Genomic DNA, 140,607 nt, shown 5'->3' on the forward strand with positions numbered 1-140,607 from the left:
TCATCACCATTATATAATAATTATAATATATATTATATCATAATATATTATATATATATATATATATATATATATATATATATATATATATATATATATATATATATATATATATATATATATATATAGCAGTGTTTGGTCACGAGCCAATTTCAGTTTGGTCTCCATTCATTTCAATATTTTATTTTTAATATAATAGACTGGTATGTGACTGCATTTGGGAAAATGTTACAGACCTGTACTTTTAACAGGCTACTATGTATATACTTTTAACAAGGATAGTCAATGGGACTTACACCTGGATAAGTGTGGGTAGGATTGCAGCCTAGGATTGTTAAACATTTTCCTGCTTGACGATGTCATTTTCGGTCATGACATCACTTCCGGTGGGTCCCAACAGATTCTCATTCTAAAAAGTGGTTCTCAGTTCTAAATGTGTACTATATAATATAATAATAATGCAGTATTTATATACCACTTTTCAACAAAAAATGAAAATGACCTGATACAAGTGGCTTGGGAAGGTGGGAACAGCAGCTGCCCCGTCCTACCTCTTGAAAATGTTGCTCAAATTTCCACAACTGTAAATATTGTTCCATCTTCAGCTGATGTTTCTCCCAGAATCCATCAAAAGCAGTTTCCATCTCATGCAGCTGTGCAAGCAACCTTTTACAGCGAGAGGAAGATTATTTATTTAGCTTTTTAACTGCCTTTCTAGCAGGAGCCAAAAAGACTGTGTTGTTAAGTCTATCCTTAGAAAAAGAAGGGTTTAAAATAAGAAGTGGACCACTGAATTCTGCATGGAACTGAAGTTCAGGAGAGTAAGTGTCTGGAAGAGGGGGCTACTTCCAGAAGAACAGCTCTCAGCCTTTTCCTAGGCTCAGCTATTCATTCATTAAAGCTTCTGCTGATGGCCTAAATTCTGCTGAGCTCATGATGGCACATTCGAACGCGTGCCCCTGAAGAGAATGACGCCTCAATCTAGCCTCACAGGCCCCAATTAATTCTCTATGGGCGCAATCCTAACCCCTTATGTCAGTGCTTTCCAGTATGACATGAGGGCAATGCAGTTCTGAGGTAAGGGAACAAACATTCCCTTACTTTGAGGAGGTCTCCATGAGTGCCACCCAACTGCAGGATGCAGCCCATGTCCCATTGGCACCGCTATGCTATTGGTTCAGGCAAAAACTCAGGCAAAAGACTTTAAGTCTTCTACCCAGGCTGTTTGCAAACCAAGGCACAAAAAAACTCAGATCCAAAAGTTAAGATCAAAGGCAGTTTACTTACTATCTGATGCAGACTTATACAAACATTTCTCACATCAAGGTTCTTAAAACTAGAAGACCAGGAGCCCTAAAAAGCTGCCCCTGGATGCATGCAAGTATAATAAAACAATAGTTAAAAACAGAGATTAAAATACACTCTCCTGTTCTACTAAAGTCAGCAAACAAGAAGCTATATATACATAAGGAGGAATCAGCAAGGGGACACACCCTTTAAAAAGACCATTAAAGGGACCACATAGAATTTCAATTTTAAAGAACCAGATACTCATCTGATAACCACTACTCAGTGTTGTTATTCCCCAACATATGCCAGTGCTGGAAAGTACTGACATAAGGGGTTAGGATTGCACCGTATATCAAAGACTGCAAAGATCCTGGCCATATGTCAGATATTGTGAATAAACATGGGGGAGTGGGGGGGGGATTTTTGGCAGGAAAACCGTCTAGGTTGGAAACCGCACCACAAACATCGTGCTCACCGATTGACAGTTTCCCAGTCACCACACCTCTCCTGGGGTTGCTCCTCATCAGGTCCTTCTACATTGGGTTCCTCTAAGCTGCACAACAGTGCCTTGCCCTCTTTGGTAACAGCTGTAATGTCTCCCTGCAAAAGAAATACATGATATAAGCTTCTTCCAATCCCACCGCACTACTAGATTCTTGCCCCAGAACCTTCAAGGTGAAAAGCCATCTTTCTCCTGCATGTGCTGTGTCAGTGGCTAAAGGCTTCCCTTCTTTCCCAGGAGACTTGGACCTATCAATCCAGAACTTAAGACTGATTTGAGATCTAACTTCAGTTTGGTTCAGACCCACCTTCAGCTGGTAGTATTTCTCGGTGCGCAAAGCCAGGATGCGCTCTATCGAATAGGTGTCATCCGGCAGTTCCGTTTCTGCCAACTCCATGCCGAAGGACTGCAGCATCTGTGCAATCTCCTTCACCGTTAGTGCAAAACTTTCTATCGCCTGGGGAGAGAAAGTTTTTGGCTCATCAGCTGGCAGACAAGCTGAAGTTCAGCAAAAGTTGCATCAATAAATGATGGTTGGGTTTTTAGTGGGTTCCCAACATGTTGCATACCTGATTTTTTCTAGGGATCCCAAGGGCAACATGAAGCAGACAAATGCCTGCTCTTGGGGAGATCTATTGGATGGGGTTTACTTCATGCACACAAACTTGCCCAGATACCAAAACACTTACTGTACCCTTCCCAAGATGCTCACCTGCTTGCTTTGATTCCCCAAGCTTGTTGGTTGTTCTAACAACCTGCAAGGCCTCCCTGTCTCCCAAAGGAGGCAACGCTCGAGTATGGTACTACAAGTCACCAAGGATCTCACACCAGGTCCTAGCAGCAGAATTCATGCACTTAATTAAATGCACCACTGGAGGAGGAAGGAACTGATGGATGGTTCTCTGTGGTGCTACAGGGCCACCATTGTGGCTGGAGGGTGGTATTGCATTTATAAAGTCAAGAGGGATCAGGTGACACCAGAAGCCAATAGGGTTCCCACCTGGTCCCATAAAAGCCACCAACACTGACTTGATCTCTTAGTCTGAGCAAACTGTTGTTCATGCACAGACTAAACCGGTCTTGGACTACCCATTCCTGGAGGTCCGCATGACCACATCCTTCTCACCAACCCATGCAGCTTTTCTGATTAAATGGTTCAGATCTGAAAACTGCTCCTTGGCTACTAATGGTTTGACAAGACATATATTAAAGCACCCACATACATTACTGCCTTGAAGCAACCTCCCACCCCACAACCACCATCAACTGCATCCAGTCCAGATGGGCAGGAGGTCAGGTCTAGAGGGTAGAGCCTCCGTTAGCCCGAAGATAACATCAGACGGTCGCCAGTTCGAGGACACCGGCAGCTCCCTGGACAGCTGAGAACGGCGAGACCTTGAAGCAGCTGACAAGCCCAGCTGAGTGATTCCACCTGCTCTTGGTGTGAGCAAGAAGCATCTTGGCTGCCCTCCATGTGAGAGATGGAGCTGCTTGCCAGCCTGCGTGGGAGAACTGGAGGCCAGAAGTGAGACCAAACCAGGAAGATCCATCTGAAATGTTCTTGAAAGAGAGAACCTCTATGTTTGTAAAAATCCCCTTGAGGCATTTAGAAACGCCTGCCTATGTAAACCGCCTTGAATAAAGTCAGAGGAGTAATCCGATGACCAGAAAGGCGGTATATAAATACCTAGTTATTATTATGATTAATATTACCCTAAAAATTGTACCATCCACAATTACCCAGGCTACACCCAAAAAAGGAGTGGTAGAGAGGGACGTACAGTCCTGAAGATCATCCATTCACTATGGCAATACTCCAAGGTGCCTCCAAATTCAGGCGTCAACTGTTTTTCATTGATGTACGTCAGTAAGTCGCTGACAGAGCTCAGCATTACAACCTGTGGGACAGAGAGAGAAAGAAGGAAGGGTTCACCCTCGTGGAGGAAACAAGTTTCATATGGGAGGATTAAATAGTTGTGTTGTTTTTTTTAATTTATAGAAATATTCTTTATCTTAATTTTCCACATTAACAAAAATGCTCAAGGTAGCACAGATTAAAAACAATTACAGACCAATCCAATCCTGCCCTAGAGCTGGCGGTCCTACCCCACATCCTAGACAGGATGGGGGCTGAAATTGGCACAGCCTGGGGCAAGGGGAACCACTTTCCCTTACCCTACGTCATGCTGCAGCAGCCCCAATGGGACTAATTGGAACCTAGCAGGCCAGAGCTGCCCCGGGTTGCCCAGAAACAGGGTTAGGATCTGGCATAAGTGCTGAATCCTGGCCCTACTCACCTCCTGCCCACCCATGGGCCCGCCCACTGCCCACCCTCCCCCACCCCAAAATGCCTCCCTCTTGCCCTCTACTTGCCCGTCAGACCTCTGCGCAAGCTGAACCTGGTTGGCACGGATTCACCCTTTATGCCAGCTGAGCAGTGCTCGCATCAGTCTCCCTCCTCCAGACACGGCACAGTAGTGCTTTCCAGTACTTTTGTGACTGCTTTGGCAAGTGCAAGGGACTTGCGTTGGCCCAGAGTGCTTTCAGGATTGTGCCTTTACCATATACAGGTAGGCATTGCTTTACGACAGCAATACATTCTCCAAACTCCGTCATTAAGCAATTTTGTTGTTACGTGAAAAACCTATGTTTGTGTTGCTTGCATTGTCATTAGGTCTCAAAGTCCTCTTCCAGGTCATGCCAGGCCACTACAGGCCTCCAAATGTCCCACAGAAGCCTCCAGAAGCGACTTCCAGTTTTCAGAAGCAAACCAAAAGTAGCTTTCTGAAAACCGGACTTAGCTTCCAGAGGCTTCTGCTGGCCATTTGGAGGTCCGTGGAGGCCAGGCGCAACCCAGAAGAGGTCTCCGGGGCCTCTTAGTGATGACACCAATTGATTTGTACAGTTAACCAACAACAGACCATTGTATAAGTGGTCCGTTGGTCAGAACATCGCTAAGTGAGGCACACCTGCTATTTTAAAAACAGACAGGAAAAGATGAGCCTGGAATAAATTCAACCTGCAGTCAGGTTTAACACATTAGACAAGAGGCTGCCACCTGCTGAGTCAGTCTTTGGTCCACCTATCCAAGTATCACCTACACTGACTGGCCGCAACTCTCCAAGGATTCAAATGGGTAGGTGTCTTCCAAGCCCCAGCTGGAGACACCGCCAAGGACTGAACCTGGAACATCCCTGCATCTAACACAGGTGCTCTTCCCTCTGGACATTCTGAACAAGACAAACAGATCCCCATCAAGTTGCTTGGGATGAAGCGAACAGTCAACCATCTGAGACCTGGTTTTGGGACTGGAGTAATGAGTATAGGTTGAGTACGCCTTACCCAGACTTCCTGGGACAAGGAGGTGCCTGCATTTTGGATTTGTCTGGATTTCTGAATAATTGCATAAATATACTGAGAAATACTCCTTTTGCTCTTTTCACTGGTACACATACGGGCGTCTGGTGGCCTCTCAGGCACTTTTCAACAACGTCTGTACAGGAACACACCAGAGAGCAGAGAATAGAATTTATAGCCTGCGCCTGCGTTGTACATGGGAATGAACATAAGACCTTCTAGAGCAGGGGTGCTCAATAGGTGGATCGTGATCTACCGGTAGATCGCGAGGCAAAATGAGTAGATCGTGGAGCCCTGTCTCTCCAAACTGTTAATATGTCAGTTTCATCTAGTGACTATTTAGCTGACACTAAACTGACACTGAAACTGACACTTTAGCTGCTCTTCAGGCATGCAGCAACAAAACTGACAAAACTGACTAGACTTTAGTCAGTTTAATCAGTTTTGTGGCGCTGCATGCCGGAAGAGCAGGAGCTAGGCCGCGGGAGGGATGTGTCTGTCAGACGCTTCCTTCCCACCTGGTAGATCTCCGGGCCTTGCTGGGTTTCAAAGTAGCTCTCGAGCCAAAAAAGTGTGAGCACCCCTGTTCTAGAGTTTACACCATAGAAAGTTTTAAAAAATGTCTAGGTTTTAGATTAATCCAGATTTTGGATGTCTGGATAGGGGAATATCTACATGTACTTCAGAGTCTTCCCCCCCCCCCCCAGTTTAAAATGTTCTCATTGGGAAAAATCTCAAATAGGTTCACCAGTACAAATGGATGGTATTTATCCAATGGTGCTTCATTGGATGGTATTCATCCAATGGTCTGAGACCTGGCCCACCTCACCCCAGCAGTGTCTTTTCTAGTGGCTGTCTGCTGGTGTTGCATCTTTTTAGATTGTGAGCCCTTTTGGGACAGGGAGCCATTAGATATTTCATTTTCTCTGTAAACCGCTTTGTGAACTTTTTGTTGAAAAGTGGTATATAAATACTGTTGTTGTTGGTCTGAGACCTAACCTTAGGGAAACATCTGCCAAATCTTATCAATCAATCAATCAATCATCTGTGACTTTAAGACCCTTTTTAAATTTTTCCACAGCATTAACTTAATGTCCACCAAAGGTTAATTGGTAGAGGTGGGAGAAAATGGGATCTTTTTTGCAGATTTTGGTGTTTTCCAAAGTTAGAAGTGCAGAGAGTGGTGTTGTGCATTTTCATTCAAAATTTACATTACAATTTTAAATTGTAATCACTTTAAAAGCATAGCATGAAGGTTATCTAGGTGGTATAGTGTCAGCAGATTAAGCCACAGTTATTGCCGAAGCACCCACCCATTAAATACATAATAATTAAACGGTTTTCTTTTTTTTTTTAATACAGATTTCGGGGTGTTTTTGTTTTGCTTTTTTTTTTAAAGAGAAGTGCAGAAAGTGGTGTTATGGGTTTTTATTTTGTTATCACTGTTTTCTCCTCTACAAATTTATTGCGGATGTTGTTGGGATTTTTGCACAGATATAATCTGCGTGTGTGCTAGTTAAAAACGGCATTATAGTTTCACAACCTTGCATGACAACAAGCATCTCTTCCCTGCTCTGCCAGAGTCAGCTATGGATCAAATTGCTACAACAAGGCAAGTGTTGTGTATGCCTATATATATTCTTACCGGCAATTTGAGCAGGAAGTCCTCCTGACTGAACCGAAATCCGATGTCGGTAAAAGTGCGTTGGAAAAATCCGGTGGGGCGTAAAACCATCACAAGGTGGAGGTTGCCAGGGAATGAGGCCTAGACAGACAACATTAAAAGGAAGGAGGTAATCGGTTCAGACTGTGCATTTGACTGGTCAAAAGCCATCAGTTAGTTGACCAAATCTGACATTGGTCCAATCATGTATAACTTACAAAGCTGTTATCGCTTTTTAGAGAGACAATCTGTTGGGACCCACCAGAAGTGATGTCATGGCTGAACGTGACATCATCAAGCAGGAAAATTTTAACACTCCCATACAACAAAATCAAAGCGATCAAGTAAATTAAAAGTTTACAATAAGTTTTAAAAGTTATTTAAAAGAAAACCACTCAAGCAGTTGCTGATCTGTTTATTAAAAAATAAAAAATAAAAATTCCCCAAACATTCCAAAGGCTGCAATTCGGTTCATAATGACCCAGGAGTACGCCCTGCTATCATTATTAAAAGCATATACTGTACACACAGTAGCCTGTTAAAAGTACAAATCTGAAATTTTACCCTAAATGCAGTCACGTACCATGAATGCATCAAGTCTAATAGATTAAAAATAAAACACACATTGAAATGAATGGGGACAAACCTGAAACTGGTCTGTGAACCACCTAGTGCAGTATTTCTTAACCAGTAGTACAAGGACAGCCAGTGGTACTTGAGGTGGTTCCTGGTGGGACTCCTGGACATCTGTTGCCCGGCAGCAAGACCAGTGACATGATGCAAAACATTGGTAGGAGGCTTGGCTCAGTGAGTGGAGCTCCAAAGCACACTTTTCATGTACTCTAAAAAGCCCTCCTGTCCACCCTGAGACTCTTACGGGTGTTTGCCACATTGTGCCTGGCCTCTCAACTCCAAAATAACTGGTGATGAAGATCCTGTTCTCCCCTCCTGAATCTACTGCCCCCTGCACTTCAAGTCACAAAGAGCATTCCAAGGCACCCGTTTAAGGTGATCTGGAGCCCTGGAACACTCCCATTCGGAGCTCCATCACAACGTTTGGTGGTGTATTTTATCCAGCACTCGAAGTGCCACCTCGTCTGTGCAACGTTCCCAGGGTGGCTATTTTTAAAAACAGGTTTAAAATAATAAATGAGAGCAAACGCTTTGCCAAATCCTTGTCCCCATTGGCAGCCAATTGGGAATCCTGCCAGGCACCAAGAATGGGCTCTGGAAACAGAGAGCAAAGCACTCAGCAGGTTGGGGAAAGACATGGCCAGGATCTGACCCAGCAAGACGGCACTTTCATTGATAGCTGTGAATAAAATATCCAGCAGACCCAGCCACCTGGAGCACAGGCCCTGGGAGACTCCAAATGGTGCCCCCCCCAACATTCAGAGATGGGGTGCCCCACTCGCAAAACAGCTGACATTTAAGGCCTCTGAGTGGAATTTCATTTAGGGGTACAAAGCTTCTCTCAGGAGTACAAGGTTTCTTTTGGGCTCTATCCCTTTTCCATTGGACAATAATTTCATACAATCATTGGGTCCTATTTTCTATGAATTACAGCATATAAAACTATGAAGCTAAGCAGGGTCAGGCCTGGTTAGTACTTGGATGGGAGACCACCTTGGAATACCGGGTGCTGTAGGCTTATGCCATGATATCGGAAGCTAAGCAGGGTCAGGCCTGGTCAGTACTTGGATGGGAGACTGCCTGGGAATACCGGGTGCTGTAGGCTTATACCATGATCTTGGAAGCTAAGCAGGGTCAGGCCTGGTTAGTACTTGGATGGGAGACCACCTTGGAATACCGGGTGCTGTAGGCTTATACCATAGTCTTTTGAGACTGAAGGTTGCCAACCAGGCATAGACAAAAAGTGAATGCTAGTCTTCCCAAAATAGAGGCAAGCATTTTCTGAGATCCCAGGAAATTTCTGGCTCCCCTCCTTTGGCTGCTAGGCCGCCTTTCTGACCCCAGACCCAGGTACACTATACCCCTTGCACAGCCCTCTCTCATGGACCCTGGTGAGACTGGAAAATGTAAGATCCCAGGAAATTTTGGGGGCCCCTCCTTTGGCTCCTGGGCCCCCTTTTGGATCTGGGCCTAAGTACAATTTACCCACTGGGCCCCCATCTCATGGGCACTGCCAACATTTGCCTGGTGAACCATCTCCTTTGGGCAAGCTCCCCTTGATTGGTTGATTGATTGATTGATTGATTGATTGTCTGTCTGTCAGACAATCAGACAGACAGGCAGACAGACAGACAATTCCCCCCCCCTCACCCTGTAGGCAAATTCTGCTCATCTCATTCAATCCTTACTACCTTAAATCCTTTCCTGAAGCTGAAAAAAAGACTCCCACCCCTGCTGTCTTTTTTTTTTTTTTTTTAACCTTGCCTCCAAGCCTTACATAAGCAAATGTGCTTCATTCAGATCCACTGCCCTCCCTTCACAGTTTTGCGTCTGGAGGTTGTAATTATTTTTATTGTATTTTTAACCCCTTTCCTCTTTCCACCTTGTAAGGTTTGCAAGAACTAAGACAGTCCTTTCAGGGGTAATGAAACAGCACACGCAATGCATTTTTTGTCCTTTCTCTTGCTTTTCAAATATGACCCAGCTGAAAAGTAACCCCCTTCCCTGTCCCCAAAATGTCAGGAAAGGGAAGCCAGAGATTCAACTTTCGTATCAATGCAAATACGGGCCATGCACAGATTAAGACAGCGATTTTAAAATTCCTTTGCAAATGAGGGGGAGGTGGTGAAGAATCTCCACTTTTTGCAATCCATTAGACTCAAAAATCTTTACATTTTGGCTGGATTGTGCCCAATGAAGCAACAATTCCAATTGTTGAAACATATTTTCTTTATTAAGCTCAACAAAAGTTATTAGCAGACAAACTTACTTTTTTTTTTAATTGAGCAGCAGTATATAAATATCCTTAACAACAATTAAGGCCCCCCCCCCCCAAAAGTACTAATCCTTAAACTTCTGTTTGAGGCCTTATCTGAAATCGGCTGGCCAAATTCTTCTCTTAGTCCAGTCACATAATAAGAGAAGTGAACAAGTAATTGTTTGAAAGGTGAAAACTTGCACACGGGTAAACTTCTGACAACATAGAAATTCCCACTGCCTTTGATTACTTCTGAGACCACTTCCACTTAATGCTCACAAGCATGACATGAGGCTACCAAGTGCCCCCCCCAGCTATCATTTATCCCCAGCACCTGGTACTCAGAGGTATACCGCCACTATTAATGGAGGATCCATTTAGCTGATGACCATTAAACTCAGGGAATGCACTGATGCACCAAGTGCTAAATACTGGGCCTATCTAGCCCTATATTCTGCTTTCTACAGTGCCCCATGAGCTGCCTCTGGGAAGTCCACTAGCAGAAGAAAAAGACATACAGTATTTCTCTCCCACCACTGCTCCCCTGAAACTGGTATTCAGAGGGATACTACAGCTGAACCCAGAGGTAGTGCACAGTGCGAGTAGCCACCGGCAGGCTTATTTGTCCAAACCTCTTTGAGCATCATCCAAGCTAGTGGCCACCACCATCTCTTGTGGCAATGAATCCCCCAGACTAACTCCAAGAGCCTCCATGTTCCAAGGCAGTATACCTCTGAATACAATGAGCTGAGAACAAACAACTGGAGAGGGCAGTTGTCTTCATGCCATACACATGAGGGCATCTCAATGGCATCCAGCTGGTCAATACTTGAAGCTGGATGCTGGGCCAGATGAGATCCAGGGAAGGTCCTACATTCTAAAGAAACTGGAGATAATACAAATAAAGGGGGAGCTCTTTGCTTCAAACATACAGGACAGGAACAGAGACTATATGTCAATGTGACTGTAAAGTCAAGGTCAGCAGTCTTGCCATCTATCTTTCAGAGTGGAGCAGAACAGGGCAGATTTCACAGTAAACTCACCAGTTGCAAGGGCACACTAGCTTATGGCATATTCCCAGAGGCTGTGGCTTCCCAACCCCTCTCCCTGGAGAAACCCACACTGCAGGCTCTCGCAGAAGCGAAACAAAACCAGAATCCCATGGAGCATGCCACGGTTAAGCCTGGACTTCGATCTCTCATCAAGTCACTCAGTTCTGCAGAGCCAGCAGCCCCCCAGACCTTCCTTAATCCCATGGACCATACTGGTGCATGCTTCCCATAACCCGGTACTTCAACTAAAACACACTTCTTGAACATTCCCAGCGCTAGCCTGAATTGCATTTTGCTGGAGACCTTCTTCCACCTGCTGTCCACGGCCTTGCTTTGCACTAGGTCATCTTGCACCGGGACCACAACCATCCAAACTCCAAGAACACGTTTGTGATCTCACACCATAAACCAGACTGTGGGCAAGATTAATGCAAAAGATGCCTTTATTGAATGGAAAGGCAGTTTTTGGGAAGGGGTGATGAAGAGAACAGCATGCCATCTCCTTGCACAGTGAGGTGGGGGGTGTGTGTGTGTGTGCACGGACACGCAAGCTGACCAAAGTTTTTGAAAGGTGCCCTCCAAAAGGTTAAAACAGCACAGAGCTCTGTACTAGAGTCAGGGACCGTAACACCATCGCTATCCCCCACCCCCCAAATAGGGAGGTCTGAAGAAACTGCAGGAAAAATTCCAGGCACCAGTTAGTTTGCACCTCAATAAAAAGGGCTTCTCCTTAAGGTCCATGTGAAGATCCCCCCCTTAAAGAGTGAACCATTTTTGCTCAGTGTCTCTCTTTCAACCTTGAAGGACCAAGGAAAGAAATTATGCAACCAAGGGATCCCAAAATCTTTCCCCCCCCTCCTGCCACACACACCTTTCCGAGACAGAAGGCCATTTTTCCCCCTAGGTGCTTAAGAACTGATGACAACCCTCACTTTGGAGATTGATGGAAAACACAATTTAAAGCACCCCCACCACCCCCGCCAAGCCCTGCAGTGGCTGGAATTTGCTCAGAGAAGCTGCATTCTGGACGCACGTCTCGCTCTCGTTTCGAAGCACTGCATTCAGTAGTTTGTCCTGGAACACGGCTGCCCTGCCAGCTATGCTGCAGTTGCATCAGGGCTGCATTTGGACCTAGTAGCTGCTTTGCAAGAAAAAAAAAAAAAAGACTGCAGGCAGAGTCCTTACCGCATTCCTCTGGCACCTCATCTTGCCTCTTGGGGGATTCGCCCCAGCCATCTCCCATGCAGGCGAGAAGCGACTCCCTGGCCCAGCTGTCAATGCGGCATCCGTGAAATACAACCTCTGCCTCATGAGGTGCTCAGAAGCCACCAGGGATGGCCGACTGCCTGCAAGGATGCTTTGCCCAACACCCCAGCAGCAGCATGGCTGCAAAGGGATCCTGGGGCTGAGAGCATAGCATGAACAGCCCCTTCCCCCCCACCCAACACATTTCCCCACAATCGCTAAGCTCCAACTACAGCTGGCAGGCAGATCATCCTGTCCTAGTCTGGCTAAGCTTGTGCCAAAACCGTGAACACTGTTCTACCCGGCAAGAGACAGAATGAGAGACCCGTTGGCCAAGAACAGCTGGGTAATTTTAAGGTGGAATGCAGGAGATCTGAGACGTGCTATTTTTAGCCACTGTTCTCCCACCCAGGTGGGACTGACACAGATTATAGCGCCCTTTTGCTGTCAGCATCATCTGGAGATGCAAAATGACTGTTTCCAAAGGCTGTTGGACAGGCTCACGTTGAAGCCTGCTTGGCCAAATGAGCCAGGCTTGGACAGCTCAGGGCAACCCGCGACTAAGTGCCTGTAGGGGAAAGGGCTGGAGATAAACTGTTTGGCAGCTTCAACCGCAGCCAGCAAAAGAGCAAGACGTATCTGTTTTTACAGCTGGTGGGGAAGGAGAAGCTCCAGGGGAGGCTCTTTTGGGGAGGGAATGAAGTGGTACAGCCCCTGCTTGGCAGAAAGTCCCAGGTTCAACCTCTGGCAGAATCCCTGGGGAGGGTTGGGAAAGAACCCTCCTCATTTGAAACCTTGTAAAGCTATTTCCACTTGCACTTGAGATGCCATTCAAACACCAGGGTTGCCAACTTTTCAGCCAGCCCCAGTTGCTGCTCCTTTCACAGTTGGTTTGACCTACATCAGCGTTTCTCAGCATTTGCCACTTTGCACAGTCCACCTATTGGAAATGCCACCAAAAGTAATTGGCGATGATGTCATCGCCAGTTACTTCCAGATAGGGAGGCCAGATACGATGCAATGAACACAGGTAAGAGACTCAGAGTGGATGGGGGCTGCCCAGTCAAGCCTCCTAGCACTGCTTTCTGCATTGCATTGCTGGGCGCCTGGGGGTCCTGTGAGGACCTCCGGACACCACCTCAAGTAGCACCGGTGGTATGAGTGCCACTGATTGAAGAACGCCGATCTACGTTAACATTTGCAGGTGATAACATTGATTTGTGTGGCATGAAAAGTTTCGCCTGGTAAGTGCTGCAGGTCAGCCTGCCGTTAGGAAAGAAAGCACAAGAGCACATCACTTCTCTTTGCATCCTTGATAACTTCTCCCCCTGACAACGTATGTTACAAATCCAATCCTGCCACCCCTCATCACCTCCCAATTCCCCCCATGCAGTGCCTTATCTCAAAAATGACCAAGAGACACAGAGGGATATTTCTGATGTACAATGGGCCTTCCTCGTCTGGGCTTGGCATCAGTGGATTTGCTGATCCACAGCTGGAAAGCCTCAGAGGACCAACCAGATCCCAGAGGCTTCTGAAAAGGCCAAGAGGACATGCACAACCACAGGAGGCCCAGGTTAGCAACTGAGGAGCCAAACAGCCTCCCACCCCACCACATATTTAATCACCCGTGGAATTTGGGATATGCTGTAGGGGGTCCTGGAATGGATCCCCCGCTGATACTGGAGGCAGCAGATATTGTACAAATAAGGTTCTCTCTTTGGTTTCAGATAAAGGCCTTGCCCACCCTGCCCTGGACACAATTCACCTTGGGACCACCCCTGTGCCAAGCAGTGGTGACGCACACAGGGACGCTACACCACTACTGGCCCAAATGTTAAAAATCTGGGTATTTTTGAAGAACTCGTGCAGGGAAAGCGCCCTACAGGTAGACCACAGCTGTGATATCAGGACATCTGCAAGAGGGATCTGAAGGCCTTAGGAGTGGACCTCAACAGGTGGGATACCCTGGCCTCTGAGCGGCCCGCTTGGAGGCAGGCTGTGCAGCATGGTCTTTCCCAGTTTGAAGAGACACTTGGCCAACAGTCTGAGGCTAAGAGGCAAAGAAGGAAGGTCCACAGCCAGGGAGACAGGCCAGGGACAGACTGCACTTGCTCCCGGTGTGGAAGGGATTGTCACTCCCGAATTGGCCTTTTCAGCCACACTAGACGCTGTTCCATAACCACCATTCAGAGCGTGATACCAGTCTTTTGAGACTGAAGGTTGCCAACTGCTACCATCATGTTATAAATCATTCAATGTGTAATTTCATACAAAGTGCAATGAAAAAACTGCGTCAGAATATCTTTATTCTATCAAAAGTTACAGCCAAAAAACCAATGGGAGTGGGGCATTGGCACATCACTATGCCCACTGCCTGGGGCATTTCCCCACCCGCTGCATGGGAGGAGAACCATTATGGGGGTGACATACTGGCCTCCCCCACTGGGTGACAAAACCTAGTGACACCACTGGTGCCAAGGACACATTTTATCTTCAGTCCACCCCAGATTTTGAAAGAACCTCAGAAGGAGAACTTACTGCTATCCTTTGGAGAGTCATTTTGACTGACGTCCACGTATCCAGCCTTCTGTCCAGGATGAGGATAAATTTGGTGTTGGATTCACGATGGCTACAATAGAAGAAAAATTCTGAAAGTGCAGGACAGAGACATCAAGCTGTTCAAATTCATACTGAAACACAAACATTGCATGAGGATGAGACACCTTTCCATACAAAAACTTTAAGCGGTTTTCAACAGACAGAAATCCTTTTATATCGCAGCCACACCACACACAAAAACAACACAGTTGGACTTAGACCTGGGAGACCCAGGTTCAAATCCCCGTTCAGACACAAAGCTTTCTGGATGACCTTGGGCCAGTCTCTCTCTCTCGCAGTCTCACCTACCTCACAGGGTTGTTGTGAAAACTAAAGGAGGGGAGGATGTACATCACCCTAAGCTCCTTGAAGGAAGGATGGTGTAAATATGCGAATAAAATAAAAATAAACTGAATTGCTCGTTTACTTCCTTCAAAAACTATAACTTAGGGAAGCCAAACAATATGGAGTGGAAGCTGGTCTGCGCATTAGACAACCCACCCCACCTTGTTGGCTGCTCATATCATAAGAAGGTTAGAAGATCCCTGCTGGTTCAGGTCAAAAAGACCCATTCAAGTCCAGCCTCCTGCTTCCACAGTGGCCGGCTAGATGCTTGTGGGGAGCCCACAAACAGGGCACAATAGCAACACCACTCCCCAGATGTATCTCCAGCATCTGGTACTCGGAGATAGACTGCCTCTAGCCAGAGAGGTTCCACCTCAATGATTAATAAGCAGTGAGAAAACTCCTCTGTTCAATACCACAGATCAACGTTGCAGAGTCATGGAACTGACCGGGCCAGGAGAGGTAGGGAGAGCTGAAGAGAGCTTACACTCCCAGAAACCTAGTAGTTTAGTTTTCCACGCTTTGAATACCCCATGACAATTTTATTTCACATTTTTATACTGCCCTTCCTCCAAAGAGCTCAGGGCGGTTTACACAGCTGCTCCTCCCCTCCTTCTTGTCCTCACAACAACCCTGTGAGGTAGGTGAAGCTGAGAGAAAGTGACTGGCCCAAGGTCACCCAGGAAGCTTTGTGGTTGAGGGGAGATTTGAACCTGGATCATCCAGGTCTAAGTCCACCTCCCAAACCACTACATCACCCTGGCTTTAATGCCACCATTGTATTCTGCTGTTTTTCATATTGTACTTGCTCTGCTATGTTTGCCTGACTCTGTGCTTGTTCACTGTTTCATTAACTGTCTTCCTGCTAAAGGGTGGCACGGATACTTAACAAACACACAGAGAGGTCCAAAAATGTCACTGTTTTATTTGCAGGAAACAAGCAGCTCATCCCCACCATTCGAAACACCTGCTTCTTCTCTTTTGCAAATTCCTGGGTGGCCACTCCCATGGGTTTTGCCTCCTTGCAAGCCACACTCTCAAGGGCGCGGTAGGTGGTAAAAACTGCTGTCTCCCTGGGTGCACACCCTGCCAGGAACAGGCCATGTTGCATCACTAAAAGGTGGAGCTCAAAGGCTCATTTTGCAGTGTGGGAAGCCAAAATATCCCTTGGCTATTAAAACTGAAGCAATGGGAAGTCTTGCATTTGCTTGTTCACACAGCTGTCGCAAAGGCCCCAAATTCAGGCTCCCAAGCGACCTGCGAAGTTCTCCAAGATCCAACAGGCAGCAGGAGAAAAACATTCATGTGGCTTAGCCAGTCACCTGCTTATACCAAATGGTTGGCAACCTTCAGTCTCGAAAGAATATGGTATAATCCTACAGCACCCGGTATTCCCAGGCGGTCTCCCATCCAAGTACTAACCAGGCCTGACTCTGCTTAGCTTCTGAGATCAGACAAGATCAGGAGATAGTGTTCAGTATAGGGAGATGGTTGGCAACCTTCAGTCTCGAAAGAATATGGTATAAGCCTACAGCACCCGGTATTCCCAGGCGGTCTCCCATCCAAGTACTAACCAGGCCTGACCCTGCTTAGCTTCCGAGATCATGGTATAAGCCTACAGCACCCGGTATTCCCAGGCGATCTCCCATCCAAGTACTAACCAGGCCTGACCCTGCTTAGCTTCCGAGATCATGGTATAAGCCTACAGCACCTGGTATTCCCAGGCGGTCTCCCATCCAAGTACTAACCAGGCCTGACCCTGCTTAGCTTCCAAGATCAGATGAGATCGGGCATCTGCAGGGTAACAGTTGCTGCCAATGATATTTCCAAAGTATGTGAAAATTGAGGTCTGCTAAATCAAGAGGTCCCTATATAACAATTTGCTATCCTTTATCTCGCTGGATCAAGCCATGAAAGGCTCACTAAGTCCAGTTTCCTGTATCTCACAGTGGCCCAGCAGATGCCTCTGGCAGCACACAAGACAACAAGATAAACCTGCATCCTGTTGCCACTCCTCACATCTGGCATTCTGAGGCAACCTACTTCAAGATCCAGGAGGCGGCATATACCCATCATGGCTTGTAACCTGTGATGGACTTTTCTTCCAGAAATCTGACCAATCCCCTTTTAAATGCATTCAAGCCAGACACCATCACCACATCCTGTGGCAAGCAGTTCCACAGACCAATGACACGCTGGGTAAATAAATGTTTTCTTTTGTCTGTTCTAACTCTCCCAACACTCAATATTATGGAATGTCCCCTGGTTCCGGTGTTGAGTCAGAGGGAAAAATCACACCCCTCTATTCCAGCTGTTCTCAAACTTTTTGGGAGATTTACTCCCAAAGTAAATCTTTGTGGGGAAGGGTGAGGAAGTGAGCCACACAATCCCCAGGATCTTGTGCCAGCCCTCAGTAAGTGAAAGCACCTCCCCAGGATCGTGTCGTTAAGAGAGGTGCTTTCACTTACTGAGGGCTGGCGCAAGGTCTAGGAGTTGCGGGGGCCCCACACAGCCCTCCCCAGGGCTTCCTGGGGCTTGGAATCTTCCAAAAAGCAAGCGCAAACCAGTTCAGGGTTGCAACGCAAAACCAGAAGTGGTTTGTGCTCAAGTATTTTGAAGAGCCCTGAAGAGGGCTGTGCAGTACTCCCCACAAGCCCTAGACCTTGCACCAGCCCTCAGTAAGTGAAAGCAGCCCCTTAGCAATGCGATCCTGAGGAACATGTTGCTGCCTTAAAGAGGCAGGGAAACATTTACACAAGCTGGTGGTTCGCGACCCACCAGTTTGAAAACCACTGCTCTGTTCATTCTATCTGTCCCTGGCCTAAAGCCTAAAGTGAAATCAGTACCTTGGGATCCATGTTAAGTAGGCTAAAACTTTTGTCACAACCTCCTCAGGCACGTGGATGAAATTGGGGTTTTCAGGAAATGTTATGATCCAACCCTCGTCCTTCCCTCGGCCACCTGGACACAGCAAAACGAGAGAGAGAGAGAGAGAGAGAGAGAGAGAGAGAGAGAGCGCAGCGGGCATCAGAGACCAGTTCTGTAACCAAGTTCCTCCTTCCAGTGGTAACCAAAGCAGGGTAACTGACTGCACCGCTGACCGCTGGGGGCTTGCAAACGGCCTTGGGTCTCATGCCACACAGCCACCTCCAGAAGTCCCTACCCCTGGGGTTGGCATTCTATTTAATTTGCATATTTGCCTCCCAAACATAAAATGGAGGGAAGGTAACAGGAACGCAAGGAGGGCCACACTCACCTGAAAGAAACGCAAGCTGTTCCATCAAGTCGACAGCAACGTCCCTCACGCGGGTTGGGGGAGCAGATTCTGGCAAAGAAGCAAAGGTAATCAAAGGAGGCAAATCAGGGGTGTCAAACTCATTTCATACGGTGGGCCAAACTGCATTCACGATGCCTGCTGAGGGCCATAAGTGATGTCATTAAGCAGGAAGTGATGTCATTAAACAGGAAGTGATGTCATTAAGCGGGAAGCGATGTCATTAAGCATGTCGTGACCAGAAAGAAGCACTTTTTTCTTGCTCAGGAACTCATTGGCTGCAAAGGGAAAACATGCAAATCCTGATCTTATTTTCAAGATATGGGAGAGCCCAGTTATCAAGGTGGGCTGCCCCGAGAGCAGCTGATGGTGGTGCTGGGATTGCCCAAAGGCCGGATAAAGAGCTTCTGTGGGCCGCATCTGCCCCCGGGCCTTATGTTTGACAGCCCTGAGTTAATTACTTGCACAGTCCAACCCTGAGCCCCAGTTCTGTGTTCACCTTGGCATCTCCTTTCTGGAAATGCAGGTCTCCCATCACACATACATTACTCAAGTACCCACTTTCTCCCACTTCTTTTACCCACCTTGGCTCAACCAATCACCCAAGAACTGCTCCTCTCCCCCCACCCCACAGCAGCATTAGAATCTCTGTCCACAAGGACCACAAGGCAGGTTCTCTCCAATTAGTCCTTCAACAGAGCTTCCACTTCTGAATGGGACTGGCCAGCGGTGTAGCGGGGATATTGGACACCCAGGGCTTTACTCAGCGTGTGGTTGGTCTGTGGAACTCCTCGCCACAGGATGTGGTGACGGCAACTGGACTAGATGCCTTTAAAAGGGGATTGGACAAGTTTCTAGAGGAAAAATCCATTACGGGTTACAAGCCATGATGTGTATGCGCAACCTCCTGATTTTAGAAATGGACTATGTCAGAATGTCAGGTGCAAGGGAGGGCACCAGGATGCAGGTCTCTTGTTGTCTTGTGTGCTCCCTGGGGCATTTGGTGGGCCACTGATACAGGAAGCTGGATTGGATGGGCCTTTGGCCGGATCCAGCGGCGCTCTTCTTATGTTCAGGGCAGGCTGCTCCAAGCAAAGGGAAGAGCTGGCCTCCACCTTGAGATCACCTGGTGGAGGCCAGGTCTATGCTGTGTGGCATGCTTGACACCCAGAGCAGACCACCCTCCCCACACTGCTCTTGCTATGTTACTGGGACCTGGATGCCTTATTAATCATCCTCTGCTATGGAGGCTAATGGAAAACAAAAACAGTACTGGGAAGCTTCCTGCCCTTTTGGCCACAGACCACACAATTATGCTCACAGCATTTTCTTCTTAATCCGAATATCAGCTAATGAGCTATAGCCCGCATTCCAAGAATCCTTTCCAAGTCAAGACCTTTTGCTCAATCACTGGAGAGGAACACGAGTTCTAATGCTCTGGCAGGACGCATCGCCTGAGAACTAAGCTAGCAGACAGACACTCAAAACCGTTGGATTTCAAGGGGACTAGCAGGTTTCCAAGCTTTCTAACCTTCCAGGGGAGTTTACTTGCATCCTCTGCCAAGCATGTCGCAGAGGACTTTGGACAGGACTGGCTCCAGGTTTCGGGGACCCTGTTGGGATGCCCTCCAGTGGACCTCCTCCTACCACTGATGGCAAATACGGATTTCTGTTTTTTGGTTTTCCCCTTTATCCACCACCGAGGGAAGGAAGGTGGCCCACCCAACCAGTGGTCTCCAGTTACCTTCCAATCCTTGCCCAGGGGGCCAGGGCAGACATCAGTGGTGCACCTCCTGGGAATCAGAAGCTGCCAAGAGTGCTGAGCACCTGCCCCAGCTCCAACCCAGAGGCCTGCTCTGGGACACACACAGAGAGTCCACATGAACCACCGGCAAGACCTGTTGGGACTCACTATTGTTCAAGTAAGAGCTGAGCTCACCCAAATACGCCCAACTCTGAGTCAGAGTGGCACTGACTACAATTTGAAGAGCAATTTGCAATTCTGGATGGGTTGCCATCTTATCCAAGCACAGCTAGGGCAAAGCCCAGTTCAGGACCGGATCACGGGAGGTCTGTCTCCCTGTGCCACTTTCATGCTGAACATCCCCCCACCTGAGGTTGCTGTGTGCCCCAGAAATAGCTATTTGCAGCAAAGTTTGTCTCCTGTGGGGAAAAAAGTATCTTCTACACAGTGGCATGCCGGGGGAGGGGGCAGGGGAAGATATGTTTTCAGGTGGCAGAGGGGTAGGAGCAGAATTTGGTCTTGCCACACTGATCATGCCATCCATGCCTGCTGCCTCCCCCCCCCCCGAGGTTTTCTGAGGGCCAGGGAGGCTGCACGGGGGGAGACAGCATCTCCAGGTTGGGGATAGCATCCCTGGAGGTGTGTTCCTGGGCACCAAAGAGACTAGGACCACCACTATTCTATAGGGCTGTTCATCAATGTAGGAATGTAATAGAAGAGACGGCTGCATTGCACCCACGGGTGCTGGAGTGCACCCAATGGCCTTCCCCTGCTGGGTTGATTACAGCCTGAGAACAAGCAGTATAAACTTGCTTCACACAGTTTGAGACCCCGGGTTTTGCATCATCCTCTGTCATTCACACCAGCTGAGTGCATGTTCACAGGTTCAAATGAACCCACGGAGACGAAGCAGTCATTGGTTAGTCTTCAGGTTGACCAAGCAGGGAACATTTTTAGGACCTCCTTTCCACCCCACCAGCTTTCACTCCATCAGTGTGACAGGTGGGTGTGGGCGGGCAGCTGAGGTGGCTTTAAGGACTAGAAGCTTGTGCCCTAAACACTTCTTTGCAAGGCTGGAATAAGAACAGATAAGCAAAAGGGTTTAGCAGGAGCCTAATCTGTGAGTCACACACTGTGTGAGTCTTTATTAATTTCTTTTTAATTAGGTAGGTGGGTCGATGCCCACTGCTGTTATCTTTTCCCCACGCCATCTGCAAACAGTAGGCCCAGAACACACCGGTTGAGTTGACTGAGAAGCTCATTACTCTTTTGGATGCCAGTCAACTATTCTTGGTTAAAAGGGAAAGCCCTGTTGTAGTTGGTTTACAAAAGAGCAGGGAGAATCATAAGAAGAGCCCTGCTGGATCAGGCCAAAGGCCCAGCTTCCTGTATCTCCTCACAGTGGCCCACCAGATGACTCAGGGAGCACAGAAGACAGTCCTGCAACATGCTGCCACCCCTTTGCACCTTGTTCCTGTTCCTAAAACCAGGAGGTTGCACGTACCCATCACGGCTTGCAAACTGTGATAGACTTTCTTCTAAAAATCTGTCCAATTCCCTTTAAAAGGCGTCTAGGCCAGATGCCATCACCATTTCCTGTAGCAAGGAGTTCCACAGACTAACTACATGCTGGGTACAGAAATATTTTCTTTTGTCCGTTCTAACTTTCCTGATGCTCCGTTTTATGCCTCTGTCACACGGGAAGCCATTGTCCACGTAACGGGACAGTGCGGTGCAGTGGCTAGAGTCCTGGACCTAAACCAGTGTGGCTACAAAGCCCCAGTCAACGATTATGTTCACTGGGTGGCTGTCGGCCAGTCTTAGCAGCCAAACCTCCCTCCCAGGGCTGTAGCTCCTTCACTCAGCTGGGTCCTTGTGAGTCAACACTGCATGGAATTGCGTCATTGGTCAGCCTATAACAGCCACCTCCCCAGGACAGGACACACCTACCAATGCTGGGTAGTTCTACCTACTTTGTTGTCTTTATTATCCAACTGAAGTAGGCACAAAACACACATGACAACCCTCAACAACAGATAACAATCTCAGTGCCATCAGGTGTCCCCGACTTTGGGACATGGCTGATTCCAGCATGACTGGATATATTAATAATAATAATAATAATAATAATAATAATAATAATAATAATAATAATAATAATAATAGTATTTATATACCGCTTTTCAACTAAAAGTTCACAAAGTGGTTTGCAGAGAAAAATCAAATATCTAAATGGCTCCCTGTCCCAAAAGGGCTCACAATCTAAAAAGATGCAAATGAATACCAGCAGACAGCCACTAGAACAGACAGTGCTGGGGTGAGGTGGGCCAGTTACTCTCCCCCTGCTAAAAAAAGGAGCACCCACTTGAAAAAGTGCCTCTTACCCAATCAGCAGGGGCAAATATATGGTGTGCCATTAAAACTCTCTGATAAGCATGTTCTTGGGCTACAGAATGAGATCCATTATTATTCCTTCTCTCTAACGACTTTCAGCCTAAAGGAGGACAAAATCTTAATTGCAGCAAATAAAACTGGATTTTCATTAAGTGAGGAAGTTTAACTATGATTTTGCTTGAAAGTTACAGTGGATACAGATGGGTGGAAACAGTGATAATGAAATAATAACACCTAACACCACTTTCTATACTTCTCATTTATGGGGGGAAAATCTAAAATAAAACCATTTTTATTTGGTTTTGATTTATTATTTAATGGGGGTTTGCCAGGGTAAGGACATCTGCTGCCACTACACCACCTACCTAACAGACTTCTAAAGTGATCATAATTTATAATTATAATGTAAATTTTGAAAAAAAAAACAACAAAAAAACACATAACACCGCTTTCTGCACTCCTAACTTTGAGATACACCAAAATCCGTGAAAAAATAAAACTGTTTTCTCCCTCCTCCAATAATGGCCTGGAGTCTTGGCGTTCATTTCTTTAGGTATATGCCCTGCCAACATCAACTCTCAAAGCACAAAGAATAAGACACGCACGTCTGACTTAGGTACACAGAGTGCACCTTTCCAATAAATCAAGAACATCCTAGAACAGTGGTTCTCACACATTTAGCACTGGGAACCACCTTTTAGAATGAGAATCTGTCAGGACCCACCAGAAGTGATGTCATGATCAGAAGTGACATCAAGCAGGAAATTTTTTAACAATCCTAGGCTGTGAGCCTACCCACACTTACCCAGGAGTAAGTCCCTTTTTACTACCATCGTTAAAAACATATACAGAGTTGTTGACATCCTTCAGTCTTGGAAGACTATGGTGTGACGCTCTGAATGGTGGTTCTGGAACAGAGTGTCCTCTCCAGTGCATGAAGCCTGGGTAAAGAAGGTATGGAGGATAGGCTGTTACCCATGCAGCAAATCCCCCCTCTCCACGTCGCTGAAATGGTCCAATGGAAAGGCAGAGGCCAATACGGTTGGTTCCAGCGGCGTCGCATGAGTTGCCAGAACGTGAATGTGTTCAGCCATGAACTGCCTCAGGGACTCCGGCTCTGGATTTTGACTCCTGAAGCCTTTTCCATAACTGGATGCAGCCACAAGGCAGTGGAGGTTTGGGATCAGTACAGGTCTGTAACATTTCCCCAAATACAGTCACATACAATGGTGGCATCAAGTCTAATAGATTAAAAATAAAATATTGAAATGAATGGGGGCCCACCTGAAATTGGTTTGTGATCCACCTAGTGGGTCCCGACCCACCGTTTGAGAAACACTGCCCTAGAACATCCTTGCTTTGCAACACAAGGAGGGACGTAAAATCTTTGCTGCAAACCCCACTGTTTGTTCACCTGCAGGGTCCCAGAGCACCTGAGGAATACCTACATTGTATTGACTGGTCACTTTTCCAGGGGGCTTCTCTTCTTCCCCACAGGCATGCTTTTTTTTTTTTTTTGACATGCCAGCACAGAGTAAAAATGAAGCGGAAACATGAGGGAAAGGATGGAAAAAAGCAGAAGCACAAAAAGTTGGACAGAATAGCAGCTGGGAAGTAAAGTGATACAAGGATCCCATTCAACGCTGCTTAACTCAGAACCTGGACCCATGTTGCCTACATTGATCTACACTGGCTAGCAGTGGCTATCCAGAGGAACAGGCTACCCTTTTGCAGCCATACATGGAGATGCAGATTTAATCTCTGGCTGCAAGTAATGAAGATGATCTATCCCTAAGGCGCAGCTCCTTCCAAACAAACCATTACTCTCTTGTTGGCAAAAGGAGGACAGTAATCCTGGCCAAAGAAGACATCACTAAGATTGTACGACCAAACAAAACCTTGATGTCAGGGTGGAGGGGAGATGCTCTGGTGTGTGGATAAGCAGAGCAAAGGAGAAGTTACCCCTTCAGAGGGGCTGAAGAAGCATCATTTCCAAAGCACACAGACTGAACATGTGTAAAAACTAAGATACTGCCACATCGTCACGTAGACACAGACAATGATCTTAAACATCACACAGACAATGAAAACAGATCTTGGTGTCTTGCAAGGCTGCAGCCACTGGATTTCGTTAACTGTGAGCTTAGCTACACAAACCTAGCCCTCTTTAAACAACAGTAAATCCTACTGAATTCAGTGGGCGTCACTACCTAGTACGTGCGTTTAGGACTGCAAGCTGCAATTGTGAACCCCACCCTAGAATTAGTTCCTGTTAAGGACTGGGGTGGCCAATAAAGGGTCCGTTTCTCATCACTAGTTCCCCTTCGTCCCAACTGCACTGAAAAAGGAAGCAACAAAACTGGCTGAACGTGCAAACAGGCAAAGGTGTGATTGAAGACACAGGAGGTGAGAAGTTTGCTAACTTCTCTTGCTGTTTATGCCCAGGAGCAAAATGGAAGTCTAAGAAACATGGGGGGGACACACGACTGCAACTATTTGACTATGGTGCCATCAGAATTCTCTGTGAAAAGTGAGCCAAGAAGGGGTGGCATTTAAAAAAAATATAAAGGGCCAGCGCGGAAGCAACCATGACTTTTATGTGACAGCTGCTGCCAGGCAGGGTAGACAACGCCAGCCTGAAGTACAAAGGATGGTCTGACTCGATTCAAAGCAGCTTCACATGGTCGCCGCTTGATGTGGAAGCAGCAGGATAAAGAGCAAAGCGAAGCACCGTCTTCCTCTGAATTTGCTCATCACAGTATCAGGTTAGTAGGAAAAGCAGGCATGCTGGGACTATGGTGGTCAACTGCTTGCTTGCTTCCTTCCTTCCTCCCCCCGCCCCCAACTCAATTTGCACTTCCAGTTGCCTTCCTCCCACACACGCCTGCTGTCACTTCATTTTTTGTCAGTGTCAACGGTTACAACAACAGAGCCGTGGAATTGTAATTTTGGCTCTCGTGATGCACATCTGTTGTTTTGGGTGGCTGTGTCCAACCTCCCCTTTGTCCTCCAGTCTCTGGAAGATTAAGAGGCAGTCACTCAAAAAAGCATCCAAGTCTTTTGGGATACACTTGCCCTGTATTCTAAAAAGCATCCGATGTATGTATATTTTATGGACTGCACAGTTACAGGCTTTGGGGGGGGAAATTTTGCACTCGGAAAACAAAGACAAAGGAGAAACCACAGAAGAATCTGCAGTGAAAGAGAATTTAGAGTTAAAGCATGAGGAATTATATTCTATACAGCAGCGTTTCTCAAACTGTGGGTCAGGACCCAGGAGGTGGGCCGTGAGCCAATTTCAGGTAGGTCGCATAGCACCTAGCTCAACCGCCATTTAAAATACAGAGCTGAAAATATAGGGTACAGAGCTGCTGGGCAGGGTGCTTCACCCTGAATAGGTGGGGATGCTGGAACTGGGGGGGGGGAGTGCTGTGTGGCTGGAGAAGGATCCAAGCCTGTTGTGGTTTCCAAGCTGGAATGTTTGAATTCTGAGCTACGCAAAACAACGGCACAAACACACTGTGTAAAAGAAACCTTTGGTTGATTGCAGCTCAGGTTTGAAGCCTAATTGATGATGTCACTTCCAGCCATGACATCTCTTACAGGTTAATGACATCGCGTCTGGTGGGTCCCGACAGACTGCCATTCTAAAAAGTGGGTTCTGGTGCTTAAAAGTTTGAGAATCACGGCGGGGCAGTATATGGGGCAGTCTAAATTTGAATCTATGGGGTTAAATTTGAATGTATCTACTCAATCATGAAAAACACAGGCACCCCCCCACTTTTCGGAAATAGGCACCTGAGGGGGGACATGATTGAGACATACAAAATTATGCAGGGGATGGACAGAGTGGATAGGGAGATGCTCTTTACGCTCTCACATAACACCAGAACCAGGGGACATCCACCCAAATTGAGTGTTGGGAGAGTTAGGACAGACAAGAGAAAATATTTCTTTACTCAGCGTGTGGTTGGTCTGCGGAACTCCTTGCCACAGGATGTGGTGATGGCGCCTGGCCTGGACGCCTTTAAAAGGGGATTGGACAAGTTTCTGGAGGAAAAATCCATTACGGGGTACAAGCCATGATGTGTATGTGCAACCTCCTGATTTTAGAAATGGGTTATGTCAGAATGCCAGATGCAAGGGAGGGCACCAGGATGAGGTCTCTTGTTATCTGGTGTGCTCCCTGGGGCATTTGGTGGGCCACTGTGAGATACAGGAAGCTGGACTAGATGGGCTTATGGCCTGATCCAGTGGGGCTGTTCTTGTGTCCCATGCAGATTTCCAAGACAATTTAATGGCAAAACAGCCAATTAAAGCCTTGAATGAAAAGCAGCAAAGAGCAGGAAATTAAAAGGCCAACAACTTGCAGCAATAAAACGACTACATGCTAATAAAACCGAAACTGCAGTGTTAAAATACAATCTGTTAAAATACAGGAAGAACTAATTTATCTTTGCATGGGGCATACAAGCTTAAAAAAAAAAAGGAGCTAGTTGAAGTGCTCTTGGGGGAACTTTACACAATTAGGGAGGCCACCATCAAGAAGGCCCCAGCCATCATCTCTGGTTGTCACATAATGTTCTTATAAAGCCCTTTTGGGGAAGCTGTAAGGGAGGGAGTCTCTGCCTTGTACCTAGAAGGTTCTAAATTCAATCCCTGGCAACTCTAGGAAGGGCAGAGAAGAATTCCTGTTTGAAATTTGGGAGAGTCGATGCTCAAGATATGGAGTTAGATGGATCAAAGATTATATTACTGCTGAGTGCACTTAAGAAAGTAAGAAGAGCTTTGCTGGATCAGGCCAAGGGCCCATCCTGTATTCACAGTGGCCCACCAAATGCCACTGGGAGTACACAGGACAACAAGAGACCTGCACCCTGAGGTTGCACCCTTGCACCTGGCATTTTGCAGTAGCCTACTTCTAAAACCAGCAGCTAACACATTACAGACTTTTCCTCCATCAATCCGTCCAATTCCCTTTTAAAGGCACCCAGGCCAAATCACCACATCCTGTGGCAAGGAGTTCCACAGATTAATGACACGCTGGGTAAATAAATATTTCCTTTCGTCCATTCTAACTTTCCCAACCCTCAGTTTTAGTGGATGTCCCCAGGTTCTGGTGTTGTGTGAGAAGGAAAAGAACATTTGTCCATCCGCTCTAGCCATCCCCTGTATAACTTTATACAAGCAACAGCACTGCCTGTCTGAAGAAACTGGTGGCATCCATCCGGCTTGATCAGAGCAAGGCTGATAAGGCATGCAGACATGTGAGGCTCACCATGCTATAAACATAAGTAGTCGCTTCTGCTGTTGGCCTCCATCAGAAGACTACAAAGCACTCTGCTGATCCACCCCAGAAAAGCATCATTCAGGGGAACTCACACCTCTAAGCTCCCAGTCTCCAGCCGCCAAATACAAACCGCCAGGGAATTGGGTCTTCTTTCACACAAACTTTCAGAGCCCTAACAAGCCATAGGGGCAAGCGAAGAGTATTTTGGATATGGAGGTAGGCGGTTTGACTCTGTCGGGCCGCTTCTCCGGGGGCTACATTGGCTGCCCATTCGTTTCCGGGCCCAATTCAAGGTGCTGGTTTTGACCTTTAAAGCCCTATACTGCTCTGGGCCAGGGTATCTTAGAGACTGCCTACTTCCGTACAATCCGGCTCGTCCTCTCAGGTCATCAGAGAAGGCCTTTTTACAAGTGCCACCGCCTAAGGAGGTACGCGGGGCGGCGGCAAGAAATAGGGCCTTCTCAGTAGTGGCACCAACGCTATGGAACTCCCTTCCCCTTGACTTGAGAATGGCTCCCTCTCTTGAGACTTTTTGGCGAGGCCTGAAGACCCTGCTCTTTAAACAAGCCTTCTGAGTTCATGGCCTTTTTAACATCTTTTTTACATCTTTTAGTGTTTTTACAGGCCTGATTCCTCTATGATCTGCTGCTTTTTGCTCTTTTTATCTGACTTTTTATCTGACTACTGTTTTTATGGTATCTGTTAATGTGTTTTAATATGTTTTTTTAATTTGTTGTTAAATTATGTTTTAATCTGTTTTTAACATGTTGTGAGCTGCCCTGGGTCCCTTTGGAGAGAAGGGCGGGGTATAAATAAAATTTATTATTATTATTATTATTATTATTATTATATGCGTCCACTGTGGGATTCATAGCCAGACCCTAAGAGCGTTGACTCAAAAACCATTCGCATGGAGCAGAGCCTGTTCACAGATGCAGTCACTACCAAGCATCAAGCAGCACACAGACATGAACAAACCAGCCCATCGCCCAAGGGCTTCTGAAGGATGTCACATGCAACCAGACAGCCTCGGCCCAAAGTTTTTGCAAAGGGTGCATCATCATCTCACCAGGGTTGCTGGAAGGGACAGATGGGGTGCACTGATGAACTGGTGTCTGAGAAATGAGGGATTCCCTGTATCTCTGTGCACAACTTAGAAGTATGGGGGCATCAGCAACTAGCAACCTTTGGGCCAAATCCGCCCCACTCCTGCACATACTACAGTAGTGAAAGAAGAGCATAGAAGACATCTTAAAGTGGCAAAAAGGCTGCAGGCCAGTTAGGAGCAAAAAGTCCCCTCCCCCACTCTACCCCATCCTCAGAACTAGAAAGAGGGACTGGGGGGGACGGGACATATTATTTCCAATACAGAAAATTCCAAAATATTACAGTACATTTGCAGGTGGGACAGAGATGCCAGCTTGCCCTTCGGGGATTCCCTTATTGTTCAACACAACCTGCATCCAGCACACTGACAAAAATCATGGCAGTTTTAATACATTACAATTAATTAATTTGTTGGCCAATTTGCTTCACTTGAGCCAAAAGGTGGAATAAAAATCCTACTGTGTGTTTCTATCTTGCCCTTATTCCAAGAAGCCCAGGAGAGCGTACAAGGTTCTCCCACTTGTGTGATGGGTGGAGAACACAACAGCCCTATAATGTAAGGCAGGCTAAGGTGACTGGTGCAGGGTAGCCCAGCGGAAATCAACAGAGGGGAGGGGTACAGTCCACAGATCTCACTCCTTCCCTGGGACCTCAGACCAGAACAGGTGCTCCTCATTACACAGACCCCTCCATTCTTCTTCTACAGAGCCCAGATGTGTCTTCCCAGGATTGCCAACTTCTCAACTGTTGTGTCCTCCACTGCTTTTGAAAGACATTTGATTGGCAGGCTTCAAATAGTTATTGCGGCCACCTCTCAAGACCCTCCAATGCTGCAACTACTGCTTAAGTGCCAAGCCAGCAGTTCTCCCCTTCTCTGCTGCTCAGTAGGCAACCCAGTTCTCCCCTTCTCTGCTGGTCAGTTGGCAACCAGGAGGTGGCCAGCTGTCCCACAGATGTCCCAGTCTTGCAGGCTGCCGGATTCTCCCCTTCTCTGCTGGTCAGCTGGCAACCTGGTTCTCCCCTTCTCCACTGCTCAGTTGGCAACCCAGTTCTCCCCTTCTCTGCTGGTTAGCTGGCAACTGGGAGGCGACCAGCAGTCCTGGAAATACCCCAGTCTCCCGCCTGGATTCTCCCTTTCTCTGCGGGTCAGTTGGCAACCCAGCTCTCCCCTTCTCCACTGCTCAGTTGGCAACCCAGCTCTGACCTTCTCTACTGGGCACTCCAGCTCTGCCCTTCTCTGCTGGTCAGTTGGCATCCCAGCTCTCCCGTCTCGCTGGTCAGTTGGCACCCCAGCTCTCCCCTTCTCTACTGGTCAGCTGGCACCCCAGGTCTCCCCTTCTCCACAGCTCAGTTGGCAACCCAGCTCTGCCCTTCTCTGCTGGTCAGTTGGCACCCCAGCTATCCCGTCTCGCCGGTCAGTTGGCAACCCAGCTCTCCCCTTCTCTACGGGTCAGTTGGCAACCCAGTTCTCCCCTTCTCTGCTGGTCAGTTGGCAACCCAGCTCTCCCCTTCTCTACGGGTCAGTTGGCAACCCAGTTCTCCCCTTCTCTACTGGTCAGGCGGCAGCCCAGCTCTGCCCTTCTCTGCTGGTCAGTTGGCAACCCAGCTCTCCCCTTCTCTACTGGTCAGGCGGCAGCCCAGCTCTGCCCTTCCCTGCCGGTCAGCTGGCAACCGGGAGGCGCCCCGGAGCCTCGGGGGGCGAGAACTGCTCCCGGCCCCACCGCCCCCTCCCGCCAGGGGCTGCAGTGCGGCGCTCGCGAGTCTCACCGGCGGCGGCGGCGCGCTCGGCCCGGGCGGCGGCTCGCAGGAGGCGGTAGTAGAGCTCCATCTCCGCCTCCGAGATGCGGGCCGGCGGCGGGCGCAGCTCCGGCGGGGGGCCGGCCCGGGCCATGCCGGGGCTCCGTCCTGCGGCTACTCCCGCCTGCCCGGCGCTCCCGGCTCCATCGCGCCCCCTCCAAGAGCGGCCGCGCTCGTAGCGGCTCTCCCGGGCAGGGCGCAGGCAGGCTCGCCCAGCAGCCGGCAGGGGAAGGCGGAGCGCGGCCGGCGCGGGAGGTCCGCGCGGTGGCGTAGCCGGCGGGGGGGCAAAGCGCTCAGTCTCCCCTTTGGAACCAGCCCCGGCGCTGGGCGCAAACAGGCGTGCGCTGGCCTGGCTCCCAAGGGAAGGTTCCCCCCATAACTGAGCGCGGAGCCCCCCTCTGGCTACGCCACTGAGTCCCTGCGTGGAGTCCTCCTCCCTTCCCAGCGGCGCGTGCACCGAGCCAGGGGGTGAGGGAGGCTGCGGTCCGGGTGCCAAGCTGCAGGGGGGTGACTGAGGCTGCCTCCTCCTTTTTAAATCTTGGCATCTGCAAATAATAGGGCTGTATTATCCCCTTATATATCCATTGGTGCGTCTTTAAATGCAATGAAACAAACCGCATTGAATATCTCTGTGCTATCAAAAGTTATAGCCAAAAAACTGGAAAAGGAAAACACAAACGGCCTTGTGTAACGCACTTTTTCTTACACAAGGCAAGAGACAAACCGTGTTGAAATATTTCTGTGCGATCAAAAGTTATAGCCAAAAACCAGAAAAGGAAAACGCAACTGCCTTGGGTCACAAAAAGTGGGTTGCACTGGGAAGAGACAAACCACGTTGAAATCTCTCTCTGCTACCAAAAGTTACAGCCAAGAAACCAGGAAAGGAAAACACACTGGGAATCCTGTAACACACTGCAACAAAAAGCATACACTGGGATTACCTGGGAATAAATGGCTGGCTGCAAGCATGCCAGAAAACCACATGTAGTCTTCATAAATGTAGGCGTGTTTTGCCTTCCTTCTATATTATAACAAAACTGCTTTTGTATGCATACTGGTCAGTTGGCAACCCAGCTCTCCTTTCTCTGCTGCTCAGTTGGCAACCCAGCTCTCCCCTTCTGTGCTGGTCAGTTGGCAACCCAGCTCTCCCCTTCTCTTGATGGGCATTCCTTCCTTGTCTTGCTTTGGTATCTAATGTTCACTACATATGTGAAACATATATAAGTTCAATAGAAAATGTCCACTGCCTGCACTTCTTCTCTGGTCATTATTATTATTATTCATTTCATATCATGACTATTACAGAAAATAATTTTGTCATGGAGAGGGTGCCAAAAATTTATGGGTCCTAGGTGCCAAGTTACCTTTGTATGCCACTGGGTCGAGGCAGCCGCATGACACATGCAGCTCTCCTTTTCCTTTGCATGTGCCCCACACCTTTTCCTTTGCATGTGCCCCACACCTGCCCAGGAGCACATCAAGGGCCAGATGGGCCGCTCCTGAACCAGCAATGGTGCCATGACACAATTGCCCCAGAAAGCATCCGCTAACTTGTTGGCACCTTAACAGCTGGCCTTTCCTGGAATGTATCCAGGCATATTTGCTAACCTGGATCTATAGTGCATCTTTTTTCTACAACTTACCTTCAAAAAAAAAGTCCTTTTCAAACTGTTGATTGTAGGTTCCTTGGGGCAGGGGCCTCTACTCTTGAGTGCTTCGTGTACCATGTTTGCATAGAGCAGTGGTTCTCAAACTCTTTAGTACCAGGACCCGCTTTCCAGAATGAAAATCTGTTGGGACCCACCCAAAATGATGCTATTAACCTGGAAGTGATGTCATGGCTGGAAGTGACATCATCAAGCAGGAAAAATTTTTTAACTCCCTCCCTGTACAACAAAATCAAATCAATTAATTAAAAATTTGCAATGTTTAAATATTTAGAGTAAATTGGAAACCTCCTAAGCTTCTCAAGCAGTTGCTGATCTGTTTTTAAAAAAAAATTCCCTAACAACTCAAAGGCTGCAATCCTAGCCACACTTACCCAGGAGTAAGCCCCATTGACTGTCATTGTTAAAAGCATATACATAAGTGACCTGTTCAAAGTACAGACCTGTAATATTTCCCTAAATGCAGTCACATACCATGGCATCATTAAGTCTAATAGACTAAAAATAAAATACACCTTGAAATAAATGGGGACCCACCTGGAATTGGCTCGTGACCCACCTAGGGGGCCCTGATCCACAGTTTGAGAAACACTGGCAAGTGTACTTTACATCCAGTAGTTAACTGCATTGCAATGGTCTCATTAACTTGCCCCCAGCACTGGAGAACAGGGAGGGACTCCAGAGAAGTAAAATGAAGGAAAGAGCTGGGTTCAAGTCCCTGCCCTGTTTTTCAGTTGGGGGGGGGGAGTGTGGGGTGAATGAAAATCAGGAGTTGAGCCAGAGCAGTTTTTTAGTCCACAGTTTTACACAGGCTGCCATTTCATGTCAGAAAAGGCACTTGAACTGCTCCTTCCGTGGTGCTGTGTGGGCTGTGTCATTATTCTTCAGTTCTAACATAAATGATTCACAAGTAGACACTGTTCTCATTCTTTGGAGAGAGGATTGTCAGAGGCTTTGTAAGAAAGAAGAAATTATTCAGTGCAGGGAGAGGTTTTACTCCCATTCCCTGCAGAAACCATCAATCCAGTGGTAGAGAGAGACAGCAAGTCCCCTCCCTAAAATCTGGCAGGAGGATGAGGAGTGGGTGCAATAGGTTTCCAAAGAAATCTGAGTCTAGTTTGAGATTTAGATCTTCTTCCCTTCCCTCCCCAACCAGCTCAGGTCAAGGTTACCTGCATATCCAATACAGGAAAACTGTCCAGGCCTTTGCAAACAAGACTATAGTGACCAGACCATCAAAAATAATGTCAAACAGGCAGCCTGTCTCGTTTCCCCATCGCAGGTCCGAACATGCCCAAACTTTTGTAGAACTTTTTCGCCTTCTTCGTGGAAACCCACAGGCGAGCGGATAGCCAAATGAGCCCTACTGGCTAAAACCAAAGCGCTCTTTATGCCGTCACTCAGAGTTTGCATGCAGACCGTCCCAGACTCAATCCTGGGCATCCGCAGGGTTGAGATAGACTTCCCACCTGAAATACTGGAGAAAAACTAAGGCAGAGGCACCCAGTCTGACCAGCTCCACCTTCGTTCAGACTAAGCAACCATCAACTGTGGCACTCTTGCCTCCCAGCAGTAAGCAGCAGTCATGACTTGAAGGCAGTAGCTTCTCTTCCCCTGCTGCTTGCCCAGTGTTTTTTGGCACGCCCCCTCTGACACTGACAGCGACATGTAGCCCTTGTCACAGCTAAAGATATCCAATGTCCCTTTGAAGCCACCCGCGTCAGTCATCACCTTGTCTTGTGGCGGTGAGTTCCCCAAGTTCATTCTGCTCTGCATGCCCTCACCTGTTTCAAAGGATGACCCCAAGAGACAAAACCCCTCTGTCCACTTTCTCCCTCCACTTTGTCCCAATGTGAATGCCTTTATGCTTACTTACATTGAACCGTGTTTGCCATTTTGCTGCCCAGTCTGGAGAGATCCTTCTGGAAGTCTTCACAATCTCTTCTGATCTTCACCACTCGGAGAAGTTTGGTGTCATCTGCAAACTTGGCCACCTCCCTGCTTAGCCCTGCCCCCAGGTCACTTATCCTGACATTTCACCCGAACTTTGTAGAGCTCTCTATTTTTTTTATATTCTAGGAAATTTCCAGCTCTCTCCTTTGGGTCCCAGGCCCCCTTTTTGACCCCAGGCACAATGTATCCCCTGCACCCCCCCTCTCATGGGCTCTGGTGAGCCCCCAAAGCATCAGCCTTTCCTCATAGGGAAGGAGCATCACTATAACCATTTGGTACACTTCCCAGCTCTACAATATGCATTGTTGGACGCAAAAAAAAAAAAAAGTCCATTATTGACAAGTCTGTTCACCTGAATTAGCCACATGATTGTGAAGGTGCCATAGCAATTTTACAGCCTCTCTTTTCAGACTTTAAAAGACAACGTAAACAAGGGTTGATGCCGGTCATGAAGACTGATTAGGCAAAATGATTAATCAGAACATACCAAAGTTTATTGATTATTCCAAACAAAAAGGATTCCTTTTCATAATGAAAAAGGGCAAGTTGCATTCATAAAAGTTGACATTCACATTCCATTGTCATTATATAAAGCAACACAAAAATGTATAAAATTGCTGTTGAAGTGATAAAAATTAAGATCGCAGTCCCATCATTTTATTTTGCAAGAAGCTGAAAAATGTGTCTTAAAATCTGTATATAAATTACACTCATCTCCTCCGCTTCTCCCTATTTACAAAACTTATTTTTCAAAAGTGCCACTGCTGATTAAATCAGATTTTACAATATTTGACAAGTCTCTTTGGACTGGTGTGGCACATATGCAGAAACCACAGGCAAAAAAAATGCATTATTTGGGGAAACTAGATGAAAATGCAGCAAGAGTTAGCCAAGATCAAGAGCAGATCAAGTTGATCCTGGGCTGCACCATTCCCAATTCATAAGAGATGTCCTGCATGCAGAAAGCTAGCATGTCAAGGCAAAGGATAGGTTACAATTCTTCTGCCCAACACCTAGTCTTCTTGTTTTGCTTGCCATTTTGAATACCCTCTCCACAGGCCAAAGAAATCATCACAGGCTGATGTGGTGAAAAAGTACCCCAAAGCCCAACAGTCCCACCTGTGCTCTCAACAGTTCTCTTGTCCCCCTCCTCCAAGCTTTTGTGTCTCATCACAACTACAAGTACATTTGTGTAGGTTAAGTAATGTTTCTCCCCCCACCCCACACCCATCACTAACGCCGTAGAGGTGAAAAGGAAGGACATGATTCCAAAAGGGGTGGATGGGCAGAAATATTTACAGCACAGGGGTGTCTAGAAGAAACTTTAAAAAGTTGCATGTTCTACTCCTACTAAATGCAGGATGCGTGGGGGGTCTTTGCTCCCAAACAAAACAGAGAACCCTCATATAAAACCACAAACACAAACTCCAGTCAAAAATATTGACAGGTGAGGATGGAAACCTCATAATAGACATTTGGCCAAAGGCTGTGTGTGAAGGACGCTGAAATTGAACATTTCAAAATGCCCGTGTTTGGAAAAATCATGTAAACATATCGACACTTAGATGGAACCGCCTGCGCAAAGCACTCTATATAGTCACAGCAATGTACTCAGTTGTGCACCATCTCCAGCTGCTGAATGGCTTTTCCGGAAACAATGGAATACCTGGCAATTGTGACCTCACACATAACCTACTCAAGCATGCTTTCAGTTGATACATTGCTGCTTCCTTGCACAGAGGCAAGCATTTACTGGGCATCTTCTGAGACTTAAGTCAGAAGTTGCAGGGATACAGACCTGTGCCACCAGGTCTGTATCACATCTTCCCAGAAACATCTAGCAAAAGAACCCTGTGTGGGACATAGCCTCCTTTGGTATGGCCTGGCCCACTGCAAGCAATAGCCAATGAATGGAGGCAGGGAAAAGCTGAATACGATGAGGTCACGGCCCGATGTGATGTCACATCCTGTGTTTCTTTAAGGAGAGGTTACCTGTGCACACATGGCGGAAACACACAGGATGGCTGCAATCTTGTGGTGCTATTTGAGCCTCGGATGCACACTTTGTACAGCTGCAGGTAAGTGAGATGGTTGGATCTACTGGCCCCATTTTTGGAAGGGAAAAAAAGGGCATCAGGAAAGGAGTAATATGTGACTGAGGAATCTTCTGCCCGCCCCTTAGTGAAACATGCAAGAGTTTCAAGAGCTGGTTTGACACCATCTCCCCTCTCCCAACTGCTACAGATGTGCTGTAACTGTTCATGCAATCTCCCCCCCTCCCCCAACCACTGTGGCATCATCTGAATGACCTCAGGTTTGGCCCACATAGAAGCCACAGGTGAACTGGAAGTGCATAATGTACCTGGTTGTGCACAATCTTTAGCCGTTGAACAGCCCTTTCTGGAAACCTTAGACAATTCTGAGATTGTGGCATCACACATAACCTATTCAAGTGTACTTTCAGTACACAGCACTGCCTCCAAGCCATCGTACGGACATGGAGGTCAATGGCACTGCCTCAGTAATGTGACCATTATACAGCGAAAAACGTGTCCCATCAAGGTACACGGTTGACAACGTGCAGTTGTTTGTGTGTTGCTCAAGCAGACAATATTGTTGGGGGGCGGGGGTCTTTCAAGAAAGATTTCATGGATACATCTCCCAATTTCACTGTGTGAATCAGCCGTTAAGATGTGCCACACCTGAGTGGAGCAAACATCTTGCGCACTACTCCAGGTCTGAAAAACGCAGCAGCAATACTGTCATGTGGCCACACTGATGAGAGCCGACCCTTCCAAAAAGGATATCCGCATTTGTCGGGACTGTGCAGCATGCTTTCGGAAGGCAGAGAAGCAAACTGCCAAAAGAAATGTTGCCAGATGTGGTAATTTTGCGCAACCTGGTCAGCCTTTATACGTTTGCCACCCCAAGCCATGCTTGACAAAAAGAACTGCGGCAGCCTTAGTGTTTGTAATGTAAGGGGTGCCATAGGAGAGAGCACATCAGTTTCTTTTTTCCTAAGTATTCCTGATAAATCAAGGGCGGAGGGACTGAAGTGGGAATAAAGGGATTTTTTAACCGTTCAGATCATGCCTGCCAAAGGGCAATGTGACATTCTTGTTTAAGGTCAGGGGGTCATGGGAGATAAACAGCAAACAAAAAAGTCATGCCAACCGAAGGGGCCGTGGTTGATGAGACTTCCTAAGTGCTGTCCAAGAGAAGTCAGGCGGGAGCCTTGCAGGACAAACACTTGTGCCTTTTCTTTGGTCAGGAAAAAGAAAATAATGTCACCCCATTAGCAGCTCCTGACCTTCCTCAGATGAACATGGATCATGGCAGAACTGACGGCACATCCTCTTTTCATTCTCCCAAGATCTTTCATGGTTTTCTCTATTAGAAGAGCAAGTTTATTTTCTCAAACTTGCATTAAAGAGAGAGAGAGACTCTTTCCCCATCTTTTGACTGTTTTCAAACAAAATTTGAAAGCAAAAATGTCCCATGTTGTATGTGAAGTCATCATCATCATATCTAAAACACAGAGCAAAAAGATCTTGGGTTCCTTTTGCTTGGCATGATTCCTTCCAATACCTGTTTCTTCTTGGAGAGAGCTGTTCACGAGTGCTGGGGTTATAATCTTTGAAGAAACCTGAGATGACATTGGTCTGCAAACTGGGCAATGGTGCCCCCTGCCTTCAATTCGGAGGTATAGCCATTCTCCCGCCGTTTGTAGGACACCAACACGGGCTCCGAAAAGACAGGCTATACAAGAAACATAAAGGGAAGGGGGTGGGGGGGGAAGAGAAAAATTTGTTATGTTCTTCCAATGAGAAAACTAAAGAGAGATGAAATACAGAAGCACCATCCCGGCGTGTCAGAAATCAAGGATTAGGATTTGCTGGGAGGAAAATAAACAAAAGGATTTGTAAGAGACAAAAAATGCCAAACCCAAGTTCACTGTTAAGCAGAGACATAAATTCATCAGGCTCTCTTGATGGGCGCTAACCTAAAGAATGCCTTTTGTGACAACAGGGAGATCTACTTAATGCCTTGCATGGAGTCAACACTGCCAGAGGGCTACATCCACCTGGTCAGAGGCACAACTTCTCAGTGTAGGTAGAGCTTGTTGTGTGTCCGGTTGTTGGAGTTGGGGCATTGCTAAGAGGCACAGAGGGCAGGCACTGAAAGCCCTTCCTCTAACTGTCCTCCCCGCCACAAACATCAAGCAACCCTTCAGCACTCTCCCAAATCAGTCCACCCAACCAATTTGGCAGTTATGTCCATGGGGCTGACTCATCCTATAGGCATAAGAACATAAGAACAGCCCCACTGGATCAGGGCATAGGCCCATCTAGTCCAGCTTCCTGTATCTCACAGCGGCCCACCAAATGCCCCAGGGAGCACACCAGATAACAAGAGACCTGCAAGGCCTCCTGGGAATTGTAGTTAAGAACATAAGAACAGCCCCACTGGATCAGGCCATAGGCCCATCTAGTCCAGCTTCCTGTATCTCACAGCGGCCCACCAAATGCCCCAGGGAGCACACCACATAACAAGAGACCTGCATCCTGGTGCCCTCCCTTGCATCTGGCATTCTGACATAGCCCATTTCTAAAATCAGGCAGTATAGCACAAGGCTTGAAGGTGGGGGGCCTGGAATAGAACGGGTGTGGCATTCTTTTCTCTTGCTTGCATGTAGAGTAGTCATTAACAGGAGTTTAGAATCAAACCACCTAGGGAAGGCATTGTGCATCATCTGAGAAATGGCACAATGGGCATAGGCAGTGTGTCCACGCGAAGCATGAACACACATGCAAATGCCCTGAATGTTACAAGAGAGTAACGGGGGGGGGGGGATCAAACCACCTCATTTCAATTCAGTTCACTGAGATCTTGCATGTTCAGTTCAGGCAGATGAACATGCAATAGGAGAAGACAGATTGAGAATCAGATCACCAACGCCTCACAGGTGCAATGCCACAATGCCGGCGGGGGTGTGTGTGTCAAAATAGGAGCTGATTTCATATTGAAATGTCCCCTTCTAGAGCCATCAATAGGACCCAATTCAAAGGGACGAGAAGGCATGCAAGACGGCAGCCCTTGGAAGACTGTGCTTATTGCAGATTTTTTTTTTTTAAAAAAACTCCCTCTTCAGAATCAACTCAATGCCAAGGCTAGGAAACAGTTTTGTTCTGGGCCAGGCTGCCCTCTCCTCTCCTGCAAAAAGATCAACTGGACTGGAGGGGAGTGGGAGGGTTCAAGCAGTTGGCTCTACCCCATTTGTACCCCTAACCGATAGCAGCGCAGTGGCCAATCCACCCATGTTTTGCCCAGTACGTTTGTACAGTGATGACTCTCAATTCAGCACTGATATTGTAGGGCGAGTAATGGGGAGGGCAAATGGAAACCCAACGTGTGCCAAGGAACCGAACCGTAGCATCCGCTGAAACAAAAAGCCTATGAGCCTGTGATCGTAGGGGCGGGCCACCTTAAACGCATTCCTATAAGTTGTCTGTTCCTCATAAAGATTACACTAGACTAGCAGCTAGAGTGGTAGGGCCTCAAAGCTGCCAAGAGAAGAATACAGGAGGGACTGTTAAGTCAGATGCTGTAGGAATTTGGGAAGCCCACAATTTTGGGATGGGGTGAAGGGGCTTGACCACACAGCTGCACCCCATCCACAAAGTGTTGCTTCTATATAACTAGCCCCTGACCAAGATACTATACAGTAGGTCCTTGGTATCTGCAGAGGATCCACACACCCACACCCCACACCCTTTCTGAATGTATGAAGCTGCCTAATCTAGCTTGGCATTCATCTACTGGGAAGGACACTGGCTCAGTGCTGGGATCAGTTTTCATCAGAGGTGCCAAGGCTTTCAGAGGGAACCGTCTACATCCAAAGCATGTGTGCCACTAAGCTGCAGCTCTTCCGCAAGGGGGAAGCTTCCCAGGCATCTATGAATCGCAGGCAAGCCACTTTGAATGTTCTAAGAAAAAGCTTTGAATCGAAGGAAATAAAACCAGAAATATGGAAGATTCTTGTTCCAGGCAAAATCAGCAACTTCCATGCATCCTTTTTTTTATGCATTATTAATTCCAATTACAACGTTTCAGAGAATGGAGAATATTGTGGCAAAAAACGCCCATCCATATTCCAGCATCTTTCATCCTTGACCAAGACGGTTCCAAAGCTCTTATTTCATTTAAAGCTTGGACCCTGTAGAAGGCCCAATTTGTGCAACAGTCCAGGTGGAAAAAAAAACACATGCACGCACACACACAGAGGAGCGCTGAACACATGGCTTTTTCTGTAGACAGCCCTCCTGGAAAACACACACACAAGCCAATGAAGGGGCAGGCATTGTACCTGTAATGCTCAGCAAGCATAATTTCCTCCACAAAGAGCTGGGATTGCAAGAGCCCCACATTTTAACTGATTTCAGGGATCACTTGGGTTAATCTGGGCCTTCCAAGCCCCTAATTCTTGCAAACTGGATACCTGTTACAATACATTAGATTCATCTGAGAATGTTCTCAAAAGGAGAGGTTTAACCGACGGTCTGGACCGCACTGACTCGGAGGCCATCTGAGAGTGTCTCGCTTTTCTCTGCAAGATGGTGAGGCAAAACACAAGCATGAAAAAAAAAATACATGAAAAGTATGTAGCCACTCATGCCAGGCCGGAATGTAGCAAGGTCACACCAGCAGCAGCTACAGACACAACACAAAATGCACAAGAAACCTTCCGTGAGATGGGTAGATGATTGATAAGTGAGTTTCCTCTTGGCTTGAGAAGGAGCAGCCATCAGCCTTGCAGGGTCTCCTGTCACCAGTGCAAAATAGGGGCCAGGAGCTGGACATATGTTTTGAATGAATGAACAGGGTGCTTTTGAGCAGATGGTGTTTTGGGTACCAGAACTGAGCTGACTGCTGTTTCGCACAAAAAAAACACCATCCCTGGCTTCTCCCCAAGTTATCGTTTCAGAGGCCTAACTTTGAAGGGAGGATGATGTTGCTAATCGTTAAAACTATTGGGATTTGGAAAGACCTGGGAGTTGGATGTCTTTGCAGAACTCCTGCAAATCGATCCGCCTTCCACCCAACACGGGTTAGATGCCCTGCATCCAGGTTAATCTCTTTGCACACACTCCCCCACCCACCTCCAGCAACAAACTCTACTCACTTTGCGGTATGTGTGCTGGACATAGTATTAACATACAGTTTGTGCTCTATGCACCAATGTTGTGTAGAACTGCTAGGCAGGGTGTAGATAGCCTGCTGGGATACTTAACCTGGAGATGGTTGGCCCTGATTTGCAAAGTAAAATCCATCCAAAATGAAATGCTTGCATCACATGGAATAAAGTTGTTGAAAAAACAAACCAGTGTGTAATAGACTTGCAATTCTCTCTCCCCCACCCCCAGCAACTGTTCTTTCTGAAGGAGGTCATTCTTAACACAAACCCAGATTAATAATTATTAGTGGGTGTTACTATGCATTTCACTGACCTGGTAGTATAGCTATGCTTTTCAATTATGGAAAAGGATGAACAAAGCAGACACTGCGGTATTGGTTCAAGCTACCTCCAGAGAGCCTATTGCCTTCTGCTCTACGACAGCTAAAGACAGGTTGGAATCCCTGCACTGAACATGAACAGACACCAAAAACATGGATGACATCGTCCCTGGTGCGGCCAGTAGTCTTGGGACCACAACTTACCATTTTTGCTTGCTGAAGGCCAATTCCTTATGTAGGGGGCTGTGTTAGATTTAGATTATTGCACCATTGCCGATCAGTAGACTTCTCATCAAGTGACTACTCAAAACACTGATTTACAGAAGTGGGGGTCTGGTCCACACAGGCCTCAGAATGAGGTGGAAGGGCCTTTCAGTGACAGAATGGACCGTACCACTGCAGACTGTATCACTTCAAACTGCATCCCCGGCAGCTGCAGGAGATATCATTTCTGAATGCAAAGAAAATTGCTTGCAATCAAGACACGACATCATAATAGACGCATGCCAAAGAAGAAGGTTCTAGCCCACTCCACTCCTTGTGGTATTAACTTTCTACTTGCAGGGAGCCTGGCAAGATTCAGGTCAGACGGAAATGTTCATTTAGGGGATTTGCCGCCACGAGATAGGCCAACCAGCTTTGAGGGCTTTAGATTAGTGGTTTGGAAAAACAGCACGAAAGGAAAAGGCAATTAAAGACCCTTGAAAATATCACAAGCGCACAAGCCGCTATGCTTGGGGGAAGGAGAAAAGAGGGGCGTGTTATCAAGAGGTTATGCACCACAAGAGAAAGGAAAGGCAGCCAAGCACCCAACGGCTTCTGATTAAGAAGAAATAAAAAAAGAAATCACCTTATTCATTCAGAGAAGCTGTGATTGCTGGAGGTTTGAGAGAGCATGAAGATAGTGGACGTCCCCGAGGAAGGCAGGCGCCTCGTTACCTGCTTCACAATGACACAAAAGAAAAGGGAAAATTGCAGAGAGAGAAAGGAAGCCAGAGAGGAAGGGAGGGAGGCCTGGAGGAGAGCGGAGCGAAGTGCGAACAGCCCCCTCCCCCTTCCAAGACATTCTCCCTCTGAAACACTGATAGCAATAAAGAAAAAAGCAGAGCAGGCAGAAAAGACTGAGAAAGGAGCAGTGTGGAGTCGAGAGAGGGGAGCAGAACCGTTTTCAGAGGGGGGCACTTGGGGCGAGCAGGTGCCTGTGTGTAGCGGTACAGCGACAACTAAAACCCTACAGTTTATTTTAAAAGTGGGACAAAATATGGGAATGTTTTTTTTTAAAAAAAGACAACTCCGGTGGCATCATAAGAACAGCCCCACTGGATCAGGCCACAGGCCCATCTAGTCCAGCTTCCTGGATCTCACAGCGGCCCACCAAATGCCCCAGGGAGCACACCAGATAACAAGAGACCTGCAAGGCTTCCTGGGAATTGTAGTTAAGAACATAAGAACAGCCCCACTGGAGCAGGCCATAGGCCCATCTAGTCCAGCTTCCTGGATCTCACAGTGGCCCACCAAATGCCCCAGGGAGCACACCAGATAACAAGAGACCTGCAAGGCTTCCTGGGAATTGTAGTTAAGAACATAAGAACAGCCCCACTGGATCAGGCCAAAGGCCCATCTAGTCCAGCTTCCTGCATCTCACAGTGGCCCACCAAATGCCCCAGGGAGCACCCAAGATAACAAGAGACCTGCATCCTGGTGCCCTCCCTTGCATCTGGCATTCTGACATAGCCCATTTCTAAAATCAGGAAGTTGCACATACACATCATGGCTTGTACCCCATAATGGATTTTTCCTCCAGAAACTTGTCCAATCCCCTTTTAAAGGCGTCTAGGCCAGACGCCATCACCAGATCCTGTGGCAAGGAGTTCCACAGACCGACCACACGCTGAGTAAAGAAATATTTTCTTTTGTCTGTCCTAACCTGCCCAACACTCAATTTTAGTGGATGTCCCCTGGTTCTGGTGTTATGTGAGAGTGTAAAGAGCATCTCCCTATCCACTCTGTCCATCCCCTGCATTGCTTAGCATCCCATGAAAAGGGACAATGGCCCTGACAGACATCCCACTCCTGACAGCGGACAGCCAGGGCTTGAAGGCAACCGTTCCCTCTTGTCCTTTGGCCTTGCAGGTAGGCTACTCTACCCATGGAGACTTCATACGATCCTTGTGGCTAAGAGCTGTCGATAGGCCTCTCCTCTCGCATGCATCTGCTTCATCCCATTCCGAATCTGGCTACGTGAAACTTGGGGCAGCAGGTCCCATCCGTTGAGCACACTCTGGGGGAAAAGGTCTTCCTTTTGTCTGCTCCAAACCTCCAACCAATTGGGTTCCCTGGGTGAGCCCAAGTTCCAGTATCATGAGAGAGGGAGAACAACTTGTCCCCTTCTCCATTCCACTCAGGATTTTATAAATACCCTTGGTATCTCCAGGGGATCTGTTCCAGGACCCCTTGCAAATACTGATCTCAGAGGAAAATGAAATTGGCAGGACGGGCCTCACCAAACCTCCTGCACATGACTGAAAATGCCTTCTGGTCATATCCAGGAGGTCCTGAGAGATACTCCAGTTGCGGGCTCAGCACCCATGGATATTGAAATTGCTGATAAGGAGGTTCTATACCAGGGGTGCCCAAACCCCGGCCCCGGGGCCACATGTGGCCCTCGAGGCCTCTCAATGCGGCCCTCAGGGAGCCCCCAGTCTCCAATGAGCCTCTGGCCCTCCAGAGATTTGTTGCAGCCCGCACTGGCCCGACACAACTGCTCTCAGCGTGAAGGCAACTGTTTGACTTCTTTGCATGAGCTGTGGGATGAGGGCTTCCTCCACTGCTTGCTGTTTCACGTCTGTGATGCAGTAGTGGCAACAAAGGAAAGGCCAGCCTTGCTTTGTGCAAGGCCTTTTATAGGGCTTGAGCTATTTCAAGACCTTCATTCATTCATATAAGTTCATCTTTAATATATTCATTTATGTAAACTTATGTAAATTTATTCAAATTTTAAATGTAAATTAATTCTTTCTTTCCCTGGCTTCTGACACACTGTCAGAGAGATTATGTGGCCCTCCTGCCAAAAACTTTGGACACCCCTGTTCTATACCATACCCCATCTCCCTACTGTACTATACCACACCCTATCTTCCCGAAAGTCTTTTCCGAAGTGGCCACCCCCTCCCCAACACGTTAGTCTTTCCTTGTAGTAAAGGGTGTTCCAAGTTCGGAATAGTCTTGCTTACCCTTTTCCAGCCCTACAATATCACTTCTGAGACGTAGCACCCCAGAACTGGACACTTATACTGGAAACACAAATAAATCTGTATGCAGTTGTGGGGATTTTATTTTCAGTTCTTTCCTGGTAAAGCTTTCCTTTAAAACCTTCTCTTCTGTCAACCATTTCCTGGTGGCTCCAGAAAACAATTTGCAAACACATTTTAGGGGGAAGTAGTAGTGTCAACAGGGTTGAGGTCGGTAACTCATGGGGGCTCCAGGTGGTAACTCACGGGGGCTCCACAGGCAATTAAACTTGGCCTTGATCGGCCCAAGTTGCACTAGTCCTGGCCTCCCTGCCCCAGTTTCTTGGCTGGCATGGTCTTCATTTCCAGGTTCCCTTGGGTGCCGCCATCTCGTGTGGGCTGAGATCTTGCGAGATCTCGGCAGAGTGTTGGTATTGCTGGGCTCTCACTGCACTGTTACAACACAGACATTTTGGTGTCACCCAGTGTGGTCTGCAACCCCCATAGTGACACCACTGTCTCATGTTGGCAGCAGAACCTGGCCGTGCACAGCACTGGTGATCTCTACCACCCTGCCTGAGCAGCTTTATTAACCTTCAAAAATGAACTGGAACTAAAAATCATACAACAGGTTATGTTAAGCCAGCACCTGTGTGCTTTAAAAATGGGGGAGGGGGAATGCAAGACAAGTGACTGAGCCAGTAGTCAAATTGCTGGTGAGCGCACCTGTCAAAAGCATGCAGAGGTGGACTCTGGACTCCCTGCAAAGGGAGAACAGAGACCCACAAGCACCCTTGTAGTACATTTGTATGTGTACCTACAAGGTACATTTGAATGTGCCCCTTTGTTACTGCTGCACCTCAACATACAACATGCACCACACCCTTTTATCTTCCAGGTACAGAAAACGTAAAATGTTTGTTTGGCTTTTTTCCCCTGCCCTGGCTCACTTTATAAGAGAAAAACGTGCAACCAAATTTTATGATTTTCATTACAGCTCACTGTGAATGACGCATCGGGGAGTTCTGTAAGCTGGCACCTTTTGACTGGTTCCGGAGAGGACAGAGTTGAAAAGAGTTGACCTCAGGGACGTGCAGTGGGTGGGAAGGCAGGTGAGGCACAGCCTCACTACCGGAGTAGTGCTTTGAGAAGCGCTACTGCTGTGTGAGGCACCCCAGCACCCACAACCCACATGCAGAGCGTGAGGGAGAGAGAAGGCAGAGCGTGTGGGCTGTGAGCGCTTGGGCAGCTCACACGGCAGCAGTGCTTTACGAAAGGCTCTGTTGGGGAGGCTCACATCCCTGGTTGACCTTGCCTGCTCAAACAGCAGACATTGGCAGGTGGAATTACGGCATGGAGAGATCAGAACTGCCCACCTGTTTATACACGCAGGCTGACTCACAGGTTACTCCGAGTGTGCGTACACCAAAAAAACGCAAGGGGAATCTCATCGTTTCCACTGAAGTATGCCAACACAGCAGTTTTTGTAAAGTGTTCCAGGTCTGTCTGTGCTTCCTAACAGCTCAATCATCATGGCAATAGCCCTTTAAGAGAGGCCTTATTGCTCCCATACAACAGATGTGGATACCGAGGGCAAGGGGCTACCACTTGCCCAAGACAACGTGAGTTCATTGTAGGAAGTCAGAACCAAACATGGAATTTCCTGGTCCACGGCTCAGTCTCTTCACTTCACAGCGAACACAGCATAGTGACCAATCTATCCATAGTCTCCTAAATTTATTCTTTATCCTACAAACTCTTTATTGGCTAGCAAAGATAACTCTTCAATATATTAAATGTGTGCAGACTTTACTGTAAAGACTACAAACCAAATAATGTACACTCACATTTTAAAAAACAAACAGTCCCTCAAATCTTATTTTAAGCATATCCAATCCCTGTTAAACATTGCCAGCCCCAACACTTTCAAAAGACACATAAAGAGTGTTCTGTGTCCCTAAAACGGCTTGTGGACTGTGACCCTAAAATGACTTGGAGCCAATTAAAATGCAAGCATTATGAGTGCATTCAGACCATACTAAAAAAAAAAAAAAAAGCAAGGTTTGGACAATTGTCCCCACAGACACCTCCCTCTCCCCTCACATAATAGGGCTCAATTTGTTTATTTCCATTATAACCAAGTCCTGACTTGTTGTTACGTCTGTCAAACCAGGGTTTGAATAATCCCTTCAAACCAGAGTTACAGATCAGGTGAAAAAGGAAGTGATGAATTAAGCCCTGAACAGTAGTGAAAAGCATGCAAGCAGAATGTTCATCCAGTCTCCAACAAAGGCTTAGAGGATCCTCTAAACACAGCCTATACATTGGACTGGTGCAGATGTAATGCTTCCAGAACTCTTAACCATGGTTGAAGAGACTGACTGCATGCTCTCTCTATTCATGCTCTCTTGCATGAATTATTCCTCCCTTTGTGGACTTATGGTTTACCATCATGCCTGCACCAGCACTAATCGTGGTTAATACTAGCCAGGACTGCCTCATAATCAGAATTTGCAAACCACCCTTCAATCCCTGTTAACAAAAGGGAACCCTGGTTAGTATCAGCATATTCAAATGCTAAACCATGGTTCAGACTAGGAGGGAAAAATTTGTGCTGGAGAGGGAGCACACAAGCTACAGTTCACAAGTGATCTCTTAACCATGGTTAGAAGAACTGGGGCTGAACGTTTCCACCAGGCTAGCCTTGCTGGCACCTCTGGGAAACTGTTAGAAAAATTGGTACAAAACAATGATCCAGGTGGCAAGAACCATTTTAGCTACCCCTCCTCTGCCCTGCCAAATAAATGTCTTAACGCTGGGGAGCAAAAAAAAAAAGGACTCAGCTCTATAACTCAGAGTGGGGCAGGGGGGAATCAATGAAGTTGACCTAGGAAACTCTTCTTTTGGATTCAATCTTCAATGTTTTTTAAGACCACACCTTAAAAAATACGACCATCCGGAAGAAGCGAAATGCAACCGCTTATTTCTTCACAAAAATATTTTTCCCCAAAATGTCCAGAGTTCCTGGCTGTTCCATTTGATTAAGGGAGACATCTAGACTGCTGGGACCCAATCCGTGAAGAGCACTGCACAGAAAGAAAAAGGTTCTCTTTCCCCACCTGCCCCAGTCTCAAGAGATCTGCTACAAAAAACGGTTCCAGTGCACCCAAAGCTCCTTAAAAGTTTCCTCGCAGCCGGGCAATTCGGCCCTAGTCAGAATCAAACGCCCAGCTGGCTGCGATGTGAAGGGTTCAGTCTTCTCCTCTGCTCTTTCTTTCTTTTCTTTTTTTTTTATAAACCTCGCACGTCTCCCTGCAACAGAAGCAGCGACCCTAACTTGGGCACTGGCTGAATTCTCTGGAGGATCAAGCTTGGCTCTGAAGCTAAGGGGCCAGAATGCTCCCCCCTGGAAGGTCCTTCTGGAATTCTCACTTATCTGTCCAGACACGGTGGATCCTGGGCTAGAAGGCAGAGAAGGATGCAGCTATTCTGAGCTTTGCCTGACGTGTCCAGCAGCTATTCCACATTCACAGGGAAACACCCCCAAGATCATGTCTCGATGATCTCTGGCGAGGAGAAGCGAGTGTCCTTTCCTTCGGTTTGCTATCACTGGCTGCGGCAGCCCTGCTAACTAATCTGCTCTGTCACCGATCTGGGCAGGTCTTTCCAAATGTTCTAAAGACAGCGCACTGAAACCGCAGCGGCGCCTGTCGACCCGAAAGAAAGGGTCCAGTCAAAACCGCTCAGAAGAGGGGGATCACCTCTTGAATTAGGATAATGGTGCGTTCTTGTCTTACCTGCTGGCATTTCCTTTTCGTATTTCTAAAAACTATGATAAGGACCTCGGGGAAAAGGGCCGTGAGGACCAGGAAAAAGATAGCCAGCCAGGTAGCGATGGAGGTCAGCAGCTGGGCGAACACATGGTGCATCCGCTGATGTCTCAAGAATGGCCTGGATGGAATGACAGAAGGCGAGAGAGAGAGAGAGAGATGCACCCACCTTACGTTTGAACAAACCATATGGCTCTCGTTTCTTTAAACTGACACAAAGCCATCAGGATTAAAAATATTTCACGCATCATTAAGATGCATATGGAACTCTTTATTCATTACATTTCATATTGCCAACCACCTGTATGTGCGACGTTGCATACAAGGTGTTTCGGAAGGGTTGTGCCGGAAGGGTATTTCACAGGTTGCGTCTGCTGTCTATTGTGTCCCCTGAAGCATTTGGTGGGCCACTGTGAGATACAGGAAGCTGGACTAGATGGGCTTTTGGCCAGATACAGTGGGGCTCTTCTTATATTCTTATGTTTTAAGGGCATCGCCCCTTCCTGCCACTCAGTCTATTCCCATAACTTACCCTTCAACTTGGGTTACATAAGAAGATCCCTGCAGGATCAGGCTTAAGGCCCACCTAGTCCAGCTTCCTATAACTCACAGTGGCCCACCAGATGCCTCAGGGAGCACACGAACAAGAGACCTGCATCCTGTTGCCTCTCCCTTCCATCTGGCATTCTGAGGTAGCCCATTTCTAAAACCAGGAGGTTGCACGTACCCATCACGGCTTGTAACCTGTGATGAACTTTTCCTCCAGAAATCTGTCCAGTCCCCCCTTTTCAAGGCATCTGGGTCAGGAGCCATCATCACATCCAGTGGCAAGTAGTTCCATAGACTAATTTACAAGCTGGGTCAAAAAATATTTTCTTTTGTCTGCTCTAACCCGCCTGACACTCAATTTTAGTGGGTGTCCCCTGGTTCTGTTACTGTGCGAGAGGAACTTCCAAGGATTAGGGTGTCCTAATCCTTGTCACACACAAGGAGTCTCATGATCAAGCATGACTTGGAAGTTGGATCTCCTACCCCAGGATTCTGTCTACAACACCATCCTGGCTTCAGAAAGCCTTATGGCCTAGGCATGTCTACTCACAAGTATGTCCCACTGTACTCAGAGCAAGTCACTCCCTCATAAGCAGCCTTGACTAGCTTTTAAGGTCCTCAGTTTGGGAGTGTTATTTAATAGGGGAAAAAGAAACAACTACAGTAGCCAGGCAACTTCTTTTTCCAATGACAAGAGGCACTACGTGCAGCATTTAACATCTTGCCAAGGAATGCCTTTGCTGAACATTGTGTTACCAAGAGAGGCATATTTAAGGAAAAGGTGGGATCCTGTCCATGCCCCAAACACATGCTAGAACACTTACCAAAGGATTCCTCCCCAGAAGAATGAGAACAGCACGTAGAAGATCAAGGAGCCCCATATGACGAAGTGGTTTATCCATGTCCAGAACCGAGTATCTAATGCTAGCTGGGAGGTTTAAGAAATAGAAAGGAAGATCTGAGAAGAGGATAGTAAATGGGGTCGGACACACTGTAGATAAGCCCAATTTCCAGACTACAGGGTCCACCTTGTTAAACTAAATGCACTTGGAGGTCCAGGTGCAGAACCTGAGTGGCTTGTGGGGAGCCAGCTGCAAAACTGCAGCTCCGGTGATGGAGACAATTCTCCATCACACCTCATCAGTCACACTGTCATGTGTCATCGCTGTGACAACAGTACATCCAAGTACAAACGTACACAAAGGGAATGCAAGAATCTGAACAAACTAGCCAGCTAGAAGTTCTCAAACTAGCCAGCTGAGCTCAGCACAAAGACTTGGTCAAAAGACAATATTCCCATTTTATACACAAGGAACACCGAGGTCAAAAGGGGAGTAATTAGTACAAGGTCAGGCATGGCGGAAAATGTTTCGCTAACTTGCAAATGCTTAAAAGACAATGAAATGTGACCGCAAATATGAAGTCCCACTCTACAGATGGGGAACACAGACTCTTTGCCCCAGGACTCAGACAAGCAAGCACACATGAAAGGACAGTCTTTCTTGTGACTACTTTTGTCCCAGGGCTGCGTGTCATAAATCCTTGCTGACCTACTAGCAGGTCTCTCCCTTCTGCCTCCTTATTCAGCGTGCCCACGGATTTGACCAAACAGGAGTCCCAACTCACATCAGGAAGGTCTCATTGTACCTTCTGGTTGGAAGATTAAGAGTCCTTCAGTCACATCTGGGAGGTGCTCTGAGGCCTGGGAAGGCCTCCACCTGCGGATTCAATTATTTGTGGGTTTCAGTATCCGCAGGGGGTCCAAGATACAGAGGGCCAACTGTACTCACCTGTAAATTACTATAGCAATTCAACACACAGAAGAAAACTGTTGCTAGTGAGGACAGTAACTCAAATCTATGCTGTGCAACAACTGAATTAAAGTTGGTTTTAATTAAGAAGAAGAAAGATCCTCTGACCTTTAGGGTGACGGTGAACACCAAGAGAGTATAGATCATGGTGCCAAAAGTCCAGTTTCCTGCCATCTGAATTTAAAAAAAAGAGAAAAGAAATAGTTCATCTCAGGCATTTGTCTCAACAACATTTTGGAAAGTGGTAGAGAAATCAGGGGGCAGAGCTAAGGAGACAATTGCAATGGAGTTGGAAAATATTCATGATTTGCTACACGGACCCAATTCTGCACAGCTTTGTGGACAGGAACAGATACTGCAAAAGGTGATGAAAAAAAGGTTTTTTCCCCCAAACAGAAACCACTTTCTGGAACACACCATAAAACTAACAAGTGGCATTTATTGTGATCTGCTGCAATCAGCACAGTTCAGGTCAGAACGATGACAATGAATGGGACAGGGTGCTTACCAAAGTCTGTCAAGATCTGAATGCATACGTTGAAACAGAAAGTGACATGTAAGAAGTGTGTTTTTAAAAAATTAAGAATTTTTAAAAGGCAACAGGAACAAAACCAAGGTGAAACCAAACAAGACATGGATCGTCTTTTGGTGGAGCTGATGGTGATTAATTGCCAAACCCACCAAAACAGCCGGATGGAGCAATGTGGATCCCCACAGCTGTCCCTTTTGGGAAGTCCATACGTATATACTTATCACAGGTTCGCACCAGCTACTTACAAACCAAATTGTGATGCATGAAGAAACTCCCCTGGCAGGTTTTAAAAATTTCTGAATAGTATCTGCTCAGGGGGAGGGGGGAAACAAGATATTTTCAGTACACCCCTCCTTTTCTCAGTTATAATACATCCCTCCCCAGATGCTATTTGCCTCACAGGGTGAAAATATCCAGGGATCACGTTTAAGGAGTCAGTAAGAATAACAACACACTCTTCCCCCCTGCACCACGGTCCCTATCATGGTTGGTTGGCAACCTTCAGTCTCGAAAGACTATGGTATAAGCCTACAGCACCCGGTATTCCCAGGCGGTCTCCCATCCAAGTACTAACCAGGCCTGACCCTGCTTAGCTTCCAAAATCAGATGAGATCAGGCATGTGCAGGGTAACTGAAGTGTGGGCCTATCATGGCTACTATTGAAAAGCTAAGCAAAAAAAGAAATGTCCCATGAAGACAGAAGATCCCCAACTTACAGACTTCAAGTTACAAACACCTGATTTATGAACAGGCTTGCCCGGGGTGGTCAAACAGAACAAGCTACTTGGAGACAACCTGTTCCTGGACTTGGCTTCAGGGCGCTCTTACCTTTCCAGTGTCCTCTATGGAAACCTCTTGGAAAAGAAGGTAGGTCCCAAAGAAGAACACAGACCCCTCAAACAGGCCCAGGAAGGTCCAGTAAAAGAAAGGCTTCCATTGCAACATGGCGTTGTCTGAAATATTCCTGCCAAGAGAGAGAGAGACACACAAACACATACATGAGCCGGTGCAGCAGGGCAAACACGGAGTGTTTTGCCATAAGTCCACCAAGGCAAGCAGGAAAGTGTTTTGTTTTTTTTAGGGGGGGGGGGCTTCAAGTTGCTGCGGTGTCCTGCCAGAGTTGGAGATGGGGGCCACACCCTGCACTTGTGCTAAGTTTCCTAGATCTTCTGCAGCCTAGCAAAGTGGTGGAGACAATCCCCATTGTGGCCTCCTGCCCCCTGTTCAGGGTATTAGTTTTGCACATAGGGACAGCATAAGGTCAGGGACTGAATCTGCAACACGATGCATGCTTACCTGGGCGAGGGGGTCAGCCCTATGGATCACAGTGAGACTTGCTTCCAACGAAACATGTACAGGGTTGCAGTGAAGGGAGGGTCTGGGCCTGGGCTGACTATAGATTTTGGTCTGGCAGCCGAGGCCAGCCTAGATTTATGGGACCTGGGTCCGTAGAACATCCATGTGTCCCGAACAGGCCTGAATTCACTGCAGATCAGGAGTAATGTTCAAGCCATTCCACTCAGTTCTGATGTTCTCAACCAGCTATGACACATTCCCATATCCTCCCCGCAGCTCTGACCTACAAACCTACCCGGAAAGTTGGGCACCAGCGCCCTCTGCTGGGCTCAGGCTAGGATTCATTACAATTGCATTCTCCCTTTGAAGAAGCGTTCCACAAGTGAATGGGGTTCAGGAGTGTAGCGATGCGGGGCGAAGTAGGTACTGCAGGCATTGCAATATGCCTTGTAAGAGAACTCTCCCACTCGCCGTCAGACCCATTCTGGGCAGCAATGGCAGCTCAGTACTTACTGCTCTGCCGCCAACCTCTGGCTAAGCTATTGAATAGGGTTACCTGTCCAGCAGGTCACAGAAAGCAGTGGATTCAGAACCTGCGGAGATTCTGTCCTGCCTAAATTTTGCTAAAAAAATATTCATTCTGGAGATCAGCCGTTTCTTGATCTAACTACAGATTAGCTTGGCCATAGTCCACTGCAGTTAGCAGATGTCCTGGTTCCACTGGCCTGCTCTGGGGGGGTGCCATAAACGGGCCAAGGCTCGTGTGTCCGATTGGTTCCAACGAACTGGTGTTCTGTGCTTGCTATCCGAAGACCACCCTGATATCCGAACAGCCCCAACTTTGTGCAGGTTGGGAGAAAACTCAAGGGGGTGGAGGAAGCGACTCGAAGGGGTGGAGGAAGCGGCGAGGAACCAGAGATTAGGGAAAGAATCAGGAATCAAAGATTGTTCTTTCGTTATGCTGTCTGCCTGGAGCGGGCAGCAGGACTGCGACCCCAACCACTACACACGCAGGGATATGTACGAGACAGGAGAGCCTAGGCACATAGACAGACCATCCACACAGGAACCCTGATCAAATGGGGGGGAGCGCTCAGCCTCTTCCATACCCCATACTCACAGAGTCCACACAGAGGCATAATTGGCCAATGACCCTAGAGAGAAGCAGATTGCTTCCAAGAGGACTTAGGAAGGACTAGAATGAAAACAACGTATTTGTAATTGCACGTTATTCCTGAAATCATATTTTTGGACTGTTTGGGGACACTGTTGAAATCACTCAGGATTCAGGCAAACGCCAAAGCAGGAAAGGAGACTGGAACCCTCTTCAACAGTAGAAAAAAACAACAACCACACACGGCAGAGCTCATTAACTGTCTGCGGAGGTCATGCCAGGACAGATTGTGCTCTTCACAGTGTAGGATTTTCTTGGATTCCTTGCTACCAGACCTGCTTCTGCGCCAGAACACATGACCTACTTGCCTTCTGGTCTCTCTTCGTCACCTGCTGCAAAGTCAATTTTGCATATTCAGTAGAGGCCCGCCATGTTTTAGGCTGCAATCCTATACACTCCAAACATGAGAGTAAGTCCCCATGAAATTCATAGGGCTCACTTCAAAGTAATGCACTGCTCATCCTCATTCAGAGATGTGTGTGTGTGTGGGGGGGGGGATCTTTTGCATAAATATTATAATGCACAGATTATGGCATTTGAAAAATAGAGCCTTTACACATGAAACTAAAATATACAGGCGGAACCTTGGTATCCATAGGGGTTCTGTTCTAATCTCCATGCACTTTTTTTTTGTAGTTTCAGGACATTTAACTAGGACCCTGCCATCTGTGGAGAGTCAAATCCTTGGATGCTGGCCTATGAATGTAAATTAGGACTAGACACCCTGACCACTTTGCACATCCACTGAGATGGGCCAAGGCCTGCCTCCATCTGCAGTCCGGCTGGAGGGCAAGGCAGAGAAGACCTTCTCAATAGCAGCTTTCCAGATGACTAAATTTTCTACCCTGGAAAGTTCAGTTAGCAGTTTCTTTATGGTGTTTGAGCGCAAAATCAAGAGTTTCACTTCATCACATCTACAGTGCTGCCTAACTTTTAAAATATTTTCTTCCTTCACTGGCCAGCTACAATCGTTTTATAAGACAATTACTATTACTGCATTTAGAGTGTCGTAGGCCACTCTGGGCATTTTTTTAAGATGGAAGGGTGAGACATTACCTAGCAAAAAACCAATATAGCAAACATTTCCTTTCCCCTTTGCTAGTGTAGGTTACTTAAATGATCTGCTGTACCACCGTGGCTAAGAGACTGAGCAGTAAATTCGGACTTCCCAGGTTCGAATCTCATCTGTGGCTGGGAACTCATTAGGCGACCTTAGGCAAGCTACTCCCTTTAGGTCTCAAGTCTTCCCCATCTGTGATATGAGAATAATATCACTCGTTATACAGAGTTACTGTAAAGACTACAGTGGGTCCTCTTTATCCGCTGATTCCGAACCCACTGATTTCACCCACCACGGATTCCGAACCCACGTCTGGAGGACCTCCCAGATGCGACTGAAGGCTGCATCTGGGAGGTCTTCCAATCAACTGTGGATTTCATTATCCACAGTTTTCTACATCTGCAGGGGTTCTGGGAACAGAACCCCCCTGTAGATACAAAGGACCAACCTATACATCAAGATAACCTTCCTAAAGCATTTCCAGTGCCCAAAAAGCACCATGCAGATGCCAGCTATTCTTACTCTGCTCAAGCAAGCAACCTCAGCTATGCCGTTTCAAACACAAGCCTTGACAGATGAACACTCCACACCGAGCCAGCCCAGTTCTTGCAATTAGCTCGTGCAAAGTGACACGAGACGGGAGATGGAACAGCAGCAGAGAGAAAGACAGAGAGGACATGACATGATGGGGGAGAGAGATGGCAGGGAAGCAGCCCCACTCTGGTCAGCCCCCTCCCTTTCTGCTTCGTGCCTAGATCTCGTGGACGCAGGCGAGGATGTTTACAGTGCGTCAAGCGTCCGATACACACAACAGCAGCTGGCTTGCTGGAGCCAGGCCAGAGACTCATTTTCATTGCTGGAACAAGTTAGCTGCTCAGATAAACAGACACAGCGAGGCTGAGCATCTGTTACGCAGCTCAAGGAGAGACGGGGAGAACCGCTGCTGTGAGGCTCCTCCAGGGAGTGGCTCTGGACGGCACACATTTTGCACAGATGCCTGCCAGCCAAGACAACTGGGCTGGCACATGGAGTTAGGACTTTCTAGATGCACCCAAGCTGAACAAGCACAGGTTTTTAAGATGCCGAGACTCCCAAACCCCTGAAGTCTGGTCCTGCAGGGATGCAAGCAATGGCTTGCATTACTGCAGGAGCTCAGAATAAAGGAGGGGATCAGCACAGCCCCCCTCCCCAGTTCATCATCATCATCAGCACTGCAAAATATCCAACATCCTCCACTGCAAACAGAATCAAGGGCAACACCCCCCACTTCTACATCCAAAGACTGGCTGCAGCGCATTGGTGGCATGACAGACAACTGCTACCCATCTAATAATCAGTGGTTAAATATTCAATCATTGCTCCAAATGGGGAGCAGGAACAGGGTCTCCAGCAGGTCTCGAACTGGTGACCCAAAGCAGACAAGAGGGGGATACAGCCCTGAGGACCACTGCTCAGTTCTGGCCAAAGGGACCCTCCCCTGGAACGGCTTCCTTGGTGGTAAGGGGGCAGGTGCTCGTCGCTGGTGGGCTGTTTTGGCCTTGCCCTGCTCTGCAGGCGTCCTGCCCAATAGCCAGCAGAGAGGGAGTGCAAAACCCGTGAACCAGAGCTCCCAGGAGCACAGAGCCCCGCCTGGTTCCCACCACAAGTCTGGCAAGCTGATCCCTAGGGCTCAAGTGTGCCATCAGCCCCAGCCTGCCTGAGCACCATCAGCTGCTCTGCCCACTAGGCTCTATAAAGCCCCAACTCCAGCAACTCTCTGCTGCCTCTGGTGGCCAGTTTGGACCAAGCACCCACTTCTCAGTTGCTTGGATGGACAACCAGTTCGGACTGCTTGCAAGCCACGTTAGCCTGGAGCCTGACTTTTGCTGAAGCCTTCCAGACAGCCTCACATCGAGAAAGGAGTGGAGTTTCGGGGTGGGGGGGGTTTGCACCCCACTTGCCTCTTCAAAGGAGACAGCAGAATGGATTGACTTCAGGGTCCATGCTCAGTTCTCTTCCCCAACATGCTTTCAGGAGCCCTTAACGCACAACCCGACAAGGAAGGGCAGTAGCATTCCTGCACTACAGAATGGGGGGAAACTGAGGCTGAGGGGAGTGGCTTGCCAAGTCCCTCCTGGTGAGTTTGTGGCAGGAAGGGGGGCACTGCCTGCTTCACAGTTCAGTCTCCGGACTGCCAGGCCTGCTCACCTTCTGCATTAGCAAACACCAGAAAAACAGTGGAAGCGTCCGCTACTCACAGATACAGTTTCGGAAAGGTCATCAGGGTGTCGATGGTGACGTGCTGCTCTAGCAAGCCGTAGGCCACGATTGGCAGCGAGGTAAAGCAGATGTTGAACATGGTCAGGTACGCAGCATCATAGAGAGGCTTGGAAACCAAGGAGAGGGGAAAGAAGTTAGGACATAAAAGGGGAGCCGGCAATAGTTGCTTGTTCCCAGCATGGTTTTGGATCCTGGCTTGTTTGAACTAACGACTTCCAGAATAAACCACAAACTCTCTGTATTTGGACAAACTGCAGCTCATTCCACTCCTCTTAGAGCAGTAGAGGGGGGTACTGTTTAGATGACAGAAGAAAATATGGCCCTGTTCAGGCAGTCTGCCCTTGCCTCCACCTTCCTCCCATCTTGGGCTATAGATTGCAACTTCCTTGGGGCAGGGACTCATTCTTGTTGTAAAGCGCTGCATGCACTGGGGACACAGTCCTAAATGGATCTGGAGCCTGAACGGAAAGGGGCGTATAAATAGCATACGATACCATCAATGCACATAGTATTTTATACAGAGCAGGAGGGCATGGTGGCCCCTGCCCCAAAGTCTAGGGCAGCCACTTTCAACCACTGTGCTGTGGCACGCTGCTGTGCAGCGAGTGGTTCACGGGTGTGCCACAGGAATTTGGGGGAAAGTCATTTATTAGTAGGACCATTGAGGGGTGTGAGACCCACACTAGCAGCATTTTGTCAAAAACCCCACTAGCCTTGTCAACTGTCAAAAACCTGGTGGTGTGCCTTGACCATTTTAGCGCCTTGTCAGTGTGCCGTGACATGAAAAAGGTTGAAAATCATTGGTCTAGGGGGGGAAAATGATCTATTCAGAGAGGAGGAAGGAATCAAAAAGTTCCACTGGGCTTGCACAGATCTGTTCTGCAGTCCAGTTTCGTTGAATCCGGATGTCATGGCCCAATAAATACTGCTACTCATGAGCTTGAGTGACCAGTTCAAACCCGCTGGCAATAATTCAGCAAACCAGAGCCACTTCCCTAAACTTTACAGGTTCAGTTCAAGGGCAGAGTTTGATGCTAGGCTGAACAGCGCCCTTGTGACATACCGCACACTTATGCATGCATGCCAGTCACCTGAACCCCAGTCTCAAGAACAGGTTCAACTTGTTACATGAACACAGCAATGCCCACGGTCAAACTTTTTTTACAGAGAGGGGAAAAGCGAACAGAAGGAACAAACAAAAAGGGGAAGGAGCCTGCGAAAGAGTGGCTTTCTAAGAAGGGACCGTCCAGCTAATTAATGGAGCCTGGCAAACTGCGGTCACCGAAGGAGGGTCCTCAAAACTGGGCAGAGGGTGTTCACGCAGCCCAGCTCCAACTCAGGTCTGGCAGAACACCAGAAGTCTTGTGAGCCTCCGTCGGTGCGCCGGCTCAGCCGAGGCCGGCCATTCACCACGCAAGCAGGCTTCGAGTGGGCGGCCCGAGCCTCGGTCTCCGTAGCCGGGGTGAAAAGGGCAGGAAACAAAAGCCATTAAATTGCGCTCACAGACACTTCCTGCCAGGCAACAGCTGCCAGCCAGCTTGTCTTTTCAGCAAGGCTGGAAAGAAAAAAAAAAAAAGGCTGCAGCTACCCAGACAGTTTCTAAAGCTTCTTGGCGAGAGGAAGCCTTCGTTTGCACCTGCCCCTTGCAAGGGCCTTTGTCGGAAACAAGGCAAGTTTTGTGGTGCTTCAATGCATGCCGCTTTCCAAAATGCCTGGATAGTAAAAGGAACTCTTCAAGTGTACTCTGTTTTTGGAGAGAGAAAATGAATATCCACACCCCCCAAGACCAGAATTTCTAGTTGCAGGAGTGCCAAGTGCTCACCTCTGCACAAACCAACTTGTACATTAAGATAAAAACTGGAGCTTGTTCTCTGGTTGCCTCCCCCCCACCACTGGAAAAACAGGTGGCAACCACGGAAAAGGGTCTCCTGCAGTGCAGTGTTGCCAAGGAGAATAAAAAGGGCCACAGCATCATTAGCCATTAGCAAACATCACAACCCTAGGCATGCCTACTCAGAAGCAAGACCGGCTGTGTTGAGTAGAGGTTGGGGGTCACTGTCTTTTCAACCACTGCGCCACGACACACTGGTGTGCCACGAATGGTCTGCAGGTGTGCCCTAGGAGTTTGGGGGAGGATCATTTATAAGTAGGACCACTGGGGGCTGTGAGCCCCCGCACCAGCAGTATGGTGTGCCTCATCAATTGTCCAAAAAACCAAAGGTGTGCCTTGACAATTTTAGCTCCTCCTTCGTGTGCCACGAGATGAAGAAGGCAGAAAAAATAGCTGCTCTAGAAGATCAAAGAGAAGGAGAGACTTTGGATGGCCAAAGATGTGCCCTTCAGACACAGCAGTAAATAGCACCCAGGGAAAAGGAGGGACTGGGATTTCAGCAGATAGTTCAGGGAGGGGTGACTGACCTGATTTTGCAAGAAAAAACCCAATAAAATAAAGCCATAAAGGCAAGCATTGTTGTTGGGAGGGGGGGGTCAGAAACATACTGGCTTGCACAGAAAGCTGAAAGCACCCTCCCAGCAGTCTCTAGTGACCATTTATCCAAACAGCTGCAGTGGGGCCATTTCTCTCTCCCTTCTTGCAAACAATTTGGCCAGCTGCAACTTACCTGTTGTGAAAAGCCACAGAAGAACTGGAACAAAAATTGTGGAAAGATGAAGCAAAGGTTCTGGAGAAGAAGAAGAAAAAAAAAAAGACATAAAAAGCAAGTTACTAGGAACATCCCAGCTGGTAAATATTTGCAGAAGGCCCAGAAACCAAGAGCAATTAAACCATCTACATTGAAAAAAAAAAAAGTCTCTCCATGAAACTCTACCTACATTTTGAGATCTGCGAGAAGAATAAGTCAGCTCTGAGTCACCACTTCAAATGGTAAGTGCCTCCCATGTTTATTGCTCAAATTTACATCCTGCCCTATTTCCTCTGACGAACTTAAGTCAGTGCATGTGCAGGGGGGATAACCCCATTTTATCTCTGCAATGTATGCTAGACTGAGAGTGTGTGGGGTGACCCTGGGACATCCAGTGAGATTCCTTTCTCTTTATAAAAATATTTATATCCATCCTATCTTTCTTCTACAGATCCCTTGGGTGCCCAAACACACACACACATTCTCTCTCTTCCTCTCTCATACACACTCACAGCAGAACCAAAACAACAGCCATTCAGATTAACACCCACACTGAACAAAATCAAGTTAAAAACAATGGAGCACCTGTGTGTTAATTGGGCTTTCAGGGGTTGTGTTGCAACAGACTGCTTTGAGCATCATTTGAATGGAGGACCCAAAGTCCTTTAAGTCATAAATAAACCAACCCACCACTACCCAGGATCCCACACTGTGCGCCAAGGAAAAACCATAAAACAGCAGAAAGCCAACAGGACTAGACAGACCCCCCTCTCCCAGACGACTGGTCCGCAGCTGTAGCACCAATTCCAAGACACACACACCCCCATTGTCAAGTGGAGATGCAAAGCCAGGCCTTCAAGGGTCCAAGCCCCAGACTTGAACTGCAACATCATACTGGCTTTCCCAGCACATGTGCGCATCACTAGGAATTATAGTGTCAGGAAAGGAAAGTTCATGAGACAGTTTGCACCAGCCAGAGTGCCAATCACCTCTCTTGAAACTCATAAAAATTCTGCTTGGGTTAACAGCTGCTCAGAATTCAAACCACCAGGCAGCCAAAGAGACTTGCTGAATCCATTACCTTGTAGAAGAAATACTGTACAAGGTGCGCGATTCTCACGTAGTACAAATGCCCATGTGCCAACAACAACCTTTTCAAGTCCTTAAACTTCATGATGGCATAGTCGCTGTTTCGGGCAGCCTGCCGGCCCTCTTTGCCTTTTATCCCTGGATGGGTAAGGAAAGAAAAACCATAGAGAGCATCGTTTACTAACCCCAGCATCTTGCTGAATTTTAGGGCGAGAACCTCAGTCGAGTTTATCAGGCAAGGCGTCCAGCCAGCTGTTCGAAGAAGACATAAGCAGGGTACAAAGGCCACAGCTTTCCCCGGCATTCTGCCACCGAACCCAAGTTTAATTCAGCAATTCTGGCTAATAGACCCATTTTCCATGCAGCCTCTAAACCAGGGGTTTTTAACATAAGGCGCGGGGGCCGGATGCAGCCCGTGGAAGCTTTTTATCCGGCCCTCTGGCTCCCAGCTGCTGAGCAGTGCTGCGGTGTTACTGCTGTAAGGGCAGCCCACATGAAAATTGGGCTCTCCCATATCTTGAAATCTGATCAAGATTTGTGTATTTTCTCTTCTGTCATTTGCAGCTAGTGAGTTCCTGAGGGAGGAGAAAGCGCTTATTTTGGGTTATGACCTGTTTAATGACATCACTTCCTGCCTAATGACATCACTTCCTGCCTAATGACATCACTTCTGGCCCTCAGCTGGCATCATGGCTGCTGTCTGGCCCTCAGTATGAAACGACGTTGACACCCCTGAGTTAAGCTGCTTTCAGAATCCATCAGTGCTCACGGCCACCACGACTTCTTGCAGCAGTGAGTTCTGGCGGTTACCCAGAGGACTTTCCACTACTGGTTCTGAATGTCTTGCCTATCAGGCTGACTGCATGGACACCCCCGCCCACCTCCCTTGAGTTCTAGTATTATGAAAAGAGAGGGGGAAATCCTCTCTACCCACTTCCGCCACAGCGGGCATCATCTGCTGGACACGCTTACCCTGACCCCCTTAGTCAGCTAAGCCAACAGCTCTTGTGCGCTTCAAGAAGCTTCTTACCAATGCCCACGTGAGCTTCCAAAATCATGCTGACGTCATTGGCGCCGTCTCCCACTGCAAGGGTTATCGGGCTCCCCTTCGAATTCTTAACCATTCGAACAATCTAAACCAAACAAACCCAGAAAACACATACACATACAGTGAACAAAGGACACACAAAACAGCGCAAATTCACGGGATCCATGCATCTCCCCCCCCCCCGATCCCACATCACTAGCCTCCTGACAGCAACTGTTACCCTGTGCATGCCCGATCTTGTCTGATCTCGGAAGCTAAGCAGAGTCAGGCCTGGCTAGTACTTGGATGGGAGAGTGCTTGGGAATACCGGGTGCTGTAGGCTTATACCATAGTCTTTCGAGACGGAACCATATCAGCAACCATATCAGCAAATTTCAATATCCGTGGGTGCTGAGCCCGCAACTGGAGTGTCTCTCAGGACCTCCTAGATGTGACCAGAAGGCATTTTCAGTCATGTGCAGGAGGTTTGTCTGGCACAGACAGTAGGGCTGTCCTACACGTGCCTCATCTTGTCTGATCTCGGAAGCTAAGCAGAGTCAGGCCTGGTTAGTACTTGGATGGGAGACCGCCTGGGAATACCGGGTGCTGTAGGCTTATACCATGATCTCAGAAGCTAAGCAGAGTCAGGCCTGGTTAGTACTTGGATGGGAGACCACCTGGGAATACCGGGTGCTGTAGGCTTATACCATAGTCTTTCGAGACTGAAAGTTGCCAACCAGCCTCCTGAACATTGTCTCTTTCCTCCAGGTTCAAGACCGCTTAAGATTTTCAAGATATACCCCCTCAACCACCAAAAAAACCGAAGCCAGGACACCCCTCCCAGCAGGACACAGCTAGGCTGACAGCATAACTGTCCAAGGGGTCAACCTTTACACTGGCAAGCACACCTGAGCTTTCTGAAGAGGAGCCATTCGACAACACAGGACTGCGGTGCACTTCAAGCAAATCTGGAGAAACATGCTTTTGTACTGGCTGGAGCAGGTCTCGTAGGAAGGGTTCAGGATCAGGGACAGCGTCGCCCCGTCGATCACCAGCCCGTATTCGTGGCTCAGGATCCACTTCCTAAAAGAGAAGCGCAGCACTTAGGGGTTGCGTATGCATTTCGGACAGTGCTTAGGGTTGCATGCAGATTTCGGACAGGGCACTTGCGAGCACCAGGACTCTGGGGCCTTTGCATGGAAGGATGATAAATTTTCCGTTTTTTAGGGTTGCCTCCTTTGCAGCTGTTTTTGTTCTGGGGACGACGCATGATGCTCTCTTGCTTTCTGCCAAAACAGCTTCATCATCCAAACAGATTCTCTCTGCTGCTTAGAATGACTCATAGGGGGACTTCCTCGCTGTTTAGTAGCTGGGAGGGAATGGAAGAGGGCGGTTCAACTGATACGGAACCTCTGCCTTTGTGCTCAGTTGCTAAAAATACTGAGGATTTCAGAGACCCTGTTTCATGACAGGAGGTATCTGCTCACTGCCACACTCTTGCCATGTTCCCCTGTGGCAGTGCCCAACAACCCCAATCCTGCTGCCTCTTTAACCCACCGTGCCACCATGGAACACCACCCGCCATAGCAAATTCTACCACTTTCCAGATTTGGCAAAGTCTCAAAGGTGGTGGAAATGGGGATGCACTAGCTAACACTTGCACGATCCACTTTTCCGGGCCAAATACATACAATGATAAAATATATAAAATACAGGGTCTCAATTCGAAAACATAAATATCTATGGGTTCGATCAGGGGTGTCAAACCCATTTCATACGGAGGGCCACATAGCGTTCTCGATAGCTGCTGAGGGCCGGAGGTGATGTCATTAGGCAAGAAGTGATGTCATTAAACGGGTCATAAACAACAACAAACATTTTTTTCCCCACTTAGGAACTCATTAGCTGCAAATGACAAAAGAGAAAACATACAAATCTTGATCATATTTCAAGATATGGGAGAGCCCAATTTTTATGCTCAGCAGTAACACCTCAGCACTACACAGCAGCTGAAAGGCCACATAAAAAGTTTCCGCGGGCCATATCTCGCCCCCGGGCCTTATGTTTGACACCCCTGGGTTAGATCATACATCTGAGCCCAGATATAGCAGCCAACCGTGCCACAGAGGGCCAGAAATGCTCACACAGACCCTCTTAAGAACATAAGAACAGCCCCACTGGATCAGGCCATAGGCCCATCTAGTCCAGCTTCCTGTATCTCACAGCGGCCCACCAAATGCCCCAGGGAGCACACCAGATAACAAGAGACCTGCATCCTGGTGCCCTCCCTTGCATCTGGCATTCTGACATAACCCATTTCTAAAATCAGGAGGTTGCGCGTACACATCATGGCTTGTACCCCATAATGGATTTTTCCTCCAGAAACTTGTCCAATCCCCTTTTAAAGGCGTCTAGGCTAGACGCCATCATCACATTCTGTGGAAGGAGTTCCACAGACGGACCACACGCTGAGTAAAGAAATATTTTCTTTTGTCTGTTCTAACTCTCCCAACACTCAATTTGAGTGGATGTCCCCTGGTTCTGGTGTTACATGAGAGTGTAAAGAGCATCTCCCTATCCACTCTGTCCATCCCCTGCATAATTTTGTATGCCTCAATCATGTCTCCCCTCAGGCGCCTCTTCTAGGCTGAAGAGGCCCAAACGCCGTAGCCTTTCCTCATAAGGAAGGTGCCCCAGCCCCGCAATCATCTTAGTCGCTCTCTTTTGCACCTTTTCCATTCCCACTATGTCTTGAGGGGAAGGTTGGAATCTTATCGTTGCTGAGCGGTGCCAACAGGAGCCTACCCTTTCTTCCTGCAACCAACAGTTGCCTTGTGCAACTGAGAGCACGTGCACGCCCCAAAGGGCAAGCAAGCAGGCTCCTCTGAAACGCTCACCCTTTCATGCCCCGGGGCATGTCGCTCAGCTTTTTATGGTACTCCCGCAGCAGCTCGTGCAGCCGGGGTTCCTTCCCGTCATCCTCTCCCACGGTCCTCGTCGTCAGCTGCAGCAATTCAGTGCCAGTCTGGAAAAGCCGGCAGGAGTAGCACGTGGCCTGGGCAGTCTCCAGCTTGTCCCCGGTCAGCACCCAGATCTTCATGCCCGCGGCGTGCAAGGCCTCAATGGTCTCTGCTGCGGAATCTTGGAGGCTGCGGGGTAGACAGGCTTTAAGCTTAGCAAACAGAAGAGCCAATGTAAGAAAAAACAGTGCTGAATCACTAGGAAAAGGCAGCTGGGATCAGCAAGATGGCTTACATCCGGTTGGCCGCAGCTACCAAGTCCACTTTCAGGAGCCCCTTTGGCAGGCATGGACCATCATCCTTCTCTGGTCTTTCAGTGCAAGGAGGGCTCCTTGTGTGACCAGCGTCCTGGCAGTTCCGCCCACCGGCCAGAACTGGATTGGGGCATGCACGCTGGATTCCCTCCTGTTGACAGTCTGAAGCCCACTGCAAGCACTCCCTTGGGGAAAGCTGGCACTGCTTTCAGTGCCTTTGCCAACACGCTTCATAAAACGCAGGCCATGTGCTTGTACTCCAAAGCAGATTAGTGGGAACGCGTTGCGTTCGTTTCAGATCTTGGGGGTTCTGCTTTCCTCTGAAAGCCTCTTAAGTGATTCCACCCTCCCCCCTCCACCATAAAGCTCAAGTCCGGGCTACGGTTTGGGAACGAGGCTCCAAGCTGGGCTCCATTCTCCCACTGCAAACAGATTATTTAGCCTGCACTGCGCTTGAGGAGCCCCCCGCCCGGCTTCACCTGTCCTCCACAGCGGTGGACCCGATCAAATGCATGCCGGTTTCAATCTCATCAAACACCAAGCCCATCTTGGCTTCTCGGTCCTGCAAGGCCATGGTGGCTTCCTTAATTTTCCAGTCCATGGCCTGGAAGTCGGCTGCCGAGATCTCCTTGTAGGCCACGCAAAGAGTCCGATAACCGTCCTGGAGGGAGCGAGCAAACGCAGACAAGGTTTTCAACCGAACGACCGGCCACAGTTGGGCGACGTGGATCTACAGATCGCACCCAGCGCCCAGGTTTGCGTCCGCTCACTTACCAAGGCATTATGGTCCACGTGTGCTTTTGTTCTCTGCACTTCACTTGCGGGGACCCTTGGATAAATAGCAGAGTCTGCTCCTTTGCAGAACAGGTATATCCTTTCTAAAAAAAAAAAAAACCCAGGCATGCAACTCTTAAAACACTTGAGAGAATTAATCAGTTGTCGCTGGCAAGGTGGGGATAGAAACGGGTGGGGGGGGCTTCAACTAACCCCATGGTATTGACCTTTAAGGCCCTTCGGGGTTTGGGTCTATCTGAGGAACTGCCCTCTCCCATACATTCCAGCCCACTCCTCTGAAGGGGCTCTCCTTCAAGTGTCGCCTCTCAAGTTAGAGGGGTGGCGGCTTGGTGGTGAGTCTTCTTAGTAATGGCACCGTAATTATAGAACTCACTTACAGGGGTACTAAAAACCACCCTCTTCCTCATGGCTTTTTTGCAAGGTTCCCTGGACTAATTTGTCTCCCACGCCCCCACTCCCACGGCTCAACAATGTGTGTTGGGTTTTGTTTTGTATTGCCTTGTTTTGATGTTTTAGTGTTTAATGTTAAAATGCAGCAACTGTTACCCTGCACATGCCCAATCTCGTCTGATCTCGGAAGCTAAGCAGGGTCAGGCCTGGTTAGTACTTGGATGGGAGACCGCCTGGGAATACCGGGTGTTGTAGGCTTATACCATAGTCTTTCGAGACTGAAGGTTGCCAGCCATCTCCCTATACTGAACACTACCTCCCGATCTTGTCTGATCTCGGAAGCTAAGCAGGGTCAGGCCTGGTTAGTACTTGGATGGGAGACCGCCTGGGAATACCGGGTGCTGTAGGCTTATATACCATGATCTCGGAAGCTAAGCAGGGTCAGGCCTCGTTAGTACTTGGATGGGAGACCGCCTGGGAATACCGGGTGCTGTAGGCTTATATACCATGATCTCGGACGCTAAGCAGGGTCAGGCCTCGTTAGTACTTGGATGGGAGACCGCCTGGGAATACCGGGTGCTATAGGCTTATATACCAAGATCTCGGAAGCTAAGCAGGGTCAGGCCTGGTTAGTACTTGGATGGGTGACCGCCTGGGAATATCGGGTGCTGTAGGCTTATATCATGATCTCGGAAGCTAAGCAGGGTCAGGCCTGGTTAGTATTTGGATGGGAGACCGCCTGGGAATACCGGGTGCTGTAGGCTTATATCATGATCTCGGAAGCTAAGCAGGGTCAGGCCTGGTTAGTATTTGGATGGGTGACCGCCTGGGAATACCAGGTGCTGTAGGCTTATATCATGATCTCGGAAGCTAAGCAGGGTCAGGCCTGGTTAGTATTTGGATGGGAGACCGCCTGGGAATACCGGGTGCTGTAGGCTTATACCATAGTCTTTCGAGACTGAAGGTTGCCAGCCATTGTTTTAATGCTCTGTTTTGATTTTTTTTTACTTATTGTTGTGATACATTATACATTTATGATGGAGCTTTGTAAGCCACCTCAGGCATTTGCTCTGGCATGGAAAAGGCGGGATATAAATTTCTCAAATGCATAAATAAACTAACCATCTCCATCCTTCACTATGACACTCATCCGGCGACGGATACAATCAAAATCCAGAACGTGAAGCAGTTCATACCTTTTTAAGACAAAAAAGGGGACAGAGGGCTCAGGGTATGCGGGCACGCGCACCCAACCACATTACCGCAGCCCAAACCCTATGAAAGGAAATCAATGCCAACAAGAGTTGGGAAGCTAGTTTTCTGTAGGTCGCAGAGTCTGTTCTCCAGTAAAAAACAGCCACTGGTCCGCTCTCCATTGCTAGGACATCTAAAACTTGAGTCAGACAACTGAGCAACATAGCCTCACGTTATCCAAGCTGATTGAAGGCAGCCCTGCAGGAGTCATTCCCAGTCCTGTGTGGCCAGGGATTGAACCCGGGACCTTCTACACGCAAAGCAGGGGCTTGATCACTGAGCTATAACTTCACCCCCAAAATTGTCTGAGCCAAAGCAAACACTGCAAGGCAAGGACTCTGCAACAGGTGCAGCCAAAATACTTTGGAGATGTCAAGCGGGAGCTGGAAGTCACACAGGAGAAGTGTCTTGGAAAACAGATGCAAGACATGAGCCCGGCTTGGTCTGCACTCGGTTTGAGAAATTTGCAATGAGTACATACAGTGTGTGTACATTCCCTGTAACAGAACTGGCCTTAATGATCCATGGCCTAATCCCTGCTGGAGGCAGGAACCCAGGAAAGAGTCAGCAAGGACTCTGGCACCATCTTTACTTCAACACCCAGCAGTTCCAACCCCGCCCTTTAGTAAAAGGTTTCTTTGAATAAAAAGGACCTTCTTGACGTAACACTATCATCGGGGCCTACCTTTCAATTTGATGCTGTTGGTTCCGTACCTGCCTGATGTTCTGTTCTTGTCCTAGAAAAGTGAAACCATACCTGTCAATGAACAAAAAGGACAGAAGGGCGTTGAAAATAAAAAAAAAAAAACCACACACACACACACACACCCCCATACCGCACCACTTGTTTGAGGATTTAAAGCAGATTTAAAGCCCACCACCTATTGCAGGGGCAGGTTCAAGAAACCAGTGGATGCCTTCATTTTGTTTCTGCTTCTAGGACAGAGCAGCAATTTTCAACTACTGTGCTGTGGGTGTTTGGGGAAAAAAAATTGTTGAAAAACTGGCTCAGTTTCAAGGGTCACTGTCTATAGCAGGGGTGCCCAAACCCCGGGGGCCACTTGCAGCCCTCGTCGACTCCTAATCTGGCCCACGGGGAGCCCCCAGACTCCAATGAGCCTCTGGCTCTCCGGAGACTTGCTGGAGCCCGTGCTGGCCCAATGCAACTGCTCTCAACCTGAGGACAACTGTTCAACCTCTTGCGTGAGCTGTGGAATGAGGGCTTCCTCCACTGCTTGCTGTTTTGCATCAGCTGCAGTGAAGTGCAAGGCCTTTTATAGGCCTTGAGCTATTGCAAGACCGTCATTCATTCATATAAGTTCCATCTCTAATATATTCATTTATGCAAATTTATTCAAATTTAAAACATAAATTCTCTCTTTTCCTGGCTCCTGACACAGTGTCGGAGAGATGATGTGGCCCTCCTGCCAAAAAGTTTGGGCTCCCCGGTCTACAGTCATAAAGTGCCTGTCCCTCTTCCTCCTCCGGCTCTGACAATTCATTACAACAGACGGTTGCCCTAAACACAGAGCCGCAGAACCTGGAAGAGTCTCCTGGAAGGTGTAAGTGACATCACAAAAGGCAGAGACCATAGAGAGGACTGGAGAGGTCAGCGTGCCATGAGAATTTAAAAAAAATTGAAAATTGCTGGGATCGAAAGTACTAATAGCTAACTCAGGTCGCCAAATGTATAGGAGTAGCAATGCCATGGTGAGGAAAGGTCCATTCCCTGAACAGCTTGGTCAAGGGAGGACCTAGCTCCAGAAAAGTTGGCACCTGCCCCCCCCCCATGTGGACAAGAAGACTCCCTCTACATGTAGTTTGGCTATCCTGCAGTGTTGCTATTGCTCCCACCCCAAGCTGGAACATGTAGAGGCTTCTGTCCCAGTGATTCACCTCCAGGGCACAAAGAGGCACTTGGGTGCTATATGTAAACATGCCAAGATAAGCCTTTATGAAAAATCTGGACCAACAAGGGAGGTCCCATCAAGCAGCAGCATCGTGCCTGGGGAAAGTTACATATAACAGCCAACTCCAGATTTAAGAAACTTCTCTCCCTCTCCCTCCGGCGTTCCTTAACTGTTCAGGAATGAGGGCGAAGGGAATGCAGTAAGAAAACAGGCCCAAAGGCTGATATATCAGCACAGAAGACTCCAAGACAGTAGCATAGCTGGGTGGGGGAGGCACAGTATTTTAGGTGCTGCAACACAGTGTAAACGCCCCCCCTGGCTTGCCAACGGAGCCTGCGTTCCAGGCAGCGGCAGTAACACATTGGGTGGTCTTGGCAAGATCAGAAATGGCACGCCATGTCCAGAGGACCCATGTCACGTGCTAACCAGGAGGGTAGCCCTTTCTCTTGGAAGAGGGGCCATTTCATTTGCTATCCCCTCCTTGGTCCAGTGACCTCTGGTACTGCAGGACTCGGTCAAAGCCCACTGAAGCCAATCACTGGACTTCCCAGTAACCACAAAACATCTGTGGGTCAAGTTTAGTAGTTGGTTCTACTGTTCAGTGTTGGGTTGATCCCCGTGGAAGTATTTGTAGCCACAAAGAACCTTTGCCGGCCATTCAATTAAAAAAAGGGGAGCAGCAAAGAAACGAAGAGAGGTTTGCTTTGGGAAGCCTCCTTACTTTTTAGCTCCTTGCAGCAGAGCGACTTCATCTGGAGAAGAGGAGACGTAGCTCTCCTTCTGGCCTAGAAAGAACTTTCCTTGGTCAACCTCATCGAACCGTCGGACCTGAACGGTGTGGCAGAGGCACAGGGCACGCAGGAAGAGTTGCTCTCGACTCTGCAAAAGGGACGTCAGAAAGGACAAGGAGTGCATTAGCAGGTGGGGGGGCATCTTCCAGGCTAAGAGGGTAGGAGATTCAGGGTCAATCCACACAGCTACTTCTAGCTAGAGAGCAACCAGGTTTCTGTGTCTATTGTGCCTACAGAACTATGGCTACAATGCTGAGTTGATTAAAAAAAAAATCAATTAAAGAAAGGTACCCCCAATCCTGCAGATTTTTAGAAGGAAGGCACCTTCTTAGAACTGGCATTCCTCCTTCCCTCTCACGGGAATGCCTCTTCTTAGAAAAAGAGGCAGGCAAGAGTTCTGATCCCCAACTTCTGATCAGCAAACTGTTTACCTGGAGGGCTATTGTGTTTGAGGTAGTGGGCCAGTGTCTCAGTTCCCACCCCCAAAAGCAGTTTTCTAGAAAGCCTGGTGGTCACCAGCCCCAGGTTCAACTTATCAATTTTGCCCCTAAGCGGCAACAGAGAGATGCTTTTTTTTTTTGAGGGAGGGGGAAGAGATATCCAGCTGCTGATCACCCCTTTAAGACACAACCAGGCCCATGCATTCCCCCCCCCAAGGCACACCACCGGCTGGGCACACATGTGGTTCCCATGATATGCCTGACCCATGGTTGTCTTTCTGGTGGACTGGCCACCAGCCACCCACGCTCATCACAGCCAAAAAAGTGAAAGCTTAAATGCTCCAGGGTTAGGACAAAATGCGATCGCTAGCTACATTTTAAGCCTCTGTTCCCCATTGCCCTCCTAAGAACACTGGGGGCCCCCAAGACCTGGCAATCTCTGGGGTCTTTTAAATTCTAGAACTCAGGTCAATGCCAAGAAAATTCCCGTTTCCTGCCTGAAACCATCAGCATCTCCCGGGCAGCTTTACCTCGTCCGCTTTCCTGTCGCCCTTCCACCCATCGACCTCTGAAACGGCCCCGCTGTACTTGTAGCCGTCAATGCTACACTCAATGAATTCCATGCTGTTCTCGGTCAGAGTCCCCGTTTTATCCGAGAAGACGTACTCCACCTGAAAACAGAAAGGGGTTGAGCCTGTTGCTTGGCAGGACGGTATCTTCTGGTCCGTGGTTACTTTTTATTTTTGCACCGAAGATAAATCATTTCCTTGTTACTGGACACACAGCATCGAATAAGCAGTGGTGCACTGCAATTCTGATACCTGTGCTCTTATTAAATAAAACTTTAGGGAACGGCAGAACAGGCTATGTTCTTGCACCCGTGTTTCTGCCTTGCCTTTCTTCTGATCATGGTGCCTCGAGAAGGCCTCTGGGATGCTCGATTCTCTGGCTGTTTATGACACTTTCAGCTGGCCTGAAGCAAGACCCAGGTGTCGCTCTGCCAGTTTATCGTAAGTGTTAAGCTTTGGTCAGCTCTAATCCACCCAAAGATACTGCTGCTTAAGCCAAGGTCACAGGTCCTCTTTCTTGTGACTAAGATATTCGTCCACGTTGAAAGGAACGGGCTGTTGACCGATCGGCACAGGTGGGAGAAAAAGGTTTCGTTCATTCATGGATTTCAGCATTTTTCAGTTACAAGTGCAGAAAGTGGTATTATATATTTTTATCCAATATTTAAAAGAATCATAATTATAATATAAAAGTTAACTAGGTAGGTGATATAGTTGGTATAGTCAGTAGCTGCAGCTAGTCAGTACCCCTAAACCCGCTCCCAATAAATAAATAAAGACCAAATTGTCTTATTTTTTTTCACCTTTTGGCATGTGTGTATGTTTTACAAAAATGAGAAGTGCAGAAAGTGATATTATGGGTTTTTATTTCACTATTACCATTTTCATCCACCTCTACTAATCGGATTTCCTTGGTCTGGTTAAGTGAGTAGTGAGAATCTTGGGAAAAGACGCTTTTCTGGGCCTCTGGGCAGAAAAGTGGGCTAGGCAGTCAAAAATATCCCCAGTGAAGGAAATTAAAAGTAGGACATGAGCAAAAACAACCGATATTACTCCTTCTGGTATTACTACTTCTTGTGGCAAGGTGTTCCACAGTCTACCCAGCGTGTAATTAGTCTGTGGAACTCCTTAACACAGGAAGTGGTGATGGCATCTTGCCTCGATGCCTCTAAGAGGGAATTGGACAAATTTCTGGAGGAAAAGTTCATCACGGGTTACAAGCCATGGTAGGTATATGCAAGCCCCTGGTTTTAGAGGTAGGCTGCCTCTGACTGCCAGATGCAGGGGAGGGCACCAGGATGCAGGTTGTGTCTGTTGTCTTGTGTGCTCCCTGGGGCATTTGGTGGGCCACTGTGAGATACAGGAAGCTGGACTACATGGGCCTTTGACCTGATCCAGCGGGGCTCTTCTTATGTTCTTCCCATGCTCATGTCCTATCTCTTCCTCCAAAAAGTTTGGGGAGGGGGCAGGCACCCTTTTGTCCTCACAACCAACCTGCGAGGTAGGCAAGGTCGAAAGATGGTGACTGGGTTCAAGGTCACCCAGTCAAGCATCTCAGCTGGCACGTCTCCATATGTAAATGCAACAGTTCGTTAACTGCAACTAAAAGCCTCCCCCTTCGTTCTGTGGCCTGCACGGCATGTTCTAATTTAAGAAGGGAAAAAAATAACCTGAAACCAAAACTCAAGCGTTTCAGAGTTCCAGTGGCAGCCCTCTAAAAGAACAGAAATTGCACAGTCTGCTCACGTTTCAGTCATCCCTACTTTATAAGGAAATGGTGACGGCATCGACCTGATGGAGCATTAAGCGGTTTAAAAATTAAACGCGTTTTCCTCCTCAGAAATGTCAAATTGTCACAGGACATGACCACATTTGTTCTGTACTGCTGGTTTTATTGCTGCTGGTCTTATTGTTATTACCTGTTTTATTGTATAGTTTTATGCATTTGTATGTATTTTAAAGTGCTGTTAAGCAGCCTTGGGTGCCCTTCGGGGAGAAAGGTGGATTACAAATCCAATAAATAAATAATAAATAAATTTGCCTTCAACTTATATGTGGAGGACAGAGCCAAGGGTGGACATTTGAGGCTCCAACCCCCACCCCTTGATGTCACAGACACCCCTCGTTTGCTTTTAGGGTGTCAGCTAGGTGGCCCATTTCACCCAGGGTCCACCCATTGTTGATCCTACAACGAAACCCTGTGTGCCTGCGTGTGGGGTGGCCTGCTACACTGTCCGCGCATTTTTTTTTTTTAATTAAAAGCAGAACCGCTCAGAGGATAGCTTGACGCACACTGCACAGATTCAAAGCCTGACGTTTCACTGCATGGCAACGAACATGAAAATCCTGCTTAGTGAGGGCTAATTATAGCACCCAGCACTCAGGAGCCCCAAAGGATCAATCTTGAGCACTAATACATATTTAAAGAGCAAACCAAAAAAAAAGAAAAATCATCCTGTGTTGAAAGGAACACGAGAACCTGGCGGTCTCAGGTTTTACGGAGGCTGGGAAATCAACTCCTCCACCGCCGATTGGCTTAACGGTCTCCGACAGCAGTGATGTCGACAGCAACACAGACGTCCATGCTCCATCAGCTTCATCCCAATTGTTCCACAACCAAGCTGAGCTCTCAGCTGACTTTTAGTTAAATGCGCATTCCTAGTTGTGCTGCTCTCACGAAGGAAAGTAGAGACAAACACAGGGCCCACGTGAAAAGGGAATGAGATAGTAGATCGGGGCAGTGAGCTGCCACAAAGATTCGGGGTTGGTGGGCGCCAGATGTATCTGGGATTCACTTCCAAGAAGATCTAACCCTGTTAAAGATTTGCCAGCAATTGAATCCTAGCAAAGCACAGGCCGCCATAAGAAGTATATAGACAGCTAGTCAATAAACGGCAAACACTTCAGTAGGGCTTTGCTGGTCACTGCTTCAGCATGACAGAACTCCCCCCCCCCATGGACATTTTGGACACCTACTTCTCCTCCTCCATTTCAAAGGGGTTGGAAGACTTTAACTTGACTCTATTGAAGCCTTATTTCTGAGACTGCAGAGATCTCCCTGCTGTCCAGAGTATTTAATTTGTTTTTGTTCTCTAAACCGTTTTGAGCCCCGGAAAACTGCTACCAAAAAAAAAAGAATCATTCTAAACAAAACAAAGAATTACGCACAGCCTGTTGGTGTGAATACCAGAATCTGGCCTATCAGTTCTGCCAGTAGCGTTAAGGTTTTGAAAAAGCTAACGGGCTGTTTTGTGGGATGTTTTAATCACACCACCTTTTTATTCCATCCCTCCTCCAAAGAACTTAAGAAAAAAGAAGGGGGGCTGTGTCCTTATCTGCACAACAACCCTGTGAAGTAGGTTAGGCTGCAAGAGAGAGTGGCCCAAGAGGAGGCTGGATAGGTCTATGAATGGCTGTTAGCTGGGGTGGCTATTTGGGTTCAATAGCAGTCTACCCCTGAATGCCATCTGTTAGGAAGCAACAGTGAGAGAGGGCTGCCACCTTTGTGCCTTGCTCAGTGGTGTATCTGCAGGGCATGGGATTGATAACCCTGGATACCACACCTTGGGGGGTTGTCAGGGTGTGCCATTCAGAGGCTTTCTAAGGTCTCCTCGCACCTCAGACCACCCTGGTCACTCTCGGGTGGCGTTCTAAGCATCTGGCCCTGGGGGTTTTGCCCCTGGATGCCAGATCCCTTAACTATGCCACTGGTCCTGCTATCGATATCCCAGAGGCAGCTGGTGACCCCCTCTGGAAAAAAAACAGAATGCCGGACTCGATGGACCTTTGATCTGATCCAACTGGACGGACCTTATACAGAGCATGTGCTTTGAAAAGGAGCATCGCCTAACACTTCAAGTGCACAATGTAGCCGCACAAGTATCTTAGAATGGCTTCTTCACCACTTAAGCTGGGAAAGGGATTGTGAGGAGGGGGAGGGCTTTTCTAACCTGGCCAAGCTCTTCGTTGAGGTCAGAGGTGTTCACCAAGGCCCCTTCCTTCCTTGCCTCGTCGTACATCTCTCTGTCCCAGGTGATGAAGAAGGAGCCCAAGAACTTCTGCATCTCCACCGTCACGTACATGGAGACGGGGATGATGAAGTTGAACAAGACCATGAAGGACAGGAAATCTGTGAACATGTTTAAGAGCTAAAAAGGAGAAGAAAGAATCACTGCGCCACCATCCACGTTCTTCTTTGACCGTTCGCAAGGGCGGGAGGATAAGGGCAACCGGAGAGGCAAACCTCAAAGCTCAGCAGTACCTTGAAAGTTTCTCTCTCCCTTTGGGTCTTCTGGTTGTACCAGGGCTCGTTGTTGTGTGGGACACTCTGCCAGATGTACTTCAGGGTAGTGCACACGGCGGCCTTGCTCAGGAGAATGCACAAGTAGACAACCAGGAAAGCATTGATCGACCTAGAAAGTCGAACGCGGTCAGAAGCAAAACAACAACAACAAATAACAAAAAAACTGCAGCCGTTTTAACATCGAGTAAAGAAGCATAAAGTGTTTCTTGACAAAAGGGGAGCAAGAGAGAATCCCAGATTTGGAGGCCCCATTTATGAGGTCACGTCTAACCCTCCTTGCATTAAACCAGGGGTGCCCAAACCCCGGCCCTGGGGCCACATGCAGCCCTCGAGGCCTCTCAATGTGGCCCTCAGGGAGCCCCCAGTCTCCAATGAGCCTCTGGCCCTCCGGAGATTAGTTGGAGCCTGCACTGGCCTGATGCAACTGCTTTCAGCATGAGGGTGACTGTTTGACCTCTCGTGTGAGCTGTGGGATGTGGACTCCCCTCCACTGCTTGCTGTTTCACGTCTGTGATGCAGTAGCAGCAGCGAAGGAAAGGCCGGCCTTGCTTTGTGCAAGGCCTTTTATAGGCCTTGAGCTATCGCAAGACCTTCATTCATTCATATAAGTTCATCTTTAATATATTCATTTATGTAAACTTATGTAAATTTATTCAAATTTAAAATGTAAATTATTTATTTATTTCCCCGGCCCCCCGACGCAGTGTCAGAGAGATGATGTGGCCCTCCTGCCAAAAACTTTGGACACCCCTGCATTAAACTTACAGAGTGCACCAAGACTGAGACAAGCAGTTCGCACTTTTTCATTTATTTATTTTTAAGTAGACAAGTTACAGTGGGCCCTCGGTATCTACAGGGGAACCAGTTCCACGAACCCCCATGGATAATAAAATCCACAGGGGTCCAGGGTCACGGGGTTCGGGACTCACCTGGGGCCAGGCCGTCCGGAGGTCGCACCGGCCTCCCAGTGTCTCCAGAATGCCTCTCAGACATAACCAGAAGTCACTTGCAGTTCATGTCCACAACTTCTGGTCACATTTGGGAGGTGTTCTGAGGCTGGGGGGAGGAGGCGCAAGCAGCAGGCCGAAGGTCGCTTTCCCCAGCCTCAGAACACCTCCTGAACAGAAGCCAGTTGGATCCAGGAGCCCCTCTGAGCCAGGGCAGAGCGTCCACACTCAAATCAGTGGATGTTCATCCAAGGATAAAGATGGCCAACTGTACTTGCAAAACTGGCAATAAGAGTCCAGAAACGGCAGGGCTGATGCAACATCTCAAGAGCATTCACAGCACTTCAGATGCATTCGCCTGCAGTCACTTTTACAACAGTTTTGTAAGTTAGGCCAGTTTTATCACTCTCATATTGCAGATGGGGGAAACCAAGGCTAAGGAAACTGGATAAAGTTGTAGACAAAGAGGTATCTGAGACAGAGGCTTCCTGGCTCATGGTACGAGCCGGCAAGCCACACTAGTTAGACAGAGAGTCATCTGGAATGGATCACCCAAACACAGCTGTTAAGCGACTGGCTGCTTCCGTGGATCGCAGTCATCACCATCAGCCCATCCCTTTGGGAGGAAGAGCTTTGGACGTGGACTTGGGATGCCAGGGATCAAAAGAGGCCACCATTCCAATACTCTGATAGCCCAGATGGTTATTCTCTCTCTCTGGGCTTAAAATTTTAAGCCACTTTTGAGAAGCCATTTCGCCTGGAAGGTGGTAGGAAAACGTAGACTCATCCACAAGGTTGTGGGAAGGGAAGAACTCCTATAGCACTTTGAGGGCTACGCCCTCCCTCCCGCAAAAAAAGGCACCAAAGAGATTCTGAGATGACAAAAAGAAAAATCCCTGGCTCACTTACTTTTCAACAACAGAGCGTTTCTGCGATTTGCCCTGATAGTTCAAAGCCATCTTGGTTTCCATTCCAGTATAAACAGCAACTCCTGTAGAATGAAAGTAACTCGTCACAGACACGCAAACCCAAGCCCAGCTTTCCTCAGAGGAAGTTAGCAAGGATTGATTCACAGATTCATGGATTCTCCTAAGAGCATAAGAAGAGCCCTGCTGGATGTAGTCCCAGACCCATCTAGGCCAGCATCCAGTTCCCCCATAGGCTGGATCCGGGAAGCCTACAAGCAGGAAAGCAAGGCAGGCTTCTCTCCCATCATTGCTCTGCTGCAGCTGCGATTCAGACAGCCTGCTGCTTAAGGACTAGTAGTCATTGACAGATCAGTTCTTCATTTAATTCTCACTCAACTCACTCAACTCTCATTTAATTCTCACTCAATTCTTGATGGCTTGCAGCAAAACACAGGAACTGCCCTGTCTAAAATCCCCACGAAGCCTAGTCTACCTTGCAGGGTTGCTATGAGGATAATGGAGGGGAGGAAGCCATTTATGACAATGCAAACTCCTTGGTGGAACAGTGGGAACAAACAGAATGCTGAAGTCAAAGTTGTGAATTATAAGCAACAGCCCTATAAGGAATCTGAGCTAGAAGAGAAAGACCAGGTTTCATGGAGGTTTAAATAGCACCATCCCCAGGTAGGGAAGAGCAAGCATTCCTGCCTGAAACCCTGGAGAGATGTTGCCAGTCCAGGTTGAACTAGAGGGGCCCATGATCAGATCCTGGAAGAAAATGAAAGGGGAATCAGTGAGAGAAAGGAAGCACTCACCATAGAGCCACTTGGTATTTTTTAATGTTGCTCCTTTCAACAAGAGATTCTCAGGACCCAGCGCCCTAAAATGAAGAGGGAATATTGAGTCATTTTAGACATGCGTTTTGCATTCTGAATCTGCGATTCTAAATGCATTAGGAAAAGCTACCAGCTTGTTCAGAAAGAAAACTGGGGGTGGGAGAAGCCTACCATTTTGAAGCAGATTACGAAGCGGGTTCTGCCAACTCGACATGAAAATACTCACCAAGTTAAGCAGGGGAAAGAGAGGTCAAACCTTAGAGCGTTTGATGTCAGCGACAGCCTTCTGGCAACAGGAGGCCAGTTAATTAATAATGATCCACCAACCCCATCAATAAGCTGCAGCAATGAGGAACAAACCGAAAGGGATGACTAACCTGGCTACTGGCTCTTGGTTGCCCCGGTAAATATTAATTCTGCCAACAAACCTGCAATCAAGAGACACACAAAAAGATGTTTGTTTAGTCCTGCTTGGAGTTTGCATGGGAGCCCCTGCAAGTACAATGAGCACCGAGGAAAGCGAAAACAAGTGAGCCGGCGCACAAGGGCCTGCCAGGCTCCCAGAAGGCATATTGAACAAGTCCCACCTGGAGAGGCATTTAGTGATAGGCAATTTTAAACCAGCAGCTTAACTCAAACCCCTGCTTAAAAGCTAGTGGGGGGTTGGGGGAGGAAACTGTTGCTCTGCCATGCTGTACTTGTGGCAACCAAATCCAACATTTTATTTATTTTTCACATTTTTAGACCGCCCTTTCTCCAGACAGCTCAGGACAGTGTACACAGCTGCTCCCCTCCTTTTGTCCTCACAACAACCCTGTGAGGTAGGTGAGGCTGAGAGAAAGTGACTGGCCCAAGGTCACCCAGGAAGCTTTGTGGCTGAGGGGGGATTTGAACCTGGATCTTCCAGGTCTAAGTCCATCTCCCAAACCACTACACCACCCTGGCCCTCATACGCACACTGGCTCTACAAATAGGAGCCAACCTTCCATCTTCCGACTGCATTTTACTAGCTAAACAGGTCAGCTTAGGTGCATGAAAATGGTTGGACACAACACAGGATGTGCAAACACAGGCCCTGCTTTCAGGCTTATAATATAAAATGTAAAGTGGTGACATGTTCAGGAGAGAGCAAACAAAAAAAGGATAGTAGTAGAACCCGGCATGAACAGCTGCAAACAGGTCTTCGTTAGGGTCCTTTTAAACCCTGCAACCCATGAAGAGTTGGTAGTTGCTGCTTACTTGGCAGCTGGGCCAGGAAGGATGAAACTATTCCAAACCAGCCCATGATTAACCGAGCCAGGATCCACTTCAGAACACAGCTACATATAGCCGAATCTTCTATTCAGAGATCAAAAACCTCCAGGATCAGATCCTCAATGAAGAGAGGATAATTCCAGCCAGAGAGAGCCCCACAATCCCCTGATCTTCCAGGGTGAGGAGTTAAAAGAAATCCTTTTATGATTTATATAGCACCAGCAAGGTACACAGCGCAAAGCAAGAGGACAGGACCCTGCCCTGAGGAGCCTACAGTCTTGACACCAACCTAAGGAACACCAAAAGAGAAAGGAAGGGGAATGGGGCAGAGGTTAATTGTGACAGTGACACACGCTTAAGCTTAGGTCTAATAGGGAGGAGAACCAAGTCATCCACGTTTTGCTAGTGGTGGGGTCAGGTGCCCAGATGGCTGACAGACCCCCCCCCCCCCCCCCAACGAACTGGCAAGAGAAAGGCAAACTGTTCCCAAGACTTACTTGTAGAGGTCCGGTTGGGGCTGTTCACATTCAATGGTGGCAGTAAGGCGACTGATGGCGTCACATGTACGGAGGTTGGCTGTGTCCTGTACAGTGTAATAAGTCTGAACAGAAAACAGCAAAGGGAAACGGGTAAGCAACTGTCCCTTTGGAGGATTCAGAGACAGTTTTGCCCAGTGGGATGTTTTAACCACCTGTGCAGCATCCAGAATACGCAAGTGCTTGTTTGGAAGAACCTGGGGAACCCAGGAGACAGTCTGAACCTTGCAGGGGTGTGCAGCAGAGGGAACGGGGGGAGGAGGTGAGTGGTGGAGATTGAACCCATGACTGGCTCAGGAGAGTCTCCAAAAGCAAGAGGGAGCCCTGGACTATTGGTTGGATCAGAAGTTGTCAGAAGTACGACAGGCTGGTATTTGGAACAGGGTTCTCTCCATGGTGACCCCTGCCACTTATTCACAGGGGCCACCCACCTGCAGCAAAGTCAAGGAAACAAAGCATTTCTGACAGCTTCACAATGGTGTATGTAGCTAAGGGGGGCAGGGGGTACATTGCCCTGGGCACCACACCTCCAGGGGTGCCAACCCGCACTCCCTAACGGTGGATCCTGACGCACAACAACTCTGAGCTCGCCATAAACCCAGAAGTGATTGGCAGTGATGTCATCACGTCACAGCAATTACTTATGGGGTTCGGCACATCTGGGGAGTTCTGTCCGATGCCACAGCCCCAGATGCCAGATATCCTAGCTGCAGCACTGTTTTTGTCCCCCAGATGACCTGCTAGGACAGGAAGCTTCTTCCCATTTCACAAAAAGCTGCATGTGTTTCAACACCAAAACAGCTGACTCGAGATGCCTTGAAGATAAATGAGGTGAGAGAGACTCAGCCATTGGCAGAGCAAGGCGCTATTCTCAGATTTTGGGGCCTTCCTGTTGGATTTTTCCCCTCCTAAATAATTAGAAAACTAACCAAAGAATCCAAATTCACCATTATGAAAAGGTTGTGTTTCCAGAAGCTACTGGGGAGCTGTAAATCACTTCTGTCAGCGCGATACGGGCTGCAGTCCGTCTTCATAAACAAAACTCTGCCTGAATGCTTCCCGAGCTCATTATGGCTAAATTTTACTCATTGCAAGCTGGATGAGAAACAGCTCTATTGCGGCGCGGGTAGGAGATGATTAATGGCGTTCTGGAGACGGCGGCATTTCCCAACTTTGGGGTAGAGCACAGAGGTCCTGCACAGCTAAAATAGCTACTGAGCAGGAGACTAATAAAAAAAACTCACTCAAGGTTTTCACGTGTTCCTGTCTGACTGCAGCTTGTTGCATTTTGCTCTTGTAAAACACAAAAAGTGCCAGACACACTTGCAAATTCAGTCAGTCAGTCAGTCAGTCAGTCAGTGATAGACTTTGCACACAGCCTCAACAGAGAGCCTCAACTACTTTGGCAAGGCCTCAGTCAGGCCTTTGGCAAGGCCTCAGTCTCTATCTTTGGAGAGATAAGGGGCTCCAGGTCAGCACCTGCTGCTTAGCCATTCCATTACCTTGACATTTGATTCTCCATCCAGACTGGCTGTTGTGACATTACAGTTCCCGTCCTTATTGCTGGAGGCCAGGAATATCAAGTCACAGGGAAAGGTTTCATCCGCTCGCACTTCTACGATATCTCCAACCTTTAAAAGCAAAAACGTGTTGGGTTTAGTCAAGCCTGTAAATCCACACCTCCACCTTTCTGCCGGTAAGTTCATTCAAGGCAGTTTGAAAACCTGCGACACTCATAAAATGAACAGCGTCACCCACATGCACAGAACAGGACAGACATTTCACCGAGGGGGCTTAAGAAAAGATCTGTACAATTTTCCTGGACATACAGCCTTTACTGTCCTTCTGACAATGGGCAGAAGAAGGCCAGGTCTACCTTGAGGCCACTAACCCCAAAGTTTAGATGCCAGTGCCAAGAAGGACCTCTCTCTTACACATACCCACCATGCCTTATACCATTAGTTCTCAAACTTTTTCACACTGGAACCTGCTTTTTAGAATGACAATCTGTCGGGACCCATCAGAAGTGACGTCATGGCCGGAAGTGACATAATCAAGCAGGAAAATTGTTAACAATCCAAGGCTGCAATCTTATTCACACTTACCCATGAGTAAGCCCAATTGGCCATCACTGTTAAGTACATATACATAGTAGCCTGTTATGAGTACAGATCTGTAACATTTCCCCAGATGCAGTCACATACCACGGTAGCATCAAGTCTATTAAAAATAAAATATTGAAATGGACGGGGAAACCCACCAGAAATTGGCTCGCGACCCACCTAGGGGGTCCTGACAGTTTGAGAAACACTGCCTTAGATGGCAAGGGAACACAAGGGAGGGCTGCCAGGAAGGAGTGAAGGTCACAGGTAACCATTCTTCAGGTAGGCCTTAAGGCCCTACATGAACCCAGGTGTCCAGATTACGAGCCTGAGCCAGCCAATAGCTCTCCATCTTCCAGGAAAGCCAAAGAAGGAACATTTCCCTCTTCCCCCTTACCCGGATCCTTTCCGATTCTTTCTCCACACGCTTTGCATTTTCGATCAGAATAACTGGACTCTTGTTCACTTCCTTGTCGGCCTTGTGTCGCAGCCAGTCTTCATAACCCTGGAGTCATAAATCAGGACATCAGTACAGGGGGGGGGGGAATTGGAGGAACTGAAAGGGGCTATGCCATTAAAGGTTGCTGAAACTGAACTGAAAGGGAGGGAGAAGGGAGATTTGCTCCTCCAGCCTCAGAGGAACTCTAAGGGGCCTTTTTCTTTTAAAGGGGAAGGGCGAAAGGGAACAAAAAAACCAAGAGAAATACCTGTTTAATTGCTGTAATAGCAATTACAAAGAAAAGAGGAAGTCCACTGGTGACAGGGCTAGTTGGTGTGTCTACTATCACCTACAGAAGGGGAGAGAGAGAGAGAGAGAGAAACAGGTAACCTAAATTTGGAGTATTTTATTAATTTTTTCAGATTTTTTTTATACCACCCTTCCTCCTGAAACTCAAGGTGGTATACATGGTTCTTCCCCTCCTTTTGGTCCTCATAACCTCTGTGAGGTAGGCAAGGCTGAGAGAGAGAGAGAGAGAGTGACTGGCCCACAATCACCCAGGAAGCTTCATGGCTGAAGCGGGATTTGAACCTGGGTCTTCCAGGTCTAAGTCCAATTCCAGAACCACTACACCATCCTGAAAATTAGTGAGACAACGGCTCATTTGACACCCCCAGAGGAGCACTGGACCCAAACCACCATGTGTGGAGGATGCATGAGCCACCCCAAGCAGGATAAGGGTCCCATATGGGGAGAAAAGTGGGATAAAAACACAGTAAATAAAATGATGCAAAGAGCTCCACTCGCATGTGGTAAAGGGGTTTTCCAGATCTTGATCCTTCTGCTTTAGGGACACCAAGAGTTTGTGAGAGGATCCCTCCAAGCAACCAGAAGATAATGCGTTGTCTGAAAGTATCTAGGAAGCCAGAGGTTCCAGTAAGCCTCCAGCAACTTGGAAAGGAGCGATTCTTTCCTCCAGCTCTATTGCTACAAATCCTAAAGATGGGGTAAGATTGCACAGCAGATGGAGATCCGTGGCCCGTCCCCACATTTCTCACAATATTTTGTCCTCTCCCTGCAGGTGGAAAAAATATCACCAGGTCAACAAATTCTCTGAGGAATCCATCCACCAGAATACACACATTCCAGGGGACTGAGAACTCATGGAGCTGTTGCAAGATGACAAAGACCGGGGGTGGGGGGGGATTGGGCAATCGCATACTGGAAGGGGGTGGCAAGCCCCAGAATAGTCTGGGGACATATCTGGACAACAAGCACCCAAAGATGTACACACTGCAGAGCAGAGACCTGTGCTATTACAAGCAAGCCCACACAACAAAGAGTCCTGTGGCACCTTCACACCACAACAATCATTTGGCTTTTAGCTTTCACAGGCTGTACCACTTCAGCTGATGCACAAAGTTGGATGCCAGGGTAGGGGCTGTTGCTCAGTGGCAGGGCTCCTCCTTTGCATGCAGAAGGTGCCAGGTTCAACCCACGGAAGCATCTCTACCCAAAGATGAGGACCCCTCTCCCCCCAAGCCCAAAACCCTGAAGAGACCCTCCCGGTCAGAGCAGGCAAAACTGAACTAGACAGACCCATGGCCTTGGGGGAAACTTTCTATCATCAGCACTGGCAACTGAAGACAATGCGCTCTACTGGCGATTACCAAGAAGTGTCTGAGTCATAACTGCATGGCTGGCAACCTTCAGTCTCGAAAGAATATGGTATAAGCCTACAGCCCCCGGTATTCCCAGGCGGTCTCCCATCCAAGTACTGACCAGGCCTGACCCTGCTTAGCTTCCGAGATCATGGTATAAGCCTACAGCACCTGGTATTCCCAGGCGGTCTCCCATCCAAGTACTGACCAGGCCTGACCCTGCTTAGCTTCTGAGATCATGGTATAAGCCTACAGCACCTGGTATTCCCAGGCGGTCTCCCATCCAAGTACTAACCAGACCTGACCCTGCTTAGCTTCCGAGATCAGACAAGATTGGGCATGTGCAGGGTAACAGCTGCTGTCTCATAATATGCCACAATAAATACATGGGCCTTCAGAAGGTGTTATAAGACTCTTTTTGCAAGAGGCAGACAAATTCTCTCTTCCCCCCCCCCCCCGCAGTGAGTGAGAGCGTGAGTGAAATCACATTAACACAGTGTCAGTGCTGACTCTTTGCCAGCTTCTACTAGCGCCTGGCCCAGGTGTGGCATTTTTGCGACACTGTGCCAAAGGGCTCATTAATCTATAAAATGTGACTGCCCTTTCAGTGCTAGCCAGGGCTAAAAAGAAAGAGAAAAAGAGTGCATGGTACAACATGACTTTTCACAGTTTGCTTAAGGAGATTGTGCATTTTGGACTTTCCAGAAGGCAAATTATTTACGTGCTGCCCTTCAACCAAGTTCTTGCACTTGCAGGTCACTCCGACGGCAGGAGGCAAAATTTTCTATATATTCCGAGAAAGGAAACTGCCTTTTCATGCTATGTAAAATGCAACGTCCATAGACAGAGCTATATTAATAAAAGCAAAGTAATAATCCTTGTGGTCATCATTGACACGGGCCACCCTGACTCCTGAATCAGGAGGTGAACATGCACGGGTTGTGTGTCCCCTTCCAGCTAGATATGAGCACAGAAAGCTACCTCCACAGGTGTGGGGGCCCCGGTTGCATTGCGGTGACACCTAAGTGTTTCATTTTAGGTTGAAATTAAAGAGAAAAAGCAACCACAATGAGAGAGCATTGAGCTTCTCAAGTCTAACGCACGCTACCATCCACCAATCATGTACCTGTCCAAGGTTCAAAGTGCTGCATTTTGAAAATGCACATTTTCAACGCACTGGATGGTGGATCACCATCTAACATCGGTCTAGCGAGGCGGCTCAGCAGATTTTCAATGCCTCGCTGCAAGAGGAAAAATACCGCCGTCTTTCATTTTTTAAAAGCCGCCTTACCTGTACAAGGAAGATGATAAGGAAGTAGAAGTTGGCAATTCTTCGGAATTGTTCAAAGAGATTCTTTGGGAGAAAATTCCAGACCGTGTACTGCAGGAGAGAAGAGAAAGAGGCAGGCAGAGTCGTGAATACAATGAAGTTGTCTTCACAATGATACCAGAAGCAAAAGAACTGTCGGCTGAGGTCAGGATGGAGACAAAACGCAGACAATACATGCCTTAAAACTCACTTTTCTGAAAAAGGATAGCTTTTAAAGTTAAGAGGTGAGTTAATAAATGGGGACAAAACACACAGTTGGTTGTAATTTCACGAGAGATGGCACAGATTATTTGGCTCTGTGCAGAGCTTGCTCTGTTTTTAATCCCCCATTCTGAAATCCATATCAAAGTCTACCTTTGTATTTTCCTATCCCTGTAAATATGACCTGTAAGTTTCAGGCCAACTTTTTACAAATGCCTAGAGCGGGGTCTCCAAACCCCGGCCTGGGGCCATATGCGGCCTGCGGAGAGCCTCGATCTGGCCCACGGCCAGCCTCTGATCCCCTGAGAGCCTCTGGCCCAGCTGACTAAACACCACCAGATTTGTGCTTGTGGGGTGGGGGAATGGGGGTTCATTTATAATAATAATAATATACAGTATTTATATACCGCCTTTCTTGGTCTTTATTCAAGACTTTATTCAAGGCGGTTTACACAGGCAGGCTTATTAAATCCACGCAGGGATTTTTACAAATTGAAAGAAGGTTCTCTCTTTCAAGAACCACCACATTCAAGGTGTTACACTCCGATCTGGTTTTAACATTCTGGCCTCCATCCTCCCACGCTCCGAGCAGATGGAACAGCTCAGCTGCAGCTTGTCAGCTGCTTCAAGGTCGCACGGTGCCGGTGGCCTCGAACTGGCGACCTTGTGGATGTTAATCTTCAGGCAAATGGAGGCTCTACCCTCTAGACCAGACCTCCTGCCCACACATTTAAGTGTGTGTGCTTTATTTCTTGGGCTGTATTGGTGCTTGGAGAAATCCTGGACATTTGAGCTCATTCATTCATTCCATTCATTCATCTAAGTTCCATCTCTAATGTATTTATTTAAATTTTATATTTAATTTTTTTTCCGGCCGTTGACACCATGCCAGATATTTGATGCGGCCCTTCGGCCGAAAAGTTTAGAGACCCCTGGCCTAGAGCAAAGTCCTGGAGATGTTTAAAACCTGGGGAAAAAATTGGGAACACGTACCATCTGCTGCACATGAGCTGTGTGCAAGGGTGTCAGAATACTGAACCCTTCCAGTTGGCTATAAAGCATGACAAGGTCTGAAATAAGTTCTTATGCACAGCTGGCAATTATTTCAAATCAAAATCTTTATTACGGTTTCAGAATAGCAAAGAATATAAGTGCTGCACAACACAGTCAGCGAAATGAACTCCAAATAGATGAAAACAGTGTTTCTCAAACTGTGGGTCGGGACCCACTAGGTGGGTCGTAAGTCAATTTCAGGTGGGTTCCCATTAATTTCAATCCTTTATTTTCAATATATTAGATGATGCTCCCATGGTGCGTGACTGTATTTGGGGAAATGTTACAGACCTGTACTTTTAACAAGCTACTATGTATATTCTTTTAACAATGATAGTCAATGGGACTTAATCTTGGGTAGGATTTCAGCCTAGGATTGTTAAAAATTTTCTTGCTTGATGATGTCACTTCCAGTCATGACATCACTTCCAGTGGGTCCCCACAGATTTTCATTCTAAAAAGTGGGTCCCGATGTGAAAGAACCACTGGATTAAAATTAAGTTTATATCCTCAAATGGGATAAAATGAAAAATAGAAACATGTCAAATAGGTTAAAATAGGCTAGAGCTACACTTTGTATCCCAAAGCTGGGTTAGAGTTGAAAGTAAATAGTAAATATATTCATAAGAAGTAAAAGTATAAACCATAAACATACATCATAAAATCTCTCACTCTGCTTACTGTAACTCCCTTTCAAAGAACTTACTCCAATTTAAGACATACATTCCCACTTTAGTCTCCAGTATAAGGTGTCATAGACCTGATAGAAAAGGATTGTCATAGATTACCATCCTTTTCCGGACGTTCAATTCGGCCAACAGAATCGTGACCACACTGAGTGTAATAGCAGGATTGCAATCTGATAGAAGCAGAGGATTAAGAAATTGACTCGTGTGCCCCGGAACCTGTTCAGTAGTAGGGAAATAGGGGCAGTTATTTAAAGTGGACCCTCTGCATCCCCAGGTCCCGTATCCAGGGATTTAACCATCCATTAATCAGCGATGCCTCTGTCACATCACAATGACTTAATGGGAGCTTCCAGAGGCTGCTCCCTGAGTGTGTCGGGCTTGCAATGTACACCATTGGCCTCCTCTGGCCTTAGAATGCCTCTGAGGCTTCTGGAAGCAACTTCCCCTTTTCAGACACCCACCGAAAGTCAATTCCAGAGGCCTCCACGAGGCATTCTGAGGCCTGTGGAGGCCAATGGAGTGCGTTGTGGGCCCAGAGGCCATCCTGGGAGTGGCCTCCTCCAGTAAGTCATTGCAGCACATTGGATTCTGAACTGCAGCATCCATGGAATTTGTTATCTGAAGGTGTTTTGAGAACTAAACACCCTGCAGATAAGGATGGCCCACTGTACTTATGTATATTTATGCCCTTCCTTCAAGAAACTCAGGGTGGTGTAAGTGGCTTCCCCCCTCATCCTATTAAGAACATAAGGCAAGCTGGAGGAATTAGTGGCTTGCACAAGATCATCCTGCAAGCACTTCCTGTCCACACTCAATATGATGACCACCACCAGCACACATTCTAGCAACAATAATAATGGAGCAGCTAGAATGTCGGGGCTACAGCTGAGGAAACCCAGGCCCAGGTACATAACAAGAACTCATTTTAAAAATCCTCAAAATAATATCAAATTGCATCAAGCAATGCAAAGTACCACAACACATAAAGCAGAAGTCATTATGCACACACACACCTTAGAAGAAATCAAGCAGCACTAAAGTCACTTTGGGAACTATTGCTTTCGAAAAACTGCATCCAAATACCGTAAACCAGGGGTCTCTAAACTTTTTGGCTAAAGGGCCGCATCAAATATCTGGCACAGTGTCGAGGGCCGGGGAAAAAAATTAAATATAAAATTTAAATAAACACATTAAAGATGGAACTTAGATGAATGAATGAATGGACTCGTATGTCCAGGACTTCTCCAAGCATGAACACATCCCAAGAAATAAAGCACACACTTAAATGGACCCCCTTCCCCTCACCCCACAAGCACAACTCTGGTTGTGTTTGGTCAACTGGGTCAGAGGAGCTCAAGGGATCAGAGGCTGGCTGCGGGCCGGAGAGAGTCACAACGTGTGCTGCATCTGGCCCCGAGGCCGGGGTTTGGAGACCCCTGTCCTAAACAGTAGTTTAAAGCCCTGTGTAAATGCCACCAGCCCAGAGCAGGGTCTCAGATGATGCACGACCATCAGGGCAAAGCGATGCCCAGGTGTTAGAGAAAGCAATCCTCCCAAGTATCCAGGCTCTAAACCATTTAAATACAGCACACTGCAAATAACTAGAAAGCCAGCATGCAAACAAAATGGGAGTCGCAAGCTTCTCAAGCGTGGACTTAGCCACCGCATTTTGCACCTGCTGAAGTTTCCGAGGGCGTTTCAAGGGCAACCTTGCCTACAGCATGTTACGGTAATCTAAGCTGGAGGCAAACTAGAGCAGAGAACTATTAGATGAAGCAAATCTGACCTTTTCTGGGCACAGGTAACAAAGCATGGCACTGGGCGTACAGAACCCATTGCGCCCATTATCAGATGATGCCTGGTCTGGTGGGATTGCCCCTTGCTTGTTTTACAGCAGCCACCCACTTCTCCAGCTTTCTGCCCTGGAAACTATTGCCTTTTGTTCTGCATTCATCACCCAACACAATGAGACCAGGACTTCCCAGTCACCACAGCAGCAAACAGGATAAAAGAGTCCAGAGGAACAGCCTATGCAGCTGTTTGGCGGTCGCCTCTTTCATTTTCGGAGGGAGGGGGGGGCATTGTTTTGCATGCCTATGAAAGGTGAAGCTTTGCTGCAAAATTACACTGTCAGCCAGCTATTCAAAGCACATGATTAAAACATATCAGCACAGACAGATAGTGTGTGCCAGAAGATAAGTCACAATGGTTATGTTTTTGTAGTGCAGGTGTGCATTTATAGTTGCAGGCAATCTGGAAATGTCACCGAGATTCTGAAATAGGACTTGGATATAGGTAAGAACATCAGAAGAGCCCTGCTGGATCAGGCCCAAGACACATCTAGTCCAACTTCCTGTATCTCACAGCAACCCACCAGATACCTCAGGGAGCAGACAAGACAAAAAGGTGCTTGCATCTCATTGCCACTCTCCTGAACCTGGCATTCTACGTATCCTCACACCGGCCAACAAAGACACTAGATTGCACTTGAACTTGAGCTACTTTATTTAACACAAGCGACCAATATTTCATGTATGAAACCTACTGAACAGGAAAGGAGGTGGGCCCTCTTTACCCATGGCTTTGGGACCCATAAATTTACCGCAGGTCCCAACCCGTATCTAGAGGGCATCACTGAAAGGCCTTCCAGTGATACGCTTGGAGGCTGTGCAGGGAGGTTGTGTGCAACCTCAGTGTGCCACCAGACATGACCAGAAGGCACTTCCAGAGGTCCTCTGATGGCCCCACCTGCCGATTCAATTATCCGCGGGTTTTGGTATTCGTGAGGGGTCCGGGAACAGATCCCCTGTGCATACCAAGAGCCAATCTATATATATGTCAAATCAGCATCATTGTCAGACTGGTTGTTCGTGGCACTGAAAAGAGAAACATGAATAGGGACATTGGGAGGTTTCATCCAGGGCTTCAGGCAATACTAAAACTGCATGTGTTCCTATGACGTTTGCCAGCAAAGCTTTTATCGCTTCCCCGGTGGCCTCCCATCTGGGCCCTGACCCAACCTGCACGGCTTCAGCAAAGGGCCTGTATCCTAAACCTACCTCCAAACCAGTTAAATGCCACGTTTAATCAACGATACGACAGGTATCCTAAGAAACTAACTTTGACTCAAGAACACTATCAAACTAACCAGTAGAAAGGATTTTTTTAAAGGGAATACCCAGTTTTCAAGAGAACCCTGTCATTAAATGGGCAACAGAGCGGCCTCCAAGTTGAAAATAGAGTCACAGGAGGCAGAAGATCTATTAATCATGGTATGGATTCCTCCACCTGGGTTTCTCTCACGGGAGGCAACCAGCCTGCAACCTGACATGACCAGGCAAAGCAGTCTGTTATGGGACGGGCCTCTAAACCCGAGACTCTCAAAAGGTGGTGGGGCGGCACCTGGGAACTGCCTCTCTATTTACACAGACACTGCTCTTAGTTACTTCCCTGGGCTGCTACATTTCTCCTCAAACGCATTTGGCACTGACTGCCGTATGAAAGGGTGCCTGTTCCTCAAATCCCTCCCTGCGGGGGGAGCCTCTTCCACAATACTCTCTGTGCCACTCCAGTGCACCTTTAAGGGCGCACCTTCACGCATGCCTGTTGGACCTCACAATTCCCCCATTCAACTGGAACTGCATGTCTCAGGACACACGCAAAACTCTACTGCAGCTGAATCATGGGTAGAGGTGGGAGAAAACGGTTTCATTTTTTCACGCATTTCAGTGTTTTCCAAAGTTAGAAGTGCCAAAAGCGGTGTTATGTGTTTTTATTCAAAATTTACATTACAATTATAAACTACAATCGCTTTAAACATGTACTAGGTAGGGAATATAGGTAGTATAATGTCAACAGATGCAGCCACAGTCATTACCTGTGCATATCTCCATTAAATAATAAATACCACATAATAAATATAATAAATAAAAACAAAAGCAAACATTTTAATTTTTTTGCAGATTTTGGAGTTGGCTTGCTAGTTTACAAAAATGAAATGTGCAAAAAGTGATGTTGTGTGTTTTTATTCTGTTATCACCGTCGTCCCACCTCTAATCACGGGATGAAAACACGTCAGTGGCAAAGTGAAGCCATCTTTCTGGGAAGTATGGACAGAGTGGATAGAGAGATGCTCTTTACACTCTCACACAACACCAGAACCAGGGGACATCCACTAAAATTGAGTGTTGGGAGTTAGAACAGACAAGAGAAAATATTTCTTTACACAGCGTGTGGTGGGTCTGTGGAACTCCTTGCCACAGGATGTGGTGATGGCATCTGGCCTGGACACCTTTAAAAGGGGATTGGACAAGTTTCTGGAGGAAAAATCCATTACAGGGTACAAGCCATGAGGTGTATGCGCAACCTCCTGATTTTAGAAATGGGTTATGTCAGAATGCCAGATGCAAGGGAGGGCACCAGGATGAGGTCTCTTGTGATCTGGTGTGCTCCCTGGGGCATTTGGTGGGCCGCTGTGAGATACAGGAAGCTGGACTAGATGGGCCTATGGCCTGATCCAGTGGGGCTGTTCTTATGTTCTTAACTACAATTCCCAGGAAGCCTTGCAGGTCTCTTGTTATCTGGTGTGCTCCCTGGGGCATTTGGCGGGCTGCTGTGAGATACAGGAAGCTGGACTAGATGGGCCTATGGCCTGATCCAGTGGGGCTGTTCTTATGTTCTTATGACTGCAGTTACCGGCACAGAACTGATACGTTCTCGATAAAGTTCCGAGAATCCCCCTCCATCTCTCCAGGGTCTCAGGAGCACAGTTTGACAGACAGCAGGCCAACCAACTCATTCATCCATGGCTTGATACTGTGCGTTCTGCGACTCAAACGTACCTTGGAGGAGACGATTCTGTTAGAGCAGAATTTCTGCGGGACGTAAGCCTCTACTTCGGAAACCGAGCGGCTGCCGATGAGGATGGTCCGGGTCCCGACACGTTTTTCCTCCCCCACGAGCTGCAAGAGAGAGAAAGAAAAGTGATGACGTCACCGTCCGCTACGCTGTTCATTTGAAAATGTATTTCCACGCTCGTGATGTGCCTCAGGTTCAAAGATGCCTTGCAAGGTCAACTCCCCTGAGCTTGCCTGCTTGTACTGGATGCGGAGACCAGCTTTGTGTGAGTGGTCCCAGCGTACACGTAACTTGGGCCCTATGGAAGTACACAGTACATGGCATACAGAGAGCCCGTGGAGCTCTGGATGTTTTAAGAGACAAACCAAAGAGAGACACATGGATTTTTCCATCCTCCAGGCTAACCGTCAGCAGAAACAGCAATTACTGCTTTCCAAAGCACAAAAATCTCTATTTCATATTGGCAGCTGTCTAGTTCTTTTCCTCTAGCTCTACCCCAGTTGCGTTTTATTTGTGTCAAACATTTATAGCCCACCTTTCTATCCCACAGAGATCCAGGAACTAACAAATGACATAAAAAAAACAAGCCGTGAAAACACAACATAGCCAATCTATAACCCCTGCCTCCATGAAGTTTCCCACAGGTTTGCCTTCCTGTGGCTACTTTTTGATTGTAAGCGGATCCCAAAGGATCTCCTCTATGGAGAACTCGTGCAAGGAAAGTGCCCTACAGGTAGACCACAGCTGCGATACAAGGACATCTGCAAGAGGGATCTGAAGGCCTTAGGAGCGGACCTCAACAGGTGGGAAACCCTGGCCTCTGAGCGGCCCACTTGGAGGCAGGCTGTGCAGCATGGCCTTTCCCAGTTTGAAGAGACACTTGGCCAACAGACTGAGGCAAAGAAGGAAGGCCCATAGCCAGGGAGACAGACCAGGGACAGACTGCACTTGCTCCCGGTGTGGAAGGGATTGTCACTCCCGGATTGGCCTTTTCAGTCACACTAGACGCTGTGCCAGAACCACCTTTCAGAGCGCGATACCATAGTCTTTCGAGACTGAAGGTTGCCAATACAATGTGCATCAAGGGTGTTGTATTTAGCAATAAACATTCTGATTAAAAAATGAAGCCACAAGAAGCAGAAAAGCAGAGGAGACCAAGCAATGCTTTGAATTGTCCCAAACGCTCTCCATAACAGCAGCTGCATGAATCTTCACAACAGGGGAGCCCGGCCAACTCCGTCGAAAAGGATGCTGCCCCACCAACTTGACAGCATCACTGCCAACACCTGGCCTTGTGCAGACACCCTTCGCGGACTACAGAGGTGAGTAGAGCCTCTGGCGGTCACTTGAGTGAGCACACAGGTTCAGATCAGGGAGAGCAACTCTTAACGACAAGGGCATTCAGTGAACATCAGGACTCCTTGGAGGGCTACTAGCAGCCCTTCGAAAGACGCAGTACCCACCCAAAAAACCCCAAAAAACCCCAACAGCACTAGGCATGTTGTAAAGCACTTTCAGCAGGCAAGCCTCAAATGAACTCAAACACTTCCCAGAATCATCTGCAATACTCAGGACTTCCAAGAGAGACGACTCGGTCCGGAAAGTTCCAAAAAGTTTTATATGTATATATTTAAAAAGACAAAGGACGAAAAGGACATACAGGATCCAATTCACAGTCCATCCAGCCCGATATCCTGTCCCCAACCATGCCGAAGGGAAAAGGACGGTTCAGAAGACCACGCAAGAACTTTTTTTAAGTAGGTCACGGAGAAAATAACTTCATGGCTTCGGCCCCAAAGTATTTTAATTCGCCTGCTTCCAGCAACTTTTTCTGTAGCTCTGTGTCTCTGACATGGAAAAAGCTGCTGCCGACCAAAGAGGGAAGAACTCGTATTTTCCCCTCCCAGTGTTTAGGCGAGGGTGGTGTTAAGGGGACGGTTAAAAATAGTGCCAACGCATCTGGAGGGGAGGTCACATCTGTCATTGCCTGAATCTTTCTAGCCGGAAACTCTCAGAAGTGTCCCGCATTAAGATCCAGGGGTTCCACCCACAGACCTTGGCAGTGCAACTGATGTGGGGCCAGGCCATTTCTAATGTTAGGAGACACTCTTGGGGATTTCCTTCCAAGGGCGCATGCAAAGTTTGAAATTATATCAGAGGGCACGCTTAGCAAAAATTCTTCCACAGTATCCCCATTTGGAATCCACACCCCTCCTGACATTTGCCAGCCTACATGCTATTCAAATCTTGCCTTCCTGAGCTTAAAAATACATTTATTTTTCTCTTTGGAAATAAATTAACTGAACCTTCACATTAGGAGTACATTGTGTATCCCAGCAAGAACCTGCATGTCAGTACAAAAAAACAAAAGAGGATGACAACTGGATTTTAAAATGCCACTATAGTCTGTTGGTTCAACAGTCAAGACTGAGACTGGAGAACACAAGGGGAAAAGCTATGTGTGACAAGCCCATGCAACAAAGCCAGAACTTGCTTGCAATAATAAAACACTTTGGAGTGCTAAAATCTGGATAAGAGAATCAGCCCCAGGAGATTGAGGGGGGGGGGGGAAGAGGGAGGTTTAACTCATTTCTTACTGTTCATTTTTCCAATCTCACCTCCAACCTGCTACATCCTCGATGCCACAGGTTGTGGTGCTTCAAAGGTCACACCTTGTCAACCCTAATATAATCATATAGAGGCATTTGTTTCCAGTGAGTAAGACAGGATTGCAGCCTAACACAATGGGCTTACTTCCGAGTAAACATCCCCGTTTTCAGACACCTCTACCCACAGGGTGCATCCAACCAGAGTTGAGCATTTTTATGACCCACCAATTTCAGTGGGGAGGGTTAAGTACAGGTTGGGCATCGCTTATCCACAGTGCTTGGATCCAGAAGCATTTTGGATATCAGATTTTTCTGCATTTTGGTATACAGGTCGTCCCTCATCCACTGGGGTTCCGTTCCAGAACCCCTAGCAGATAAAAAAAAAGTCAGTGGATTAAAAAAAAAACAGTGGAAAAATAGATTTAAAGACCCACTTCCAAGTTTCTTGCCCTTCCATTGCTCCTGATGGAATAAGGTCCTGCCTCGACATCTGCAAGACTTTGATTCTGGGTCTCTCTGCAGATACCATAAAATGCGTTAAAAAGTGTGTCCCTTTACAACTGTGGTTTAAAAACTGCTTTTCTTACTATTGTAGAGTGGCAGTCAGCAATTAGAAATGCAAAGACCCCCTTGCCTTGCCTGGCTCAGCTGAAGAATGGCATGATTGCTTGCACAACTGTCTCTGCAACAGTAAGAAAAGCAGTTTTTTTAACTGTGATTTTAAAGAGATGCATATTCCCCTTCTCCAGGGAACAGCACATATCTTCTCATTTGCAGTGGCCATTCGTGTTAAGTCAAATCAGTGTATAACAAGGTTGGACCTGTACTTGCATATACATAATGAGAGATCTTGGGGATGAGTCTCAAGTCTAAACAGAAAATTTATGTTCCATATACCCCTTACAGTCTTATACCCCCTATAGTTTTTTTAAAAAGTCATATCGGTGCTCAAAAAAGTTCCATATTTCAGAATACTCCATATTTTGGAATTCCGGGTAAGGGGTGCCCAACCTGTATATGCTTAAAAAGCCTTCTGACTGAAATCAGAAGAATCTAACATTATTTTGCTCTGGTTGGATCATGTCCACAGGACTTTCATTTAAGTTCTAATGCAAAACATTTCATTTAAGTTCTAATGCAAACAAACACGCCTCAAAGGGATTCGGGGGAGGAATGGTTCCATCCCCAAATTAAAGTTGTCCTGACTGGTGCATCATCCAACACTTTGCAACAATAAGCCAAAATTATTGTGGTGACCTTCAATTCAGGCCCACGCACGATAACAGGAGCAACTGAATAGACCCAGAAGACATGTATTTATAGTCTGCAAAATACAGTACACAAGTCACTCATGGAAAGACTTTCTGTCCTTAAGTTAAAAGGGCCACACAGGTCTCTGCAGCCAAAAAGCTCAGATGAAGGAAGACAAAGATTTCAGAGCAGGTGTTCCAAGCTGGTTTTAAACAAATTAAAGTCTGGTGGATCAAACATGAAACCGCTTGTCACCGCCTTGAACACAAGCCAATTCAGCTTACAAGAACCCTTTGGTCTGTGATGACCCCCTAATGCAGCCCTCTTCACACTGACTTTTAAAAAGATAAAATAAAATCTTAATAAGTGCACTACGGATTTAATTAAAAGACTTTTAAAATAAAATTATAATACAGAGAGCCAGGATGGTGCATTGTTTCTAGAGTTAGATTTACAGCCTAATTCCATCCACACTTTCCTGGGATTAGGGCCCATTGACTCTTATGGGACTTACTTCTGAGTAGACATGCATGGGATTGGGCTCTTAGACTGGGAAGATCCAAGTTCAAATTCCCACTCAACTACGAAGCTCCCTGGACCAGTCACCTATCTCCCAGCCTAACCTACCTCACAGGGTTGTTGTGAGGAAAAAAGAGAAGGAACTATGTACCGCTCCCAAGTTCCTTAGAAAAAGGTTGGTATAAAAAATTTGAAAATAAATAAAAAATGCAATTTAGGGCATTTAAAAATTCAGGATCTGGCACCCCCTCCCCCAGCTCACACTTGCAAGAAGATCCTCTGATCACAGCATCACAATTACATGGAATTGCCATACATTCAACCAAATGCTGTCCAGGCCAAAAGCCTGCTCCCAATTTCAGAAAATGCACTCAAAATTAATCTCCATATCATTTTTCCTCTGACTACTCCCAGTCTTTTTTTGGGCACATGTCTGGAAATCAAACAAGCATAACTGCATTGTTTGTTCAACAAGGGTGTTGTTTCTTAGGAAACTTTTTTTTTTTTAAGGTAACCCTTAATATTCTTTTGGCCATCCCCTTTTAAGCAAAAGCAACCCAAGAATTAGTGAGTTACTTTCCATGCTACCTTCCAACGCACACCCTGATCTCTCCCACTGAAATTCAGAGGATTAACTAGAAAAAGCCACTATTTGTTAAGAGAGCAAGCTCCACGGACACAATGAGATTTACATCCAATTACTGTATACCTGCATAGGCTTTGGCTATAAAAGACAAAGGCTGCAATCCTGTGCCGTCACCGACGCATAAACTCCAATGAACAGAGTGGGCCTTACCGCTGAACAGACAAGCATAGGAGTGCGCAAAAAGCTATGCATCGAAAAACCTCAGGTTCAAATTTCACCCTCTAACATGAACTCAGTAACAATGCATCCTATGCATGTCTACTCAGAAGCAAGTTCCACTGGGTACAGGGGCTTCCTTCAAAGAAAAAGTGCATAGGTAAGTCTAGGTAGTCTTGCCCTTTTGGGGTACAGTTACCAGATACTAACAGGGACAGAGTTACCAGTAGGTTTACCAGTAGGGTTACCTAAAAATAGGGTTACCAGATACAAATGGGATCAGAGTGCCTATACCTTTAACCATTGCACAGAACAGGGGTGCCCAAACCCCGGCCCTGGGGCCACTTGTGGCCCTCAAGGCCTCTCAATGTGGCCCTCAGGGAGCCCCTACTCTCCAATGAGCCTCTGGCCCTCCAGAGATTTGTTGGAGCCCACACTGGCCTGATGCAACTGCTCTCAGCATGAGGGCAACTGTTTGGCCTCTCGAGTGAGCTGTGGGATGAGGGCTCCCTCCACTGCTAGCTGTTTCACGTCTGTGATGCAGTAGCGGCAGCAAAGGAAAGGCCAGCCTTGCTTTGTGCAAGGCCTTTTATAGGCCTTGAGCTATTGCAAGACCTTCATTCATTCATATAAGTTCATCTTTAATATATTCATTTATGTAAATTTATTCAAATTTGAAATGTAAATTAATTTGGCCCCCGACACAGTGTCAGAAAAACTTTGGACACCCCTGGCATAGAAGAAGGAATTTTGGCAGGTGCAATGCAACATGGGTTTAAAAAGCTACACCTGCCAAAATTTCCTCTTCTATACAACAGTTAAAGGTATAGGCACTCTGTTCCCATTTCTATACAGTAACCCTACTTTTGTGGCAAGAGAGAAAGATGCCAACCTACCATCCAGGACTGTTGGTACAAAACACCTTTAAAGTTAGGTGGAGCACCTTGAACTCACAAGAATTCAAGAACTGTTCAGCACCACCGTAACTAAAATCTTACACCAGAAGGGGCACATACACACACATACATGTATTGTTTTTCCCCATATGCCACCACAACTGGGCTGGCCCCAAATTCAGGCCACAGCTTCAGCATTAGCCCTGCAATTACCCTCATTAGAACGCCTTTGCGCTGTGCTGGCGCACTGGCAGCCCGTGATGACATGTTGAGGGTCTAGGGCTAGTGAGGTGGTGTCATCTCCTTTGGGGCATGCGACAGTCCAAAGAGAAGCCACACTCCCTGAATCCCACACCCCAGGTCGCGCAGCCCCTCCGCAGGATGGAGCCAGGGCCACAGAGGGGTTGCCATGCAACTCTTCAGGCCGGACCGGCAGTTGGTCCCAGAATTCCAGAACGCAGGTGAGGTGGGGAGGAAATGAGGAGGGTATCCTGGGATGCAGACACCGGGAAAAGGGGGGGGGGATTGCCAATTGACCAGGGGATGAAACACACAAAAGGCTTAAAAGCTAATTATTTTGCCTTCACTATGATTCTTGTGCATTTAACAGCCTCTGGATTTGTGGGGCAAATGTCACCACATTGAAATAACTGCCCTGAGTTTTCACCCCAGGATTTCTTTCAACTGATTGTTATTTATTTAATTTATAGCCCCCTTTCTTCCTTGAAGGGCCCCCAAGGCAGCTTACATAAAAAGTACTACAAGACATTTTAAAAAATGAAAATCACACACACACACACAAACTGAACACAGTGTTAAATGCTCCAACCAGTGGCAAGCTAAAACATCTTTTCTATGACTTCATCCAGTGTTTTTCATTAAAAAAATTTACAAAGTTCCTACAGTCCTCTGTGAGTCCCAGGCATTTTTTTAAAATTGTTAATTACATTATAATTTCTTTTTATTGCTGACTGCTATGTGTCTTTTACAGCCTTGATTTACTAAAACTAAAAGCTCTCATAATAAATAAACTGCCGGTCAATGTCTGGCCACCAGGTCACTGGTGGCAAAGTGCTAGCTAAAGAGGCCTGTTGGAAGCTGGGGTTAATGTCAGGTTCAGCTCAGAAGGAGTTCTCCACCCCCACTCCCAAGCTGGGAGACCTTCCAAGAAGCCCCTTTCATCCAGCAGGTTAGTTTCCAATATTTAAGACTGAAAGCTGACTGGAAGGAAGACTCCCTCAATTCTTAATACATTTAGCAGAACGACCAGGAAGCAAAGGAAGTGCCACTCTGCACATACTCAGAGGCTCACTTGCCTTACTCTTATTGTGTACTTTGCATGAGCTTTGTGCAAGTTTTCCGGGCATTGGAAACAGGGACACTGGAGAAAAACTAGTAATGTCTTTGTGACCTAAAAAAAACAAGCACATTATTCAAACATTTAATTAAACACATGCTAATGTAGCATGAATTTCCACTGATAGCTAAGGTGTAAAAAGGTACTTAATTGTTTTTGCTGCAATAGGGACACATCACCTCCAAGGAAAGGCAGAAAATTAACTTGCTAAGCCTAGTTCTGCTAACCCTAGCCTGGCCTCTTGCCGCCCCGTTGTTAAAAGGTACAAGAACCCTGCTAGAGTAAAGGTAGCCTTATCAGACCAGCCACAACAATATAGTATCGCAAATTCTTGTTCTCATCCACAGTCCAGGTTTTAAAACTCAATTTTGAGATGACTGATCAAAGGGCAAGTAAATACAGAGTTGGAGCACGGTCACCTTTAAAACGAGAGGGGGAGGGGAAGACAGGAAACCATGTTTTTAATGCTCGGCACACGGCAGTAAATCTCTCTCAACTGAAGGAGTTAGCAATCGACATGCAATGTACGCAGAGAGCACTTAAAATAGCAAAGCCAGCTTTTTTAAATTCCAAACTAAAGATACAGCATAAAGGCAACTTAGAACAGACACAATACACAAAACACTAAAACTAGAATAACAACAAATAATAATAATACTGGTATTTGTAGACCACCTTTCTGGTCATTGGATTACTCCTCTGACTTTATTCAATATACTTTATTTCAGCTCTTTATTTAAGAGGTAAAGTTATGTTTAATGCATTTCTTACTCAAAAAGTACTACGATCAACATAAACCGAGAAAAGGACACACATGCACAATTATTCTTCCAAGCCCCTTACGTGCAAAGACCCAGGAACCCCTCCCCCGAATTTTTATCTTAACAATGCCTTCACTTTAGTTTAACTGTCCAGAACCATCTGTGCTTTTAAACAGCACTCCTAAGCAGTTGCATATTTTCCAGAGATAAGGCAGTGCAGCTCAAAATGCCATTGTCTCAGAAGTGCTCGCTAGCAAGGCCAAAAGTTGGCGCGCGCACTCCTTACCGCTGCGGACCATGCTTTCAGCAATGCTTCAGAGGTTACGGCCAACTCCATTTCTCCCAAGGCAGCCAAACTAGCCAAGCATCTTCCACGCCGCAAGTGCTCTCAGCAAAATAAGGCAGTGAAAAAGCAGACAGTCACAGAGGAAAAGCTGGATTTGTACAGAAGTTGGTCAAAGATCAGATTGCACTTTGGGTTCTGGAAGGCATTCAATTTAAACAAGCAGCCTCCAGGAGGGAAGGCCTTCTACCCAGAAAATGATCCGGACAAGCCTACATGCCTTTAAGGTTACAATCCTTGGCATATTTATCTGGGAGGAAGTTCCATTAAACTCAGTGAGATTACTTTCAGATAAAACGCACAGACTCCTGCTGCCTGGCTGCAATCCTAAAAATACACACTAAAATGTGTGTTCCATTAAAGAGGTTCCCTTAAAAGCATAAAATTATGCATGGGATGGATAGAGTCGACAGAAGGCTGTTCTTTTCCCTCTCGCACAACAACAACCAGGGCACATCCACTAAAATGGAGGGTTGAGAGAGTTAGAACAGACAAAAAGAAATATGCTTACCCCCACCCCACATGGCATTAACCTGTGGAACTCCTTGCCACAAGGTGTGACGATAGCACCTAGAAGCCTAGTTGCCTTTCAAAAGGGATTGGACAGATTTATGGAGCAACAGTCCACCACAGGGTACAAGCTATGATGGGTATATGTAAGCTCTGGGTTTAAGACATAGCTTATCACTGCAAGCCAGGTGCAAGGGAGTGCGAACAGCACGCAGGCATCTTGTTGTCTTGTGTGCTCCCCAAGGCATCTGGTGGGCCATGGTGAGCTACAGGAAGCTGGACTAGATGGGCCTAATCCCACAGGGCTCTTCTTATGCAGCTGCATATTCTCACCTGATTTCACACTGGCCAAATGAGATAATCATTAGATAGTCATGGAGAAAGCTGCCCAAGTCTTGGTCTCATATGCTCCCCCAGCCCTTTTCTTGCTAATGAAGACAAAAACTTTTACTGCATGAACAAACCAGTTTCCTGCTGCGTACACACCCTGAGAAACTGTGGTTTGTTGGTGAAACCGGAGTAGCAGAGGGTTGGACTTGATGATTTTTTGTGCCCCTTCCCAACTCTATGATTCTCACCAAGTACAGTTAAAAGGAGCCACCCACTCAAAACGACAGATGGTTCGCTGGAGTTGCAACAAGTCTGGTTAACTTCAAACACAACAGAAAACTGTTGCAGAAAAAATGGAAAATAAAGGTACAAATGGGACTGATTCAGTTCAAGAAGGGGACTTCATTTGTTCCAAAAAGGATACACATCTCCAGCACTTGAAACCCAGCCTGAAGCCAACCTAAGCCAAAAGGATTTCCTAAAGATAAACCATGATATCCTTCTCTCCATTGTCCAGCAGCTATAATTACCTTCCATCCACATGTATTTGTAGCTCCCCCCCTCCGATAAATCCATTGGCAGTAACTTGAGTGTCAGCGAGAGATGGTGTGAAATGCCTACAGCATCAAAACAAGGACAACTGGGGCATGACAGCTTGCCTGGGCTTTGTAGGCTGAAGAATAGAATTTCTGAAGAATAGAATTTCTTCTATTTCCAAGCAGCAGCCAAGGGAAGAGAACTGACTACAACTCGCTGGCATCACAAGAGCAGATGGCAAGTTAAAGAGGCAGTTCCAAAAAGGACAGAAAGGTTGCCAACTTTTGGGCTGTCTCATGCTCCTGTGCCTTTAACAGCACTTTGAGGTGCAACCATTAGATGAGACTGAGCTGCAAATCAGGACTTTCTTGGTAGAAATCTCCCCTTGCTTGTCAGCCTGGCCAAGTTGCTCCCTCCCAGCTTCAATTGTGATGTGGGGTAATAAAACTTTCCTAACAGGGTTGTTGTAACAGCAGCAGCATAACACAAGTCTACACACATTTCGCTGTCTTAAAAGTCAGACCAATTCTTGAGTATATTTGGGGTGCTGAATCCAAAAATGGCATCGGGTTTGCCCAATTGGTTCTAGTTTTGGGAGTATGGCATAGCCATCTTGTATGCCAATTCAAGCAGCTTCTTAGTGAGGAAGCCATGGTGGTGACTTCCTCACAAGGAAGCTGCTTGAATCAGCACAAGGTAGCTATGCCGTACTCCCAAAACTAGAGCCAATCAAGCAAAACTTATGCCATTTTGGATTGCCCCCCCCCCAAAAAAAATTCTAAATTTGTTCAAATTTATTTTTGTAGGCCTGTGTAATATATATGAGGTGCATTGCACACTCCAAAAGAGCTCTACAAAAGTTGAGGATGGTTGTAGATGTTCATGCCATGCAAAGCTGAACCTGTTGATTCTTGCATCAAACTCTTGTTAAAGGCACAGACTTGTTTTTCCCAGGCATTTGGCAACCTTAAAAGAATGAGAGGCAGCTTTCCGGCACAAGACACCCACATGTTCCTCTGAGCTCTGGAGATAAATCTAAATAACCGCTGAATTTCGGATATATATTTTCAAACTGCTGTGTCTTGCATGCTGAAACTTGTTTTGCACCTTGCATGGTTTCATTCGCTCCAGCTACAAAACCCTACACATGAACCTCTGCGTACATGAGAAGTTGCAAACCAGAGACAGCTAGGTCAAGATTCACTCACTGACTGGCAGCTCCCAGAATCTCAGGCAGGGATCTTCTCCAGCCCTATCTAGAGGTGCTGCCAGGGATTTACCTTGGGATCACCTATGCTCTTCCACTGAGCTTCAACCCCATCCCCCTGGAGCACAACGCTTGCTCTATAAGCATGCCTTAAACTTTCTACTGTAAGCTACTTTTTTAATACTGTTACAGTCCACCAAACTTGTTCAACATGCCTGACTTTTTCTCCACCTTAAATATTCCCCTACGGGTGGCTTTTGGATGTTCTCCCTAATGTACCACACCTGCAATTTCTCAACTCATTCATTCCATTCCTGGAGCATCTCAGAGACAAATTGATCACTTAAAGCAAGGGAAGGGCTTACTAGAAGGAGAAGCTGCTCTTCTGAGAAATCACACACTTGGTGTGATTCATTTGTTTTGTTTTTTTGGCCAAGCAAGCCTCTGTCTCAGGCTGTTACAACAGTGCGATAGCTGGTGTTCAAGCCAGGGAGGGAGGTTTGGGAAATCTCACAACCTGGATTCACCCTACAGTCCCACACACCTTTGGAACAGACATTTCACAACAGCAAAGACAGATCACTCAGCGGCCCCATGGTGCCAAGGGGTCTTTTTTTAAAAAGACAACGCTCCAGCTTCATTTCTGGCTGCAAGGAGGAACAGAGAGCTAGCAGTGAAATACTACAGAAAGGTAAAGTCTATATAGCACAGAGTTGGCTTTCCACCAAGGGCAGCGTTTGAATCTTAAAAGCAGGAAGTTGACTGCTTAAGATTCTTTTCTCTGTAGTAGTAACCAGAGCCAAAACAAAAACCACACACGCAAGGCAGTCACAGCAGCTGTATTCAAAGCCATTTTTTAAAAAGACTTCTGCAATTTTGGAACAAACACCTACTAACCTGGAAAGTAAAGGGTTAACCACACAAGGAAGTTTTGCCTTTGGGCTGTGCCTTTTTGTGGGCACTTGTTCAAAAATGTGTGCATTGCAAGGCTTGGGGAGGGGGGGAGTTTTCTTCACTGAAGCTCATGGGTCCAGCACAGGTTTTGGGTGGCAATACATTTGGAGTTCCTGCAAGGCTTTCCAGGAAGCACCCCTTGGATGGTCTAAGCAGGAGCATCTGCTGCCCAGTGGAACATTTTCAGAGTTAAAGTGGACCCGCTCCTCTTGCTACCCTATCACTTTGCAGGTGGGAGAAAGTGCGCACAGAACTGGTGGTGGTAATGAATAGAGAAGCTACTGAAACTGTCAACTGGTTTCATTCCCCCCTAACCCCAAAAAAAAAATGTGAGTCAAGAGTTCTCACAGGTAACCACATATCTTCCCCTTTCTCCCTCTCAGTGTTCACTGAATGGGGAGAGGGTCATTCCTGAATGCTGAAGTCCCTCCCCTACACTATAGTTGTGAAAGCTTCCCAGAGAACCCACCTCATTGGATTTTCTCTCTCCCCCTCTCCTTCCGTGCAAGAGAGGGTGTGTGTGAGAGAACACACAACTCTCAAGTTCCATCTCGGCTTCCCTTCCACTATGTCAAGTGTACTGTTGTAGGAGTGCCCTACCCCAATATCCTTTCCAGTGAAACAGCTGGGCAGCATCAGCTAAAAAGAGAAGCATCTAAAGGCTGAATCAGACATTCAGAAGAAGGGGGAAGGTGTACAAGTGCTTCCTGTGATCAGACTTCACCAGAATGCCCAATGTGGAACTGGTTTCTCCCAGAACTATATGCATGGGGAGGGGTCACACAACATAAATGTTAGTGTTTATAAGTTATTAGCATCCCCTTATATGGGGCACTAGTCACCTGGGGTTAGTTGAGCATCTAGAGCAGCTATTTTCAACCAGTGTGCCACAGATAGCCTGCAGGTGTGCCGTGGGAGTTTGGGGACAGGTCATTCATTAGTAGGGACTTTGGGGTATGTAAGCCCCCTACCAGCAGTGCAGTGTGTCTTGCCAACTGCCCAAAAACTGACGGTGTGTCTTAACTATTTTAGTGTCTTATCAGAGTACCATGAGAGGTTGAAAATCGTTGGGATAGAGACTGTTGTGGGACATGATTTTTCCCCATGATTCTTGCCCCCATTTAAGGGTCCAGAAATATCACATGGTGTCAACCACAGGATACAGATTTCCATCCATTCCCCATTGCTCCAATCCATTCTTCTCTCCTATAATCATGGCAGAACCACACAGGAGAGAGAGGAAAACGTGGGAAGGATTTCCCAGTACCACCACCAAGGGCATTCTTTCTAAACAACTCTGCCTCCCTCCCTCCATTTCTATATCCCTGTGTTGACGCCAGCAGCATGAGGATGGTCCAATTCCATTGGTCATTCTCACATGCATGTCATCAAGGGTGGAAAGAGCAAGTGCAAGTCACTCATGGGTCCTACCTCCTCCCTCACTTCTCCCAAAGGATCTGATCCCTGAGGACTCTGGGAGCTGGGGATAAGAACAGGCCCTCTGTTTGGCTGTACTTATCGTAAGAGACGAATAAACAGCCACCGGGTAGATGGGACTCGTCAACCTGGGAAGGCAGCTCATCTGAGAGAAGGAACTCTGATCCCAAACCTCCACTGCCTTGTGGCTACATCCAGTTACGGAAGAGGCTTCAGGAGTCAACCTCGAGGCAAAATCCGGAGCCAGAGTCCCTGAGGCAGTTCATGGCTGAACACAGTCACGTTCTGGCAACTCCTGCGGCGCCGCTGGAACCAACCATATTGGCCTTTCCATTGGACCATTTCAGTGACGTGGAGAGGGGGGATTTGCTGCCTGGGTAACAGCCTATCCTCCATACCTACTTTACCCAGGCTTCGCGCACTGGAGAGGACACTCTGTTCCAGAACCACCATTCAGAGCGCAATACCATAGTCTTCTGAGACTGAAGGATGCCAACAACAAAGAACCTTGAAGCTAAGGAAGACCGTGCTAGGGCTCCCTGAGGAGGCCAACAGGGACACAGCAAAGGTGCAGGAAAGATTTACAGTGCAAGTCTATACATGTCTACTCAGAAGCAAGTCCAGTGGGACTTACTCCCCGTAAATACGTCTAGCATCACAGCATAAGCGATGTTGTGTTAAGTCAGGGGTGTCCAAAGTTTCTGGCAGGAGGGCCACATCATCTCTCTGACACCGTGTCGGGGGTCGAATTAATTTAAATTTTGGGTTTGAATAAATTTACATAAATGAATATATTAAAGATGAACTTATATGAATGAATGAAGGTCTTGCAATAGCTCAAGGCCTATAAAAGGCCTTGCACAAAGCAAGGCTGGCCTTTCCTTTGCTGCGGCTACTGCATCACAGACGTGAAACAACAAGTAGTGGAGGGAGCCCTCATCCCACAGCTCACTGAGAAGTCAAACAGTTGCCCTCAAGCTGAGAGCAGTTGCGGTGGGCCAGTGTGGGCTCCAACAAATCTCCGGAGGGCCAGAGGCTCATTGGAGAGTAGGGGCTCCCTGAGGGCCGTATAGAGAGGCCTTCAGGGCCGCAAGTGGCCCCAGGGCTGGGGTTTGGGCACCCCTGTTTTAAGTTGATGAAAGGGAGGACTGGTTAGCAGTGGGGCAACAGATGAAACCAAGAGAACGGTTGTGATTTTCATGTTTGGCTCTCCCACTGTTGCACCAAACAGAGGAAGGAAATTTCTCGTTTTGCTTTGGTTATCAACCTTACTAGACTTGTCCCTTGTAAAAACAGGGGACCAGAAAAAGGCCAGTGGAAATTTGGGAGGAAACAGGAACAGCTTTTTTCCCCAACTGGCTCTCTCCCCACCTGGTCTCCCTTGACATATTGTGATGTTCTTTCTTTTTTTTGGGGGGGGGGGAGTGTTAAAGACTTCTACATTCCCAAGGTCGAGGAATGCTATTTCCAGGCTTTTAACACACCCAAATCGCTTCCTCTTTTGCGTAAACACTTTATCAGAGTGCTAATGGATCTCAGGAGGAGATGGGAAAGTAAACCTTTCACTGGAGCCAGGGAAAATCCAGAGATGCTTCTGGCTTCCCAAGAAATGGGTACAGACACGACACGGCTCTGCAGTAATTCCCATGGTCTTTTGCCAGGCCAGGGAACAGCTGGTCCTTTCCTTGAAGACTGGTCTGGAAAGGGCACATAGATCAGCTTGGGTCTCTGTGCTATCCAAGAAGTCTACATATCACAGTTTTAAGAACCAGTTCCCGTTTACATAACCAAATGATGCCGTGTCACTGAAGGGCAGTGTGCAATTACTCTGTGGAACTACTTGCCACAGGATCTAGTGACGGCACCTTTAAGAAGTAGGCTACCTCAGAATGCCAGGTGCAAGGGAGTGACCACAGAATGCAGGTACCTCATTGTCTTGTGTGATCCCTGAAGCATCTGGTGGGCCACTGTGATAAATAGGAAGTTGGACTAGATGGGCAAATGGTCTGATCTACTGGAACTATTCTTATGTTCTTATGATTAAGGCCATTGGTGTTGTGACAAAGCAATGTTAGGGTCACCAGGGCCCAAAGCTGACTCATGGAACCTGGAACCAAAGACGCAGGGCCCTTCTTGCTCCAAGGGCAGAGCCTGGAAGCACCTGGCAGAGGGACAGGTATCATTTTGTGGGTGGTCACCTGACAAGGTTAGGCTCCACCCCTGAGCTGAAAGAGGTCCATCAAACGGTGCTAATAGCAGAGCAACTTAAGCCACACAGAAAGCAGATTCCCCTTGTTTCTGACTCCAAGAATCTCTGGAGACTATGGGATGCGGAAGAGACACAACTCAGCAGGAGAGTGCATACTTTGCAGGTGGCACCAAGTCCAAGCCCTGGTTAGTTGGCATCCTTCAGTCTTGGAAGACTGGTATCACGCTCTGAATGGTGGTTCTGGAACAGAGTGTCCTTTCCAGTGCGCGAAGCCTGGGTAACGTAGATATGGAGGATAGACTGTTTCCCATGCAGCAAATCCCCCCTCTCCACGTTGCTGAAATGGTCCAATGGAAAGGCAGAGGCCAATACAGTTGGTTCCAGCGGCGTCGCAGGAGTTGCCAGAACGTAACTGTGTTCAGCCATGAACTGCCTCAGGGACTCCGGCTCCGGATTTTGCCTCGAGGTTGACTCCTGAAGCCTTTTCCATCACTGGATGTAGCCACAAGGCAGTGGAAGTTTGGGATCAGAGTTTTCCTTCTCTCGGATGAGCTGCCTTCCCAGGCTGACGAGTCCCATCTACCCGGTGGCTGTTTAGTCGCCTCTTACGACAAGTACAGCCAAACCGAGGGCTTATTCTTATCCCCAACCCCAGGGGATAAGCCCTGGTAGCCTTAGCAGAAGACAGCTTCCTAAAGTCCACAAAATATTTGAGGATAACACAGGTCTACACGCATTTTGCTGTCTTAAAAGTTAGACCTATTCTTGGGTATATCTGGGGTGCTGAATCCCAAAAGGACATCGGTTTTGCCCAGTTGGTTCTAGTTTTGGGGGTACAGCACAGTCACTGTATATGCTGATTCAAGCAGCTTCCTTGTGAAGGAAGCCATGCTGTCAGCTTCCTTACAAGCAAGCTGCTTGAACTGGCATATACGGTGGCTGTGCTGTACCCCAAAACTAGAACCAATTGGGCAAAACCGATGCCATATTTTTGATTCGGCACCCCAAAAATATCCTAACTTGGTTCAAACCTTCTTGGTAACTAAAAAAATAGGGGTTTTTTATAGGCTTATGTCAAATCCAACACACAAGTCATTGCATCTGCAACCCTCCTTTCCACCAGGGAATGTTTGCTGGCATGTGTGGCCTGCCACCTGTTCATTTTATCCTGAACTTCCACAGTTCTGCTCGGTATCCCTTGATGCGCCAAGTTGTGATGGTGATGTCCCTTTGGTGAGGGGTGGCATCAGAACAGGAGAGGAAAGAGCAGGGAAGGCACCCCTGTCACAGACCTCCTCCCCTCTGAGCTGGCTACCCTGATCCTACACAAGTTTTTGAGAACGTCAGTCGCTCTTCTAGAGAACAACTCTGCCATGGGGCACTTCCTCATTTGACATGGTGTGGCACAGAGAAGGGGAATCCTTCTCAAGCCTCTCCTCTGCCACATGTTTGCAAAAAGTAGGGACATTCTAGGTGGCATCTGCACACCACAGCAAATCCCCTTACTGGACGTTAGAGAATGGGAGCATCAAAGCCAACGAACACTCACTAGAACATGGCTGGAGAAGGATTAATGAAATCCACATCCTGAAGGGGAAGGGCAGAGCAGAGCAGGGGTGGGACTGGCCCAGGGGGGAGGGGTGGGGCCGGCGGAGGCTCTGCCAGATCCTCCTGTAGGGTTCAGAAGCCTGACACTGGGCTTTTCAAATCTGCACCAGCTCTATAGCTGGCGCAGGCTCAAAAAGCCCCATTGCGGGAGCTGGGGCTTTACTCAGGGTAAGGGGACGATTGTCCCCTTCCCCCAAGGAGACCTCTGGCAGCTTCCCTGGTCCCACAGGATAAAGGGGCAGCCATTTCAATATTGCTGTACCGTGCAGTTCCAGGAACCTAAGATTGGGCTGCCCGATAAGACAAAACATCTGACTCAGTATGACTGAGTGCAACTTCCTATGTTCACAGAATTGCCCTCCCTTCATCTCCTCTGAAATAACTTCCCTAAAAGTCGAGCAACTTGCTTGGCTGTTTCTCCTCTCCACTCTCTGACCCCACCAAAGGATGTTCTCATTCCGTGCTCCCTGGGGCAACCCTTCCCTGGGGCAACTGGGATTCTGAACCCAGGAGCTACACACATCACAGGCAAACCTAAAGCACACTTACCAGAAAGCGCATACCACTGGACTCTGTGTCATTTACAAATGAGTAAACATGCTTAAGATTGGGTCAAGAACTGCCTGACATAAATACAGCAACACCCTGGCTTTCATCCACTTGACCTTCATCGTTTTGCTCTTTCAGTTGCTTTCAATTATGACCACATTTCAAATTTCATCTACGTTCTTATGTTTATTTTTCTTTTATTTTGGTTCATTTAGGCTTTGCACACATTACAAGGGTTACTTACATTTTTTGCCACCCAAAATACATGTGCAAGCTACATAATGAGGCTCTGCTTTGATATTCATCCATTTTTGACTTTCATCCATGCTCTGGTCCCTAACCAGACAAAAGTGCAAGGCGTCACTGTAGCTTTAAGATCAAGAACATTTGCTGTTTAATTCCTATTGAAGCGGATCCCCAAGGCAAAAACATCCAGTACAAGGCGTACATAGTCAAGCATGCTCCTAGTCCTCATGGATACAGACTAGACCAGTGATTTTTAGCCTTTTTCATCTTGTGGCACACTGACAAGGTGCTTAAATTGTCAGGGCACACCATCGGTTTTTTGACCATTGGCAAGGCACACCACGCGCGGTTGGTGGGGAGCTCACATCCCCCAAGGGCTCTACTAATAAATGACCCTCGCCCAAACTCCTGTGGCACACATGAGGCCATTCATGGCACACCAGTGTGCCATGGCACTGTGGTTGAAAATGGCTGGACTAGACACTTCAAACACACAAGACAACCTCTCAAAACCAGCAAACCTCCAGTAATGAGGCTTCTGGACTTGCACAATTGCCTGTTCCTGCGGCCTGCAGCCTTCACTTCTCTTACCTTGGAACTGCACTGCCCTTACTTGGGAGCTAAAAGGTTGGTTAGGATTGCACCCAAAATGAAACAAAGAGACCTCGAGCACAGAAGGGGGCACATTTTGAATATCTCATCAAAAGCACAAGTGAATAAAAGTTGGATTTCTTTGGTACAGATTTGTAACTCATGGCTGAAAATAAATGTGAACCTTTGTACAGGACTTTATCGAAGGTTTATGTTGCTGCAACACGCAGCATGAAGCTCTGAAGTGCACACGGTTGTTTTCTCTTCCTTAAATTGCCATTCCGTTGGTGTGAACCTGTTAGCTGCCTTCCCCCCCCCCCCGCCGAATCAAGCTGCGTTTTGCTGTCGTGGCGCGCTCCCATTTGTTAGTAACGCATACCCTTTAACACGCTATCCTGTGAAAATATTTCAGCGTGAAGTGCAGCTGTCTCCTTGCTCTTTAAAAGATCACACATTTTTTAAAAACGGTGACGCACTCTGGGGCTGTGCAAAAGAGCAGTGATGGTTATTACTGACCCCTGGCACGGCGCAAAGTGTGGAGCATCTTCCCAATCCCTTCATCAGGGGCAGGTACCTTAAAAAATAATGCAGGTTGGTAGGAACACTTAGGTGTCAGAATCACCTCTAAACCTACAGGACTCAGTACAGAACTGAGTGGTTTAGAGGTGCTCATAGGGCAGTTTTTGCAGTGCTCAGACCACAGATGAGCAACAAAGATCTATGTGGGCAGCTAGCCAAGGCAAACATGGGATTTGTATGTGTGTGTGTTTGTGTGTGTCCTGGTTGGAAAGGACTAGAAACAGATGGGAACTCACACTAGCGCTCAGCATTTAATCAATTTAAAAACTGGCTTAGGTCACTTGGCTTTTCGCAGAACGATCAAGTATTTTTAAAAGATTGCTTCCAGAAACTTTTTTGAGATCTCCATTCTGTGCACCAAAACGAATCTACTTCTAAGTTTTGTTTACAAAAGGCAGGAGTCTAATAAACCACACCGGCGGATCCCAGCTGAAGGTCTTCCTGTTTAAAATCTGCCTCCTCCACCACCCCATCACAAATCGTGCGCCTGTCCAGCTTTCTAATGGACTTAGCCTGCACTCCGAGCCACTGTCAGAATGCGATTCTGCTCCCAGTCAAGATGACCTCAAATGCCCCCTTGAGAGAAGCAAGACTCTTCAAAGTAATTCCCCGGTGGTCCACCCCCAGCGTAAGAGCCTCCAAGGATAAAATTGGCAACGCTCGCTTTTTAAGGTGCGGTTCCAACCCCAACATTTTTGGCACTTTCAGAATTAGGAGAGGGGAGAGGTAAATAGCCTGCGAACCTCCTTCCAACCTGGGAAAGAAAATGCATCCTGGATCCAATTTTCACCCCTGCGACGCCCTGACGGGAAGTTAAACAGATCCCTGCTGGTCCTGCAGCACCACATAAAGCCTCTGGCCTGCTGTTTTCGTTCAGCGTTGATATTCAAGGTTAACTTCAAAGGGAAACTAAAGGTAGTGGAGAAAAGCAGAGCAGTGACAGGTCTGCAACCAGACAACACCACGGCCATTTAGTCGACGCAGCTACAGTTGTGAGCAGCAACACTGAATGGCTGGCAAGCAGACTTGCAATGGAGATACATGACAATCTAATCCTCCCTAATGCAGCTAGACTCCTAATATTATACCGGGATCCGATCCAGAACCTTGACTAATCCGAGGGCATTAGCAAGGGCCATCCAGGGGAGATCAGCTATATAGTTTCTCTGGGACGAGAGATCCCATTGCAAGATAGCAAATGGACAGCTGCCGGGGAGGGGGGGTGGCATTTGGTAAGCAGCGAGATAAATAGGATTCGCGCACAAATCGCATTTGGAGCGGTTTAATACCCTATTTGAACCATTTCTCGCTCGCTGCGGGACTCCTCGATCGGCTCGCAAGACAGAAGTCGGACCCAAATGAAATATAAGGGCAGTGAAAGCAAAGCATTGGAAGCGCTACAAAGGCCGGTGGTGGTGTAAGAGATTGTAGGGGTTTACCGGGTTTATAATCTTTCTATGTAATCATATATCCTGTGAGTTATCCTAAGGAGCCAGAAATGAATATTGCTCTGCAAATTGACAGCCAGGAGATGAAAAAGATTGAAAATCACTGCAATAGGTGGATGATGCAAAGTTGTACAGCAGGGAACAAACATTGAGAAACACTGGGCTAGATGACCTTGAGGGTCCCTTCCATGATTTAAAGCAGAGGTCTCCAAACCCCAGCACGGGGGCCAGATGTGGCCCACAGTGAGCCTCTATCTGGCCCGCGGCCAGCCTCTGATCCCCTGAGAGCCTCTGGCCCAAATGATCAAACACAACTGGAGTTGTGTTTGTGGGGTGGGGGTCCGTTTAAGTGTGGGCTGTGTTGGTATTTGGAGAAATACTGGACATTTGAGCCCACTTATTCATTCATCTGAGTTCCATCTCTAATGTATTTATTTAAATTTTATATTTAAATTTTTTTTCCAGCCCTCAACACCATGCCAGTTGTTTGATGTGGCCCTTCGGAGAAAACAGAGGTTTAGACACCTCTGATTTTAAAGCAACCTGCATAGAGACTTTGTGGTCACTGCCTCTCCATTAAAATGCTATCAATCACTATGTCATATATTTGTACCTCACCTTATTAAGCAGGTTTAAGCCATTTCTGCCCAACATTGCGAATACACAACAGGGATCAAATGGGTACACCTATGGGCTGGGCAGAAATGGGTTAAGGTGGCCAACAGCACAGTTCAAATGCAACAAAATCCAATGATATTAAATCCATGATTAAAACAACATGAAAACCACGTTAAACCATGGTTTAACATGAAAACCATAGTTGCAAGGATGCTGGGAGAATCACACCATTCCTGAGTTTAAGAGCCTGGACAAAAAAAAAAAGTTTCTGATTAACAGGGTTAGCTCTGAAGGGTTTGTGCGGGGTGGACAGCCCGTGAGGGGCTCCATAGCAGAGAAGGGGTCAGCACTTGCCTTGCCTGGCTAGACAGGGAGACTTGATTGGAATGCTGTCTGCACTTCTACTCCACGAGGTGCTAGGCCCTTATCATCTCCAAAGGATGTGGACAACACTTGGAATAAGCTCTTACATTCGGAACACACACAGCTCTGTTTACTGACCACTCCAGATTAGCCCAATTAAAAACATAACATAAGAAGAGCCCTGCTGGATCAGGCCAAAGGCCCATCTAGTCCAGCTTCCTGTATCTCACAGTGGCCCACCAGATGCCTTAGAGAGCACACAAGGCAACAAGACACCTCTGTCCTGTTGCCACTCCCTCGTATCTGGCATTCTGAGGTAGTCTACATAACCTGAGATGGACTTTTCATCCATAAATCTGTCCTATCCCCCTTTAAAGGCATCACCACATGCTGTAGCAAGGAGTTCCACAGATTAATTACTAAAGATGTATAATACGTAATACATACATGGTGTACGCGAAGGAGCTAGATATCTTGATCTCCAGACATGTTAAAAACAGCCCTTTGACTGAGGTAGGTTGGGATGATCATTCCCACATTGTAAATGGGGGGGGCACAAAGGTTGAGGGAACAGAGGTTTGCCTAATACCACACCCAGAGGTTCAGGGACAGAACACCTGTGAATGGAAAGGCCTAGATTCCTGGCATCTACAGCCAATGTGGATTAACAGACAGAGCACACGGCTTGGTCCATGAAGACCCAGGTTCAAACCCAGGAAGCTTATTAGGCAACCTGGGGCAAGTCATTCTCTCTCCATCTTGCCTACCTCAGAGGACTGTTGTGAGGATAAAAGGGTAAGAGGGCGAACCATGCTCTAAGCTAACCGGAGATCAGTAAAAAAATATAAAATGTGAAAAATAAGTTTTTTAATTGTACTGGATATACTGAAATACCATACCAAGGACTTCCTGGCTCGCATTCTCAGCCAAGACATATTATGCCAGCTCCTTGGGAACATTTTCAAACATCCTGCCACTTTAAGGATGGTCTCTCTCCCCCCCCCCTTTTCAATTTTTTTTTATTTTTTGGGGGGGGAGCAGGAGTGCGGAGGCTGGTGCAGGCAGGCCAAGCTTTGCAAGTTCGGTTTCCAGGAAGCTCCCATCTGCCGGGTGTTTGCGCAACAGAAGGGAGTGGGAAAGAACTGGCACAGCCAGGAACCAAGACTTGCCTGGAAGAGGAGGCGGAAGAGGAGGCCAAATGCATCAGAGAAGGGGAGGTTGAGCCGTCAACCGTCCACAGTGTGAAATGCAAGCAGTTCTGAGGCTGGTGCGCGCACATAGCAATTGTGAGGCTGCAGCAGGCCAGAAGCAGAGTTGCAAAGGGGGTTTGTTGACGGGGCAGGGGACATCCTACAACCTCAGGGCACAGGGAAAAGGGTGCACCACAACCCAGGTTCATGCAAAACCTGGCTCCAGAAACCACAGGGCTACACAAAGCATAAGAACAACTTTGCCGATAACACAGGTCTACACACATTTTGCTTTCTTACAAGTTAGACCTATTCTTGGGTGTATTTGGGGTGCTGAATCCAAAAACAGCATCGGTTTGGCCCGACAGGCTCTAGTTTTGGGGGTATGGCATAGCCACCATATATGCTGACTCAAGCAGCTTCCTCGTGAGGCTATGAAGACACTTAACAGCATGTTAGAGTCAGAAGGGGTTATATGATGGAGGACAACTAAAAAAATGCTAGCGAAACAAGAGGCATGAACCCGGTGCAGCCATTTGCTACCCAGGGATGGACAAATGCATGAGGGATGGAAGACTCTTGGCAGGAAGGGCCCAAAAAAGGGAGATGGGAGGACAGGAAGCTAAGGGAGCACAGGGCTGCCAGAGTCTAGGCAAGACCCCAGGCCGTAAGACCACGCAGCGGATTCCCTGTCAGCGCACCAGAGTCACTGCCACAACTGCAAGGCCTATCTGCTCAGCACAGCACAGGGCTTTTCTCTCTCCCATTTCAGGATTAAGGGCAACACACAGCCTGCAAACCAAAGCGTTCAAACCCCCGTTCTGTCATTATGACTCTGGCAAAGTCGAGGACATAAAAACCAAGCTGCATTCTTTCCGGCTTAGTCTCCAAGGTGCCATTCTTCCTCAAAGTGATTTTCTTTCCCCCTGTGGAATGGCTATTTCCATTGCAAACATCTTGGCTAGGAGAGGCCCTGAATATCCAGTCAAGGCAATGACTAATCATCCTCTCCAAGGATCTTTTCAAAAGGGGGGTGAGTTTATTGCAGTCTGATCTGTAGGAATAGCCATTTATATCCACTGCCCACAATGGCCCCAGCAAGCTTCCTTCTTCTGAGTTATGAGTCCATCTAGGTCAGTCTTGCCTAGCAGTGGTTCTGCAGCTTTTCAGCTGGGGGCTTGTCCAGCCTGACACGGCAAAGCCAGGAACTGAACCTGAGCTCCCCTGTATGCAATATACCACAGGAATCTTGTACATCACTCCAATATTCTACCAACTCGACTGGCTTCCAAGATTCTGACCATCAACAGCTAAATGGTTTGGAGCCTGGACCTCAGAAAGACTACCTCCTCTGAAATAAATCTACCCATCCATGGGCTGTGATCATCCAGGAGGCCCAGCATGCCATGCCAAACACAATAAAAGTTGCATATGCTCGCTCCCTCTCTCACTCCCTCTGTGTGTTTGTGTGTGTGTGTGTGTGAGAGAGAGAGAGAGAGAGAGAGAGAGAATCTCCAAAGGCATGCTAGAAATATATTATTTATTGGGTTCAACTTATTCCAAGAAAAGTCCTCTTTCTTAAAGGGCACATGGCCAGAATTTCTTTCCCACATTCCCTTTCTGCGCAAAATGGTTTACAACCTTCATCAAACACAATCTATGGAAGGCATGTGACAAAAGGTGCTGATCAGAATTCCTTAGAGCTGTATTTCTCAAACTGTGGGTCGGGACCCATTAGGTGGCTCATGAGCCAATTTCAGGTGGGTCCCCATTCATGCCAATATTTTATTTTTAATATATTAGACTTGGTGCTACCATGGTATGTGACTGTATTTGGGGAAATGTGACAGACCTGTACTTTTAACAGGCTACTATGTATATGCTTTTAACAATGATAGTAAATGGGAGTTAGGATCGCAGCCTAGGATTGTTAAAATTCTTCCTACTTGATTATGTCACTTCCAGTCATGACATCACTTCCGGTGGGTCCTGACAGATTCTCATTCTAAAAAGTGGGTCTTGGTGCTAAAAGCTTGAGAACCACTGCCTTAGAGGCTTCTCAGTTTCATGACCCTAAAGAAGAGGCTTCCCCACCAAATGTGTAGGGCCCAGAAGAATTACTATATTTTTGAACTGCAAAAATACTATATTTTTGAACTGCAAAGACACTATAAAGTGGTGTAGCTTAGCTTATGCACTGCTTATGCATAAGCTTAGCTTATGCACTGCTGAAACAGAGACGCCTGCGTTGGCTTGGTCATGTTGTGAGAATGGATGATGGCCGGATCCCAAAGGATCTCTTCTATGGAGAATTCATGCAAGGAAAGCGCCCTACAGGTAGACCACAGCTGCGATACAAGGACATCTGCAAGAGGGATCTGAAGGCCTTAGGAATGGACCTCAACAGGTGGGAAACCCTGGCCTCTGAGCGGCCCGCTTGGAGGCAGGCTGTGCAGCATGGCCTTTCCCAGTTTGAAGAGACACTTGGCCAACAGTCTGAGGCAAAGAGGCAAAGAAGGAAGGCCCATAGCCAGGGAGGCAGACCAGGGACACAGTACACTTGCTCCCAGTGTGGAAGGGATTGTCACTCCCGAATCGGCCTTTTCAGCCACACTAGACGCTGTTCCAGAACCACCATCCAGAGCGCGATAGTCTTCTGAGACTGAAGGTTGCCAACAGCTTAGCTGCTAAAAAGCCACTTTGGAGAAGAAGTGGAACAGAGAATCAGACAGAATGACCATGTTGTGACAGCCCAAACATTTCAGAAGCATTTCAGATGCTTTCCTCAACGACTGTACTATACATCAAATGTATGCTTTTCCTTCACAATCAGGCTGACTGTCCCAAAGGTGATAATTTAAAAAAATAAGACAAAAAGGCACCTTTGGCAAGTTACAGAGATGTTCACTATTATGCAATGGATAAAAAGGTGGTGACCAGTTACAAAATGGACCAAATTCAGTGAAAGCATGAGACTAAGACAGCAATTTTCAACCTTTTTCATCTCGGGGCACACTGATAAGGCGCTAAAATGGTGAAGGCACACCACCAGTTTTTTGACAACTTACATGCTGCTGGTGGGGGGCTCACTTCCCCCAACAGCTATACTAATAAATGACCCTCCCCCAAACTTCCACAGCACACCTGAGGACCATTTGCAGCACACTTGTTGAAAATTGCTGGCTTAAGAGAAAGCAGACAAAATATAGGAACATACTGATTGAGCTGTCACAGAAAAAAGGATGTGTCTAATGCATAGTGGATTTTTGGTCATCCTGCCAAAAACAGATGTTCAGGATTGGGGGGGGCACGGAGGAAAGAATCCAAACTTCTCATCACAATCTGTTTGCAAACACCAATGTGTGCACATGGGGTGTAAACAGAAACAAACAGCTTATCAGCTCATGTCGAGAAGGAGAGAAAGCCACAGTTTGACACAAGAGCAGGTTGCCCAAACAAGGCTTCTAAGGTAAATTGAGTTGTCCTGGATACCTGAAGGATCATCTTCCCCCACTTTCTGAAAAGAGCAGAGGTCTGCTGGTTTAACTCTCTGCCCGTTGCGTGGCCCAGGGATGCGCCATCGCCATGTGAACCTGTCACAAATGTAGTTGGTAGACTGCAGGTCCTTGTCAATATTTGCTCGACCTGGGGCAGCCAGTGAAGAGAGACTCCACTTTAACCAAACATGAGTGGGTGTGGAACAGGAAGCCTCTAAATCTTTAGCACATGCTTAGCACGCAGACTGGATCCCTGACTTCTCCACCTAATCTTGGGGAAAACATCCAACCCAGAATCCCCGCTGTAGACTGGATGAAGCAATCTCAGGCTTGATGCACCCCTGCGGACTATGCTCCACAGCAAGCCATCGCCAAGCTTGTTGATTTGGTTTTACTGCACCCTTGTAGTTACTCATCTGAACAGGGTAAGTGACAAAAGGGAGTGGAAAAGCTGCCATGTGCCCCCTCCTGACACATCAGCAGGCAAAGAAGGTCTAGCTTTCACCACAGCTAAACAGATACCTCTGGGATTGGCAGAGATACCCTGTCAGCACCCCCTACTGTCAATCTGTGGTGTCTTTGCATGGCAGAGGTATACCCTCTCTGACCATGGAGGTTCCACGCAGCTATCACAGTTCTCTCAACTCATAGGGAGTTGCATTCTGCCAGGCCATTGGTCCATCATACTCAGAACTATCCACATCAGCGGTTCCCAACCGTCGGTCAGGTGCTATCTCCTTAAGGAGAGTAGTGACCCAACTGGGAACCCATCACTGCAATTAGTACAGGAATTCTGGGTTTCACTGCTGCCATTGCTGAATGTGAGTAAAAAACAACAACCATTTTTCACTTACCTGTGTAGAGCAGTAGGGACAGCGAAATCTGGAAGTGCTGTTCCAATTGGGTCACTACCCTTCTTAAGGGGGTTGCAACCCGAAAGAAAATGCGCATGCCTGCGGGGGGGGGGGGGGTCACAACACAGTGGTATAACTAGAGGGGGTGCAAAGCACTAAGTTTTGCAAGGAGCATCACCACTGTGTGCAAGTGGCCCCTCCCCCTCGGAGCCATTCTGGGCAGGGGGAGCAAAACAGAGGCCAATGCCAGACAAGAGGCAAATGCCTCCGTCTTGCTCTAGCAGCCCAGAATGGTTCCCAAGGGGAGGGGCCTCTTGCATGCTGCAGTGAGGCTCCCTGCAAAACTTAGTGATTTGCCCCCCCCTCTAGCTATGCCACTGTCACAACCAGAAGGTTGGGAACTGCTAGTCTATATTAACTGGTTGCCTGGGTTCTCCAGAGATCTTTCCCAGCCCTACCTGGAGATGCCCAGGATTCCGCACCTGTCAAGCAGGTGTGGAATTGGCCACCAGTCTGATTTTCACTGGGCAACCCCAAATTCTAGCAGGATGGGGAACTCCAGTCCTTCCTTAGTCATATCTCTCCCCCCCCCCATCTATGCTTGTTAGGCATGTGGGGAGATGCTGCACCTGCCTGCCTTTTGCTGACCCCTCTTGCCCAAGCACCACAGATGCGGAAAAGCCCCCTCCCCACTCCTGGCCAGGAAGAACAAAAGAAAAGCGCGCCCAGGGCCAGCCCCCCGCCAGGCCCCCCTTCTCTGCAGTGGCTGCTACCCGGCCAGCTACCTGCCAACCAGCGGAGCCAAGAGGAACCGCAAAGACCTTCCCACCCCCCACCCCTGACTGGGTCTGATGGGACAGGAATCAGGGAGGGCTGCCTGCCTGCTGTGGGGCAGAAGGGGCTCTGATCCTCTGCACACCTACAGCCCAATCCTAGGCTTGTCTACTCAGAAGCAAGTCCTACGGCAGTCAGTGGAGCTTACACCCAGGAAAGTGTGGCTAGGGTGGCGGCCTGAGAGCCCAATCCTGTGCCTGTCTACTCAGAAGTAAGTGCCATGATAGTCAATGGGGCTTACTCCCAGGTAAGTGCCGCCTTACCTGGAAGTCGGCCCCATCAGACTGGGGGGGGGCCCGATCCCGGGCACGCCTCCCTGGGAGTGCGCCTGGGGACTCTCCTCCCGCGCCCGGCAGGGCTCGCCTCCCTCCCCAGCAGCGGCGCGGTACTCACGAAGCGGTTGATCCGGCGGCGGAGCATCTCCGGGCGGCTGCCGCAGCGCCCGGGCGCGGCGAGGAGGAAGAGGAGGAGGAGGAGGGAGGCGCTCCGGGGCTCAGCCCGCGGCGGGGGCACTGCGGCGGCCGGGGAGGGAGCGCAGGGCGCACGGGCTGAAGCGCGCCCGGCTACGCGCGCCGGAGGGGGCGCGGTGGGGGCGGCATCGCGGCCGGGGAGGGGGCGGCGGCTGCGGGGGGCGGCCCCTTCCCCCGCCCGGCCAGCGAGGCGGAGGCGCGCCGCTCTCCAAGCTCTCCGCGCGCGCCGCTCTCCAAAGCGCACCAGCAGAGCGCGCCGGCCCCGATCGCCCCCAGCCTGCCCGCCCGCCCGCGCCCGCCCCTCCAGCTGGCACAGCAGCGGGGGAGGACCGGCGCTGTCCCCACCCACTGGAGAGCAGCCTGGGAGGTGTAGTACGCGCAGCCCCGGGCCAGCCAGCCTGCCTGTTGCTCCTCCCTTCCGCTGCGCCGGTGGCGTAGCTGGAGGGGGGCAAGGCGTTCGCTCAGGGAGCCTCTCCCCCTCCACCTCCCAGCCATGCTGGCTACGCCGCTACTCAGAGGGGGGGGGCCCTTGCATGCTGCGGTAGGGCTCCCTGCAAGACTTAGTGCCTTGCCCCATCTAGCTACGCCACTGCTCCGAAGGGGAGGGGTTCCCTGCAAGACTTAGTGCCTTGCCCCCACTCTAGCTACGCCACTGTTCCAAAGGGGAGGGGTTCCCTGCAACAACTTAGTGCCTTGCCCCCCCCTCTAGCTACGCCACTGCTTGGTAGGGAAGGGGCCCCTTGCATGCTACACTGTGGCTCCCGCAAAACTCAGTGCCTTACCCCCCCCAGCTACGCAACTACACTGAGGTGCTCAGCAGCGCAAGGTGCCTCTCCCCTTTCAAACATAAGCATTGGTGTCAAACATAAGGCCCAGGAGCTGGATGTGGCCCCCCCCCCAAGCTCTTTCCATAGCCCTTGGGCTCTCCCAGCACAACTACCAGCTGCTCTCAGCTGCTGAGCTGAGATGTCACTGCTGGAAGGGCAGCCTGTGTGATAATTGGGTTCTCTCACACCTGGAAAATGTGATCAAGATTTGTGTATTTTCTCTTTTGTCATTTGCCCCAATGAGCTCCTAAGTGAGGGAAAAAAATGCTTATTTCTGGTCATGACCTGCTTAATGACATCACTTCCTGCTCAATGACATCACTTGCAGCCCTCAGCAGGCATCCTGAATGCTATTCGGCCCACTGTATGAAATGAGTGTGATACCCCTGCTCTAGGAGGATTACCTGCTACAGGCAGAGGTTTGGACTAGATCAGTGTTTGGGTCCCCATTCATGTCAATATTTTATTTTTAATATATCAGACTTGATGCTACCATGAGATGTGACTGTATTTGGGCTGTATTTTGAACAGACTACTATGTATACGCTTTTAACAATGATAGTCAATGGGACTTACTCCTGGGTAAGTGTGGGTAGGATTGCAGCCTAGGATTGTTAAACATTTTCCTGCTTGACAATGTCACTTCCGGTCATGACATCATTTCTGATGGGTCCTGACAGATTTTCATTCTAAAAAGTGGGTTCCAGTGCTAAAAGTTTGAGAATCACTGCAACAGAGGACAGCCAGGTGCCCCTGAAAGTCCCCATCCAAAGCAAAATGAAGTGATGGTTTTCCTCCATTGCAGCTGATTCTCAGAACCATAATGCTTCTCCCCAGGAAACCCAGATCTAAATACAATTATTAATTTTTTTTAAATGCTGGGTTTATTTCCAAGTAAATCTGCATAGGATTGAACAGTGCAGTATTCCCAAATAAATGATTACAGCACAATTCTAGGCCCATTTGCTCAGAAAAATAGCCCTATATATTGGGCTTGGTCCTAGAAAAGTACACACACGCTTGCAGCCCGATAGGGAAATGAACAGACAATCCTATACACACCTGGGCGTAAGTCCTATTGAACAGAATAGGATTTTTGTTATGCAGGGGATGGAAGGAGTGGTTAGAGGGATGTTCTTTTCCCTCGCACACAACACCAGCACCAGGCGACATCCACTAAAACTGAATGTCGGGAGAGTTAGAACAGACAAAAAATTATTTCTTTACTCAGCGTGCAATTAGTCTGTGGAACTCCATGCCACAGGATGTGATGATGATGTCTGGCCTTTAAATGAGGATTAGGCAGATTTCTGGAAGAAAAATCCATCACAGATTACAGGCCATTATGGGTACGTGCAACCTCCTGGTTTTAGAAGTAGGGTATATCTGTATGCCAGGTGCAGGGGTGGGCACCAGGATTCAGCTCTCTTGTCTGGGTCCCTTTTAGGGAGAAGGGCGGGATATAAATAAAGTTTATTATTATTGTGTACTCCCTGAGGCATCTGGTGAGCCACTCTGAGATCCAGGAACCTGGACTAGATGGGCCTTTGGTCTGATGCAGCAGGGCTATTCTTAGTTCTTATGTTTTACTTCTGAGTAAACCTGCATGGGATTGGACTGTTAGACAGCAGATAGGCAGGAGGGCGCCCAACTTTGCCATGGGCAAGGAGCTGCTTGGAAGCCCCAAATTCTCTGGCCCTGCAGTGCAGTGGTGTAGCTAGGGGGGGCAAAGCACTAGGTTTTGCAGGGAGCCTCATTGCAGCATGCAAGGGACCCCTTCCCTTTGGAGCCCTTGGGTGGGAGCACAACGGAACAACAACAACAACAACAACAGTATTTACATACCGCTTTTCAACTAAAAGTTCACAAAGCGGTTTACAGAGAAAATCAAATAACTAAATGGCTCCCTGTCCCAAAAGGGCTCACAATCTAAAAAGATGCAAAAAGAATACCAGCAGACAGCCACTAGAACAGACACTGCTGGGGTGAGGTGGGCCAGTTACTCTCCCCCTGCTAAAAAAAGGAGCACCCACTTGAAAAAGTGCCTCTTACCCAATTAGCAGGGGTGGAATGGTTCAAACATAAGGTTTGGACTAGTAATATACATAGTAGCCATAAAGACATAGTGGAAATGGAAAAGGTGCAAAAGAGAGCGACTAAGATGATTACGGGGCTGGGGCACCTTCCTTATGAGGAAAGGCTACGGCGTTTGGGCCTCTTCAGCCTAGAAAAGAGACGCCTGAGGGGGGACATGATTGAGACATACAAAATTATGCAGGGGATGGACAGAGTGGATAGGGAGATGCTCTTTACACTCTCACATAACACCAGAACCAGGGGACATCCACTAAAATTGAGTGTTGGGAGAGTTAGGACAGACAAAAGAAAATATTTCTTTACTCAGCGTGTGGTTGGTCTGTGGAACTCCTTGCCACAGGATGTGGTGATGGTGTCTGGCCTGGACGCCTTTAAAAGGGGATTGGACAAGTTTCTGGAGGAAAAATCCATTACGGGGTACAAGCCATGATGTGTATGCGCAACCTCCTGATTTTAGAAATGGGCTATGTCAGAAGGCCACATGCAAGGGAGGGCACCAGGACGAGGTCTCTTGTTATCTGGTGTGCTCCCTGGGGCATTTGGTGGGCCGCTGTGAGATACAGGAAGCTGGACTAGATGGGCCTGTGGCTTGATTCAGTGGGGCTGTTCTTATGTTCAAAGTACAGCCCAAATACAGTCACATCTCATGGTAGCATCAAGTCTGATATATTAAAAATAAAATATTGAAATGAATGGGGACCCAAACACTGATCTAGTCCAAACCTCTGCCTGTAGCAGGTAATCCTCCTAGAGCAGGGGTATCACACTCATTTCATACAGTGGGCCGAATAGCATTCAGGATGCCTGCTGAGGGCTGCAAGTGATGTCACTGAGCAGGAAGTGATGTCATTAAGCAGGTCATGACCAGAAATAAGCACTTTTTTCTCACTTAGGAGCTCATTGGGGGCAAATGACAAAAGAGAAAATACACAAATCTTGATCATATTTTCAAGATGCGAGAGAACCCACTTATCACACAGGCTGCCCTTTCAGCAGTGACCTGAGAGCAGCTGATAGTTGTGCTGGGAGAGCCCAAGGGCTATGGAAAGAGCTTCCAGGGGCCACATCCAGCTCATGGGCCTTACGTTTGACACCCCTGTCCTAGAGCATCTCCTAGCAGGTGCCTGTGAAACCACTGCTTGAAGATCTCCAGTTAAGGAGAGTCCACCACCTCCCTTGGCAATCTGTTTCACTGCCGAAACACCCTGACTGTTAGGAATTTCTTCCTGATGTCCAGCTGGCATCTCTTCTATTGTAGTTTGCACCCATTGGATCTGGTTCTATTCTCAGGGGCAGTTGAGAACACATTTGTTCCTTCTTCCATATGACAGCCCTGCAGGTATCTGAAGAGAGGTATCTTATCTCCTCTCAGGCTGAACATACCAAGTCCCCTTAACCTTTCCTCATAGGGCTTGTCCTCTCATCATCCTAATTGCTCATCTCTCTATCTGCTCTAGTTTTGGCTGCAGCAGTGAGATGACCAGAATTGGACACAGTCCTCCAGGTGAGGTCTGACCAAAGCAGAGTAAAGCGGAACCACAACTTCTCACGTCTTGGAAGCTACAGTTCAACTACTGCAGGCTAAAATTGGGTTGGCCTTCCTTGCAGCCACATCACCCTGCTGACTCATGTTCATTTTGTGATCCACTATAACTCCAAGATCCCTCTCAACACATTGTGCTGCCAAACCAGGTATCTCCCATTCTATACCTGTGTCTTTGGTTATTTTTGCCCAAGTGCAGAACCTGGCATTTGTCCCTGTTGAACTTGCATCTTATTCATTTTAGCCCAGTCCAATCTGTCAGGGTCTTCCTGAAGGTTTCTACTGTCTTCTGTTGTGTTTGCTGCTCCTCCTAGCTTGGTGTCTGGCTTGCCCAGGGCTGTCCAGCCTTAACCCTGTGTTCGCGCTTTAGCTACTGCACTGCGCAAACTGCTATTTGCTGAGTCAGACCTTTGCCCATCAAGCTGGCTGTCATCTGCACGAATTGGCAGCAGCTGTTGTAGATTTCAGGTGTGGGTTGTTAATCTGGGGTTTCCTGTGTGTTCAGGTAGATGCCCAGTACGCTTGTGGGTCCACCCCCCATGTGAGGGTTTGAGGAGCTGCCATCTGCATTTAGGTTCAGTGCTGTCTGCTATAACCCTAAGCATCAAGGTAAAATCCTATTTAAGTCAGTGGAACAGCCTTACCCAGTTAAGTTTAGAATCTGGCTACTGCAAAAAAAAAAAAAAAAAAAGTACTCAAAGTACTGTATTGGACATTCAAGGCTGCTACCACCGCCTAGTGGCCGCCTGGGGCAATAGGCTCATAGAGATGCGCTTAAAAAATTTTTGAAGACTTTTTGAAGATTATTATTATTATTATTATTATTATTATTATTATTATTATTATTATTATTATTATTAACAGTATTTATATACTGCTTTTCAACTAAAAGTTCACAAAGCGGTTTACAGAGAAAAATCAAATAACTAAATGGCTCCCTATCCCAAAAGGGCTCACAATCTAAAAAGATGCAAAAGAATACCAGCAGACAGCCACTAGAACAGACACTGCTGGGGTGAGGTGGGCCAGTTACTTTCCCCCTGCTAAAAAAAGGAGCACCCACTTGAAAAAGTGCCTCTTACCCAATTAGCTTGGGAATTTTTTTGTTCACAAATACTTATGACTTTAACCAACCTTATTGATTGGTTGATTATCTTGTTATCTTGTCTTTCCTCTAAGGCAGTGTTTCTCACACTTTTAGCACCAGGACCCACTTTTTAGAATGAGAATCTGTCATGACCCACTGGAAGTGATGTCATGACCGGAAGTGACATCATCAGGTAGGACAATTTTTAACAATCCTAGGCTATAATCCTATCCACACTTACCCAGGAGTAAGTCGGATTGACTATCATTCTTAAAAGCATATACATAGTAGTCTGTTAAAAGTACAGATCTGTAACATTTCCCCAAATACAGTCACATACCATGGCAGCATCAAGTCAAATATATTAAAAATAAAATAATGAAATGAACGGGGACCCACCTGAAATGGGCTCGCAACCCACCTAGTGGGTCCAGACCCACAGTTTGAGAAACACTGCTCTAAGGAGCTCAGGCTGGGGGGGGGCATAGTGGATCTCAATCCCCACTCCCATTTTTTTACTTTACAACTAGCCTGAGAGGGTGACTGGTGTCCAAAGTCACCCACTAAGCATTGTACCTGAGCAGGGATTTGAACCTGTATCCCCCTTGTCTGATTTCAGTGCTTTCTTCATTACATTGCACTAGCTGCTAGCCTAGGGCTCTCCAAACTTTTCAGTACCAGGGCCACATCGTATATTTTACACATTTTCACGGGCCGAAAAAAACATCAGTTTCATAATTGAATGAATGAAATTTAAATGAACAAACAACTTCTACTTGAATCTTTTTTGTAATGGTACGATTCAAAATAAAAGAAAAATGTGAAAATTACAAAGAAACACTGTTGTGTTTAAACTGAGAAATGATATATAATGCATGAAAATGTCAAATGCTAGCAAAAAAATAAGCAATAACAATATTTTAAGTTGCTGCGGGCCAGATGAAATATGGGCGGGCGTATGTGGCCCCCAGACTGTAGTTTGAGTGCCCTTTAGAGAACAGAAAGGTGCGACATAAATAAATAAATAAATAAATAAATAAATAGTTTGAAGACCCCTGTAGAAGCTACAAGCTTTACATTGTATTCACTTCTAGTACTTGTACAAGGGCTTTACTAGTTGTGATTTTAATCATGTCATTGGCTCTGGCATGCACTATCATGATTTTTTTCCTCTGTAGGTACATGCATGGATTGGGACTGTATTTGGAGTAGGGGGCCTTAAGCCCCCATCCACAGCCCTGTCCCACATATGCTTTTTGCAGCTGTGAGTCACATCTAGTGTCACCACTTCATCGCGTGCATTTTATTTGCTCCTCTTGTATGAGCTAGCTTTCATTTGGGCTGTCATAACAGCGGTGGAGCAATCAACCAACCCATCAATGTGTCCTGCCTGCAAAAGGTCCTCTGTTCAGTCCATGGCATCCTAGATTGAAAGAATCTCTGATAGCAGGGCTAGAAATGAGGCTCTGGAGAATCTGGACCACTCTGGAGAATCTGGACCACTTAGAGCAGGCAACACCAACCTTCAGCACAGCATCATACTGTATGTATATGATGAACCTGCCATGGATTATTTCAATCTCTGTATTATAAATACACTGGAAGCAGGCCATCTGAGTATTAAGTGTAATGTCTACTGAAATCCTGCAGGCTTTTACTTGGGGAAGCAGGTAGAAGGAACTGTGAAGAAAGGGGTAGGACACTGGTTCCCAACCTGTGGTCTGTGAACTGCAGGTGTTCCGCAAGACCTGAGAAGTGGTCCATGAGTTCTCAGGGGGGAAAAAGTTGCCTTTGATCACTTCCAGCATCTCGCCAAGCAAGCGCTCCCCCATGGACCACCAGAGAGGGAGGAGAACAGACTGCTCACAGCTCCAGTTAGCATTGAAGCTGGCAGCTGGCATGGACTCTCTGGTGGTCTGCGGGGGAGTACTCACTCAGGGAACTCTTCTCCATGGACTACCAGAGAGGGAGGAGAATGGACCGCGCATAGCCACTGCTGACAACAAAAGCAGCAACCCACAAATCTCTATAAATAAAAAAAATCTAATCTCTAGTCAATATCACCTCTGATTATTACAAATTACAGCTGCGATACAAGGACATCTGCAAGAGGGATCTGAAGGCCTTAGGAGTGGACCTCAACAGGTGGGAAACCCTGGCCTCTGAGCGGCCCGCTTGGAGGCAGGCTGTGCAGCATGGCCTTTCCCAGTTTGAAGAGACACTTGGCCAACAGTCTGAGGCAAAGAGGCAAAGAAGGAAGGCCCATAGCCAGGGAGACAGACCAGGGACAGACTGCACTTGCTCCCGGTGTGGAAGGGATTGTCACTCCCGAATCGGCCTTTCCAGCCACACTAGACGCTGTTCCAGAACCACCTTTCAGAGCGCGATACCAGAGTCTCTCGAGACTGAAGGTTGCCAACAACCCAACTGTACTTTTTGTGTGCAGGGGAGGAGTGGGGGTTTCGCGTGGACCACAACTATTCCAGTTTTTGCCTCACCAGGCTCCTAAAGGTTGTGAATCACTGGGCTAGAAGATATTTCATCCCTGATCCATGAACACCTCCATGGACAGTGAGAAATAGTTGTGGCTAGTTCCATCTCCAAAGAGGAAAGAAAGTAGGAGAGGGCCACCAGGGGTGGGGTGGAGGGGGGCAGCATGAGAAGCTCAACACGAGAGAAGCTCTCTTACATGGGGATACCATGTAAGAGAACCAAAAGGATGAAAAGCCTGTTTTGTCTTGAAAAGGAGATGGTGAGGTTGGGTTCAGCAGAATGAAGAAAGTGGTCCGAAACTTTCTCATTATTGAAGATTGCAGGAGGCCTTGAAAATTCACAGGTGCACACAAAAGCAAGACACTCCCCCCCCCTTTTTAATGCACCACACAATTTACTGGTGGCTGGAATGTTGCGAAGGTCAAAAGTTTAATTGGGTTTTAAACAGAGGTACACCAACTAAAACTGACCCCACAGTTATCCTTGGGGAGGCCATCGCTAATCTCTGTGTGAATCGCACACACATCTAGGAAATTCCTGGTTTGTTTTGTTTTTAACAAAATACATTCTTCATCAGTCGCAGAGTCATCACAGTGGGTTCTCTTTGGTTGTGTTGCAAGCAGGTGATTTGAAAGCCATAGCCAACCCCATAATAAGCTGATGTTCCCTTCTCCTGAGACCTCTGGAAGCAAAGCGAACAGGCAAATTGAACATGAGGTGTCTTTGACAATCCATCATCTTTAGAAAAATGTTTTGTGGCCTGGAATATGTGGAATCCGTCATGGCCCAAAGGGGACTGGGGCTTTTAGTTGACCATAAAAAAAATTATGGCTAAGAAGCGGAGGCTTTAGGGAGACACTAGTCAGTGGCTACTAATCAGGATAGCTGGATCTGATCGCCGATGGCTACTGTCTGGACGTCCAGGAAACATCAGGGCAGCCACTCTTGTCAACAGGATGCTGGATCACGGGGTCTGTGAACTGATTTCACTGGAGGCTCTTTTTTTCTTGCCCTCTTGGTCCCCCCTCCCAGCACACCCTGGCACAGGCATAGATTATGCTGTCAGAGTGTTGCTGGGAATTCTGGGGATGTCATCAGGTGTCATCAGGTGTCATGGGACACTGCAGTTTCATGGTCATTCACCAGGCATTCAGCCTGTGGATAGCCACTAGCTATGGACACAATGGCCTGCGACTCCAGGATTGTTTTACTCTTCTTCGTCTTGATAAAGCCCAGCTTCTGTCAAGGTAGGAGGCCAGCCAAGCAGGGAGAGAGAGCGACATCTGGTGCTGGTGCTTGCTGTGGGAGGGGGCTCAGAACATGCTGGGGAGACTTCTAAAATAAGTTGCAAAGACGGTTCAGGCCCTCTTTGGGATGCATCTCATGGGAGGGCCAGTTTGCCCCAAATGGCCCTGTTACACCAGCTTTTCTTCATAGCTGGACATGCTGCAAAGATTAATGTCATTATTTTTTAATGATCTGAGTTCTTTTAGTTATCTCAAGTCATTTAGCTCCACCCCTTTTCTGCTAGGCTCCCTCCCCTGATGCCATATTCCCCCCGCCCCCTTAAGGGTTAGCAATTTTGGGACATCACCAGGTCTCAACTCAGAGATCTGTATATTACATTTATATATAATGTAAACATAGGATATTTGTGAAGAGACTTGATCATTCCAGCAGCATAGCTAATGAAAGTGTCGCCCAGTGCCAAGTGCAAAATGATGCCCCAGAAGTGATGTAACACTGGCTCCACTGGATCCTGAGCTCCGCGTCGGTCCTCGCAGGCTGACACGGAGGCTTTTGATTCTGCACCAACCTAAGGGTGACCCCGTTGTGAGCTACTTTCCCTACCTGGGGGAAGGGGATGAATGTCCCCTTCTCCCGAGGAGCAGCCCAATGCACTTAGAATGCCGCAGCAGCCATTTTCGGCCTGGCAGCAGCCCCACATGCTGGGCAGCTTAGGACTGGGCTGTGAGACGCACTGCAGCTATGGCAGCAAGGTCGCTGGGGAATAAAGAAGAGCTGGTCTGTACTAACACAGCTCCTGTGTTATAAACAATCTTTCTTTGATACAAGACTCTGCGGAAAGGACGATGTAATGGAAGATCAGAAGATCATCAGGTGGACGATGTGGTGTTGACAGCGATTCCATGTTTTGACAGCTGTTTGACAGCTCTGGGAAGGGCAGGTCTGGCTCCACAGCTGTAATCAATCAAGGCCAATGGAGACCTGGATGGACACCTGAGCTTCATTTGACCTTGATGGGACTTTGAATGGACATGGACTGAAGGGATGGCTCACCTGAGCCTAATTTGGAGCTAATGAGGTAGCTCACAGCTGAGCTGCATTTGGATCATGAGAGATCCAAGGATAAAAGGCAGCTTTGGAAGGAGACAGGGCTACCCTGACCCAGGACCAAGAGCGGGACGCTGACCCAGCCAGAAGCTGGACCCTGATCCAGGACCAAGAGCGGGACGCTGACCCAGCCGGAAGCTGGGCCCTGAACCAGAGCAAGGAGCAGGACGCTGACCAGAGGGAGGACCATGACCCAGAGCCAGAAGTGGGACGCTGACCCAGAGGAAGCCGGACGCTGACCCAGAGGGAAACCCGGACGGACCCACACTGGGAGAAGGGGACTGCCAGAACTCTGCTGGAGGACGCAGAAGAGAGGACTGCCAGGACCCTGCTGGAGAAGACACTCTGCTGGAGAGAACACTGCTGGAGAGGAGGAACTCTACTGCAGAAGATTGGGCTGGGAATACTGGACGGGAAAGACTGGACTGTGCTTTGGAGACTGGATTGGACTTCGACTGGAGGCTTCAGACCTCTACCCACTAAGTTAAGTGGAGTTTTGGGGAGGGAAAGCCTCTGGACAAGAGGACTTGCAGGGAGTGTATGTGTTTGTAGCAATAAATTCTTGTTAATTGCTATAGATAAGAAGTTCTGTGTTTATTCCTTTGCACACCACAGCTGTTGTTCTTGGGAAAGGGGGTTGTTAATTAGCCCAAAAGCGGGCATTAGAAGGGAGTTGAGATATTTGGCAGAACAGACGAGAGGTCTCCTGATTGCACTACTTTGTGCCCTTTTCCTAATGATGTTTCTACTCCTTGCCGGCTTCGTCATCATTTATCGTGCACGGATGGCCCGAGACACGTATGTTGCATACTTTGCTTCCCTCGTACTGCTTGTGGGTGTCATATACAGGGCTGTGTTTTGTAGGGCAGAGTAGCTGCCTTGCAGCTAGAAAGTCCTGGGTTCAGTACACGGCAGAACCTCGGGCAGCTGGACTGAGAAGAGTCTCCCCCTCCAGAAGCCTCAGGAGATGAATTTTTTTTTCAGGTGGTATGATGTTTATTTTTATTGAGTTATTGAATTTTTACGCTGCCTTTCCACCACCCAATGTGGCACCCAACCTAAGGCAGCTCTTGGGCGCTTTTGTGGTCCAAGGTTTCTTTTGGGCCCCTTCCCTTCTCCATTGGATCATAATGTCCACAAATGACAACACACAAAACTGCAGAGGCAGCTCCTGTGCTGTAAACAATCTTTCTTTGATACAAGGCTAAGAAGGGGAGGCTTTAGAGAGACACTAGTCAGTGGCTACTAAACAGGATAGCTGGATCTGATCGCTGATGGCTACTGCCTGGACTTCCAGGAAACATCAGGGCAGCCACTCTTGTCAACAGGAGGCTCTTGATTTGACCGGAGGCTCTTTTTTTCTTGCCCTCTTGGTCCTCCCTCCCAGCACACCCTGGCACAGGCATAGATTATGCTGTCAAAGTGTTGCTGGGAATTCTGAGGATGTCATCAGGTGTCATTGGACACTGCAGTTTCATGGTCATTCACCAGGCATTCAGCCTATGGATAGCCACTAGCTATGGAAACCATGACCTGTGTCCCCAGGATTGTTTTACTCTTCTTCATATTGATAAAGCCCAGCTTCTGTCAAGGTAGGAGACCAGCCAAGCAGGGAGAGAGAGCGACATCTGGTGCTTGTGCTTGCTGTGGGAGGGGGCTCAGAACATGCTGGGGGGGGGGGACTTCTAAAATAAGTTGTAAAGATGGTTCAGGCCCTCTTTGGGATGCATCTCATGGGAGGGCCAGTTTGCCCCAAATGGCCCTGTTAAACCAGCTTCTCTTCATAGCTGGACATGCTGCAAAGATTAATGTCATTATTTTTTAATGACCTTAGTTATTTTAGTTATCTCAATGGTTTTAAGACCTCTTGCATTGGGAAGGTTATTTTCTCAATAGTCTGTAGTGATGCATGAAATTCCCCATCTTTAGCTCCCAAAGTCAAAGATTGTGGGGTATGACTAGGCTGAGCTGATTCCTGGGGATTTTTAGGGACCGCTTCTGTCGTATTGGATGTGGTTCCCATTCCAATAAAGATGGTTTTCAGTTGATTGTGATTATTATTAATATTTGGGCCTATCAGGCTTGTTTCTGAAGCAGGGGACTCACTTAACTGCTTGCCCGATTTTGATTCCAGAGAATCAGTTGTGCTTTGACTCAGTGGACCTAAGACAGAGGCCTCGCCTGTATACCTTCCCAGAAAAGGCTCTAAGTCTTTATTAGCATGTGATTGCAAGGCTTGCTGGCCTGACTGCTCTAAAGAAACCAAAAGGTCTTGTGGTTTCCTCCCCATCAATAGGGTACAAGAAAAAAGTTCACTTTGCTGTTCTCTTTTAATAGCCATTTTGTCTTGTTCTTTGTGTTTGTCTTTTCCAGTCATAGAGACCTCTTCTTGTTCTGCAGTTTTCTGGGGTTCTATACAAGGTACCCCCTCCATCCTGATCCTATTTTGATCCTTAGACATTCCCCCAGCTGATCCTATATTGGGATCCTGGGCATTGTCACTGGAGAACTGGATTTTGGACGTGTTTTTTTTTTTCCAACAGAAGGTAGGAGCACAGTCCAAACACTTTCTCTCAAGGCAGAGACAGTTGACAGTTGACGACAGTTGGCAGACAGTTGATGACAGTTGACAGTTGAAGGCAATAGGGACATCAGAAATATAAGGAGCACCTGAGGCAGGAAGGGTTTGTGGGTTGTAAAAGGAGTGTAGGTTGAGGTGACGTGAGGTGACTGACTGACCCACCCACCGACCCTGGACTGTGACTCGGCTTATTGGCTTATTAAGCAGCCTTAAGTGGGCACGAGGCCCAGTGGGGAGGAGCTGTGGCAAGACACCCCCTTCCAATAAGCAGCCCTGACCCCCTCCCCTAAGCAGCCCTGACCCCATCCCATGTGCACCCATGGGTGTCTGGACAATTGATGGGAATACTGCGGGGGCGGCGGCTACTGGACACCTGATGGGGGATACTGGGGGGACTGGACATTGTCATTAGGACATAGAACCTGTTGTTAATTTATTTGAATCCCACCACTGGCCATAGCCAACCCCATAATAAGCATAACGTTCCCTTCTCCCGAGATCTCCGGAAGCAAAGCGAAGAGGCAAATTGAACATGAGATGTCTTTGACAATCCATCACCTTGAGAAAAATGTTTTGTGGTCTGGCATATGTGGAATCCGTCATGGCCCAAAGGGGATTGGTGCTTTTATTTCACCATAAAAAAAAAAAATGACTAAGAAGGGGAGGCTTTAGAGAGACACTAGTCAGTGGCTACTAATCCGGATAGCTGGATCTGATTGCCGATGGCTACTGCCTGGACTTCCAGGAAATATCAAGGCAGCCACTCTTGTCAACAGGAGGCTCTGGATTTGACCGGAGGCTCTTTTTTTCTTGCCCTCTTGGTCCTCCCTCCCAGCACACCCTGGCACAGGCAAAGATTATGCTGTCAGAGTGTTGCTGGGAATTCTGGGGATGTCATCAGGTGTCATTGGACACTGCAGTTTCATGGTCATTCACCAGGCATTCAGCCTGTGGATAGCCACTAGCTATGGAAACCATGACCTGTGTCCCCAGGATTGTTTTACTCTTCTTCGTCTTGATAAAGCCCAGCTTCTGTCAAGGTAGGAGGCCAGCCAAGCAGGGAGAGAGAGCGACATCTGGTGCTGGTGCTTGCTGTGGGAGGGGGCTCAGAACATGCTGGGGGGGGACTTCTAAAATAAGTTGCAAAGACGGTTCAGGCCCTCTTTGGGATGCATCTCATGGGAGGGCCAGTTTGCCCCAAATGGCCCTGTTACACCAGCTTTTCTTCGTAGATGGACATGCTGCAAAGATTAATGTCATTATTTTTTAATGACCTTAGTTATTTTAGTTTCTCAAGTCATTTAGCTCCACCCCTTTTCTGCTAGGCTCCCTCCCCCGATGCCCTATTCCTTCCCCCCCCCCCCCTTAAGGGTTAGCAATTTTGGGACATCACCAGGTCTCAACTCAGAGATCTGTATATTTTGGATGCATTCGATCTGGAAACCCAGGGCAGGCTTGAAGCCAATTCGACCAATTGCTCCCAATTGGGCCTCACGCCTAAGGGCCCCCCACATTAGGGCCATCTACTCTAGTCTACTCTTGTATGCAATATTCTATTAAAATGTAAAATTAATTAAAATCCATTTGGTCCATTAACTCACATGCAGTTCTAAGTGCACATTTGGATTGATTTCCATTTTACCACAGAGACAGAAACTCATTCCTAAGTTTTATTTGTATCTCTAAGATTCTACAGACATTGGCTGTGAACCTGGGACTTTCATTTGGGCCCCGCAGCTCCTAAGGCCGGTCCTGTGGAAGTTCAGTGAAACTCTCCATGCCAGTGTCTGTCTTAGGGCTGCCTGCAAAGGATCTTGGGATTCCCGGCCTAATGAATAGTGAGCAAGCTCCTGAAGCCAGTCTAGACATCAGCAGATGGGAGGCTACTAGATGGACACCATGTAAACAGAGGATATTTGTGAAGAGGCTTGATCATTCCAGCAGCATAGCTAATGAAAGTGTCGCCCAGTGCCAAGTGCAAAATGATGCCCCAGAAGTGATGTCACGCTGGCTCCACAGGATCCTGAGCTCCGTGTCGGTCCTCGCAGGCCGACACGGAGGCTCTTGATTCTGCACCAACCTAAGGGTGACCCCGTTGTGAGCTACTTTCCCTACCTGGGGGAAGGGGATGAATGTCCCCTTCTCCCGAGGAGCAGCCCAATGCACTTAGAATGCTGCAGCAGCCATTTTCGGCCTGGCAGCAGCCCCACATGCTGGGCAGCTTAGGACTGGGCTGTGAGACGCACTGCAGCTATGGCAGCAAGGTCGCTGGGGAATAAAGAAGAGCTGGTCTGTACTAACGCAGCTCCTGTGCCGTAAACAATCTTTCTTTGATACAAGACTCTGCGGAAAGGTCGAGAGGTCTCCTGATTGCACTACTGTGTGTGTTTTTGCTGCTGATGTTTCTACTCCTTGCCGGCTTCACCATCATGTATCGTGCACAGATGGCCCGAGACACGTACGTTGCATACTTTGCTTCCCTCGTACTGCTTGTGGGTGTCATATACAGGGCTGTGTTTTGTAGCTACTAACGCAGCTCCTGTGTTATAAACAATCTTTCTTTGATACAAGACTCTGCGGAAAGGTCAAGAGGTCACCTGATTGCAGTATTCTGTGTGTTTTTGCTGCTTCTTCATCATTCATCGTGCACGGATGGCCCAAGACACGTACGTGGCATACTTTGCTTCCCCCGTACTCCTTGTGGGTGTCATATACAGGGCTATGTTTTGTAGCTGCCTTGCAGCTAGAAAGTCCTGGGTTCAGTCCACGGCAGAACCTCGGGCAGCTGGACTTGGAAGAGTCCCCCCCACCAGAAGCCTTAGGATAAGGCCTCTGAGATGAATTTTTTTTCAGGTGGTATGATGTTTATTTTTATTTAGTTATTGAATTTTTACCCTGCCTTTCCACCACCCAACCTAAGGCAGCTTTTGGGCGCTTTTGTGGTCCAAGGTTTCTTTTGGGCCCCTTCCCTTCTCCATTGGATCATAATGTCTACAAATGACAACATACAAAACTGCAGAGGCTTAAAACAAAATGTGAATGCCAGCCTTTACAACAAGACATACAAATATTTTCTGAGATCTCAGGAAATTTCTGGCCCCCCTCCTTTGGTTCCCAGGGCCCCCCCCTTTGACCCCAGGCCTGGGTAAGATGTACCCCCCTCTTGAGGACACTGCTGAGATCTGAAAATGTAAGATCCCAGAAATTTTTGGGCCCTCTCCTTTGGCTCCTGGACCACCTTTTTGATCCTGGACCTGAGTACAGTTTACTCCCTGCACCCCCCTAGAACCATATGGTCTGACTCAGTAAGAGGCAACTTCTGTCCAAGGGGAAACCTGTTAATAAAATCTACCATTATGACACTGGTATCTTATCTTTCCTCCTGGGAGCTCAGAGCAGCATCTGTGGGTCTTGCACCTCCCCATTTTAGCCTCCCAAGAACTCTGACAGCACAACCCTCTGCATGTCTACTCAGAAGTAAGTTCCATTGTGTTCAATGGGGCTTACTTCCAGGACAGTGAGATAGGTTAGGATAAGAGACAGCAACCTCACGCAGCAAGCTTCTTGACTGATGGAGGAATCTGGATCTCTACTGTCACAGGTACAATGCTCTAACCACTAGACCACATTGTCTCTTGGGGGCACACATTCAACGTGTGTTTCTGAGACTGCCTTGGCTGGAGGCAGTCTCTGAATCCATGCAGAACTCATTGATAGAGACACACCCAGTCTGGGGGCTTCCCTGCATTTTTGTAGGAGCCTCAATGAACCCTGGGAAAGGTGCTGTGAACAGGAGCCTGCAGTCTAAGGTTTTTCACACTTTTAGCACATGGGGAAAATGGTTGTGTGGTTAAAGGATACACATGTAAGATTTGTTCTTGGCCCCAACTTTCAACTTGGAAGTGTGTGGGTCAGGTGTGACTTTACCACTGCAGTCTTGTCCCCATACACACATGTGCGGCAATTTGATGTGCAGAGGATCTTGATGGTGAGAGTGATAAGGTAAGCAGTGAAAGCTGAAGACCTGGAAGACAAAGGCTCTGCAGATTCCCTGCCTCACCATGAAGCTTGCTGGGTGCCCATGGGCTCAGCCTGGCCTACCTCCCATGGTGGTTGTTCAAATAAAAGGTAGGGATTATGTATACTCTCTTGAATTCATTGAAAGATGGGATAAAAATGTCATAACCATTCAGAAGGGTCATTATTCCAAGAGGACAGAACACTTTTGCAGAGTGATTTCTGGGGGTGCATGGTGCCTTATCTGCACCTATATAATCCTCACAGGAACCCTATAGGGTGAGACAGAATTATTATCTTCAGATTGAGGCTGAGTGAAAGCAAGTGGTAGAGGTGAAATTGAATCAGGGAAGTCTAGATTTGCAGCTTGGAGGCTGCACTGAGGCTGCAGTCCCATGCACACTTTCTTGGGAGTAAGATCCATTGAACTCCATGGGGCTTACTTCTGAGTAGGCATGCCCAGAATTGCACTCTGGGTCTCAACTCCTTTTGGGAGGACTAAGGGATTCCAGGGGTGCTTTGCCCTAGATTTAAATTAAACCAGACAACCGGAGCTCTCACCAGACTGAAGGCATCTTTGCTGAGTAATCCTATTAGTTGCTTAATCAATTGATTAATTAAATATGTGTAAACTTGCAGGTGAGGAAACCAATTATACAGGGAAAACAGTCATTCTTCATTTGTCTTTACAGAGAGCTACAATACTTTGCAGCAGGAATTCATCATCTTAGGAGAGGCTTTCCTCTCTCTCTAATGCCCGGGGGAATACAATAAAATAAAAAATATTTGTTTTTTTTTGTTTTGTTAAAAGAATATAGTTGTTATATATAGTAGTTATATATTATTTTATTGTTTGTTTGTTTATTGTTTGTTGTTTATTTACAGTAAACAATTTATTATTGTTTTTATTGTTTTGTTAAAATATAGTTGTTAGTTGTTATATAATAGTTATATATTATTTTATTGTTTGTTGTTTATTTACAATTAACAATTTATTGTTATTTACAAAAATAAACTAAAATATTGTTGTAAATTATAGTTTCTGTTTTTTTATTATTACACAGGCCTGTGAAATTGAAACTTTTTAAAACGTTTTTTTCAAAACTTATGGTGGTTTTATATGAATTTGGGGTGCTGATTCCCAAAATGGCATCGGTTTTGCCCTGTCATGTCCTGTTTCGGAGAGAGGGCATAGCCTCATTAGTCAAGCAGCTTCCGGAACCATTCACTAACAAGGCTATGCTGTATCTCTGAAATAAGACCTGATAGGGCAAAACGGATGCCATTTGGGAATCGGTACCCCAAGTATACCCAGGTATGCGTCTTTTAAGGCAGCAAAATGTGTGTTGACCTGTGTTGTTGCTGCTTTGCTGGTGTTGTTATGTTGCTTATGTTGTTATGGTGTTGCTTATGTTGTTATGTTAGTCACTGCTTACTTGGTGGTGGCTGGTGTTTTCTAAATATTGAGTCCTTTCCAAGGATCTAGAACAGGGGTGCCCAAACCCAGGCCCTGGGGCCACATGCGGCCCTTGAGGCTTCTCAATGCAGCCCTCAGGGAGCTCCTAGTCTCCAATGAGCCACTGGCCCTCTGGAGATTTGTTGGAGCCTGCACTGACCCGACACAACTCCTCTCAGTTTGAGGGCGACTGTTCAACCTCTTGCGTGAGCTGTGGGATGAGGGCTCCCTCCACTGCTTGCTCTTTCACATCTGTGATGCAGCAGAGGCACCAAAGGAAAGGCCAGCCTTGCTTTGTGCAAGGCCTTTTATAGGCCTTGAGCTATTGCAAGACCTTCAGTCATTCATATAAGTTCATCTTTAATATATTCATTTATGTAAACTTATGCAAATTTGAAATGTAAATTAATTCTCCCCCCCCCCCGGCCCCCAACACAGTGTCAGAGAGATGATGTGGCCCTCCAGCCAAAATCTTTGGACACCCCTGATCTAGAATATCTAGAGCTATTTCCACAGAATATGTGCAGTTCCAAGTAGAGCTGCCTTTTTCAGCTCATTGGAGTAATTTTGTTTACTCCTAAGGTGCCCAGGTGTTTTTCCAAGCTTTTTGGTATAGTACCTAAAGCACCTGCTACGCTCAATATCCTTTTTCCCCTTTTCTGACGGAGTTGTTCTATCTCAGTCTAAAGATTTTAATACTTGGTAACTTTTTCATGGTCTTTATCTTCAATATTGTCACATCTCTAATCCAAACCTTTTTCTTCTCCACTACTATTAAATCTGGTGTGCTTTGCACCAGATGTTTATTTGTTTGGATGCAGAAATCCCACAATATTTTAACTTCTATGTTTTCAACAA

The 140,607-nt window shown here is 47.5% G+C and overlaps 2 protein-coding genes and 5 pseudogenes across 5 annotated transcripts in view; 2 read left to right on the plus strand and 5 right to left on the minus strand.

Annotated features, from left to right (window-relative positions):
- Positions 1–18,241, minus strand: part of MCF2 (MCF.2 cell line derived transforming sequence) — a 55,062-nt gene extending 36,821 nt beyond the window's left edge. Inside the window, exons 1-8 of the mRNA XM_066639962.1 lie at positions 18,202–18,241; positions 17,792–17,906; positions 14,541–14,631; positions 6,795–6,914; positions 3,574–3,690; positions 2,100–2,249; positions 1,766–1,890; positions 552–666 (exon numbers count right to left, since the gene is read on the minus strand). Of these exons, the coding sequence (XP_066496059.1) occupies positions 552–666; positions 1,766–1,890; positions 2,100–2,249; positions 3,574–3,690; positions 6,795–6,914; positions 14,541–14,631; positions 17,792–17,906; positions 18,202–18,226 (858 nt within the window). The 5' untranslated portion in view covers positions 18,227–18,241. The remainder of the gene's footprint in view (positions 1–551; positions 667–1,765; positions 1,891–2,099; positions 2,250–3,573; positions 3,691–6,794; positions 6,915–14,540; positions 14,632–17,791; positions 17,907–18,201) is intronic.
- Positions 16,645–16,761, minus strand: LOC136663530 (5S ribosomal RNA; annotated as a pseudogene).
- A 16,402-nt stretch (positions 18,242–34,643) lies between the features above and the next one.
- Positions 34,644–121,419, minus strand: ATP11C (ATPase phospholipid transporting 11C). 4 transcript variants are annotated; one of them, XM_066640226.1, is made up of 30 exons: positions 94,385–94,581; positions 92,709–92,828; positions 85,886–85,975; positions 83,202–83,282; positions 82,892–82,999; positions 81,895–82,023; positions 80,354–80,457; positions 78,980–79,030; positions 78,582–78,646; positions 77,768–77,849; positions 75,870–76,020; positions 75,559–75,756; positions 71,570–71,710; positions 70,530–70,687; positions 68,584–68,655; positions 67,767–67,840; positions 66,234–66,337; positions 65,939–66,120; positions 65,083–65,334; positions 63,094–63,268; positions 62,189–62,291; positions 61,151–61,296; positions 60,049–60,108; positions 57,406–57,533; positions 52,467–52,602; positions 51,215–51,280; positions 50,120–50,223; positions 48,714–48,867; positions 42,537–42,625; positions 37,843–37,930 (listed from the first exon to the last, which is right to left on the minus strand). In XM_066640226.1, exons 1-29 carry the CDS (start codon positions 94,430–94,432, stop codon positions 42,542–42,544), a joined length of 3,366 nt encoding a protein of 1,121 aa, XP_066496323.1. In that variant the 5' UTR covers positions 94,433–94,581; the 3' UTR covers positions 37,843–37,930; positions 42,537–42,541. The 4 variants fall into 4 exon arrangements, with proteins under 4 accessions (XP_066496321.1, XP_066496320.1, XP_066496323.1 ...); XM_066640225.1 differs by having other exon boundaries at positions 42,537–42,628; XM_066640224.1 differs by lacking the exons at positions 42,537–42,625; positions 94,385–94,581 and adding an exon at positions 121,217–121,419 and having other exon boundaries at positions 34,644–37,930.
- On the minus strand, positions 52,164–52,282 carry LOC136663321 (5S ribosomal RNA; annotated as a pseudogene).
- LOC136663314 (5S ribosomal RNA) lies at positions 66,786–66,902 on the plus strand (annotated as a pseudogene).
- On the plus strand, positions 66,932–67,054 carry LOC136663493 (5S ribosomal RNA; annotated as a pseudogene).
- LOC136663375 (5S ribosomal RNA) lies at positions 84,841–84,957 on the minus strand (annotated as a pseudogene).
- Positions 121,420–140,607: the final 19,188 nt, after the last annotated feature.

The sequence above is a fragment of the Tiliqua scincoides genome, chromosome 12 (assembly GCF_035046505.1).
Source record: "Tiliqua scincoides isolate rTilSci1 chromosome 12, rTilSci1.hap2, whole genome shotgun sequence".
NCBI classification, from domain to species: domain Eukaryota; kingdom Metazoa; phylum Chordata; class Lepidosauria; order Squamata; family Scincidae; genus Tiliqua; species Tiliqua scincoides.

What these genes read in the sequence shown, in the direction of transcription:
- ATP11C (XM_066640223.1), bottom strand. Translation starts at nt 94,432, where the DNA reads ATGGTTGGGGACAGGATATCGGGCTGGATGGACTGTGAATTGGATCCT. An exon ending in AAGAATCGGAAAGGATCCGG is followed by an intron (nt 82,024 to 82,891) that starts GTAAGGGGGAAG and finishes TTGCTTTTAAAG; the next exon opens with GTTGGAGATATCGTAGAAGT. An exon ending in CATAGTGAAGGATGGAGATG is followed by an intron (nt 66,338 to 67,766) that starts GTTAGTTTATTT and finishes TTTTTTTTTTAG; the next exon opens with AAAGGATATACCTGTTCTGC.